Source organism: Ctenopharyngodon idella, chromosome 3, assembly GCF_019924925.1.
Source record: "Ctenopharyngodon idella isolate HZGC_01 chromosome 3, HZGC01, whole genome shotgun sequence".
NCBI lineage: Eukaryota > Metazoa > Chordata > Actinopteri > Cypriniformes > Xenocyprididae > Ctenopharyngodon > Ctenopharyngodon idella.
The window spans coordinates 54024238-54168416 of NC_067222.1; the positions used below are offsets into that span (position 1 = coordinate 54024238).

Sequence of the window (144179 nt, forward strand, 5' to 3'; positions counted from 1 at the left end):
CCGTGGTTGCCCAAGCCACCTGACCCGCCGTGGCTGCCCGTGGCACCTGACCCGCCGTGGTTGCCTAAGCCACCTGACCCGCCGTGGCTGCCCGTGGCACCTGACCCGCCGTGGCTGCCCGTGGCACCTGACCCGCCGTGGCTGCCCGTGGCACCTGACCCGCCGTGGCTGCCCGTGGCACCTGACCCGCCGTGGCTGCCCGTGGCACCTGACCCGCCGTGGCTGCCCGTGGCACCTGACCCGCCGTGGCTGCCCGTGGCACCTGACCCGCCGTGGCTGCCCGTGGCACCTGACCCGCCGTGGCTGCCCGTGGCACCTGACCCGCCGTGGCTGCCCGTGGCACCTGACCCGCCGTGGCTGCCCGTGGCACCTGACCCGCCGTGGCTGCCCGAGTTCCTGGACCTGCATTGGAGACCCCGTTCCCGTCTGCCAACAGGTCTCCAATGTACCCACCCCCCCTCCCTATCTGTGCCATTTACGCCGCGAGGACGCGCCTTCCGGAAGGGGGGCGTTATGTCACGATCACTGTCTGTTCCTGTCAGTTCCTGGACTCCACTTCCCATAATCCTCCCTTCCAATCACATGCACCAATCACCAATTGCCACACACACCTGCAGATCATTACCTGGACTATTTAAGACACACACACACACACACCCTTTGCGAAGTCTTGATTTGCCCCGGTGATCACTTCTGAGCGGTTTCTTGTGGATTGTATTTCTGTTGCCATTGGACTGTTTATTGGACTGTGTTTGTTTGCCGCCTGCCCTGACCATTGCCTGTGACTTTACTCTGCTTGTCTGCCGCCTGCCTCGACCATTGCCTGTCCCTGTTTGTGTCTCTGCCTTTGCCCTGTCTACTCTGTAAGTACTTTTAATAAACAAGCTGCAAATGGATCCTCACGCATTCGACCCATCATTACAACACCAAACATTTTTACAATGTTTTTTAGAGAATGTTATCCTAACTTTTAGAAGAACATTCTGGGAACTAAAATAAAACTACCCGCTGAAAACTGTCAGGGACTGTGCTGATATAACTCACGCAAACACGAAGATGATGAAGATAAGGCAGTCTTTAATAAATCCACAGGCAGAGGAACGTAACACACATCCATACATAGACGAGACCCGACAACCATGAACAGAAACCAGGGAACTTAAATACACAGATAATTAACTAATATGACAAACAGCTGTGATGATTGGGATTAGTGTCCATGGTGACAGATTGTGACATTACGCCCCCTCCTGCAAGGCGCACATTTTTAGAACAAAAAATTTCTAGCTGGGGCGGCGTGACGGCAGCTTCACATTCTCAATATCTACCTCCTCGATGGCAGTCAAGTCTTTCAATTCAGTAGAAAAATCACTCCTTTTCATAACACAAGGATCATGTCCAACATATGTTGTGATTTTCTGTTTATACCTTTCTAAACCAGCACAGTATGGACTTTTCTCCATCTCTTCCATTCTGATTTTCACTGCTTGCCCTCCACCTGAATTTCGCATGTCACCAGAACCATGTGATTGCAAACAACCTATTGTGTGAAAACAACATGAATTGTGTTAATGGTATGATCACAACAGACGGATGAGATGCTAATTGTGAAAATCAGTTTCACTTCCTTTATTTCAGAGAAAGGAAGTGAAAGAAATGTCAGAGCTGCTGTTCAATATGACAGTTCAGAAGAGAAGAAAGAAAAGTCTACAAATATTGTTTGTGGTGAGTGTTTCATCTTTCTTTAGTTGTTCTCATCTATTTTCAAAAACAGAGTGGTAACACTTTAGATTACAGCCTGGAAAGTACTGCGTAATTACAACGAATTTACAGCGTAACTTTCGATAATTATAGTGTACCTATAAAGTAAGTACGTGTAAGTATAGGGGAACAATATGTAAAGTCTTGGGAATAAAGGGGTAACAACCAGGAAAATAACAAATTATTTATACTGTAAGTATTTTAGAACTAAGGGGTACTTATACTATTATGATAGACAACAATCTTACGTTTGGGAGCAATTTAGCGAGAAAGTGCACTGATTTAAGTTGTTTCAAGGCAAGTAGAAAGAACTATTGCAATCTTTTTTTAATACATGGGGAAATATACTTTTGTTTCATGTAGGGTAAGTATGACATTGCGGGCCGTAAATTAAAGTGGTGCTTGTTACACTCTTGTTTCATGTAGTTTCAGGGTAAGTAATAAACGCAAACAATCTGATATCACTGACTCTCGAAACCTTTATTTGAAAAACAACTTAATTAAAAACAGGTCTACAAAACTTATTATTCATTTATTCATTTCAAATTCTAAAGTCCTGACAGAAAGTAACACGTTTTGTCCCTTTATTTGTTGTTGTTGTTTCTCTTGTTTCTCAACTGATGAATCTTTAGAAGGAATCCCATTAAAAGAAAATACAGTACACCCAGAAATTTTCCCATGGTCTTTTTGCTTCCGACCAACTGTCACCAGCGCCTGCATGAGAGTCGACTTTGCGTTCGATGAAGCATATTGTAATGAGCAACGTGAAGCTTTCATGACGTTCTCGCGGGAGATTCATGTGAAACTGGCGCGAGAACTGCCGTCTGTTATTCTGTCTTGTTTGTTTCTCATTATCATTATCTGTTATTCTGTGTATTTTGTTGTGAGCATTAATAAAAAAAATAAATAAATAAATAAAAACTGACGGCATCCGACATCCACGGCATGCTTACGTCACGCTTCAAGTTACGTCAAGCGTGAACTCTCAACTAGGGATGGGCGATACCACTTATTTTGTTTTCGATACGATACTGATACTTTCAAGGCCAATATCACCGATATCGATACCGATACGATACCTCTAATGTGAACTCATAGATTTTAACATTTATTCAATTATTGAATTACTAAGAGTAAAATGGGTTATGATACCCACTTAACATTATATTTGAAAGCCATTTTAACATTCAGTATGCCCTAATTGCAGTTTATTACATTATATATTTGTTTACACATGGTTAAAATGTTTACTTGGTAAACCATGGAAAATCTACAAATAAGCCTATTATATGTCTAGCTGAACTATGATCACTGTAGTAATGGTTCATTTTCATAAGGGACTGCCAGTGACAAGCTGTTGCACTCATAAAATGAAACATTTGTATTCTGACAAAACATCAATATGAACTTTTAACATTCAATTTAAATAAATGTAATTGCACAAATTATGTAGGCTACTGTTTCATTTTGTTTATTGCAAAATAACTAATAATAATATTGTTATATTTTTCTGTCTTCTGTTAAGCATTGTTCTGGGCTGTGTTTCCCAAAAGCATCAATGGTTTCTTACGATACTAAATGGAGCCCTGTTTGAATGTATACACTATAGTGTCGGCAGTGAGCGAACGCTCTCTGTGATTGATTGGTTCTGACTTTTAGCATTTGCGTGTTCAGATGAGCAGGAAAGTACTTCTACTACAAATTATTCGCTAACATAGGTTATTTGTCCAATTCAATGAATATTGTATCCATTAAATTTATTGTTAAATAAACAAAATAACTGGTAAAAAAAACCACACCTTAGTATCGATATTTAAATTTGAGTATCGATACTTTCAATACTCAACGTCAGTATCGATATATCGATACTTCATATCGATCTGCCCATCCCTACTCTCAACCCTCTCGTGCACGCGCAGGTGACAGTTGGTCGAAAGTTTAAAATTTTAAAATATTTGGTATTTTTCTTACAAATACGTATCGTTTCACTTCAGAAGACATTGGTTCATCCATTGGGGTCGTATGGATTACTGTAGTTATTGCTGTATGTGCTGTTTGATGCTTCCACTTTTAGGAACACATAAGCTTGCATAAAGCATTCCCAGAGATTATTTATTTTCCTAAAAACATTGTTTGTGTTTATCTTAAGAAGGAAAGTCGTATACATCTCAGATGGCATGAGGGTAAAAGATGAGTAAACGGTGAGCACATTTCCGGGTGTACTGTATTTTCTTTTAATAATAGCAAATGACATGGGATTCCCTCTTAAGATTCATCAGTGGAAAGAAAGAAAAAGAAGAAGAGGAACAAGAGGAGGAGGAAGCCAAGCAAGAGAAATGAATAAGAAGTGTTGTAACTTTAAATCTGTTTTGAAATAAGTTGTTTTTCAAATAAAGGTTTCCAAGTAATATCAGATTGTTTGCTTTTTTTATTACTTACCCTGTAACTACATGAAATAAGAGTGTAACAAACACCACTTTAAATTACAGCCCGTAATGTCATACTTACCCTGTAACTACATGAAACAAAAGTATATTTCCCCATGTATTAAAAAAGATTGCAATAGTTCTTTCTACTTGCCTTGAAACAACTTAATCAGTGCACTTTCTCACTAAATTCCTTAAAGCAATTAATTCAAGAACTTTATATATACATATTTGCGTAAACATTTTACATTTATTTAGGTGTGAGCATTTGGGGAAATATTTATGCTTTTACTTTTGCATTTATGAATTGTGTTTTGAATTTACGAGTCAGATTTTGTAAATGTGAATTGTGCTGTGCATTTATGAATTTTGTTTTGTAAATGTATTATTTTTGAGGCAGATCTGGCTCCATAGTCATTAATGGACACATGATGATAGGCTGGAGCAGGAGCTGAATCTAGAGGCTGAAGACAAACAACTGATGTTAGTGGAGTGAGATTCATGTTTTACAGTGCAGAGTTACAGTGTGATTCCTGCTGACCTGACTGAAGCAGCGTTACTACAAGGTTAAGACATAAGTTAGGTGTGTGTCAGGATAAAGACATGAGTCTATGTTCAAGACTTAAACTGTGAGAGTGTCTGAGTCCTGAACATTGCCAGCAAGCCAATAACTAATAGAGTTGTGTAGCTAAATAACACTCAATCTAAATATTTAGTTTGACCTCTACATTTTTCTTCGTGTCCAGCAGCAGTGAGTGAGTGAAGGACCATGACATCTGCTGAACAGCATTATGACACACAAGATGAGATGGAAGAAGAAAAGCTGAAACACAAGGAAGGTAATAAAGGAAAGACAATATCAGTATAATATTAAAGTTTTCACTTAATAAATGTCTTTAATCTCTCTCTATGCTAGTCCAGATGAGCAGCAGCGCTCGCAGTGAAGTCGGTGTTGGTGTGAATGCTGAAACTGGAGGAACTGCAAATGTTCCTGTACTCACTGGAAACACCATCACAGGCCCAGTGACCTTCATCTACAACACTGCAGGAAACGGTATCAATATAACAGTGCTTACTGAGACACTAATGAAAGACACACTGTAGTTTGTTTTATGGAGATACTGCTCATGGGCAGACATGTTTTATGTTTCATGTTACTTCTCTTCTTTTCTCTCTCCACACAGCACCACAAAAAGCCTCAGAGAGACAGACGGAGAAGCACACAGTAGATCAAGGTGCAACAGTCGTATTCTCTCACACTGTACTGACAGATGCTGACCAACACACACGTTCGTTGGTTTGGTTGGATCAGTGTGTTTCCTCTGTTGACATTGGCTGGTGTTTGTTTCATCAAGTGTTTATCAGGTTGTGGAACGTTTGTGTAATGATGGGTCGGCAGAGCGGGGATCCATTTGCAAGCTTTATTAAGAACAGTATTTACACAGGTAGACAGGGGCAAAGGCAGGAACATAAACAAGGACAGGCAATGGTCGAGGCAGGCGGCAGACAAACAGAATCAGGGTACAGACAAGGATCAGGGCAGGCAGCAAACAATCACAGTCCAGGAAACAGGCAAAGATCAGGGCAGGCAGCAGAGAATCACAAAAAATAAACAATCCAACCGGAAACCAGGAAACAGTCCACAAGAAAACGCTCAGTAATGATCACCACAGCAAATCAAGACTTCGCAATGAGGTGGTGTGTGTGTAAGTCCTTTATAGTCCAGGTAGTGTGCTAAGCTGTATGTGGCAACTGGTGATTGGTGTGGAGTGTGCATGTGATTGGCAAGGAGGATTATGGGAAATGGAGTCCAGGAACTGACAGGAACAGACAGTGATCGTGACAGTTTGAACAGAGACATAATATTACGCAGCTCACACGCAGTGTTGAAGTATACATTACTTAAGGAAGTACTTACGAATTATTAACAAACTATTAATAGTTTATTCTTAGTTTATATATTGTAGTCTCTACACCAGTGTTTCCCAAACGTTTTTCAGTCACGGCACCCTTTGAAAATGTTCAGAAATTTGTGGCACCCCACACTAGTGTTGTCACGAAACTTTGATACGATACCTTGAAAATTATCGATTTTTAATACCACAGGAAGAACTGCAGTATATATGCCTACTGTCATATAGATATTTATAATATTAACTAATTTTTTTGTCCATCCATTGTCTAGGAAAAGGAAAGTCCAGGAAATCAGTAATTTCTTCTGAAGAGAGAAAGATTTTAATTAAGGCTTTTATTCATATATAAACATTGCTCAATTACCATTATGACTATCTCACCTAAATGTTTGCTCACTCCGTGTATTTGTGTTTTTATATTGGGATAATTTTGTTGCAATAGCACAAGACAGCTTTTTTTAATGTCAGTTCTTTTCAAGTTTTTAATCTATTTTATAATGTAATAATTTCACACTTAATCTCCAAATTAACAACATAAAGACAGTATATTTTAAATACTTGTTTAATAACATCTTTTTATGAATGAAGGCCAGTATCACTGATACTAACACTACTAATGATGTCTTCAATTTTAAACATTAATAATTGCCATTCAACATTACAGTGTAATTGAATGGTATTGATTAGGCTCCAAGAAAAAAAAACAGCTTTTAATTTAAGTGAACTTAAAACAATCTCCACATAAACCTGTGGGATGATCTATGTAGTGAAACTCAAGAGTGTAACTTTGGTTTGAAAAAAAGGGGGGAGGGGGGCATGTACATTTTAAAGATAAATTCATTAATCTGGTGAACTTTGAGAGTTCAAAATAAAGAGCTACAACCCATGTTCAGTGTGCAAATTGAACAAAGAAAAAGTCTGTGCATTGAGTTACCTGAAACTGGAATGTTATTTTTTATTACGTGGCTCGCCCGACCCGCTGATTATCCGCAGTATTGAACGGTTCGGGCTGGGAACCGCAACAGAACCGTGTCGGTGGAAAATGAGTATCTGAGCATGTGACTGCCTGTCTGAGTTTTGTCGACAGCCGGAGGCGGCAAAAAAATTTGATGGAGGCGGCCGCCTCGTAATTCTCTATGCAGGAAAAACCCTGCTGACAGAAAATGTTGCGGTTTAAAGTGGACTCGTTTTCATGCTACACACAATGTTCTACATTAAATATTTAGCTAACAGTCTAAATAAGAAGTTACCTAGCAACAGTGTATGTTAACGTTAGCTCAGTCAAGGCTAACATCAACAGGTGTAGACAGAAAATATGATTCTCCTGACCTGAGCTAATTTACTGAATCAACCAACTCACATCACCTTTCTTTCATTTCATCCATGATGACATTAAAGTCATCTGTTGCTGTTTCTGGCGTTTCATCGCTGACTGTGCCGCAGCCGTGATACCTGCTCATCAGATTTCAGTGAGCTGTTTTTAGAGCGTGCACGCGACGTTCCTGGACGCGGACGCGCGCATCGACACAGGCAGGTTCTCTGTGTTCTGCTCCTCCGTGGCGATGACGGCGTGAGGTTAAAAAATCATAACAAACAAATTTGAAAGTGGGGGGGACACAAACGGGATTTTGAAAAGTGGGGGGGACATGTCCCCCCCGTCCCCAGTGGAAATTACGCCCTTGGCAAAACTACATACCAGTATTTTACATGGTTTGACCCCTGAATACTGATTCCTCCCACGAGAGGGCATTCTGGGGGCAGTAGAATAACTGCAAGGCTAGTTGAGAATCCACAGGTGTTTGTGTGCTATTTACTCACGCTATAAACTAGAGAATATGACATGGTGTCAGAGTAGGATACTCTAATAAGCTTGTGGAAGAAGTTTTGTTTCGGGGCAAGTTAAGCTTTATGAGGGGTGAAGTCGCAAAGTCACGGCACAAGTGGCAAGAGGACAACGTGCTCCAACTGATGCAGCTGCCGGGGGGAGAGAGCCGCCCACCTGAGCCATAACTTCTCTAAACCTCACGAATGGGAAAAATGGATCCGACAGTTCGAATGTTTCCGTCAGGCCAGTAATCTCCACACTTCCACGCAAACCAATCAGATAAATACACTCATGTACTGTACGGGCGATGAAGCAGACGACATTTTGAAGGGGCAGAATTTGACGAGCAAAAACATGGAACAGTACGACGCAGTGAAGGAGAGTTTCCAAGCTTTCTTTGTTGTGAAGAAAAACGTAATCTATGAAAGAGCATTTAACGTGAGGAAACAAGGGGAAATCGAACCTGTCGACTCCTTCGTGACTGCACTGTACTCCTCGGCTGAGCTCTGCAAATATGGGCCATTACACAACAAATTAATCAGACACAGATTAGTCGTTGGGTTGAATGATATACGTCTGTCGGAGTGAATGCAGTTAGATAAAGCCATTGATATGGCAAGACAGACCGAGGCAGTGAAGCAGCAGCAGAGTAATCTACGAGTGTGTTAATGCTAAAACGTCTGGCTCCGTAGATAGAGTCATAGGTAAAAGCAAACCATCTCAAAGCAGGCAGAGAGTCAAAAGTGATCATGGAGCAAAAGAAAAAATTAAACAGCCACAGTCAAGATGTCACAAGTCTACAAAAGCTCACTGCCCTGCAAATACTGTACTGTGTCATGCCTGTGGGAAAAGGGTCACTACCAAAAAGTGTGTACTTCATCCAGAAAGGTGAATGAGATTCAAGAACAGGACCCTGTTATATTTTTGGGCACTGTGGTTGCTGAAGGTGACCCCTGGCTGATTGATATTATTGTACGATGCAAACAAGCCACTCAAAGTATCTGCAGACGCATCGTCATATGGACTGGGAGCAGAAAGAGGGTGGTGATTGGAGACCTGTTGCCTACGCGTAACGATCTCTTAGTGAGTTCAGTAAAGATACGGCCCTGGAGCTGACCTGGGAATGTGAGAGATTTTGTGACTTTTTGATTGGCCAACATTTTGTTCCCAATTGCTTCCACTTTATGATACCACTAACAGTTGACCGTGGAATATTTAGTAGTGAGGAAATTTCACGAATGGACTTATTGCACAGGTGGCAACCTATCACAGTACCACGCTTGAATTCACTGAGCTCCTGAGAGTGACCCATTCTTTCACAGATGTTTGTAGAAGCAGTCTGCATGCCTAGTGCTTGATTTTATACACCTGTGGCCATGGAAGTGATTGAAACACCTGAATTCAATGATTTGGAGGGATGTCCCAATACTTTTGACAATATATATATATATATATATATATATACACATACACACACATTACAGTATATATACATATATATTATTTTCATTTATCTCATCTAAAGTGGGAACTATTTACGGTTAATAAGTTGTTAACAAAGCATAAAAAACATTATCTAACATATGAGCTTATTAAACAAAATTACAGTGACTGAATGGAGAACTCACTATTTGTATATAGCCTATTAATAATGTAGAGACTACTGTATAATATATTAACTATGAATTAACTATAAACTAATAGTTTGTGATAACGCTTTATTTTAAGGTGTCTGTGTTACAGTGTAATTATGCACTGAAAAACTGAGTAAGAATAATGAACTTCATGTACTTACTATAGGGTTAGAGTTAGGATTAGGGTTTGGTTTAGGGTTAGTCACATGTAACTTCATGTAACACGTGTAACAAGGTCACTAAAAAAAGTGTTACCTAGTATGCAAATGATTTGTAAGTACTTTATTACTGTATACATATTATAAAGTGTTACCCAATATTGTGCATGTTCATTATCATTATTAACAGTCACCATCTGTACATGGAAACAAGAATATATAACAAGTAGCAACTGCAGGGCTAAGCATAACTGCGGTAGATCTTATACAAATAAATAGAATACTAGTGTCTCTAATGGTGATTTCACAAATAGTTTACAATGGTCTAAAAGCTTTAAAGGCACAATATGCAATTTTCGCCGCTAGAGGTCGCCTTTTCAAAACAAAGAATTGAGTGCGGAGTCATGGGAGATGTCGTCTTCACGTCACAGCTGGTGGAAAATAATCGGGACGGGACTCAGTCAGGAATCATGTTCATGGATAAGATTATTAACTTTACTGTAGTATGAAGCAGAGCAGGGTGAGTGCTGTGGGAGCGTAACGAGACCGCTGGAGCGATTGATAATGAGAGACGAGCGCGACACACGTCTCGAGAGCAGCTGAACTTTTATCAGGGGCTGTTCACATACCGTGCCTAAAAACGTGTGGAAAGCGCGGCCGCGCCGCATTCTCCTCCTTTCCACAAGCGCTTGCGCTCCGGTGGCGTCTGTCGCTGCTATGCAACCATGAACTGCGCTCTCCATGATGACGAGGAAGTATCAGCAAAGGATAAATTGATTTCTAGCCCTTGCATTAGCTCTACTACTAGATATATTTATGGAGATGAGAAATAAAAACCACCCTGTACAGCTATGATCAGCTGTTCGGTTGGTTCTTGTCACATGACCTGTCGTGCGCTTGTGGCATTCTGAAAAGTTTAGATGTTTTCATCTCGCCGCAGCATAGGCATGCCTGGAAAAAACCAGCGCGTCGCACTGCATCGCTTCTGTTATGAGTGCACTTGCCACACGCCTACATTTAAAATAACGAATTTGCGCGCTCAAAAGACGCAATATGTAAACAGCCCCTTATGTCACAATCACTGCTTGCGCTTTGTCCGGTCAAGCGTATGTGGGGTATGTGTGTTTATCACATTTGAGGGTGCTGAAAATGATGTTACAACATTACTGTGCGTTCACTCGCCGACTGCTACAAGACACTTGTTACACAGTGAAGTAGATCGGTATAGTCATGGTAAAACATGGTACTTGTGGTAAATAAAGAAAATGAGATTTAAACAATAACGCCGGTTTCACACCGCAAGTGTCAGCGGCGCGTGAGCGTGAACTGCAGCTGCAGAGACGTGCGAGTATTCACACTGGAAGCGTTTGTACAGCGTCACAGCAGCGGCTCCAAGCTACATAAAGTGAGCCTTTCTTTACAAAGACAGATATAAATTTGTTTTTATAAGTTGATCATTTATAAACTTGATAGTCTTGAAAGTTTGTTAACATGGGGAGGTGTACAACATTCGCATATAAACGTAAAATAAATAAAAATAAATAAATAAAAGCCTCGTGTCATCCATTGCTGCACATGAATGAGGTAAGCTTTGAGTTTAACATCATCTGCCGCATGCGCATGTTTATAAGACAGCAAACTCGGCGAAAAAAGCCAGCAAACTCGGGTTTGATTTGGGTATGCTGCAGCCTATATATCTCTCTGTGTAATAACTAAAATAATGTTTATATATCATATTTTCTGGCCAGTTTACTTTAGTCTTTTATAATACACCATACTTTAACCCAAACTGAATAATTAAAAACAAGTTTAAATGAGTAAATCTTCTATAAATATTTTTCATATACTGACATACTCCAATTCTTGTTAAAACACACTAGATATGCTTATTCTGTGCATTTTAAGCACTTTTTGTGTGAAATCATATTTATTTTGTCCATCAAATGTGTTCACTTTATTTGAGCGTTAGCAGCGCAGCAAAAATAGACCCAGTGCCAAAACGTTCGCGGCACTGCTGCTTCTGCTCTGCTCCGCGCTGCCGCGCAGTCTCTGCATGCGGTGTGAATGCTCTCATCTGTTAACATGGGCGCTGAAAAAAATACGCTCTGCTGACGCGTGCGGTGTGAAACCGGCCTAAGACTTAACGTTTTGAGCTATATAACAATAATTAGTTTTCAGTCTATAAATGTATCCAAACAGTTGTGCCATTGTAAATATAATGTAAGTGTAAGCTTTGGTGTTTCCATGGCTTCTACAAAATAAAACCGGAAATCAAGGTTAACGCGAGTATGATGTAATTGATAGGCGATGCACGGACATGGTCCGCGTCCTGGTTAAAATGGCATATTTCTCTGAATTTAATCATTCTTGGAAACATCTGGGATGATGTAAGTAATGTAAGTCAACAAAATACATAACACTGTTCTAGTGGTTTTTGGATATTTCGATCCATAAATCTTACATATTGTGCCTTTAATCAAAACTTTTTATACGGTTATAAAATTGATTATTAAGGTTGACCAGTAGGTGGCACTGTCACCAAAATGATTTGTTATCCTCAAGGCATGATTGCAATCACACATGCAAAGGTTCATTTAAGCAGGACAAAACATGCTGAAAATACAGCCTCATGTCCTGATTGGTGTGCTAGCTGTCAATGGTTTGATATATCAAAAAGCTTTCAGTAACTTAATGGCTAAAGGATGATCATGATTGTCTAATGGAGACAATCCACTAAATGCTGTGGAAGGAATTAGAAAATATTTTAGAGACTTTTAAATTGAAACCAAGGTGTTAGGGGTGTGAAATATACCCACAGACACGATAAACTATAGAAATTTGTCAAGCAATAGAGATGTTGTGGTTATCTATCAGGGTTACACTCATGTGACGTTGTGCTGTGCCCTCACAAAAGCTTCTCATTTTTCAGCCATGTGGATTAAAATCAAGTGATTTTAAACCACTCAAGCACAGTAAGCCATGAAAAAGAACTAAATTTAACACATTTGCGGTAGGGGTGGGAATCTTTACACACATCACGATCTGATCCGATTCTGATTCTGAGAATCACGATCTGATTCCAAAATGATACTTGATCTACTTTTTTTCTTATTAATTATTTTCTTAATCTTACATTTTATTTAATTGCATATGCAATATAAGTACTTTTTAAATAATTACAAGTTAAAATTAAATTAATAAAATTGTATGTTAAGATTTTTAAATATATAAACAGCTTCAAAACATAAAAGTAGCCTAAATAATAAAGAAGAACAATGAAATGTTACAAGCAATAAACACAGAGTGATTTAATTTTCAGAATCTGAACATTTTCCATTCAAGATCTGTGAGTGATTTTCTCTTTCTCATCTTTACTGTTGTTTGCCCACAGCATTCCAAACAACATAAATGATGCCTTCGTATAGCATTTGTAAGGAAAATAAGCCTACCGGCGGGCAAGATCACAAACTGCATGCGTAACATCAAGCAAAGCGCATATCCTGTGCAATGAACCCAGCAGATGTAATTCACTTCAGCCTTTCTGAACTGAAAGATTATTTTATGAAGGTTCGAGTGGTGTGTGTGTGTGTGTGTGTGTGAGAAAATGGAAACAAGCAGAATACGGGTGCTTCTGACAGTGCGTGTCCACTGGCACGGACTTGCGGAGCAGAGGGAGTGTATTCAGTTCATTTTTATGGAAGTTGAGCTTCACGCTCACGCATAAAGCACACACAGCATCATCGCGCATCTGTGGGTAAAAACTTAAGCTCAGAATCTATCCATAATCATTGGACAGAGAATCGCAATGCATTGATCCCACCACTAATGTGTGGTAGTTATTATTTATGGACTAGATAAGAATTTACATTAAGATTTTATTATTTTATTTAAAAACTGATAACTTTTTGTTGGCTGATTTTTCCCTCTTTCTCAAAGGCTCAACTGCAGAGGACAATAAAGCTGCTCTTCATGAGATCAGCCACAGACTGAAGGTCAAATTAAAACAGGAGTATGAACGAATATTGGTTGGTAATTCTCAGATGGGTCATCAGAAATACCTGAACGATATTTACACTGATCTATACAGGTGCTGGTCATATAATTAGAATATCGTGAAAAAGTTCATTTTTTTATTGTAAATTATTTTAAAAAATAAAACTTTCATATATTCTAGATTCCCTACATGTAAAGTAAAACATTTCAAAAGTTTTTTTTTTTTAATTTGTTGATTAGAGCGTACAGCTCATGAAAGTCCAAAATCCAGTATCTCAAAATATTAGAATATTTACATTTGAGTTTGATTAAATGACCATCCCTACAGTATAAATTCCGGGTATCTTCTGTTCTTTGAAACCACACTAATGGGGAAGACTGCTGACTTGGCAATGGTCCAGGAGACAATCATTGACACCCTCCACAAAGAGAGTAAGACACAGAAGGTCATTACTGAATGGGGTGGCTGTTTACAGAGTGTATATCAAAGCATATTAAATGCAAAGTTGACTGGAAGGAAGAAATTGGGTAGGCAAAGGTGCACAAGCAACAGGGATGACCGCAAGCTTGAGAATACTGTCAAGTAAAGCCGATTCAAACACTTGGGAGAGCTTCACAATGAGTAGAATGAAGCCGGAGTCAGCGCATCAAGAGTCACCACACTCAGACATCTTCAGGAAAAGGACTACCAAGCCACTTCTGAACCAGAGACAACGTCAGAAGCATCTTACCTGGGCTAAGGAGAAAAAGAACTGGAAAGTGAACAGTGGTCGAAAGTCCTCTTTTCAGATAAAAGTAAATTTTGCATTTCATGTTGAAATCATGGTCCCAGAGTATGAAGGAAGACTGGAGAAGCACAGAATCCAAGCTGCTTGAAGTCTAGTGTGAAGTTTCTGAAGTCAATAATGATTTGGGGGGGCCGTGACGTCTGCTGGTGTTGGTCCATTGTGTTTTATCAGGTGCAAAGTCAATGCAGCCATCTTCCAGGAGATTTTGGAGCACTTTATGCTTCCATCTGCTGACAAGCTTTATGGAGATGCTGATTTCCTTTTCCAGCAGGACTTTAGCACCTGCCCACAGTGCAAAAACCACTTCCAAGTGGTTTGCTGACCATGATATTACTGTGCTTTATTGGCCAGCCAATATGCCTGACCTGTATCTATGGGATATTTTCAAGAGAAAGATGAGAAGATCCAACAATATACAAGATCCAACAATATACAGATGATCTGAAGGCTCAATAGTGCCTCAGCAGTGCCACAGGCTGATCACTTCCATGCCACACTTCACTGATGCTGTAATTTGTGCTAGGAGCAAGTCATTTGCTGTAATATGTCCTGCCGATCAAGTATTGAGTGCACAAAAGAACATACTTTAAAGAACTTGAACTTTTCTGTTTTGCAAATCCATTTTTTGATTGATCTTAGGAAATATTCTAATATTTTGAAATACTGGATTTTGGACTTTCATTAGCTGTACACTCTAATCATCAAAATTTAAAAAAAAAACTTTTGAAATGTTTTACTTTACATGTAGGGAATCTAGAATATATGAAAGTTTCATTTTTAAAAATCATTTATAATAAAAAAATGAACTTTTTGATGATATTCTAATTATATGACCAGCACCTGTATATGGTGGAGAATGAGACTGGAGGAATAGTGAGTGAGCACGAGGTGAGACAGATCGAATTCAAACAATTTGATGCCAAGGACACACCAATCCAGTGCAATAACATTTTTGAAGTCCATGAGGGTCGACGAAACAGAAAAGTGCTGACGATGGGCATCGCAGGGGTAGGAAAAACAGTCTCTGTCAATAAATTCATCCTTGACTGGGCTGAAGGAACAGAAAATCAGGATATTGCATTAATTTTTCCTCTTCCATTCCGTCAGCTAAATTTGAACACAAAAAACTGCAGTCTAATGGGACTGCTTCACAAATACTTAAGTTATCCTGAAGAACTGGCCTCTCTTCCTGATGGTGACGGTAAAATCATGTTCATCTTTGATGGGCTGGATGAATGTCGCTTCTCTTTGAACTTTAAAAAGAATGACGGATTTACAGATGTTCACAAAGAAACAACAGTGAGTAAGATAGTTACAAGCCTGATCAAGAGACAACTGGTTCCTTCTGCTCTCATCTGGATCACATCCAGACCAGCAGCAGCCAGTCTGATACCCCGAAACTACATTGATCAGGTGACAGAGGTGCGAGGATTCAACGATGAGCAGAAAGAGCAATACTTCAACAAAAAAGTAGTCCTGAGGTTGCTGGAAACATCATCCGTCATATCAGGAAATCCAGGAGCCTGTACATCATGTGCCACATCCCCGTCTTCTGCTGGATCTCTCTCACTGTTCTTCAGCCTCTACTGGCTCGAGAGAGCAATGACAAAACACCCACAACTCTCACAGGGATGTACACAAGCTTCTTACTTAGTCAGCAGCAACAGATGACAGCAAAATACAGTGATGATCCTGAACCTGAAGCCAATGCCTGGTCTTTTGATCAGATTATTCTGAAGCTTGGGAAATTGGCCTTCCAACAGCTGGAAAAAGGAAATCTGATTTTCTACAAAGAAGATCTTGTGGAATGTGGACTAGAGGTCAATGAAGGGTCGGTGTTCTCTGGGTTATGTACTCAAATCTTTCAGGAGGAAAAAGCTGTTTCAGCAAGAAACGTTTACAGTTTCGTACATCTCAGCATCCAGGAATTCCTTGCTGCTCTCTATGTGTTTTTGATTAGCAAAGATAAGAAAGCAAAGCTACTTTTTGAATCCCAGAGAGAAAAACTCACATGGAAACTGTCCAGAAAGACACTGTTTCAGCTTCATAAGGGTGCGATCAACAAGGCTTTACAAAGCGAGAACGGACACCTGGACCTTTTCCTCCGGTTCCTCCTGGGTCTCTCTCTGGAGTCTAATCAGAATGACCTGAAGGAATTAGTGCCAGGACTGGAACTCAAAACAGAGAACATGAAAAACACTGCTGACTATATCAAAAAGAAAATAGAGAAGGAGAAATCAGTGGAGAGGACCATCAATCTCTTCCACTGTTTAAATGAAATGAAAGATGACTTTGTAGGGGAAATCCAGAAGAATCTGAGCTCAGGAAATCTTTCAGCACAGAATCTCTCCTCTGCTCAGTGGTCTGGTCTGGTGTTTGTGCTCCTGATGTCAGAAGAGACTCAAGAGAAGTTTGAACTGCAGAAACACAGAAGATCTGATGAAGCAGTGATGAGACTGCTGCCAGTGATCAAAAACACAAGAAAAGCACTGTAAGAGTCTTCTTTAAATTCATTTATATACACTGTTGGTCTTTTCTAATTGGGACGTCTTTTTACATGGATGACTTGTTGGCCTAGACAGTTCAGAATAACGAGTAAATGTATCAATGTGTGTGATGATATTAAATGCCAAAGTGTCTCCATCATCAGACAAGTTGAACCTGAGTTTTACCCTTTTTAATTATTCTTAATTGTATCATAAATTAAAGAAACTGAAAATACAGGTTTAATGTTTTATGAAAATTGTTTTAGCTTTGCTTACATCGCTACAGTCAAAGGTTTTTCCAAGTTATCTATGCTCTAGATTATAAACACTACCTTAATAAGCATTGATATCACTGATTGTTTTGTTCGCTACACAGGCTACAACGCTGTAATCTCACTGCTCAGTGTTGTGAGAGTTTGTCATCAGTTCTACAATCCTCAAACTCCTTCCTGAGAGAGCTGGACCTGAGTAACAATGATCTAAAGGATTTGGGAATGAGGCTTCTTTCTGATGGACTAAAAAGTCCAAACTGTCAGCTGGAAATACTGAGGTTTGAGTTTAAATACTTTATTTATTTATTAATTTATTTATTTTTTTCATTAAGTTAATTATTTAAAAACACACTGCTAAGATTGATTCTGTATGCAATTACATTTTGTTTTTATTGTTCAGATTTTCCATATGTAATCTCACTGCTCAGTGTTGTGAGAGTTTGTCATCAGTTCTACAATCCTCAAACTCCTTCCTGAGAGAGCTGGACCTGAGTAACAATGACCTACAGGATTCAGGAGTGAAGCTTCTTTCTGATGGACTGAAGAGTCCAAACTGTCAGCTGGAGATACTGAGGTAAATGGTTTTAAAATAATTAACAAAATGCTATCACAATAAATGATTGTCAACGAATGTGACATTTGTTCTCGATGTAATGGAAATAGTCAATGGAAACTGATCGGGCCTGATACCAAGCTCATATACTTGTACTCGTACTCATACAAATATGGATGTGCTTGAATTGTTTGTTGAATCGTTCTTCAGATTCTTGACTTGTCACCGTCTGAACCAGCCCAACACAGTTGATTGATCGCCATAGAAAATCACTGGTTCAGCGAATGAAATCAAAAGTTGCTATTGTGAATGCCGCACGATCCACTGCTGTACATGTTTAGAAAAGTGAATGAATACTTTGGTACATTTCCACAGACACTTTTGTTACTTTTATGACTGAATCTACAGAAAATAACAGCATACAAACTGCACAGTTCAGTGTGTGATACTGGTCTGATTGTCAAACTAATGTCATGTGGACTGTTGCTGCGTGTGTTTGTAGATTGTCTGGCTGTATGGTGACAGATGAAGGCTGTGGTTATGTGTCTTCAGCTCTGAGTTCAAACCCCTCACACCTGAGAGAGCTGGACCTGAGCTACAATCACCCAGGAGATTCATTCATTGATAAATTCAACCATCAAAACTGCACACTGGATAAACTTAAGTATGTTGAGCAGGAAGAGTTTGACTTTACTTCTTTCATACATTTACAAAGGTTCTTACTGAGAATAAACAGAGGTTTAGCTGCAGTTATACTACAGGGCTGTTGAATGCTTGATTCTGATTGTTTGACAAACTTTCTAAGGTGCAGTACAGACACACTAACACACACACATTCAAACATACACATGCACAGAAATGTGTCAGTGCTGCCCCACGACTTCATCAGTAAAATAGTTTCACAATTTATGCAGTATGCCTGAAAAAGGGACTGTAGTAAGTGATGTCCGATATCTAGCTTTCCTCAAGGGGTTTTGGTCAAAACACAGGATCCAATCAGCTTCATCCAAAGGAAGTTTATTTGTTCCTAACACAATGGTAACTTTCATCCAGGCTGTACACAACAAAGCTGTACAAGGGCTTTACAGAATTAGAGGGTTAGTTCACCAAAAAATGGAAATTCTGTCATTTATTACTCATCCTTATGTCGTTCCACACCTTCGTTTATCTTCAGAACACAAATTAAGATATTGTTGATGAAATCCGATGGGTCAGTGAGGCCTGCATTGACAGCAAGTTAATTTACACTTTCAATCCCAAGAAAGGTAGTAAAGACAGTAAAGACATTTAAAACAGTCCATGTGACTACAGAGGTTCAACCTTAAATTTATGAAGTGAAGAGAATACTTTCTGTGTGCTAAAAAACAAAATGACGACTTTATTCAACAATTTTTTCCACGACACATGCGTGTGGTGATACGAGACACGTGTCGTTTCATTGCATGAATTATCCAAACTTTCAAGCTGTGGCATGACAATATCACAATAGATGCAGTACACAATCTCTTATTCAGTAGGCATCACTTGGCACTGATGACATCTACACCACCAGCTCTTCATTGCTCTGTCTTTCAGAAGCTTGTGGCTGTGGTTGTGTTGCAGCCTCTTCCATCTCTTTTAGTTCGTTCCCTGTATATTCTTTTTCGAATAAGTAAGGTTGTGCAAAAAAAATGCAATTCATCCTCTGTGTTGAAATCTGCAGACATAGTTATGAATGTTTATTTTGAGCATGTGTCTTCCTCTGTAAATACAGTCCTGCGTTTCTGCAGAATGCAAGCTCCTGCCTCATCACCACACACATACGTCATGGTGCTCTCGTGAACATGTGTCAGAGACTGATACGGAACAGAAGAAATTGTTGAATAAAGTCATTATTTTGTTTTTTTTGGCACACAAATAGTATTCTCGTCGCTTCATAACATTAAGGTTGAACCACTGTTGTCACATGAACTGTTTTAAATGTCTTTACTACCTTTCTGCAGTGTTGGGGAAGCTACTCTGAAACTGTAGTTTGACAAACTACAAGCTACTCATAAATTAAAGTAGTTAAACTACAGTCAAGCTACCCTTCTGAAAAAGTAGTTAGCTACACTACAAGTTACTAACAAAAAGTAGCTAGCTACATTGAAACTACTTTAATGTTTTTATTTTTTTTTTATTTTTTTTTAATGACATAGCCTATTACAAATAACTGAATAACTGTTAATGAAGAATGTTTAAGTAAAATGTTTGGGGTTTAAAACAACGCAATGCACTACAATTATGATTTCAAAGCGTACTGTTTTATTTTGTAATGTATATCAAAAGATACAATACTCAAATGTAGCCTATATCTCACACCTGACTGTCAAAGTGCAAAACTGCTACAAATGTCACACCAATGCAGGCCTGGTTCTACGCACCTAAGCACCCTCAAACGCAAACAAGAGCACCCTCAGTTGATACTGTATAATATCATATTGGCGAAACAGATTTGGCAAACGCCCCAGTGCGTATTTGTGTTTGCGCTCTGGAGAATTTCAAATGTTTCTATTTACAACATGATTTTGCAGCGGTGAGCAACGTAGCCAATCACAGACACAACTGTTGATCTCTTGAATGCAATGGCCAATCAGGGGTGTTTAAGTTAGTTAGTTAGAATCACCGGAAGAAACGCCAGAGTTTTTATTCATCACTGAGTTTGCATGCTCACGAAGCCTCTCATTAACAAAGTGTAGACACGATGTAAGAGACTCATTGTGCAGTGTAGACAGCTATAATTGAGATGAGTTATGACTTTTTAGTGATTATAAAGGATGCGCTGTTTGCACGCTTTATATAATACATTCAGAATTTTAATATAAGTTTTGTTTTTCATGCTATGAGAGGACTGACAACCAATTGCACTCTGCAGTTTCAGAAGTGATATCTACATATAAATGTAGGATTTACGTTCAAAATTGCTACCATAACCGTAACATGGGACAAAAATATGCAATAACAATAATAAGCAATGTGCAGACTAGAAAAATATTTGAATTTTTGTATCAATATTTTTTAAATTCTATTCCAATTATTTGTGACTTAAAATCTTAAATGTCTCACTGTACATTATGTTCTTGTTATGGTGGAGCTGTTGTTTACACATTACATCTGCACTTTAGCATCCTCACTGATTTCAGAAGCACCCTCCAGTTATTTGATTCTGGTACCGGGCCTGCACCAATGCAAGAGCAAAATATATGCAACTTAAATTGGATAAACAGAAAATTGCATGTTAATCTCACAGCACATGCAGTGATGAAGCTTTGAGATGCAAATCGTGCGCTTCTTGTGTGAACATTCTGAAACCCGCGCAACGGGTTTTATTAGATCAGCCTTTGCCATGTGATAAGCGCACTAAGCTATATCGCGATTTTGTTTTCTGCTCAATTGACAAATGCTTTGCCAATGCAATGACGCAAAACACTGCGTTAGTGAATTAGGTTCATTATAACACTATGGTGGGACAGATTAGAATATGGCGGGTCACCACTGTAATAAAATAGTTAGCATACATTTGATAGAGACTGTATTAAAGCAGGACAATCAATTTAAAAACGCTATTACTCACCTGTATGTGCTTGAAGTCTTCGACATAGACAGCGTTTTAATCATTTGTTTATAAATTAAGCGTAACCTTTAGTAATCGATTCGTGTGAAGTGTAAACCCACTCCTGTCCTTTACATAATCAGACAATCTCTTCTGGGTGAACTGTAAATGCCGCAAGATGTGTGATATAACAATAGATGGCAGTAATGCACGATTTTAGTTCATGATCTAGTAAGACGCTGTGCTGCTTCAGTACATTGCAAGCTCGTCAGAACGCAAAACGGAATGTAGCTTGTAGCTTTTGGTCGCGCTACACCGCTACTTGCTGGTAAAAGTAGTTAACTACTGGAAAAGCTACACTGTTTTAAAAGTAGCTGAACTACTGAGAAGCTACTGAAAAATGTAGTTAAACTAGTAGCGCCGCTACATGTAGTTAACTACTCCCCAACACTGCCTTTCTGGGCATTGAAAGTGTAAATTAAAGGGTTAGTTCACCCAAAAATGTATTACTCCCCCTCATGTCGTTCCACACCCGTAGGACCTTCATTCATCTTCGGAACACAAATTAATATATTTTTGATAAAATTTGATGGCTCAGTGAGGCCTGCATTGCCAGCAAGACAATTAACACTTACACTGCCCAGAAAGCTACTAAAGACATATTTAAATCGGTTCATGTGACAACGGTGGTTCAACCTTAATATTATAAAGCGACAAGAAATTGCACCAAAAATAAAAAAAAAATAACAACTTTATTCAACAATATCTTGTGATGGGCGATTTCAAAACACTGCTTCATGAAGCTTCGAATCTTCACGAATCTTGTGTTTCGAATCAAAGGTTTGGAGCAAAATTTACAAATACAAAACAAAAGTAAAATGGCGGCCGTCCCTCACGGATGACTGCTGTACACTAACACAATAAAAACCTAACATAAATCCAGGCCTGGTCCTCTCTTGTCCTTCACTGTCATCGCTCCTGCCTTTATGATTCCGGAGCTCCTCCGTGAGAGATACGAGACCGGTGCAGTGCGCAGGTTGCGCTCCTTTGCAATCACGCCACCGGCCTCACGCCGTTCCCTCACAGCTCTCGCTCTGGCCTGCTTGTCACATAACCCCATTTCATCTTTATGTTACTAATTTGCATACTAACTGTTAAATAAATCTTATTCAAACGTTCTCTTGACTCCAGAGTCTTTCTAGTAGAACTGATTTCCTGCACCTGTGGACCGTGTATGAGTTTGGGATAAGAGGCCTTGTTGCCATATCTGGGCAGTAGGATTTATGCGGCGTTTTGTTTTGCTCCCAGGTGATTTTCCTTCCACAATTACGTTTATATTCTTTTTGTAATAAATCACCTATTGGAACGAGCTGTGTCTGTAACAGTTCTGTATTTGGTTGGTAATGTACTTAGCCTTACAGTTTTCCAAAGTTGTTTTGTGTGTGTGTGTGTGTGTGTGAGTGAGTGAGAGTGAAAAAGAGAGAGAGAGAGTGTGTGTGTCTGAGGGAGTGTGTGAGTGTGTTTACTGACTAACTGTATCACTGTGTGTGTTTTCTAGCGTGGATCATGGGGGAGAGTTCAGGATAACAGCAGGATTACACAAATGTATGTCTACTCGCGCACACTCTCTCTCTCTCTCTCACACTCACACACACACACACACACACAGAGTATCTGTCATACTGACAAATGATGCAGTTTAATAATAAATAAAAATAATAATAACTATAATACTTTTAGATCACCATTATTAGAATTATCTCTAAGGTGGTAAAATACTACTACTGTAAATGAAAAATTAATATTTTATAAAGAGTATATTATTTTACAATAGGACGTTACAATACTTCTGTCTTAATTTCTTCACTTAAGCTGTTATATTGGCAGAAACCAGCAGTTTCAGTCAAAACAGGTTTATAAACGCATCTTATTACAAATCAAGTGAAATACTGTAATCAGCTGTCCACAAAAATGTTGGATATAATGTGAATGTGAAAATTGAGCATAACTGGTGCTTGTTGGGTTCCCAAATAAACGTTAAACTCAAGGCACATGCAGAGATTGAGTTCACTGCATTCATTCCCTGTGAACTGAGACGTGGAAAACAAGCTGATGGAGTGAGCAAAGTGTGCTCTCCACTCTGAAACATGCAGCGCAACAGACTACAGACTTACTTAATTATCGTCTTTTGTGATTTGATAAGGGCACAAAGCCATATCGTGCTTTTTATTTTGGTTTGTTTGAGAGATGCTTTGCCAAAGCAATGACACAAAACACAAAGATTTATGTTATTATGAGACATGTAAAATATTTTTGGTTCAAACTGTGTTTCTTTAAAACCTGTTTACACCTGGTCACTTCATGCATTTTCTCTGATGGGATAGCTATCAGATCGTGAAAAGACCAGGTGTAAATGTGTAAATACCCTCCGAAACGCATTCGCTCAGATCACTTCAGGAGGAGGTCTGGGACGCATTCCAGACGAAACTGAACAAGTCTAAATGCATCTGGTTGTTGAAACCACATATGTAAATTTTACTCCTCCCAAAAATACTAAAAAATAAACATGTGAGAGTGTGTTATACTCTACCAGTCAAAAGTTTTTGAACAGGAAGATTTTTTAATGTTTTTAAAAGAAGTCTCTTCTGCTCACCAAGGCTTCATTTATTTGATCCAAAACACAGTAAAAACGGTAATTGTCAGGAGTTGGTTGTGTGAAACACATGCAGACGAAGGAGCTTCAATGGAAATGTCTCTAATAACAAAACTCAGGAAATCAAAATACACACAGCCTAACATAAACGAGAATAATTCTAATATGATAATTTGATTCTCAAGAAACATTTATGATTATTATCATTATTGATATATGATTATGATTATTTTTTTGTTTGTTTTGTTTTTAAAGAAATGAATACTTTTATTCAAGCAAGGATGCATTAAATTGATCAAAAGTGACAGTATAGACATTTCTAATGTAGCTTTATATTTCAGAAAAAAGAATATTTATTTTTCTCAAGAAAACATTCTACTGCAGACAAAGGATTCAGAGATGATCCAAATGAAGCAGCACAGAAACTTGACTCCATTAACACTGATTGATCTGTCAACTGAAAACATCAAATTAAAACTATTTCACATTACAGGGTTTTTCCTGGGTCTAAAATGGTCTTCGGTGGTGGTGGACAAACACTGTCATCCACAGTACAAAATACCGTACCCATGTGAACTGTGAGTTCAGTACTGACAGTAAAAACACAATAAATGCAGAGAAACGAAATATCAATACATCCTATTAATGAACACTGTCAGGACAAATAATAAAACCAAGAGCTTTGAACTCATTTATATTTAAAAATCTGTACATTTAAAAGTAAAAAGTCACTGAGTGACCAGTTTGAAAAGTTAGTAATAAAATGAACAAAGTAATACATTACATAGCAAAAGTAGGAGATGTGTTATTTATAGCGTTTACACCCCAATACTTAATGAAGAGATTATTTTGTTCTGTCCATTGCTATGGTTATCACGGTCAATTGGATTTAATCACACATTTAAATACATTTGTCAATCCAGAAACTATGCAGTGTGTAGTTAGCAGCATGAAAAATATTCATTATGTAGGCCTACAGAAAGCAAAGATCGCTGCTGTATTAATCAACACGAGAAACACAACGCTGCACTTCTGCAAAAACTTCAGTTATAATAAATGAAGGTGTCTGTCTACATTGTGCTATTTATCTCTTATTTGCATTGTGTTTATATTTGGAAACACTTTACTTTATAAGGTTCATTAGTTAAACATTAGTTAATGTATTAACTAACATGAACCATGAGCAATACATTTGTTACTGTATTTACTAATCTTCGTTAACGTTAGTTAATGAAAATAGTTGTTCATTGTTTGTTCACAGTGCATTAACTAATGTTAACAAGATTTTAATAATGCATTAGTAAATGTTGAAATTAGCATTAAAGGCACAATATGTAAGTTTTTTTTATTAAAATATCCAAAAACCACTTGCACAGTGTTATATATTTCGTTCAGCTGTGTACTTATATTATCCTAAATGTTTACAAGAATTTGTAAATTCAGAGAAATTCACAGTTTTAAATGGTGCCCGTCCCTCCCTTGTCGCCTGTCAATATCTGCGTTATCCCTGGTTTCCTTATACTGCATAGTAACCATGGCAACAGACGGGACAGCTGCGTAACGTGTAGCGACATGCTGTTGTTGTTTCATTCAAACATTATGGACCATGGCAAGCAAACTTTGGGACAAAAGGAGAAATAAAACGAGGATCAATATCGGTGTGACGTTTCCAAGATGGCGAGACCTTTGCGACAAACTTTGACTTGACAGAGACGGCGCTCTTGCACCTTATTAGACAAGGTAAGCAAATGTAGGCTACATAAGACTAATCAATGTTATGTAGCTCAACACGATGAAATGTTAGAATATCATCAGTATGATATTGTAATGTAGATCTAGCTTACTGTTACTCTCATACAGCCAACAAACTAATACATAGAACAACATTACAACTTTCAAATGTAGTTTAATATGATAGTGTAACGTGAGACCAAGTGAAACAGCACTGCGTTACCTCACAGTTTTAATTCATCAAATAAACTGAGCTGTATGAGCAGTATTTCAGCTTTGTGAGTAGTTGTGTAGAATGAAATGTCCTCATTCCTTTATATCCCCTGGGACTGGTGTGTGGCACTGATATCTGTCTCTCATTAGCCCACGATTCTCAGCCACGCCCCGCTTCATACCACAGTCATGTTAAAAACATGAATTGCCTACTAACTCGTTACTTGTAGCAAAACAGCTAAAAGTATTCTTCATATGTTGACATTATTTATTGTCTTGTCTTTTAATATAGTTTACTTCTACATGTTAAGACATGGTTTCTCAAACCCCTGTACGAGCTGTGTTTGTGATGTTTGAGTTGGGAGAGGCTGTCTGAGGGGCCGTTCACATATCGCTTTCTCCGGTGCGTCCCAATTCGCATACTTATGCACTATTCTACAGAAAATTCCAAAAAGAAAAAACGAGCTGACAGTGGTGACGGCAAGAGCGCGTAAGTGTTTTGCCTAATATCTGTTCTGGGTCAGTTGCTTCGTTTATTATTTTCTGCTAGGAAGGATTAATTTCGAATCTGCACTTGTCCTATTTTCTACCTTGACTAGAATTGTATTTTAATTGTACTTGTTTAGAATAACAGTCGCGTTTGCAGAGTTTATTGGTGTTATTGCTCGCACTTAAGCACTGTGTAGTTTCTAATTACAGCCATTCACGGGCTTTAGGCTTCTGCAGGGCTAATTTGCAAGGCGGGCGTGGCGAGGGAAAGCATATTTAAACTCGTGTAAGTTAGAAGTGAGCAGGAGTAGCGAGAAATTATTATGCAAGTTAATCAAACTCAGACAGGTTTGTTGAGTAGTTTGCCAGGTCTACTTGGGTAAATAGAAACCCTACTAAGCAAGTCACAGTTCTCATGAAATGGGGAGGAAGAAAGATCTTACTGAAGATGAAAAGCATGAAATGGTGTAATGTTGTGCAAAAGGCATGAAAACAACTAATATTGTGTGAAAACTGAATGGAGATTATTGAACTGTCATAAGATTTGTGAGTGATTTTAGAGCACAAGAGAACTTGGTCAGATAAAGGCTTATTAACAAAAGTTTCTGTCAAAAAAAAAATGCATTAAAAGAACTATAAAAAAAGCCAGTGTTGAGCAGCAAACAGGTATTTAAAGCTGCTGGTGTCTCTGGAGTCTCAAGAAGCTCTCCATGCAGGCTGGCAGTTGTGCGTAAAGAAGCATTTCAGCCACTCCAAACCAAACCTCACAAAGAGAAACATTTACAGTGGGTGTAGAAATACATTTTCAAACAGTTTTATTGCTGTGGTGTTTTTTTGCAGCATGGGATAGTATGTTGTCCTTAATAAAAATCTAATTTCACGAGAAATCCTTCTTTTTATACCATAGCTGAAAATGGCCAGTTATGAGCTCCACATATCTTGATGAAGTCATTTTGACACCATCAGAGACCCTAAAGGGATCTCCATCTCACTTCCCAATATTCCAGCCCAAATCATCACCCACCAGCTCCCTGCTGATGTCGCAGTCTTGTTGGACTGCATTATGATCTCCATATCTCTGGGACTGAACCCATCGAGAGTCTTTAAAACGAAGATACCAAAAGGAAAGTTTGTTAAGAACCAGAATCTAAAACGATATTAAGATATCTTTAATACTTCTTGAGCCACAGGCATGCAAACATGAGGAAAAAAAACACAAGAAGTGCTTATTACCATTTTTGAACTGTCACTGTTGGCATATAATGAAACGAAGATTGCGAAAGTAAACAGATTTTACTAATAGACCTACCAATCTCTGTCTGAACACTAAATAATGATGCTGCCATCTTTCCAAAGTCATTTTTACACCCCTCTAATTTGGCTCCAAATCTCAGGTGAAAATTGTCATTTTGACCCCCTTCTACAAAATAGTGGATTACTCAGTAAATATGCATCGGTGACATTTAATATTTTGGCTTTTATCACTATTTATGTTTGTCTTTCTATAGAAAAAATATTAACAAAATCAAAAATTTAAGCCGGGAACCTCTGGTTGATTTGCTACAGTATTTAAACAGCTTCAGAACATCTTACAGTGACTAAATACACAGACAGCAATGAAAGATCATGAAAATCTAATACAAAATATGTAAAAAACAGGATTTACATCACTCCTTTTAGCTACAAAATTTGATTAACATACAGGTGCTGGTCATATAATTAGAATATCATCAAAAAGTTGATTTATTTCACTAATTCCATTCAAAAAGTGAAACTTGTATATTATATTCATTCATTACACACAGACTGATATATTTCAAATGTTTATTTCTTTTAATTTTGATGATTATAACTGACAACTAAGGAAAATCCCAAATTCAGTATCTCAGAAAATTAGAATATTACATAAGACCAATACAAAGAAAGGATTTTTAGAAATCTTGGCCAACTGAGAAGTATGAACATGAAAAGTATGCGCATGTATAGCACTCAATACTTAGTTGGGGCTCCTTTTGCCTGAATTACTGCAGCAATGCGGCGTGGCATGGAGTCGATCAGTCTGTGGCACTGCTCAGGTGTTATAAGAGCCCAGGTTGCTCTGATAGTGGCCTTCAGCTCTTCTGCATTGTTGGGTCTGGCATATCGCATCTTCCTCTTCACAATACCCCACAGATTTTCTATTTTATTTTCTATCTCTTTTACCGTGTTTGTGATGAGGTAAAGCGCTCTTTTACCTGTGATGAGGTAAAGTGCTTATTTACCATGTTTGTGATGAGGTAAAGCGCTCTTTTACTGTGTTTGTGATGAGGTAAAGCGCTCTTTTACCATGTTTGTGATGAGGTGAAGCGCTCTTTTACTGTGTTTGCGATGAGGTAAAGCGCTCTTTTACCGTGTTTGCGATGAGGTGAAGCGCTCTTTTACCGTGTTTGTGATGAGGTAAAGCGCTCTTTTACCGTGTTTGTGATGAGGTAAAGCGCTCTTTTACCATGTTGTGATGAGGTGAAGCGCTCTTTTACCGTGTTTGCGATAAGGTGAAGCGCTCTTTTACCGTGTTTGTGATGAGGTAAAGTGCTCTTTTACCTGTGATGAGGTAAAGCGCTCTTTTACCATGTTGTGATGAGGTGAAGCGCTCTTTTACCGTGTTTGTGATGAGGTAAAGTGCTCTTTTACCATGTTGTGAGTTTGTGTGAGAGAGATACACATTTACTACTGTTATACTGTACTGGAAATATTGATTTACATTAGCTGGAGAGACTATTTGACATTATGTTGAATTATAACACTAAATCACTAATATGCTTTGTTAATTTTGGTTAAATGAATTTATTAACAGGCTTGAATTTAATTCAGCAGCATTTATCCTGAATTACAAATGACATAAATATATGAATGTAAATGATCTTTCAGGTCCAAGTATCAAGACACTCCCTGTGAAGATGAGATTGAACACTGTATGAATTTAAATGAGTTTATTAAATGTTTGAATATCAATCTCAGTCAGATCAACTTCATCATGTTCCTCTAGGGGGCAGTAACACACACACTCTTTAGGAGGCTTTGAGAGATTTCTCACAATAGTTGAGTTTCAGTAACATCTTCAGCATCACTTTTGACTCTTAAACCAACATCAGATCATCTTTTTCTGAATGCCACTGTGATCTTGAGCTTGGCTGGAGTTTAAAAGATTCTTATATTTATCTTAGTGGTATCAGTGACGGTTCATAAGAGCTTATTCAGATTTGATTGATAACTGATGAACTCCATCAATCCTGATATTGAACTGAATGAACATTGAACTGAGCTGAAAAATGACAGTTTCTTTCTGTGGAGCTGCTTACAGTGAGTGTGTGCGCGTGTGAGTGAGTGTGTGTGTGTGAGTGAGTGAGTGTGTATGTGTGTGTGAGTGAGTGAGTGTGTGTGTAGGTGTGTGTGTGAGTGAGTGAGTGTGAATGTGTGTGTGTGTGAGAGAGTGAGTGAGTGAGTGAGTGAGTGAGTGTGTATGTGTGTGTGTGTGTGTTCACCAGACTGCTTTAAAGTGAACAAAATCAGATTAATGTTTTTTTCTTCCTCATGTTGTTTGTAGACGGTCTCTATCTGGGCTAAGCACTAGCGCTACATGTTTCTACACATTAAAGAGGATTAAAACTCATAAACGGTGACAGTGTTCAGTTCTACAGTATAATACTTTTCAAACAAGACCATTATAATTATTAATTAAGATGAGAAGATCCTAAATCAAGTTCAGATCTGAGACAAATCCTACATGAACTCGTCAGATCTGAACTCAAGATTCTGGAATAGATCCAGACCAGAGCAAAGCATGCTGGGAACTGAAAATCCACTGCCCAGTTTCAGTTCATTGAACACAAATATGACGGCCAAATCTGCAAAAACAATAAATGCATAAATAAATATATGAAGAAATGTGTAAAAAAAAAAAAAAAAGTAAATATACAAGGAAATGTGAAAAATAAAAATAAATGAGTATTTATACCTTTAAATACATGCATAAATAAATACAATTATACATAAATAAGGGAATAAATGTAATGATGGGTCGACAGCATGGAGATCCATTTGCAGCTTTTATTAAGAATAGTGTATACACAGGTAAGGGCAGAGGCAGAGACGTAAACGGGAACAGGCAATGGTCGAGGCAGGCGGCAGACAAACGGTATCAGGAAGCAGGCAGAGATCAGGGCAGGCGGCAAACAAACACAGTCCAGTAAGCAGGCAAGGATCAAGGCAGGCAGCAGAGAATCACAAGAGATAAACAGTCCAAACGGCAACAGTATAACAATCCACAGAAAACGCTTAGAAATGATCACCGGGGCAAATCAAGACTTCGCAGTGTGTGTGTGTGTGTGTGCGTGCTGCTTAAATAGTGTGAGTGTGATGTGGTGCAGGTGTGTGTGCAATCAGTCCCAGGAATGAGGGCCTATGGGAAATGTAGTCCGAATGATGGTATCAGTATTCCGGTGAAGGCTCCCTCCGGTGGTGCGGGGAAGGAAGTGCGGGAGCCTCACTTGTGACAATAAAGGTATAAATACTCATTTATTTTTATTTTTCCACATTTCCTTGTATGTTTATTTAATCATTTATTTGTTTGTTTTTTTTACATTTCTTCATATATTTATGTATGTATTTATTTATTGTTTTTGCAGGTTTGGTCCTCCACACACAAATGATGAAGTGAACTTCAGTTTGACATGTTTTAATGGATTTTACTCAATTAAATTATGACAGAATATTCAGTAATTGTGTGGTTTTAACTTATTTTAATTAAGTTCATTTAAGAAGCAGCAGAAATCATGTTTACAGTGTAGATTAAAAGATGGACAGATTGATAATTCCTGATTGTGATGTTTTATCTCCATCAGATTCCCATCGGCTCACTCTGGATCTGAACTCAGTGAATAAACTACTCCATCTGTCTGAGAGGAACACAGTGATTACATACACTAACACACCGCAGTCGTATCCTGATCATCCAGACAGATTTGATCATTATCCTCAGGTGTTGTGTAGAGAGAGTGTGTGTGATCGACGCTGTTACTGGGAGATTGAGTGGAGTGATGGTATGTCTGTATCAGTGTCATATAAGAGCATCAGCAGGAAGGGACGGGGTTATGAGAGTATGTTTGGACGTAATGATCAGTCCTGGAGTTTGTACTGCTCTCGCTCCAGATACTCATTCATACACAATAACATAGAGACTCATCTCCCTGTAAAGCCCATCATCAGCGGTAGAGTAGGAGTGTATGTGGATCACAGTGCAGGAACTCTGTCCTTCTACAGCGTCTCTGGAGACACAATGAGCCTCATCCACACACTCCAGACCACATTCACTCAACCCCTCTATCCTGGGATTAGGGTTGGTTCTGGATCAGTGAAACTGTGTTGATGAATCAGATCAGGCTGTAGAGAGACTCTACCCATAATGCTTTGAGCTCATGATGAATCAGTTACAGTGAGATGTTATAGAGTCTCTTCATTACATTAATACTGAAATATCATGACACAATAAATGTGTGTGTGTGTGTGTGTGTGAGAGAGAGAGAGAGAGAGTGCGTGTGTGTCTGTGTTAATGACTCAAAATCACATCATGAAATAAATGTTGAAATATTGTAATAAATGTTGAACTGCAGTGTACATGTATATTGTGTCATGTGGTGTCGTTATGAGGAGCAGGAGTGACACTTACAGATTTAGATCCACTAACCCACTGACAAATAACATGAATCAATTGATCAATTTAATCATTCAAACATAAATGGACATTTTTACATGTATAAATAAATACATTTAAAACTGTTTATTTGATTCATGTTTTAAAACGTAGATTAATACAACAATAAAAAGTACATTAATAAATCATTTTAAATCGCTTTTTAAAAAGCATTTGCCAATTGCTTTTCTTTATCCATTTGTCAATCGAGTTAAAAATGCCATTGGTCAGGACACACGTGGAGCAACCAATCAACTTTCACCTCAGTTTGAAGAGCCAATCCTCTGTCACTTGTAAATGTAACACGCGCTGTCATTGGACAGTGAGAACAACTATTCGTCAGAGCCGTTAAATATGAGAGTTGAGACACTCTGGCCGTGTCCGAAACCGCCTACTTCTCTACTATATAGTAGTTTTTTTCCTGACAAAATTAAATGAAAATTCAAATGCTTAAACAGGGTTTCAAACAAATGATTGACCGAATGATTCACTAAAGCTCTAGAATCACCGTACGCTAGTGACACCTGCTGGTCAAACATTATAAATGCAGCGTAAACAAGAGCTTTTTATAAACGTGTTACAATACAAACGTTTGTAATGAAAGTGTAAATGTATCATCCACAACAAGAACACTGTACGTCTGATGAGAGTTTTTCTGTCAGAAAAGGTCTGCGCAGTTTGGAGTTCATTAAAAGCCCTTCAGTTAGTCTGTAGCACTTTACAATAAGGTTCATTAGTTAAACATTATTAATGTATTAACTTACATGAATTAACCATGAGCAATACATTTGTTACTGTATTTACTAATCTTTGTTAAAGCTGCTGTCCGCAACTTTTTTTGTGTTCAAAATTTACAAAAATTATATAATGAGAATGTACAACATGAATCCATTTTCCAAACCGTGTTTTTGTCTTACCCTGAATCATTATGGTACACTTATAATAAGTGTTTATATTCGGACTATTTCAGACCAGACTGGTAGGACCCGCCGCAGAGTATCATAGTAACTGTGTGACTCACCATAGACATACACGGAGAAAAGTAGCTCCGGCTACAATGTTCTTCCGCAAGACACGTGCAGTTCTGTTTATTAACCGCTAGAGGGCCAAAAATCGCAGACTGCAGCTTTAAGGTTAGTTTATGAAAATACAGTTGTTCATTGTTTGTTCATGTTTGTTCACAGTGCATTAACTAATGTTAAGATTTTAATAATGTATTAGTAAATGTTGAAGTTAACGTTACGATTAAAGAGAACATTACCACATAAAGATTAATAAATGCTGTATAAGCTTAGTTCATTATTAGTTCATGTTACCTAATGTTAACTAATGAACCTTATTGTAAAGTGTCACCAGTTAGTCTTCATCTTTGTATCCAAACAGGTTTCTGTTCCTAGCTCTTCAGGGCCGGTTTCACAGACAGGGCACAGCTTAAGCCAGAACTAGGATATTTAAGCAGCTTTAATAAAAATGCCTCAGAAAAAAATTACTCTTGTGCATCTTGAGACAAAACAGTGACACTGACATATTTCAAGTTATTTTCAGTTAAGACAACTCAAATTTGCATTTTAGTCTGGGACGAACTTAGGAATTGTCTATGAAACCAGGGGTTAATTTACTGTAGTAGAGGCACTAGAGGTTAAAGTGTAATGCTATTTCATGCATTCTGTCTTATTTACACTGTTAAAGAGTTGCATTCTCGTGCTAAACATGGACAAAGTTTCAAAACACAAGCTAGACGTATGACAGAGTATTTCTGTGCCAAATACACTACTTCCGGTCGTGGACAAGTCTCGCCATTTTTTTTCCGAGTATGGGCCTTTATCACGTAATAAAGGTGGAATTCCTTGTATAGGCACTTCTCTCTGATAGGCACGTGCACACATAGACATAAAAGGGGGCTTGAGCCCCTGCCGTTTCAAGAGAAAGTACCCTTTTTTCTGGGGTGCTTTTTTTTTTTAATAAATGAATAAATATTACTGTTTGCACACAGTTTCCCTGTCAAAAATATAGTTACTGAATAAAAAAATTAATAATAATAAATACTATATATCAGGTCGGCTTTGTTGAGTTCAGCTGCCCTCCCTCCGCAACATGCCATTCATTCCCAAACGCATGCGCACTCCGCCCCACCTCATGTTTGCTGCTGGCTGAAAACTTGTGACAACTATGCCCAGGAAAATACAACAACTGTCTGGCGGTGAGAAGCGAAAAAGAAAAAAGCCCTAGATGGATCCATCCCGTGCATTTCTTTCAGGTAGCCTATGTATGTTCACAAACATGTGAAATTTGTTAAACTATTGTGAAACTATTTAAGGGTGAGATTATTTATACGTTTAACGCCGCGTTAATAGTTTGACCACCAGCAACGCATCTGCCTGATTTGATACAAATGTAATTTATGTCATATTATAATTTCAATTATTTTAATGTGCTATACATTGCGTTTTGAACCATGGTCTGTAGGGCTGTCAATACCAGAAGAGGAGCATCCATGAACTGCATTATTAGACAGTTTTCTTTAAAAATCATAATACAGCATTACATAATGCTTTTCTTAAATCTATAATTACACAGGAGAATACATCAATAAAAGTGGCTGTAGCATTTCTATCAAAAAAGTGGCAGAATATTATTATTTAACTAATAATATATTTTTTAATTATGGTGGTTGGCTTTAATTGTGGATTTGATCGTGCTGTGCTGTGTAACAACAAAAATCAGCAGGCTTTTGTTATAATATATAATGTATTTATAACATTTCAGGGGAAGAAACTCTTGATGTGTTTAAATATTCAGATTAGCTTGTTTCGGTTAATTTAGAAGAAATCTACATGCAAACAGACAGATGGTAATAGGCTTAAAACAAACACCATCTAAAAGTGTAGGGTAGGTTAAGTTTTCTTTCCATTAGAGTAAAAAAAAATTAACCAAAATCTTAAAACTGTCCACTACATGAAAGAAGAATTCCACCAAAAGAATTACAACGATTTATTGATTTTGCAAAATAAACAAATTATGTCCCTCTCCTTGGTGCAGTCATTTATTCTAAATCAGGGGTGCCCAATAGGTCGATCGCAAAGACAATGCTGGTAGATCGCACACAATTATAATAAATGCTTTTGTTCAATTTTAATAAAAAGAAATATAACGATACCTTTCTTATCCTTTTAGTTTCTGTCTGGATTGCATTTGACTAATAATTTTTTACCAGGCAAGATTTTTGTTTATTCAGTTGCCATGACAACTAGCCGGAGAACAGAGCGCGAAGTCGGCTTCCTCCAAATACGCACGAAACAAACAGCCGTCTCTGAAGTGAGCGTGCACGCATTTTCGCACATAGAGCTTGTTAGTGTATAACACAGTGATATGTAAGCAAGTCGGGAAAAGTATTCTCCTCCTTGTACTTGATAATGAATCCGTTTGAACGGCCGACCATCGCATGTGCTCCGTCAGTTTCGATTGACACCAGTTTAGATATTGGCAGCTGTGTTTTGTCGACAAAGATTATGTAAAACTGTCCGATTCTATTCAGTGCAACTCATCAGAATAAGGTAAATGCCCTGGCTAATGTAATCTGTTGTGCAGTAAGTATTTTGAGTTTAGTAAATTGAAAATTGTTAAAATTGAATATCAACAATGAACATTTATTTTTATTTTCTTGAATTCCATGTAGAGATGCATGCAGGCTAAATTAAGGCTTTTTTTGTTTGTTTGTTTTTTTGTTTTTGGTAGATCTCATTTGGTTGATCATTTTAAAAGTAGATCATAAGGCAAAAAAGTGTGGGCACCCCCGTTCTAAATATATAGCTACTTGAAAATAGTAGTGTAGAAAACATGCACACTGTGGCATAGTGTCATAGTGTTGTTGCTTTGCTCTTGTGATAAACCTAGTGAATACTAAAGAAGACCATGATCTCTGTGTGAACTGATTATTTTGTAGAAATCAAGAATAAAACAATTGCGTGAGTGTGAGGGAATTAAAATAAATTGGTAAGGAAGTCAGAGTTGTCTTAATATATTTAAGGTTTTATTATTTTTTTTAAATAAATAGTTATGAGAAGTGCCCTTTTTTCCACTTGAGCCCCTGCCCCCCAAAATGTCTGTGCATGTCCCTGCTCTCTGATAAGTGTTCGCACACACATCACCCAGAGCAAGATCACGTCCATCAACACGCTTCACTTTTTTAACTTTAGTTAGTGTGTAATGTTGCTGCTTGGGCATAAACAGTATCTGCAAAGTTACAGCACTGAAAGTTCAATGCAAACGGAGATATTGTCTTTTAAATTTATTGCCACAGTTCCCTTACGTTCTGGACTCCATATCCCATGATCCTCTCTGTTCCACACCTGCACTCACTTCCTCGTCAACTCGTCAACCCAGCATCACAGATTACTTGCACCTGGACTTTATCATCAGCACCTTGTCCGTTCTATTGTTTGATTACCCTGGTTTGGTTGTTCTGTTTGTTTGTTTAATAAAACCCGTTTTATGTGTAGAAGTCTGATTCTGCCTCTTCGCTGCTGCAACCACACCAACTGTAACAGAAGAACGGACCTAACAGTGTGGACTTCTACATCAACATGGGGATTTTCCTCGTCCCAATTCCTCCTGCGGTTCAAAGGCCCAAAGTCACAGCGGTGGACCGTCTGTGGACCCTCAGGCAGGACTATCGCCCGCTGGAGAGGTACACTCTGAGCTTTCTTGCATGGTGAACTGGCCAGATGCTCCACTTAACGCGTGTTTTCTGAAGGGCCTGGACGAGGACACTATTCGTTATATTTAACCTGCCTGTTCCTTCTCCCTAGTTGAGTCTATTAATCTGATTCTCTTTTTAAATGGTTCTGATTTTGAAATTGAAGAGGTTTAAGAAAAAAAGTGTCTTCCTCGTCCAGTCCTCTCAGGGCCACAATGCGAAATGGCCGCCGCGAAGCCTGAGCCCGTTCAAATGACAATGGAAACAGAGGTGTAGAATAAAGGTAAAATATATGAAAAATACAGCTTTTTTTAAAAAAACTAAGCATTAAGACATGTTAAACTGTGCCCCAAAAACACAATCAAGCCTAGAAAAAAAACACTGAACCACCCCTTTAAAACGTCTTAAAAATGCACATATGTACACCAGGGAAATCTAAATTTTCTAGGGGACCATGCCCGCGTACCCCCCAAACAAACAACATTTTCTGACCAGGGTAATTATGAAACCCAGCGTACGGCCCGGCTTATATTCTATCTAATGAAATCTGAGGTAAACGTGTATTTCTACAAATGTGCGCACTTTTGGACTAAAAGTTTGTATGTGCATGCACTGTGATCAAAAATAAATGGGGCCAAACGCGATTGAATGTAAAGGTTTGTGTCTCGTTATTCTATTAATAACTACCGATTGATTTTGCATTTCTATCAGAAATTAAGAATTATTAGTGTCATTGTAAATGGTGCAAATATCTAAGCTATCTAATACTTCAAATCTCAAGGTTAAATCAGAAGATTTTTTGTAACGCCCCCCTTAAGGAAAATGTGACATTACAGTGAAACAAAACATAAATGTGACTAGAATTGCCATCCCGGTTTTGAGTGACTATGGCAGGAGTTATTCACCAAATATTAAAATTGCTCAGCCTTCATAATTAGTATTTTGACTGAAAATATTTTTGTACAAAGGGGGCGTTTTGCCCCAGCGGTGGGGTAAAACGCCTCCCAAAGGTGGGGTAAAATGGCCCCTTTCTTACCAATCAGTTTGCTTCATAGATCAACAGCAAAATGAACAGACTAGTTTTTAATCTCTAAAAGTAAAAGGCAAGTAATGTATCAACATGTATCAACATTTCTTTTATATGTCCGCATCTATATGGAGAGAAAAAATATATATATGAGGTTGAGATTTCTACACTAGGCCTTTATGGGGTTGATAATTGATGTATTTGTTCACCACTATCACCAAGACAAACAGAAAACCCTAAATAAATATTAAACTTATAAATTTGTATATTTATGTAGTGAAATATATTCAATAAATGCATTAAAAGCCACTATGTTTTATCATTGGGTCACCTAACAACCTTCCATCAGTGAGCTAACTGTGCTATCAAGCTAGCCTAATGCTCACTTGAGGTAATTTTTTTTTATTTTGTTCAAATATTTTGATTTTACCACCTAGTTATACTGCATTAAGTGTAACCCCTTTTTACTCCACAAGCTATGACTTTTTAAAAAAATGTTTAATTTTTAAAATATAATTATATTCCTTATAAATAACATATCCTCTCAAACTACAGACTTCACTATTAATCTATCATACATCACTGTGATATCCTGCAGAATAATATTCTCTTAAACACTTGTTTACTAATATCTGAAAATTATAGCGCTTACTATGTAATCCTCCTCTCTTCAAATACGTCGCTGGTGTCAGCTTCTCCAAGGAGATTTGTTTATCCGCGTTGTCAAACGTAGTGCATAGCAACAGTGACAATGTATCTTGACTCCCTTTAGTGGTTATTTTGGGAAAAACAGGTGGGGGGCGGTTTACCCCGGGGGGCGTTTTACCCCACTCTACCCTATATAGCTCCATTGTGATTTCTAACAAATTTTCAAAAAAAAAAAAAACTTTTCAAAACATCCCTTCTGTTTTTTTTTTTCTTCATAGTAATAAAAATATTCAGTATAATTATTCATTAATAATTATATTTAGTTGTGCACGAACTGCGTGCTGACAGCAGTTCCGTCATCACTTTCAGTCTCCTTATTCGTTTCTGCCAGTGGTACGTGTGCGCGCATGAATGTAAGTTCAACTTTATATTTCTCTCTTATTCTGTGATATATTAACACTTTAATGTCGCAGCTGTATATCCGATCGTTGTTATTCAGTTCATATCGTGAGTAAAGTATTTGGAGGTGAATGATGAGCCGTGTAATTCATATGTTAGCGCCATTTACCGTGCTATAGGATGATGTATAGGCTACTGAGGTGAATCTTTATGTTACTGTATGCAGACAGATTCTTGACTCTTCAGACTCTGTTATCCTAATGGTGGTGTCCTGGACTCATAATGCGCATTGCCACACATTCGGAAGAGGTATAAACAGTTGATCGCGCTTCTGTGAACGGAGAAAACAGAATAAAACTAAATATGTGAAGGATGATGTTTTACGTCGATAATGCGAGTGAAGTACAAAGCCTAATTTACATAATAAATAATAGTTTAGCATCCAAATACGTCGCGAATATGGAAATATTTAGATTCGTGTCGAATGAGAGATGTTGCTTCAGTTTCGCTTTAAATTAATTCGTGATGTAAATATAGCCTGAATATTAGAGGATTTCATGTGGAGTGAGGGGAACTAAAATAGCCTATTGCTGTGTTTATGTTTGTAAACATTTTGCTTTATTTGCCGGTATTTTACAATATTTTTGACTGTACACTCTAAAAAATGTTGGGTTGAAAATTAACAAACCCAGCGGTTGGGTTAAATGTTTGCCCGACATGCTGGGCAGTTTTATTTAACCCAACTATTGTTTAAAAAATACTATGGGTGGCTTAAAATGAACCCAAAATAGGTTGGAAATTAAAAATCAGACACAATTACTAGAGGCAACAGTAGTAATAATAATAATAATCAAAGTAATAATAATCAAAAGGTGAACATTTATTTATAAGCATTTTAATAAATGATCATTGTTTAATTATTATTCATTAAATGTATTAATACATGTAAATTTCCAAGATACTTTGGGTCAGTGCTTAAAGTAGAAACATAAAAGTGCTCAGTTCAAAACACATTCCTGAAAAAGGGAGGGTGTGGCGGGCTTCATGTATGCAGTATGTCGGAAGTGCCGATACACAAGGAAACCTGGGTACGCTAAAGGTAATAAATAAAGTACTGGCCCACTTAAAGCACTGCTTTGGGTTTATTTTAAGCAAGCATTAATTTTTAAACAATAGTTGAGTTAAATAAAACTACCCAGCAGGTTGGGCAAAAACATTTAACCCAACCGCTGGGTTAAAACAACCCAATTGCTGGATTTGTCCATTTTCAACCCAACTTGGGTTGTTTTTAACCCAGCATTTTTTAGTGTAATAATAAAATGCAACATACACAACTTATCTTTTTTCCTCTCAAAAACGCAATTTTATACGAATAGCATATTTTTTTTTTAACCATGCAGCAAACATTTTAAAATATATTGGAAAAAATACTCTGTAATATTTCTGTAAAACATTGACAGTTTTTCCTTTCGTTTAATACATTTGGACAAAATCTTGTTATAAAAGATGTTGTATTGGCTATGACTAGACGGCAAATACAGTCAAATTCAGTCAAATTATTAAGACATTTTTGATATTTTTGATATATTTTTATTAGTGGGTTCAGGACACTATAGTTCATTTATGTAAGTGAGGATAGCAAAATAAAGTAAACTGTGACATATTATACCCAAATATTCTTCATACAGTGGACTACCAGTAAAATTGATAAAAATTTGAAACCAAAAATTATTCAGACACTTTGACCTGACCATGTTTTGCTTAAGTGTTATCTGACATAATTAAGATTAATTTTTACTGACAGTTTCACTCTAAGATCTTGTCATATTTTATTACCATTTTTTTAAACTATAGTGAATAAACTATTAATGAATGAAATGTTCAAGGTGTCTGAATACATTTTGGTTTGACTGTACAGAATCATAGTAAAGAAAATGCTGTAATTATTTATTATTATTATTAATGTACAGACAGAAAAAGAAAGAAAAAAATAACGTTATTAACCAGTGTTTTTTTCTAATCAAACCATTTTCGGCATGGTAATAATACAGAAGAAACCCAGGAACAGAAACGTTAAAACCAACTAATTGGCAGGGCAGTTGTAGCCTAATTAGTGAGTTAGTGAGTCCGACTGGTAACCCAAAGGTTGCTGGTGCGATTCCAGCACCGGCATAAAATGACTGAGGTGCTCTAGAGCAAGGCACCTAACCCCCAATCGCTCCCCGGGCGCCACAGCATAAAGGCTGCCCACTGCTCCGGGTGTGTATCACGGTTTGCAGTGTGTGTGTGTGTGTGTGTTCACTACTCACTACTCTGCTCCTAATGTGTGTGCACTAACTTGGATGGGTTAAATGCAGAGGTAACCCATACTTGGCCTTCACGTGTCACTTTCACTTTTTCAATTTGATTAAAAAAAATTTTCTTTCTTTTTTTTCTTCTCGTTTTTAAGCCCTGGTTAATACTGATGTATTTTATGTCGCAGAATAAAATATGAAAGTATCTTGAGCTTGTGTTCACCACATACCTTATTTCAGCCAAAATCCCATTCAAAAACCCATTGACATGATGGAACTGGAAGTGCTAAAATGCTAGCTTACTTCTGTGTTTTGGCCTTGTAATGGTCACTTAGAGCATTTACAGTAATTCGAGGTAGAATGAGAACTGCGCATATGCGTAGATTGTGTGCATCTGTAAGAGAATGTAAAAGGTGAGCCGAAGAAGAGATCACCGCTCTACCGACTTTGTACTCTTTTCCCTTTTATTTTCCTTTTTCTGTTTGTGACCTAAGTTGAATGTTTATTTGTATCCTTTTCTCTGACTCGGTTTATAGCGCTCAATAATGCTCATAGCCTCACACCACCTTATTTTGGGTAAAAATATGAAAACCTTTGAAGTAAACACATGATAATCCATATATTTTTCTCTACTAAAATGTTCCTTAAAGGCTACCTGCATTTTTCCCATAAAATAAAAGTTTTCTGGAAAATAAAATTCTTCTTCTTCTGCTTACTATATTATTATATTTATTCTTAAATACTGTATTTTTATTTTTAATAATGAAGTAGTGTTATTACTATAGTAATACTCTTATTGTGTAATATTTTTATTTGGTACTACTAATAATAATCATAATAATTATTATTAGTCATGCAAAGGTCTCTATTCTCTGAAGTTTAGGTGGAATGCTAGTCCGCTACGGAACTCTATTATTGCAATAACATTCTTAATGTAATAATTTTATCAAAACGTAATAAAATCTTGAGCTCATACTAACAATTTTTACATTATGAGAAATTTATTACTCACCTAAAACATGTCATATTGTCATAATTGTAACAGCTTTTAAAACATAAAAAATATTAGTATTTGTATTAGTACATTTTAAAATCTGAATCCAGTCTTAACCTGCCTACAGATACTACTGCTACTATTATTACTACTACTACTTCTTATATACATAAAGTATACATACTGTTAAATTACAGTGTTAAATACCAACACTGTGTACAAATGTTGTTAAAAAAAAAAAAAAAAAAAACAGTATCAATTTAGCAATGAGGAGTGTGTGTGTGATAGATAACGTTATCTGCTTCAGCCAACAGTAGCACAGAGCCCAAGTTAAGCAAACATTTCTTCATTTTTAATACAAGTTACAGCAAAACAAAGCCTGAATGTACATCAGAGGGCATGTTGAAAAATACAGTACAACTTACAATCATGTACAAGAAAAATAGAACCAGAACTTTTGCATCTTTAATGTGAAATTACAACCTATGCAATGCCACTGAAACAAATAACTTTAGAATTAACTAATCATCAAGCTCATGTGTAATAATACACACATGTATTCACATAATAATAATAATTATATGAATATCATATGCAATATGCTGATTTCTCAGGTAGTATAAGACTGAATTTCGCAGGTAGTATAAGACCGGATTTAGATTTTTAAAAATGTACTGTAAGGGAATACAAATATTTTTCATGTTTTAAATGCTGTTACAATTATGACAATATGACATGTTTTTGGTGAGTTTATAATTGAATACATTTCTCATAATGTAAAAACTGTTATTACATTATGAGCTCAAGATTGTATTATTAACTATTACATTATGAACATTTTATTACAATAATAATGCAATACATTATGTGCAGTTATTAAATTGAGTTTTTAGTCTAAAATAAAGGGCTAGTAGGGTTGTAAAATGAGTCAATGTCAGGGCTCAACGCTAAGGATTATTTCTACTGGCCCGATTGGGCCAGTGGTTCAAATTTTTACTTGCCCTGCAACAAAAAATTAATAAAGTAAAAGAAAAGAAAATTGGCCTATAAAATAAGCCTAGTTATTGTTTTCGTTGTCTTTGTTACATTTAACCTTAATAAATAAGGTTATGACACCAAAAACTAGATTAACTCACTTAAATTTTAAATATTGTTAGACAAATAAACAGTAAGTAATAAAATAGTAACAAATAATCAAATTACGAGTAATAGCACAAATAAATACAACAGAACAAACATATAAAAGAAATAAATGGCGCTTTTCAAGTTTTTCATGTAGGTCTAAACAGGAGATTTTCAGATACAGAAACTGTAATCTAATGTATAGCTAACTATATAACTATAGATTAACTTTAATGAATCTTTATTTAATAATCAGTTGAGAGCAGTTACAGATGCATAAATGTTTTGAAATGTTGAAAATATAAAATGTTAAATACTGTTATTTGAAATTATTTAAAAAATGAAAAGACACTTTAAACATGAAATTAAACCCGCCAGTAGGTGGCAGCAAGTCCCTGTTAATGAGCGAGTCATTGAGATTCAACCGATTCATTCAAACGGCTGATTCATTCAGGAAGTGTTGCTCAGAGATGCAAAACAGTGTTGTGGACTTTGGAACTATTTTCATAGGTGAAATAGAGTGAAATCTTAAATGTAATCCAAGTTATGTCTTAAATGTAAGTCACTTGATATTAAGTTCTTGTTCATTAAACTGTACGCTGTATAAAATAAATATCACATTTGTAATCCTGCTGATATTTGGAGAAAAACGACGCTCTGTGTAATATTGGTTAACTATATTAAAAGATATAAATATAAAAGACATACGGGGCATTTTTGCCCCTTATCTGGGGGCATTCTAAATGCATTTTAGTAGATTAAATCATGCAGTGAAAGCGTACACTCTAATATACACACGCAGCAGCGTTACCTAGACTACGTCACATAGTGAATGCGTGCACTCAATGGGTAAAATGAGGGACATACTCGATCATTTCAGATCGCTAAATCAACAATTACGATGTCATAGACGATATATCGCACACCCTACAGCACTGGCCCGATCGGGCAAGTGACCGTTCCGTCTACTGTCCCGAGCGTCGTTCACACTGGCACTGGGCAATCGGGCAGTCCTTATTGTCGAGCCCTGAATGTAATTGATCATTTAGTTATATTACTTATTTATTAATCAAATATAATGATACAACATGTCACCAACGCCGCCTCAGATGCATACTATTCAGAATGTGTCCTGTTGTGGATGTGCTCTTCCGTAACAAAGCACTGAAATATAACAACTAAACCCAATGAATTCACAGTGATTTATTACAATAGTGTTCTCATTATAATGTTATGTAATACGACCATCCCAATCATAGTTTGTCACCATTATGTTCTGTTAGTTTCTGTTTTCAAGGACCTTTAGTTTGTTTTCATTTGTCACATGTCCTTGGTTAAGGTCATTATTAGTTCATTTGTACCAGCTGTGTTCTAGTAATCATCTCGTTTGTGTTTACTACTTAAGTTGTACCCTTGCTTTCATCCCCTGTCAAATTAAATTAATCCCCTATTAAGTTGTGTTATCCTTCACCTGTCTGCCTGCCTAGAGTACTATGATTAACCTTGGAGTGAACTGGATCCGTCTGTCTTCGTCTTCTTGTCTGAACATGAGTGTGACAGTTATTATTAGTCATGTATTGCTGTTTGAGATTATGTTTAGGAACTTAACCCTCTGGGGTCTGAGGATTTTCGGGGCCCTGGAGAAGTTTTGACATGCCCTGACATTTGTGCTTTTTTCAGTTGTTCATAAACATTAATGGAAAAAGTGTCATTACACTGTATTCAGCACAAACTAGGCTACCATAATATGTGAGGAACATGTATGTACATGTTTGTGTTTTTGAAGGAATAACGTTTATGCGTGGTAACAAAAAAGTCACTGAAATAAAGCCAAAAAATATATATTAAATCTGTGTTCACAAGACTTCTGGGTATTGGAGGTTGTAGACTAGAGTTTTTGCTTCAAAATGATGTAAAAATTATCCTGCATACTCGTTCATTTATAACAATATATTGATTTAGTTTTTGTAAGACACTTTTTGTCAAGAAACACAGTATGCGTGGAGGCGTGAATCATCATGAATAATCCTGTGATTCACACCTGAGAAGACAAAGGATTCGCATAATGACCTCTAATTACCTGCATATCAATGAACTCTTTCAGTCAGGTAGGCTGTGAAAAAACCCTCTGTGATCATGTCTCAAGCTCATCATGGTGTATATCAAACATACAGAAAAAAACAGCAATACTGTGAAATATTATTACAATTTAAAATAATGGTATTCTATTATATACTTTAAAATATAATGTATTTCTGTGATGCAAAGCGTCTGAACATTCATGTTACCTCTATGGCGTTTCATAAAGTCTTTTAGCTTAAAAGCATGCACATTTGGAGAAATATTGATGGATTCTCATATGTTTATGTCAATTTTCTATACAGAGGAGTAATATTTATTCAATATTTATTGTCATCACTGTGAGCGCTGGATACTGTGTTTTCAATTCATACTTGCAGCCGGAGGGCGCTCTGTGCACATTTAGTCCACAAATTAATCTAAAGAAGAACAAACAGGACATTCAGGAACTAACGGCATGTCTTCCAGAGATCGCTAACCATGGCTTTAACATCCAGATAAACACTTTTCAAGACAATAAATGCACGATTGAGATGATATATACATGTATTGCCTCAGAATTTGCGTCTGAATAGCGCTCGCTCCGCGGGCGTGGCCGCATTAGCGGATAATGAGCTGAATCACGGGCGTCTGACATGTGTCTCTTTTCATACAGATTACATAAACACAGAATGTTTGTTTTCAATTTGACTTACACGATTTAAAACCTGACATTTCAACGTTTTTTTTAGACATAAATCTCATTTTTGTGTCATTACTATTCACTAAGTTACAGTTCATTTTCTGAGAACTATCAGATTAAACTTCGTTCAGAGGGAGACGAGAGATCACGCATCATGTTAGTTTTCTTTATTTTGCAAAAAGCACATCATTTTGTTTTTACTCTGAGTGCACACAAATAACCTAAGACCTATTTCATTGCACAAAAGAAAACAATGGTACAAGAAGTACAAAATCATTGTTTTAAGCATGATATATAGCTGCATGATTCTGGAAAAATTGGGAATCACTATTTTTTTGTTAAAAAATTGAAATTCTCCTAAGTTTCTGAAGAGAAAACACTAGACAACTAAATAAAATGACAATTTACTAGAGGTTCTGACAAAATGTTCATTGCTTCTTTTTTAAAAATTATTTAAATGAAATAATTAAAAAATAATTTGAATGAAGGAGTCAGTGTCTTATTCATAAAGACTTGTTTTGTTATCATGTGAAATAATCTCTTGAATGAATGATTCAATGATTTTTTTAAACTGTTACTTGTCGCCACCTCCTGGCTAAAGAGATAAACAACAATACATTCAAGAGTCGTAGGCATGCCGGGGCAATCCGCCGAGGTTTTCAAGCATCAGAGATACTTCTACCTCATAAGCACCAATTTTTACTGTTTTTTCTTTGTTTTAGGTTTTCTTTGTTGTTTTGTTTATCCTTCATGTTGAATAACAAATTGGTGAAAAGACTATTTTCGAACTTGAGCCAAAGTGCTAATTTTTTCTCTTGTTGACTGGTGAAAATATAATTGTGAAACTGAACTTGCTTTAAATGTTGTTGTTTGTTTGTTTGTTTGTTTAAGTCCTTCCTTGATGACTGGTGAAAAATATAATTGTGAAACTGAACTTGAACTTGCTTTGAATTTTTTTTTTTTTTTTTGGTTGTTTCCTTTCTTGTTAATTTGGTGAAAACACCAGACTGTCCTCAAAAAACCCCCCACCTTATTACGACCTATATTTACGTTTTAAAGTCATGTGCCCTCTAGCTGGCATAAAAATAATGACAGTGTCGTGTTTCGTCTGTCGTCATGAAATGACGTATGATTGTCGTTACCAATCAAAATGCGCGTTCATTTAAATGCAGTGTGTGGACTTTTTACACCATTTGTCCCATTACCATTTAACAAAACTCATTTTTGTATAAACGACTACACACACCCCACACCTAAACCTATCCTTAGTGATTTATAGTGCATATACACTTTATATACATATACATATACACGTGGGATCGAACCCACGATCGCATGATCACATGATCGCATAATGTTATATATTGCAATGCCCTGTCAAAATATGACGCAGATAAAAGGGAACAATGCATTAAAATGAAAGTGTCCTGTTGTTGATGGGGCGCAACTTTAGTAAACGCTCCTATGGGTCGTATTTCAGGGAAGTGACAAACGACCTATATAGGCGTATTGGTTGGAGAACATGTTGGAAAATACAACTGTAAAACTGAACTTTCTTTGTGTGGGACTCTGATTTAAGTTTGTAATCGGTGGCTTATAGAGCTATTCTGGGAATAAGAAAAAAAACGGTACTTGTATTGTTTGACAAGATTGAGCTTGTCTGTCGGCCGAACTAAGTAAAGTAATTTAGACTGCTGATTTAAATTTTCTTTGGGCCCGCCACCCTTACAACACTTTGATCCCCTGTTATTTAAATGTTTGTAACACATAAATAACGATAATGTGTGATTGGAAATACTGTTAGTGAGGCTACTTCATACTGTACATTTCGTGAATGCAGATTTGAATGTTGCAGTGTGATGATCATACTTTCAAAGGTTAACCAAAGTACCTGAAGTCTTTGGTTTAAAGCCTGTTTCACATCGCAAGCATCAGCGGAGCGTAAACAACCCATGTTTTGTTGCTGCTCATGTTAATGAATGAGAGCGTTCACATCTGAAGTGTGACATGTAAAGCTCTTATATAGGGATGCGTGAGCGCTGAAGGTGTTGTGTTTTATCAGTGCTGTCGTGTAAAGCTCTTATATAGGGATGTGACTCAGGCTGTTCAAAATCATGCCGCACCACAGCATCACCCAAATAAAATAGAATAATTTGGGGCAAATATATGTGCATACTGACTTCACCATAGGCTGGAAGATTGAGTATTGTGCATTCTTCAGTAACAAGTTTGTTTTTGTGGCTTGAATAAAGTCTTTGCTAAATATTCATATAGAGAAATAATAATATAGATCACCTTTTTCTCTTTCCGTTTGTGCTATTTTTTTTTTTTTTTTCAAATACCTTAAATTAAACTTATTGACACCACTTTGTTTATTCTTAAAGTGAACTTTTGCCTGTATGGTGATTAGATTCACTGTTTTGGACTGCTGCCTTGAACTTGAGAACATGAGTACAGAATGGCACAACCAATAAACCTGCCTGTGAGATGTCCGAGGTGTGACGCTTCCTGTCTGGTTAACACTCCACTTTTTCCAACCCGTTCTCATATCCAAGACTTTTGTGCAAAAGTGCCCTGGCCTCTTTATTGCTATGTGCAGTTAAACTCATTGGCTTTTATAGAAAAAATATTCCGTCAATTTTGACATGAAGGGCATAGTTATTTTATTATCATGAAATTATATGCTGGGGTATAATTGTCATCATGACAATATTTTGGACATGATTTTCATTATTATTATTTGACACCTTTGGAGTAAGAACAGGTTGTCTTATTTGAATGGATGTCAATGATCAAGGCTTTAATATGCAGTTCAGTTGACTTCTGTGAAGAAACAGCCGGTCACTTTATGAACTGACAGGCTGTCCACTAATCTTCAACATGTTTACCATTAAACAGTCCTCTGCATAAAGACCATTTATGTACAGCTGTCTAATCAGAAGTCTGTAATCTGGGTGTGTATTAAAGGTGTTTATTGGGTAACACTCTATTTTAGGGTATTTTAACTAGTTGCTTATTAGCATGCATATTACTAGATTATTAGCTGTTTATTAGTGCTTATTAAGCACATATTAATGCCTTATTCTTAACAACTACCTTACTAACTATTAATAAGCAGTAAATTAGGAGTTTATTGAGGGAATAGTCATAGTTAATAGTGTATATGTGTTCCCTATACTAAAGCGTTACCTTATTGGGTATTAACTGGTTTTGAGAATGGCACACTTGGCATTGCTTGAGAATCTCAGGTGAGAGCATGTCTGTAGAGATCATGTTTGATGAGAGTGATGAAAGGAAACCTTGCGCATGAGAGTAAATGAGACCTAATATTATTTCCCTCTTTTAATATAGTACATAAAATAATACATCCATACAGAGACATTTAATAACCCGTAATTTATTTTTTATAATATCTACTTGCCTTTATTTTTTATGATATTCCTGGCTTTATTTCATTTACTTGTTCATTTTCAAATAGTGCCTTACTTGTTTTTGGAAAGTGTCTGGTAACAGTGAAGCTATTCGAAACTTTTTTCTTCATCTCTAGCAGCAGTGAGTCAGTGAAGGACGATGGCATCTGTTGATCAGCATTGTGACACACTAGATGAGCTGAAAGAAGACGAGCCTGAATACAAGAAAGGTAATGAAGAAAAGAATAGCAGTAATGTTAAAGTTGTCATTTAGGAAATGTAATTAATCTCTCTCTCTATTCCAGCCAAGATGAGCAGCAGCGCTCACCCTGGAGCCAGTGTTGATCTGAATGCTCAGACGGGAGCAGCTGTAAGTGCTCCTGTACTCGCTAGAAACACCATCACAGGCCCAGTGACCTTCAACATGAACACTGCAGGAAACGGTACTATCACTACAGCTGTGCTTACTGAGACACATTAGCAGTCAGTTAATAGCTTAATAAGTGAAATAATGCTCAGTGATTGTGAACCCTTTTTTCTATTAAAGTTCATGTAAGAATTAGATTTATCTTTCTCTTTAATCAAGTATAATTGCTTTTCAGTCCCTCTCAGTGCGAAAAGAATTATCACACGAACATAGTCATGTCACAAATCTTTATTGAGCAGTTTACACAATTTATACTTTCCATACAGAAAAAAAGTGACACCCCCACCCCGGATGTTGCCCTCCATAGGGCGGACAAAGATAAAACCATAAAAGGAATTAAGAAATAAGAGGAAAAGAAACATTTAATGAGTTGAAGTGATACAAAGCAGTTATGGAAAATAAAAAAGATGATATGTTACATTTCTTTACTCATAAATATTCTCTATGGTGATTGAACATAAGGGAAGTGAATGGTGACTAACAGTATATTCCACTATAATAGAATAAAAGGGAGGGCTGTAAGAGGCTTCAAAATCTCTTAGTTCATTTTAAGTTCATACTGTTCAAAGGCAGACATGCGTTAGTTAGAGAGACCATACGTGCCATTTTTTCCGGACACGTTTAAAATGCCTAAAATGTCCCAGCTTTGGCTTTGTTTTCATACTTGCTAGAGGTAATGACTGAAAATTCATTTAACCAATAGCGTGCATTATACATAATTGACCAATCGTGGCTTGCGAGAAGGTGGGATCTACAGAGAACGGACAAAGCATTGCAAATACGACAACATTTTAATGCATTGCATGAGGACTGTCAATAGGAACAGTGGCATGCACAGACCTCCACATAGAAATCGCATTCTGAAATCGCTTTCCGGGGGCACATTGATACAACTGAAAAGGGCACTTTCATGATTAAAGGGGCAAGGGCTCAAACCATTTTAGGCAATTTAGAAATTCTGGCCAGGGCGTGAAAAATGGTGCATATGGTCCCCCTATTTTAGCTACAGTGTTTTCTTTTGTGCGTCTGTATGAAATATATATCTTTTTTTTTTTTTTTTACTTCCCTCCTTTTCTGTTTCCACACAGAGCTACAAAATATCACAGAGACAGTGGAGAAACACAAAGAAGAGCAAGGTGCCATCTTTTACAGTAGTATTCTCTTAAATCACACTGCACAGACAGATGTCATCCAACACCAATAGACATGAACACCAGGTTTTGTCAGATCAGTCTTTTCCCTGTTAGTGTTGGTCTGTTTTCACCAACTGAACATGTTCATTCAACTTTGTCAGGTTGTGAATTGTTTAAGCAGGAATGTGATCTGGTGATTGCTCAGCATCAGTCTGTGCAGTGTGAGCTAGCCTTTTTAAAGTGATTAATTTGATGTATTTTGAATTTGGACACCAGTCCAGGGGCCTAATGTACAGAAAATCTGTTTCATCCTAAATGTCTGTGTACACAAAAAAGGTAAAGTCTATGAAGAGTTTACTTGTAAAAAGACATAAGTAATCTTAGTTTTATATTTGAATGCTGCCATGCAGGTTGGGGGCATTATTAATATTAAAACAGAGGTTAGCTGTGAGAGGTGATGTACTGTATCACCAGAACTAACCAGACAGCACCCTGACCTTTTCAACAGCCAAATATTCCTTTCAACTACCAGATGTGACCGGCAATGACCATGCCAGTATATCTTACATACAAGAACCTCTCGGTTACGTATGTAACCCTCGTTCCCTGAAGGAGGGAACAGAGACATACATCAGAAGTGAACTGACGAATTTGGATATCACATGAGAGCCCAATCACCTTAGAGTGTAAACTAAACGAGCCAATGCACATTGGCATGCGAGCTTTGTGTCACGTGACCCGTCCCCGTGAGCAGGTATAAATGCGGAAGCAGGTGCACTCCCACTCAGTTTTTCGCTGAGGAGACGAGCACATGGCCTGCTCTCAGCGGTGGCACAGAAACTGTGGCGACGGGATGTACATCTCTGTTCCCTCCCTCAAGGAACGAGGGTTACGTAACCGAGACGTTCCCTTTCAGTTGGTCACGTTCAACGTACGTCAGAAGTGAACTGACGAATTGGGATCCCTGATAAAATGCCACAGTTACTGACCCCTTTCAGCGGCCAGCCTAAGCATCCCCCCGCACGTTGGGGCGAAAGATGGGACTGGGCTTACGCCAAGTTAGTCTACTGCTGTTCCACATGACCCGTTCAGTAAGACTTGGATAACACTAGGAAAGCGTGCCCCTAGGGGATGCTGCGGAGACCACAACCTACCCGAAGGGAGGTATTACATGGAATACACATATGTACTGGCTGTGGGCAGTGCACATATGGAGGTCCCTGGGATGGCTCCAGGCAACGGGGAGACACATCTGGCAGGGACAGCAGAGCAGACTCTGCCAAGGGAAAGACATGGGTTAGAGATATACACATATGGGACTGCCGCAGGGGTTGCAACATATGGCACCCAGCCTAGCACATACAAGTTAACGAGTGCTTGGCCTGGCGACAGACGCTCAGCAATGTCTGAGGCTGCAAGGGGTGGCGGAGGAGCTCAACAGGGTTCGCCAGTCAGGAAACTCACTGGAGCAATATATCTGTCAGCAACGTGCCATGTGCCAGCACCCAGAAAGAAGCAGTTCCTCTAGTGGAGTGAGCTCTCAACCTGAGCAGGCAAGGCACGTCCTGGGATTGATACGCCAAGGCGATGGTGTCCACTATCCAGTGGGCCATCCTCTGTTTGGAGACAGCCATTCCCTTCTGCTGGTCTCCGTAACAGATGAAGAGCTGATCTGAGGTCCTAAAGCTTCACTTTCTATCCATGTACAGGCGCAAAGCGTGGACGGGACAGAGCAAAGCCAGGGCTGGGTCTGCCTCCTCAAAGGGCAGCGCTTGCAGGTTCACTACCTGATCTCTAAAGGGAGTCAACTGATTGTAAAGGCTCGAAGGGTGGTCCCTGGAAAGCTGTAAGCACAAGGGACAAGTCCCAAGAGGGTATAGAGGGAGGATGAGGCGGATTCACCTGCGTCTCCTCGCCCCCCTCAAGAACCTGATGATCAGGTAATGTTTCCCCAAAGACTTACCATAAACTGCGTCATGATGTGCAGCAATAGCGGCAACACACACCATAAGAGTGGAGGGAGACAGCCTTCGCTCCAACCCATCCTGTAGGAAGGAAAGCACTGACCCAGTCGAGCAAGTTTGGGGGTTTTCTCAATGAGAAGAACACCACTCGACTAACAGGTGGAGTGTGCCGCGTTTCCACGCCCATCTTGGGACTCGGCCGTGACGCCAGTGCTGAAGCGGCCTCATATGAAGCAATCCGAGTGGCATGACTGTGGCTGCGGATGCCATATTCCCCAGGAGCCTCTGAAAGTGTTTCAGTGGGGCCGCTGTCCTGATCTTGAGAAAACTCAGGCAGTTGAAAACTGAATGGACACGTGAGGCGCGCTGTCCGACTGACCAATTCCATCCCGAGAAAAGAGATCCTGCCCGGGGGCGAGTTTGCTTTTTTCCCAGTTGACCTGAAGACCCAACCGGCTGTGGTGAGCTAACATCAAATACCTGTGTTTGCATAGCTGCTCTTGCAAATGAGCTAGAATGAGCCAGTCGTCGAGATAGTTGAGAATGCGAACGCCACATTCCCTGAGGGGAACATTGGCCGCCTCTGCGACCTTTGTAAAGATGCGGGGCAACAGGGCCAGCTCAAAAGGTAAGACTTTGTACTGATATGCCCGACCCTCAAACGCAAACCATAGAAAGGGTCTGTGTTGAGGAAGAATCGAGACATGAAAGTACGCGTCCTCCAGGTTGATCGCTGCAAACCAATCTTGGGGACGGATGCATTTGAAAATGCGTTTCTGCGTCAACATCTTGAACGGCAGCCTGTGAAGGGACCAATTCAGGACTTGCAGATCCAAGATTGGCCGTAGCCCACCGCCTTTCCTGGGTACAATGAAGTAGGGGCTATAAAAACATGACTTCATATCGGCTGGAGGGACCGGCTCTACTGCGTCCTTCACCAGTAGGACTACAATTTCCGCCTGGAGAACAGGGGCATCGTTTGTAGTAACACAAGTGAAATGAACGCCTCTGAAAACTGGGGGACGTCGGGCGAACTGAATCGTATAGCCGAGTCTGATCGTGCGGATGAGCCAGCGGGACGGGCTGGGAGGCGTTAATCAAGGACAACCCAGGCGGGCGCCCTCGGCGACGAGCAGGCGGAGGGACTGCAGCCGGCAGTGGGGTGGAGGCAGCAGCGGACCGCCGGGGCAAGATATGCTTGATCGCCTGGTTCTGTGCGGCCGAGAACTGCTGGGCGAAGCTCTTGATCACTTCACCGAATAGGCTGACCTGAGATATAGGGGAGTCCAGGAACTGATACTTATCGGTCTCCCTCATATTGGCCAGGTTTAGCCACAGGTGGCGTTCCTGGACCACTAAAGTGGCCATCGCTTGACCAACGGAGTGCATTGTCACTTTAGTCGCCCGGAGGGTGAGGTCAGTGGCAGTGCGCAGCTTCTCCAAGAGCTGCTGGTCAAGACCACCCTGGGGCATTTCCATGAGTGCTTTGGCCTGGTAGACCTGAAGTAACGCCATGGCATGCAAGGCAGAGGTAGCCTGTCCACAGGTTCTGTAAGCCTTTTCCGTTAGGTTGGAGGAGAACTTACAGGCCTTGGGTGGTAAACAGGGGTCACCCCACCAGGTGGCGGACGTCGGAGACAACTGCATCCAGGGTGGTGAAGGTGGCAGAGGGACAAGATCAACTTCTGACAGAAAAAGGTGTCTTCCACGATCTGGTCACCTTCTCATGCACTTTTGGAAAGAATGGTACCGAGGCAGGGTGCTGAGAACCAGTGCGGGCCACCCCGAGAAACCAATCATCCAACCGAGAAGGTTCGGGACACGGTGGAGGATTCCAGGCGAGCCTGACCTTCTCTGCAGCCCGAGAAAGCATAGCGGTTACTTCTGGATCAGGTTTGGGCAATGCTACTCTCCCAGAAGGAGGCAGCGCAGCCGAGTCTTCAACTCCAGATGACTCTTGCTCACCTTCCGATGCCGCAAACAATGTCTGATCCTCAGGGGGTGTGCCAAAAGAAACGTCTGGTCGCTCATGAGAGGGATCAGCGTGATCTTCTTGCAGCACTACTGGCTGCAGTGTGCTGGAGGGATTAGGGGTCCACGGAGATGGTCTTGGCAGAGAAGCCCTAATCGTAATCCTCAGGTCACCCTGCCTACACGCTGAAGTGCCGGTCTCCTGGCATCCGCCAGAAAAGACAGCAGAACGGGGCATAGGGGAGGGGACTCAGCCTTGAGAACCAAGGTACAAGAGTCTTGACTATAACACTGCAATAGTCTTGTTTCCGCAGTGGACACATGAACTATCCACAAAAGCTGACTCAGCATGCTGAATGCCCAGACATGTGATAAAGCGATTGTGACGGTCAGCTGGGGCCAGTAACGCATGGGCAGAATAACATCTTTAAAAAGACGCAGAAAGAAGTCGGGTGCTGAAGAACACAGGGGAACAGCCGCGGTGTGATTGTAGGTTCACCCTGGTCGCCTACAATCAGCACTCACAGAGAAAAACCAGCCCAAATTGCAACTTTCCTTGTCCGGACAATAACAATCAGCTTGCTATTAAAACAGCAGTTGAGAGCTCATAAACCTCGCGGCCACCGCTGTAAAGTGCTGTCACACCAACACCACCAGTGTTTCTCCAACACTGAAGAGATCTCAGCAGGAACGAATAACTGCTCGGCTCTGAAGCGAAAGAGAGAGTGCAGGTGCCCCCGCTTCCGCATTTATACCCGCTCGTGGGGGCGGGTCGTGTGACGCAAAGCTTGCATGCCAACGTGCATTGGCTTGTTTAGTTTACACTCGAAGGCTCTCATGCGATATCCCAATTCGTCGGTTCATTTCTGACGTACAACGAACATGACCGACTGAAAGGGAACTAGAGAATTCACTGCCAGCTGTTCCTCTAACCCTATCCTCTGTACTGAATTTACAGATTAGGCATTAATATAATCAAGTATATATACCTGGATGACAGTTCTGACTTGAATGCTCAAGGGTATTCCCTTCCATGAGTGTAATATATTTATCAAAATGTAGTGAATTAAATGGAAGATCAGAAGATCTGATCAGATCATGTTAATTTGAAAGCTTTGCCATGGTTCTTTTTTTTTTTTTTAATGAAATATGTTTTTGCTTTCCCCTATGTTTTATTTACTTACACTAATCTTTTATAACAGAGGATTTGATTCTGAAAAAAATCTTAGGAACTCACAAAACCAACATGATGAAGAAAGCAGAACGTATTTTTGAGTACAAGAAAGAAAATCAAGCACATCTTAAGGATGTTTACACAGAACTGTTCATCACAGAGGGAGATATGGAAGGTGTCAATCAGGAACGTGAGATTCTGAAGATTGATGATGCTTTCAAGAACAAAAAAAGACAAGACAAACCAATCAAATGCAATGATATATTTACATTATTAAGGGAAAACAATGAGGAAAAGATTGTGCTGACAAAGGGAGTTGCTGGCATTGGAAAAACTGTCTCCGTGCAAAAGTTCATCCTGGACTGGGCACAAGAAAAAGCCAATGAGGATATACACTGTGTGTTCCTGCTTCCATTCCGAGAGATTAACAGCATTAAAGACTGGGAGTTCAATCTCCATGAATTTCTGTTAAAATTTTATCCTGAACTGAAAGACCTGGAGAATTCAAAGTTATATAAGGAATGTAAACTTGCATTTATATTTGATGGACTTGATGAGAGTCGCCTGGATTTGAAGTTTAAAAGTGGAACATTGAACAATGTTGAGGAAAGATCATCTGTAGACGTGCTGTTCACAAGTCTGGTCAAAGGGAAGCTGCTTCCATCAGCTCTCATCTGGGTGACCTCACGACCAGCAGCAGCCAATAGGATCCCTCCTCAGTATGTGGGTTTGTTCACAGAGGTGCGAGGATTCACTGACCAACAGAAGGAGGAGTACTTCAGAAAGAGAATCACAGATGAGACTCAGGCCTCAAGAATCATCGCACACATTAAGACATCTCGTAGTCTCTACATAATGTGCCACATTCCTGTGTTCTGCTGGATTACCGCCACAGTACTTCAAGATATTCTCAAGAACAACACTGAGAACATCAGCACAACACTCACTGAAATGTACATTCACTTCCTGCTGATACAGATGAAAATAAAGAACCAAAAATATGATGAACAAGAAGAAAGACAACGCAAAAAGCTTTTAGTCTCAAACAGAAAAATGATTTTGAAGTTAGCCAAGCTAGCATTTGAACAGCTGAAGAAGGAAAACATTGTGTTTTATGAGGAAGATCTGGAAGAATGTGGTATTGCTTTGAATGTAGACACTGAGTTGACAGGAATTATTGCTGAGATCTTTAAGCAGGAAGATGGACTTCATGAAGAAAAGGTCTTTTGCTTTGTGCATCTGAGTGTTCAAGAGTTTCTCGCTGCAGTATATGTGTTCCTCTGTTACCTGAAGAAGAACATGCAGGAGCTTCAGTTTTTCTTTGAGAAGCCAAACGAAAACATCACATTGCAGGAGCTACTAGAGAAGGCTGTTGATACAGCAATGCAGAGTGAGAGAGGACATCTGGACCTTTTCCTACGGTTTCTGATGGGCATTTCACTGGAATCTAGTCAAAACCTGCTCAAAGGCCTGATCTCACACACTGAAGACACCACAGAGAGCATCACACAAACAACTAAATATATTAAAAAAGTACAAGAATGGTACTCTACCTCAGATGAAGCTTCAGTCAACCTATTCTACTGCTTACTTGAGCTGAAGGATCATTCATTATATGAGGAAATCCAAAGATACCTCAATTCAGATGAACATCCAGGAAGAGAACTCTCATCTTCAATGTGCACAGTGCTGACCTACATACTACTGATGTCAGAGAAGGTGCTGGATGAGTTCGACCCAAAGAGGTTCACGTCATCTCAGATAGACTACAAGAGACTCGTTCCAGCTGTGAGATGCTGCAGAAAAGCCTTGTGAGTAATTTCACTCATCACTGTTTAATTAAAGGATTTAATCTATATTACTAAATGTAAAAATACTGGGTAAGACTTTATAATAACTCATACTATGAATCATTAGTTAAGCATTAGTAAATAGCTAATTCATCATTTAGAAAGCATTGTCCCTACATTAATAGACATGAGTAGGCAGTTTATATGCATATCTATTATACTATTTGGTAACAATTTATAATAACTGCACACTATGAAGCATTAGTAAATAGTCAATTCATCATTTATAAAGCATAAAATAGACATTAATAAGCAGTTTATATATACAGCTATAAATGCTTTATTATTTTTGATTTATAAGCATATCTATAATGTGTTTAATAATTGTATTTTCATACTTTATTAATGATCAATTTATCATTTCTAAATGAAGTATTACATTATTTACAAACCAGTTATTTAGTTGTCAGTGATTCATAAGATCATTTAAGAAGTATAAGTAAATGATTAATAAACTATTTAAACATCAATTTATACATATGATTTACTTACACTAATCTTTTATAACAGAGGATTTGATTCTGAAAAAAATCTTAGGAACTCACAAAACCAACATGATAAAGAAAGCAGAACATATTGTATTGAAGCAGAATTGTATTATTTAGACATATAGTAATAGTTACTCAGTGTGTTAATAAATGCTTAATTAACACATATACCTACAGTAATTCATGATTAATTCAGGTAGTTATAAAACATTTAGAAATGGTCAGTTAACTATTTTTGTGAGCTCATCTAAAGTGAGGACTATTTATGCCTCATAAAGCTTTACAAAGGAGATTTAAAGGCTCAGATATCTTCTGCACTGCTGTTCTCTAATGTTAGTACTGAGGTAGTTTTGACACTAAAATATTTTAATATATTATTATTGTTGTTTTATATATAAAAAAAAAAAAAACTTGTATTTTGGCTTCTGTAATCCAGTGTTCGCACTGGTACATTTTTATTCAGCAATGTTTACACTTAACAGAAATATATTTTCAGATTGCAAAGGCTTAGTTTCATTTTACTGCAGTTATGTTTTCTGGAGATGTACAGGAATTGTTATTTTCTGTGACATTGCAGAGGTTTATTTTTAATTTTATATAAAGTTACCCGTCGTAAAGTTTCATTTTTTGCTTGAAATCAATATTTCTATGTTCTGTATCCTTTAAATCTCTTTTATAAAAGCTTTATGAGGCATAACTAGTCCTCACTTTAGATAAGCTCACAAAAATAGTTAACTGACAACTAATAAATGTTTATAACTACCTGAATTGAATATAAATTACAGTAGGAATATGTGTTAATAAAGCATTCATTAACACACTGAATAGCTATTACTATATGTCTAAAGAATAAGATGCATAAATGTACATTTAAATAGTTTGTTAATCATTTACTTACACTTTATAAATGATCTTATGAACCACTGACAATTCCTAAATAACTGGTTTGTAAATAATGTAATACTTCATTTAGAAATTATAAATTGATTATTAATAAAGTATGAAAATACAATTATTAAACACATTATAGATATTCCTATAAATCAAGAACAAAGCATTTACAGCTGTATTTATAAACAGCTTAATAATGTCTATTAATGCTTTATAAATGATGAACTTACATCCAACTACTCTCATCTCACTTACTTTTCTTTCTTTTACTTAGTTTCCTTTCTTTTTCCGTGAGAGTTTCGTAAAGTTTTTCGTAAAGCAAAGTTTTGCCGCAAAGTTTAATCAACGACTCTACAGTCTTTGCCTGGTTCTAACTTCAGCCACGAGGGAGACTCCACTCATCCGCCAACACACCCTTGTTCTTGGCTTCCCAAGAAAACGTCAATCCAGTCAATCCAATCCTTTGGATTCACTCTTGTGAATGTGACTCTTTCAAAATTCCCTATAAATTAATTATTTATTCCCTTTGAGCTAAATTGATCTTGTATCCCTTACACTACACTCAAGAAAAGTAGATTTTTGTTTATGCTGTCAATTATAGTTCTTAGAAAGAAAATTGGATTTGGCACACTAACAACAACAACAAAACGGAAATCAGAAAATTGCAATCGGTGCATCTCTACTGATGACAATGTTTTATAACTACCTGAATTAATCATGAATTACAATATTTAAATAGCTTAGTGATCATTTAATTACACTTTCTAAATAATCTTATGAACAACTGACAACTAAATAACTGGTTTGTAAATAATGTAATACTTAATTTGGAAATGATCTAAAATCTCTGAAAGCTTTTATAGCTGTATTATAAACTGATTACTAATGTCTATTAATGCTTTATAAATGACAAATTGACTATTTACTAATGCTTAACTAATGATTCGTAGCATGCAGTTATTATAAAGTGTTACCAAATACTGTTGAAATATCTGGCTGTCCTAATTATGATTGGTACAATGTATTACTTCAGAAAAACTAAAAACATCAGAAAATAATCTGGGTAGATGTTTTGTTTTGGCAGACTTGACAGCTGTGGTCTTGATGAAACATGCTGTGAAACTATATCTTCAGTTATACAATCACCAAACTCCCATCTGAGAGAGCTGGACCTAAGCAGCAATCAGCTGAAGCATTCAGGAGTGAAGCTGCTTTCTGATGGACTGAAGAGTTCACACTGTCAACTGAACATACTGAGGTTTGACATTCACATTTACTCATTTACTAATTTTCTGTGTTAAAAATATGTGGATGATTAGCTGTTTCATAACTATGACTAGCAGATATTTTTTCCTGTCTATACTGTAGAATGAATGTATCAGTGGTGTTTGATGCACAGAAAGACGCCTCTCTCAGACACCATGCAATCCCCAATTCAGTTCTCTTTAGCAGCATATTGCGCTTGAACAGTTGGATACCAACAGAATAATTTCAAAATATCTGTCTTGAAGAACATTCATGTAAACATAGTCAGTTATGTCTTAAGTCAGGAGTGGGGAACATTATAATAATAATAAGTTTATATAGCACTTTTCCAGGGCTCAAGGATGCTTCACAATGTACATTTAACAAGGAAGAGATAATACAAGTAGACAATAATGAAAAACAATAGTTTTAAGATACAGTAAAGGAACATTATATGGACAGGGAAGCATACAGAAGAATAGAATCAAGCACAATAAAATACAAAACAGGACTTTAGAGACATAACATAACATTCAGAGAACTATTAGTTAACTAAGCAGAGCAATCAATCCATCAAATCAGAGGTATAACATTCAGAAAACAAGTGAGTTTTGAGTAATGATTTTAATTCAGAGATATTATTAACACAACAGAGTGAGCGGGGGAGAGAATTCCAGAGTTTGGGCACGATAACACTGAATGATCTGCCCCCCATTGAAGAGAGGCGATGCAGAGGGACAACATGAAGGCTATATGAAGATAGTTAAGACCATGACGTTGTAAAATCTGACTAAGTGGTATTACGTAAATTATGAAAAATAAAGGCCCGAGAACGGATCCCTGGGAAACACCTCGCTTCAGTTTCAGTACTATGGAGGGGGCGAAAACCAGATTGAAAGGGATCAAAGAGATTATTTTCAACTAGAAAAGACTGGAGTTGGGAGGAAACAGTTCTTTCCAGTAATTTAGCTATGAAGGGTAAATTTAAAATAGGACGGTAATTAGATAGAACTGAGGGGTCGAGGTTGGGTTTCTTGAGAACAGGGATAACTGCGGCAGTTTTGAGTGATCCTGGAGGGCCATTGCCCTGCAGAGTTTAGCTCCAACCCTATAAAAACACTCACCTGCCTGTTAACTTTAGTAATCCTGAAGACCTTGATTAGCTTCAGGTGTGTTTAATTAGGGTTGGAGCTAAACTCTGCAGGACAATGGCTCTCCAGGATCAACGTTACCCACCTCTGTCTTAAGTGAATGCAAAGAGTTGGGGGGAGGAATCTAATGTGTAATTATAATGATGGTGAAAAAATAACAAAACCAAAATAACAAAAATTTAATCTGTCAAATCCTCTGCATGCTGGCTCCAAGGATCATATTAGTCCCATTTCTTGCCTCATTTTAGAAGTACAAATTCAGTGTCTTGATAACTTGAGAACTCATGTGACTGGATTATGGAGTCAGTGAGTTGAACTGAATCAGCTGAATTCATGTATGATTTGCAGAGTTGAGCACAAATGCACAGTTGAGTTAATAACTTAAATCTCAGGATTTGACCCTGAGGCATTTTTTGGACTTTGGAGATGTTTTGACATGCCCTGACATTTTATTTCAGTTCCTTATAACATTTTAATGGCTAAAGTGTCGTTACACTGTATTCAGCACAAACATGCAGTCCAGATTTTAAACCTTTCCTGATAAACACATTGATGTCACTGTTTGTTTTGTTCTCTACATAGGCTATGTGGGTGTAATCTCACTGGTAAGTCCTGTGAAAGTTTGTCTTCAACTCTACAATCCTCAAACTCTGTCCTGAGAGAGCTGGACCTGAGTAACAATGACCTGCAGGATTCTGGAGTGAAGCTTCTTTCTGATGGACTGAAGAGCTGTAAACTGGAGATACTGAGGTTTGAGTTTCAGATACTTTCAATATTTTTTTATTGAGTTAATTACTAAAAACCACACTGCTGAATTTATTCTATATGCAATTACTGTCTTTTACTTGTTCAGGTTTTCCATATGTAATCTCACTGCTCAGTCTTGTGAGAGTTTGTCATCAGTTTTACAATCCTCAAACTCTGTCCTGAGAGAGCTGGACCTGAGTAACAATGACCTGCAGGATTCTGGAGTGAAGCTTCTTTCTGATGGACTGAAGAGAAACTGTAAACTGGAGATTCTAAGGTAAATGGTTTTCCTGAAAATAAATAACAAAATGCTAGCACAATACGGACTCCCTGAAAAGACAGTCCCTGAAGATGAAAAGATGATGACATGTTCTCTAGGCACTCCTTATATACTTCCTGATTGCGCCAATAGGATTGCCATGATTTGATAAGAGTTTCAGACACCGGTTCACATGGAGGCGTTCCCCAATAGCGTTTCGACGCAGTAGTTCGAAAGGGAACTAAAATTTAAAAAAATAGATAAAAAATAAAAATAAAGAATGTGATGAGCAGGGCGGGCGAGAGCCGTGAGGGAACGGCGTGAGGCCAGTGATGCGAGTGATAATGAGTGTCAGCTGCGCGTTGCACCCGTCTCGAATCTCTCATGGAGGAGCTCCGGAAGCATAAAAGGGGGAGCGACAACAGTGAAGGACGAGAGAGGACCAGGCCTGGACTTTATTTTATGTTTTGTTATGTCTGTATGGCCGGCAGTTGTCCGTGAGGACAGTATTATATTTAATATAACAAATATAATAGCCTATATGAAATGCCATAGTAACATGAATGTTCAGACGCTTTGCATCACAGAAATATGTTATATTTTAAAGTATATTAAAATAGAAAACCATTATTTTAAATTGTAATAATATTCACAGTATTGCTGTTTTTTCTGTATGTTTAATATACAGCATGATGAGCATGAGACTTCTTTTAAAAACATTATAATAGTAATGCATCCAATCTTTTGACTGGTACTGTAATTTAAACTATAATAGGCCTATACAAAATTTTCTTCACATGATGTGCAATAATACGTTCATGCAAGAGATCACAAAAATCATGTTTTTTTTTGTCAAGAGTGGACATTATATCAACGTTAATAGTGTTAACAGCATGATTACAGAAGGTTTTTTCACATTGCCTACCTGATTGAAAGGGCTCATTATGCAGGTCATTATGCAGGTCTTTGTCTTCTCAGGTTTGAATCACAGCATTATTCATGAAGGTTCACGCCTCCATGCATACTGTGTTTCTTGACAAAATGTGTCTTACAAAATTTAAATCAATATATTGTTTTATATGAACGAGTAGGCAGGATAAGTTTTACATAATTTTGAAGCAAAAACTCTAGACTACAACCTCCAATACCTAGAAATCTTGTGAACACATATTTTGTTTTTATTTGGTGGCCTTATTTCAGTAACTTAAGTTTTTTTGTTTTTTCAATAACCACGCATAAATGTTATTCTTTCAAAAATATAAACATGTACATACATGCTTCTCACATATTATGGTAGCCTACTTCGTGCTGAATACAGTGTAATGACACCTTTTCCATTAATATGTTTATGAAAACTGAACAAAGCACAAATGTCAGGGCATCCTCTGGGATCTGAGGATTTTTGAGGCCCTGGAGAAGTTTTGACATGCCCTGACATTTATGCTTTTTTCAGTTGTTTATAAACATATTATTGGCAAAAGTGTCATTCCAGTGTATTCAGCACGAACTAGGCTACCATAATATGTGAGCAACATGTATGTATATGTTTGTATTTTTGAGAGAATAACGTTTATGCATGGTTGTTGAAAAAACAAAAAATTTAAGACACTGAAATAAGGCCACAAAACATACTAAATATGTGTCCACAAGACTTCTGGGTATTGGAGACTGTAGACTAGAGTTTTTGCTTCAAAATGATGTAAAAATTGTCCTGCCTGCTCGTCCATATAAAACAACATTGATTTAAATTTTGTAAGACACTTTTTGTTTACAAAGACAGTATGCGTGGAGGCGTGAATAATCCTGAATAATGCTGTGATTCACATATGAGAAAACAAAGACCCATATAATGAAGGCCCTTAATGAGCCTTTTAATCAGTAGGCTATGTGAGAGAAAACTAAAGAATCAAATTACAAAGTAGTTTTGTTTTTTTGTAGTTTATTTAGAATATAGTTAACAATATAAATGAGACACATTTTTAATAAATGAGAGCACATTTTGAGTATACAATTTTACCTGGAAATAAATTCTGTTCAAAGATATAAGTGAACATCACTTATCTGGCATTCTAAGGTTTTTGGTGTTTCTATGCACCTTTCCTGCTTCCAGTCAGTGATCTCACCATTATATTCATTCAGAATGTCCAGTGTGGGCCAATATCTGGTCACTATGATTCTCAAATCTGTGAGATAAAAGAAATAACCTCTGTGAGCATGTGGATAACTAATGATATCAACTACTGTATTAATGTTAATATAATGTCCACTCTTAACAGAAAACAAGATTTTTGTGACCTCATGCATGCATGTATTATTGCACATCATGTGAAGGAAATTTTGTATAGGCCTATTATATTTTAAATTACAAAAGATAGGTGTCACTAACTTGGCCTCTGTGGCTCCCTCCGATCGCCACCAGAGGACTCCCTCACCTGAGTATTAACCATTCTTGGACTGCATTTCCCATAACCCCGTACCTGGGTTGATTACACACACACCTGACTCCCATAACCCGGACTGTTTAAGCCGACGCACACATTGTGAAGTCTTGTTTTGCTCTGGCTAACACTACTGAGCATTTTTCCTTGGTTCCTATATTCTTGTGTATGACCTTGGACTGCTTATCCTCATCGTGTTTGTTTGCTGCCTGCCCTATTGATACCTTGCCTGTTTACTGGATTACTCTGCCTTGTCTGCTGCCTGCCCTGACCCTTTGCCTGTCCCTGTTTACGATATATCTCTGCCTTGGACATTGTTATTGGTGGTGTTTGACCCTTGCCTGTATGACTACGATTATATTAATAAAACTGCACATGGATCCCATCGAGTCTGCCGCCTCGTTACAATAGGACACATTACTATTTTTAATGTTTTTGAAAGAAGTCTCATGCTCATCAAGCCTGCATTTATTTTATCAACAATACAGAAAAAACAGCAATACTGTGAAATATTATTACAATTTAAAATAATGGTTTTCTATTTGAATATACTTTAAAAAATATAATTATAAGAAACATATACAAACCCGATTCCAAAAAAGTTGGGACACTGTACAAATTGTGAATAAAAAAGGAATGCAATGATGTGGAAGTTTCAATATTTTATTCAGAATACAACATAGATGACATATCAAATGTTTAAACTGAGAAAATGTATTATTTTAAGGGAAAAATAAGTTGATTTTAAATTTCATGGCATCAACACATGTCAAAAAAGTTGGGACAAGGCTATGTTTACCACTGTGTGGCATCCCCTCTTCTTTTTATAACAGTCTGCAAACGTCTGGGGACTGAGGAGACAAGTTGCTCAAGTTTAGGAATAGGAATGTTGTCCCATTCTTGTCTAATACAGGCTTCTAGTTGCTCAGCTGTCTTAGGTCTTCTTTGTTGCATCTTCCTCTTTATGATGCGCCAAATGTTTTCTATGGGTGAAAGATCTGGACTGCAGGCTGGCCATTTCAGTACCCGGATCCTTCTTCTACGCAGCCATGATGTTGTAATTGATGCAGTATGTGGTCTGGCATTGTCATGTTGGAAAATGCAAGGTCTTCCCTGAAAGAGACGACGTCTGGATGGGAGCATATGTTGTTCTAGAACTTGGATATACCTTTCAGCATTGATGGTCCCTTCCCAGATGTGTAAGCTGCCCATGCCACACGCACTCATGCAACCCCATACCATCAGAGATGCAGGCTTCTGAACTGAGCGCTGATAACAACTTGGGTTGTCCTTGTCCTCTTTAGTCCGGATGACATGGCGTCCCAGTTTTCCAAAAAGAACTTCAAATTTTGATTCGCCTGACCACAGAACAGTTTTCCACTTTGCCACAGTCCATTTTAAATGAGCCTTGGCCCAGAGAAAACGCCTGCGCTTCTGGATCATGTTTAGATATGGCTTCTTTTTTGACCTATAGAGTTTTAGCCGGCAACGGCGAATGGCACGGTGGATTGTGTTCACCGACAGTGTTTTCTGGAAGTATTCCTGAGCCCATGTTGTGATTTCCATTACAGTAGCATTCCTGTATGTGATGCAGTGCCGTCTAAGGGCCCGAAGATCACGGGCATCCAGTATGGTTTTCCGGCCTTGACCCTTACGCACAGAGATTGTTCCAGATTCTCTGAATCTTTGGATGATATTATGCACTGTAGATGATGATAACTTCAAACTCTTTGCAATTTTTCTCTGAGAAACTCCTTTCTGATATTGCTCCACTATTTTTCGCCGCAGCATTGGGGGAATTGGTGATCCTCTGCCCATCTTGACTTCTGAGAGACACTGCCACTCTGAGAGGCTCTTTTTATACCCAATCATGTTGCCAGTTGACCTAATAAGTTGCAAATTGGTCCTCCAGCTGTTCCTTATATGTACATTTTAACTTTTCCGGCCTCTTATTGCTACCTGTCCTAACTTTTTGGAATGTGTAGCTCTCATGAAATCCAAAATGAGCCAATATTTGGCATGACATTTCAAAATGTCTCACTTTCAACATTTGATATGTTATCTATATTCTATTGTGAATAAAAAATATAAGTTTATGAGATTTGTAAATTATTGCATTCCTTTTTTATTCACAATTTGTACAGTGTCCCAACTTTTTTGGAATCGGGTTTGTAATTATATAATATATAATATAAAACATAATTTATTTCTGTAACGCAAAGCTTTCATCATTCATTGCGAACAAAAGCTTTATTGATGTGGCACTATATAGACTATTTTACAGTAAACTTTTCATAATCTGTCCAAAACAGGCCAAAGAAATATTGTGTAAACATTCATATTGCTGTGACATTTTATGTATCTTATTTCTTATATTGTAGAGTGTATAAATGTTAATGTGCAGTTTAATACATTGCTAACACATTTTATTTCAGTATTTATTACATATTTCAGTCGATTTCACTCATCTCAGTATAGCAATAATTTTTGGGAAAAGCCAATAAGTCATGTTTACTAATGTAAGTTGTATGTGTAGTAGCTAAACGAAACCACACGTCTGCCCAAATCATTCACACAGAGACACACAGAACATGCAGGATTCATATTTAAACAGTCTTTTTGCAGCTTAACATTGACAGACGCTAGTCTGTATCATGATAAAAATAAAGAATTTATGAAAAAACTTGAAATGGAATTGAAACCAAGTCATGCTCTTCCTCTGAGGTAAATCCTTTTAGAATTGTTCCTCACTGCATCTCAAAACGATGAAAAGTACATGAATATGACTAAGCTTGATACATTTTTTGAGCTGATGCGGGCGTTCACTCTCTGTTGCATTGATTGCCTCAGAATTTGCGTTTGAATAGCGCGCACAGTCTGTGGGCATGGCCGCATTAGTGATAATGAGCTGACTCGCGAATAACTGACATCTCTCTATTTTCAAACAGATTACATAAACAGAGAATATTTATTTTTAATTTCACTTATATGATTTAAAACCTGACATTTCAACATTTCTTTGGACATATGTCTCATGTTTGTGTGATATGTGTTCATTAAAGTTAAAGTTCATTTTCTGAGGGAGTAACAGAATGGACTTCATTCAGATAGAGATTACAGGTCGCGCATCATGACAATTTTCTTTATTTTGCAAAAAGCAATGATTTGGAGAGAGTTCGGGAGGCTCAGGTAGACCTGTTTGCCTCTCCAGAAACCTCTACTGCCAGCTGTTTTACTCCCTATCCGAGGGGACACGCGCTGGCACGCAGCTGGCCCTGGGGCCTTCGCAAACATGCGTTCCCCCAATGAGCCTACTTGCACAGACCCTGTGCAAGGTTAGGGAGGACGAGGAGCAGGTCTTGTTAGTTGCACCCTATTGGCCCAACCGGACCTGGTTCACAGAACTTATGCTCCTCCCAACAGCCCCTTCCTGGCGCATTCCTCTGAGGAAGGACCTTCTTCTCGGAGACAGGGCACTCTTTGGCACCCGCGTCCAGACCTCTGGAAACTCCACGTCTGGTCTCTGCACGGGCGGAGGTTCTAGGTGACTGACCCCCCGAGGTACTTAATACCATCACTTCAGCTCGTGCACAGTCTACGAGACGTGCTTACGCCTTGAAGTAGAAAATGTTCGATCAGAGTTGTGCTTTCCTTCTTGCAGCGGGGTTTGGAGCGTAGGCTGTTTCCCTCCACCCTCAAAGTTCATGCTGCCGCAATATCTGCATATCACAACCACATAGATGGCAAGTCAATTGGTAAGCACGACTGGGTCGTCAGGCTCCTTAGGGGGGAAAGATGGTTAAATCCTCCTCAACCTCCCTCCATACCCTCTTGGGACCTTGCTCTGGTGCTTTGAGCACTCCAGAATGCTTCCCTTGAGCCCTTGCAGTCAGCAGACTTAAAGATTCTGTCTATGAAGACTTTGCTGCTGGTTGCATTGGTCTCCATCAAGAGGGTAGGGGACCTGCAGGCATTTTCGGTCCACGTAGTACTGAGACCCCGGCCTGGCTATTTGCCCAAGGTTCCTACCACTCCCTTAAGGGACAAGGTAGTGAGCCTGCAAGTGCTGCCCTCGGAGGAGGCAGACCCAGCCCTGGCTTGCTCGGTCAAGTCTGTGCCTTGTGACTATACATAGACAGAACTCAAAGCCTCAGGACATCAGACCAGCTCTTTGTCTGTTACGGAGGCCAGCAGAAGGGAAATACTGTCTCCAAGCAGGGGATGACCCACTGGATAGTGGATGGCATCACCTTGGCTTAACAAGCACAAGGTGTGCCCTGCCCACTCAAGTTGCATGCTCATTCTACGAGAGGTGTTGCATCCTCCTGGGCGCTGGCTTGTGGCACCTCGCTGACAGATATTGTAGAGCTGCGGGCTGGGCGACACCTAACACGGTCGCTAGATTCTATGGCCTTCTTGTTGAGCCGCTCTCCTCCTTTGTTCTCACCTCAACCGGTCAGAGACACGGAGAGGCCCCGGCTTAGTGTCGGCTTGCTGCGCTTACATGTGCTTATTGCTCCACAGAGTCCCTACAAGACAGACTCTGTTGAATCCTCCAATTACCCTTCGGTCACCAGATGTGGCGGAGCATCTGGCACCAGGCATATACTCCGTTACATCCTTGAGAACCGGATTTAGGCTGGGTACCATATGTGTGACCCTACGGGGATCCCATAGTGTAGTTCCACGGTTGCTCCTAAACGAAGCCCGTATTTTTCCCTTTGGGAGAACCCACCCCTTATCAGGTTGGAGTCACCCCAGTAACTTCCAAATGTAGTACAGCCCTACAAGGTTAGTCCATATGTACATCTCCACATAACTCCTTCAGGGAAGGATGTGGCTTCCGCAGTGTTCCTTTCCCAGTGAAGGGGTACACTTTCCCAGTGTTGTCCAATAGTCTCACTGAATGGGTTAAGCGGAGCAGCAGTGATCGACACTCTCTGTGTTAGCCCTGTCCAACCGTCCTTTAGGCAAGTGGTGCAGGAGGCTAGCACAGAGCACTGGAAGGGGGCAGCACCTGTGTCGCTTTGGTAAGGATTCCTATTCGTTGGTCTATCCGATGTACGTCGAAAGTGACCGACTAAATGGGAACGTCTCTGTTTCAAAGGTAACCCTTGTTCCCTAAAGGAGGGAACGGAGACGTACGCCCCGTCGCTACAGTCGCTGTACCCCGCTGCGTGGGGTACCTAAAGATGCAATGCACCTGCTGCTCATTATATACCCGTGCAAAGCAGGGCAGAGCAGCTGCTGCAAATAATTGCATGCCAAAATACATTGGCTCGTTTTAGTTACACTCTAAGTAGAAAAAAAATGCCTCTCTAGCGAGATTCCTATTCGTCGGTCTGTCCGACATACGTCTCCGTTCCCTCCTTCAGGGAACGAGGGTTACCTTTGTAACCAAGACGTTTTTTTATATGTCAGAAATGACAAGGAGGCAGCTTCACGCAAAACAAAGTCAGTGGAGAGGGTTGATTGTTTCCCTCCCCGGTGGGCATGGTTTTCAGATTATAATGTCTGTCTGTAGGAAAATCTGTAGGAAATACAGTTTTAAAAAAAAAAGGTGTAATTATTTATATTTCTAGCAGAGGCCCATAGAGATCTATTCATTTTTCCTGGATGTGGCTAACTGCTCTTATAACAGCTTATATATTTTGTGAATATATACATTTAAACATTGTAAAATACATTAAATCAGTATTTTTTTCAAAGTTTAGAATTTTTTATTTGTTGTCCAAATGTATGAAATTGTTTATTTTAGAATGAGAAATTAATTTGAAAAAAGTCAATAAAAAAACAGCAATAAGCAGATATGAATGGGAGTAAAAAGTCTTTGTGTGTGTATGTGTGTGAGAGAGAGAGAGATCGATCATGTTCGTTTCACATTGCATTTGTGCTTTAGTACCTTCATTTATCTGTGGACATTTCCAGATTTATGCTGGATTTGTTTTTGGGGTTTTTTGTTTGTTTGTTTGTTTTTTGACACATGATAAATAAAAAACTAAAAAACTATCGCTTATTTGTTTTCAATGTGGGGTCATATTAACCCCCAAACAGCATGAGTGATTTTAGTTTCTTTTCTTTTTTTTATGCAATTGAGATGAAGGGAACCATGTTTTTTTAACTAAAGAAAAGTTGATTGGGGGTCATATTAACCCCAAACATCATAAGATGGTTAAGAAAAGATGTGATTGCAATACTGATAAGATTAGATGTTCCCAATCTGTAAAGGCACTTCACTTTGAATAGATGTTTCACACTGACACATGTAGTGATCAGCAGGCAGACATGAGGGCAGACACCCCCATTACATCAATAGTCCCCTTTCATCTGCCATAATGAAAAGCACAGGACCCCAAAACTCACACCTACAAGAGACGCAAACAAGGAATTAGATAGGCTAGCAGATAAGCCTGCAAAGACAATCACTCTGGCAATTTGTGCAAAGGAAGAATGATGGCATTAGCATGTCATTGAGCAGGATAATCCTATCACCATTGACCCCATTGTTCACCCCAGTACCTCAGTCCTAGGACCTGAGGTGTGAACTGACTCACCAGACAGGATTTGCCGTTTGGCTTGAAGCAACAAAAGAAGAGTTTTCTATATAAAAATAGACACACAATGGACAAAATGGAGCAAATCTTCTCCATTTCTATTATCAGAACTATATATACTTAATGAGTGTTTTGGTGTACCTGCAAAATATACAAACTTGCCTATTAAGGTATAAATGAATGCACAGGTAGTTCAACATAACCCAATGATGTTTGGACTTTATGTTTTCAGCACAATGCCTAGGTTAATCTAAAATTGGTTTGGAAAGTGAATTATGCATGGGAAGGGATACCTTAAAGGGATAGTTTACCCAAAAATGAAAATTCTATCATCATTATCATCAAAATCTGTATAATTTCCTTTGTTCTGTAGAACACAAAGGAAGATATTTTCAAGAATGTGTTAAACTGAACAGTTTTGGGGCACCATTGACTTCCATAGTAGTTTTTTTTTTCCTACTGTGGAAGTCAATGGTGCCCCAAAGTGGCCTGGTTGCAAACTTTCTTCAAAGTATCTTCATATGTGTTCAACAGAACAAAGAAATTTATACAGATTTGGAACAACTTGAGGGTGAGTAAATGATGATAGAATTTTCATTTTTGGGTACACTATCCCTTTAAGGACATTGTTCTAAACATGAACTTTAAGCTATTTAAATGAACCTCATGCAATCGACAGATTAAAAGGCTTTTCTCTGAGACAGAGAATTGTTCCAGTTGGGTTGCTGCAGTTTTCCGTTCTGGTTCCAGGCTCCAGTTCCTGTTCCAGTCCCGGTTCAAGGTTCCAGTCCCAAGATGTGCTAAGTCCAACTCCACAGAGTTGTGAAGTTGCTCTCTCAAGACTTTGAAGCTCTAAAGAGAGAAACAAGGAAGTTCTGCAAGAAGTGAATTTGAGCAGTTGGAAATATCTTCTGCATCAACTTCAAAATCCTCTCATCAGAGATCCTCCAGATCTGTGTATTCCAGACTGCCCGGATCTGCACTGACTTCAGAATCTAAATATCCTTCCGTCTGCATGTTCCAGAGATTAAGGATTGTCTGCACAGACATCAGAACCTTCAAGGCTTCTTCTTCTGCGTGTTCCAGGAAAAAGACATTCTCTGTGCTGCAGGAGTTCAACGTTCACAAGTAATTTGTGTCCAAGGCTGTGAAACGGATTGCAACTCCTTTCTTCCCACTGCAACGCTGCTCAGCTCAACAAGTGGAAGACATCACCTTCGGATTCAGCACGACCAGGCAGACATTAATATCACTTACCAAACCTCTTTCTAGAGACCTTGGCATTAGTGTATATTGTCAGTATATGATTATCTAATTTGCATTAGATCTTGCATAGCTGATATCAGTTAATAACAAATAATCTCTCGGTTTATTTGTTGAATTCAGAATAAGGTTTACCTTATTTCTTCTAGAGAAACTACAGTTTATCTTTCCATAAGTTTAACTTGTAACTGCCATAGTAACATTCTACTCATTCACTTTCATTTTATGAATCTTTTTGCACTAATTAATTAATTATTCTTGTCTATCCTTTTGTTAATAAAATCCATTTATTACACTTGTGTCTTCCTTGTGTTGATAATACAGTAAGAGGCTCTACAAGTTAACGATATCTCATAAATCCTTAAGATTGGTCAGATGATAGACTTTCTCCAATTTATATAATTGTAATTCAGTCAACAATCTTCCATGATTGTTCTTTATTGTCAAGGTGAGACCCCTTGGCTGGTGTGCCGAAAATATTGGAAGGAATCATCTGACTAAATATTAATACAAAATATTAATATTTAAGACAATAAATAACTACATTTGTGGTACCCACGTGTGAGGCTAGTCCAAATCACTACACACAGCAAAGCACTTCTATACAGAAAGCATGAATGAGTGCAAGAAAACCTTACAACCTTTGTCTCCTCTCCACCAATAAGCTGGTGTGTGGTGGAAGTTCTGACACACTATGGCTGCCGTCACATCATCCAGGTGGTGCTGAACATTGGTGGTGGTTGAGGAGATTCCCCCTTCTGTGTAAAGTGCTTTGAGTGCTGCTAAAAGTGCTATGTAAATTTAACATTTAACAAATTATTAGGGGCCAAGCACCGAAGGTGCATAGGCACCAATTGAAATCATTAGTGTTCTTCTTCTTTTTATTATTCTTCTGCCACTGAAGTCTATGGCAGCCCATAGAACCGCTTGCAGGAAAATTGTGAAATTTGGCACACAGTTACAGAACAGTCTGAACTGTGACCACAGTAAATTTGGAGTCTCTAACTCAATCCCTCTAGCGCCACTAGCTATCCAAATTTGCACTCATGTTTGTTAATAACTTTTGAACTTTTGAATTTTCAGAAAAATCTACTTTTCGAACTCCTCCTAGGCCATTGCTCCAATTTTCATGAAAATTGAACCAGATCATCTTCAGACCATGCTGACAAAAAGTTATGGAATTCAGGTTTAGTTCTCAAACCGCTTTTGAAAAATGCACAAACGAATTTTACCTAGCGCTTGCGAAAATAGACATAAGGCTGTATCTCCACAACGCTTCATTGTGTTCAGACCAAACTTGGTACATGTCTTCACAAGCATGACCTGAGGCAACATGCAGCGTTTCGGAGCAGCGCTAACTACTGGTCCGGAGATACAAAAAATGGCTATTTTTGCTCATAACTTCCGATAGGTTTGTTCAAAAAATCATAAATGTGGTCTTCTTAGATTCGGGGCGTCATGCCGAGTCGAATGATATCCAATTTTCCCATATCGGCCATTTTGGCCGTCAGCCATTTGCTGTATTTTATGAACGTGTTAAGGTATCATTACGAAACTCGGTATGGGTCTTTGGCACCATGCCCTGACAGTAATAAAAAAGTTTCAGGGCAGCGCCACCTTGAGGTCAAAAGTTTGTTTCAAGTCGATATGTCAAACCGTTTTCGTGGTAGAAAACTGTACTTTTCTTGTCTATTACCACCCACTGCAACTTATACCAATGACGGAAATAAGCGCAGTTACAATAGCAAAATATGTGGGAGAGCGTTGCTATAGTGTGACAATATTGTATTGCAATAGGGAGCACATTAATGTTAATACTAAATCAAAACTAGTTAGCACAAATAATTTGTTATTGAAAGGGTTTAATGACAATATCTGATTATGGTTACACTTAAAATAATTACAAAATAGATGTATGAGATGATAAAATCATATACCATTAATTGTACCCAGCATGTATGTAAAAAGTTACCTGAGAGATAGAGAGGGCCAGAGAGTGCCCAAGAAGAGCCAAGAATCAAAGAGAGCCCAGAAAAAGAACAGAGAATAAAAGAGCCAGAGCAATAGTTACAATCTTCTTTTATCCCTTCCTTGACCATGTGACTGAAACCCAAATGTGAGACATTCAAACTGACCAATCAGAAGATTAAAACTTCCCCCACTGTACTAAAGGTGTGACAATTCGTAGACCCCCATTGTACATACATTTTGGCCTATAGGGCTTGATCACTGTCAACACCTTTGAGCCTTCCAAATGGCCCTTGTAGCAAGAGAGAGGGGGTTGAAACAGTAAAGCAAATGTCTTTGTTCATTTTAAAATATCTTTGGATATTTTCAACCTTACAAATCCCCTCTTGGCACCGTTGGCCACACTCATGGAGTCCAAAGGTGGCACAGTCCATGAAGACATGCTTTCTGTCATCTTCAGACTTCTCGTCCAGACTTGTTGCAATAGCAGTTGGTCAGTCTTCAGTCTTTGTTCTCCTTTCAGTCCTTTGAGAGATCTTCATCGAATGGTGTTGCACTGCTCATTGATATAGCAAATCACCCATTAAACAATTCACACCTCCACAAGAATCAGGCACTGATAATGGTAGAACTCAGTTGTCCCTCTTTTGAGACAGGATACAGGATTTGAACTTTGGCAGCAGGGATCCTGTGATTTAAAAGAACATATAGCACAACAAACAGCAAAAGCATACAAATGGCAATTGTCATTGGTCAGAGGTTTGATGTGGTCAGCTTAAATTTGTCTCTGGCAATAAGCCCTTAAAACGATGTACTTGATAAAGTGGTCAAGACGAGAATAAAAGAAGATCTTATAAGCTCTTACACAGTTTCTGGAAACACTGAAATAAATTGCATAATAACAAAACAACAATTGTTGGTTTTAAACCCCCCTTTATCATGAAGAGTATCAGCAAAATATTCAGCATAACCAGATACAGAAATTCAATTGGACTGATGTCCAAAAACATTGTTAAAATTCAAATGGACAAAATACAAAGAAACAAATCAAATAGGCTTCAGAAATGTTTCAAAGGCATTAATGATAATACAAATTTTGCTTAGGTAGAATGAGAAATACTAACATACATTTTTATATTTAATTTGGTGAGACAAATGATAACTAAGTGATTTAGTGAATCTAAAGAAAAAACAAAAACAGTAACTGGATGAAATTCACAGTTATAGTGCAGTCTAGACTTAAAGACTTAAAAAAAAAAACCATTATATGCATACATTTTGTGAGGCATATGTGGGTGTAGATTTGACTTTGTGTGTGAAGATCAAATCTACAGTGGGTACGGAAAGTATTCAGACCCCCTTAAATTTTTCACTCTTTGTTATATTGCAGCCATTTGCTAAAATCATTTAAGTTCATTTTTTTTACTCATTAATGTACACACAGCACCCCATATTGACAGAAAAACACAGAATTGGTGACATTTTTGCAGATTTATTAAAAAAAAAAAAAAAAAAACACTGAAATATCACATGGTCCTAAGTATTCAGACCCTTTGCTCAGTATTTAGTAGAAGCACCCTTTTGGTCTAATACAGTCATGAGTCTTTTTGGGAAAGATGCAACAAGTTTTTCACACCTGGATTTGGGGATCCTCTGCCATTCCTCCTTGCAGATCCTCTCCAGTTCTGTAAGGTTGGATGGTAAACGTTGGTGGACAGCCATTTTTAGGTCTCTCCAGAGATGCTCAATTGGGTTTAAGTCAGGGCTCTGGCTGGGCCATTCAAGAACAGTCACAGAGTTGTTGTGAAGCCACTCCTTCGTTATTTTAGCTGTGTGCTTAGGGTCATTGTCTTGTTGGAAGGTAAACCTTCGGCCCAGTCTGAGGTCCTGAGCACTCTGGAGAAGGTTTTCGTCCAGGAAATCCCTGTACTTGGCCGCATTCATCTTTCCCTCGATTGCAACCAGTCGTCCTGTCGCTGCAGCTGAAAAACACCCCCACAGCATGATGCTGCCACCACCATGCTTCACTGTTGGGACTGTATTGGACAGGTGATGAGCAGTGCCTGGTTTTCTCCACACATACAGCTTAAAATTAAGGCCAAAAAGTTCTATCTTGGTCTCATCAGACCAGAGAATCTTATTTCTCACCATCTTGGAGTCCTTCCATGTGGGCTTTCATGTGTCTTGCACTGAGGAGAGGCTTCCGCCGGGCCACTCTGCCATAAAGCCCCGACTGGTGGAGGGCTGCAGTGATGGTTGACTTTCTACAACTTTCTCCCATCTCCCGACTGCATCTCTGGAGCTCAGCCACAGTGATCTTTGGGTTCTTCTTTACCTCTCTCACCAAGGCTCTTCTCCCCCGATAGCTCAGTTTGGCCGGACGGCCAGCTCTAGGAAGGGTTCTGGTCGTCCCAAACGTCTTCCATTTAAGAATTATGGAGGCCACTGTGCTCTTAGGAACCTTAAGTGCAGCAGAAATTTTTTTGTAACCTTGGCCAGATCTGTGCCTTGCCACAATTCTGTCTCTGAGCTCTTCAGGCAGTTCCTTTGACCTCATGATTCTCATTTGCTCTGACGTGCACTGTGAGCTGTAAGGTCTTATATAGACAGGTGTGTGGCTTTCCTAATCAAGTCCAATCAGTATAATCAAACACAGCTGGACTCAAATGAAGGTGTAGAACCATCTCAAGGATGATCAGAAGAAATGGACAGCACCTGAGTTAAATATATGAGTGTCACAGCAAAGGGTCTGAATACTTAGGACCATGTGATATTTCAGTTTTTCTTTTTTAATAAATCTGCAAAAATGTCAACAATTCTGTGTTTTTCTGTCAATATGGGGTGCTGTGTGTACATTAATGAGGAAAAAAAATGAACTTAAATGATTTTAGCAAATGGCTGCAATATAACAAAGAGTGAAAAATTTAAGGGGGTCTGAATACTTTCCGTACCCACTGTATGTGGCTGCATTTAGCTGTGGTTATGTGTAAATTCAATCATGATCCAAAGAAATATGAGGAGGTTTAACAATTGTGATGCAAATTTGGTCCTGTTTTTGTAACAGGGAGCCAGCTTGAAAATGTGGGTATGAGGTGTGATCTGGCTCAAAACTTCTCCACACCAAAGTTTTTGTTAAGAAGCATGACAAAGTGTAAAGTTCAGAGTTGCTGAATCCTGTTGTGAGGAAAGCATTTTCATGGTTAATACAATTGTGAATCACATTGTAGCCACATGGCAATTCTGTGCTCCTGTACATGGTTTTATTCCAGTTATATGGAAAATAGCAGAGTTTTCCACTTAGGGGCAAACAAATTCAACATAGTCACACATGCAACTAGAAATTGCAATACAATTGCAGTACTACACTTATTGTTCCAATTAACACAAGATACATGGTCTAGAATGGATAACATCTACAACCTTTAACCTAAGTGTTTCATACAACACTTACAGTAAAGCAATCGTGTGTTTTAAAGAATAAACTCAGCTAGTCTATGTGTACATATAGTATCACAAACAACTTTAATGTGTGTTCTATGCGCACAATGTGTTTAGCACAATTACAAATTTGAAAATACAAACAGGATCATTGCCATTGGGCTGCTAATCCACTAGCAAGTGAAGTCAGTAGCTGGAGGCCTTGCATGAACAATGCAGTTAACTCACTTAGAGATTTATCTGCAATTGAGTGTTGATCTTTGCCCTTAGAATGTGGTTTTCATATTTTTCTGAAAATAAGGTGGAGGTCTACCCCTACCCAGTGACCAGCATTTTTCCTCTGTATGGCCTATTTTCTGACAGGAACTGCAAAACCTGTTCTTTTTGCCACAGGGTTGTTTGCTGTGTTCTCCTAGAGTTTGAGGATTTTCATGACTCTCTAATGCTTGTACACCATGCGTTCTGGTACATGACTCTGCGCTATTACGGTGCTGCATCACCTTAAAAACTGAAATAGGCACACTTTCTTGAGTAGTGGCATCTGAACAAAACATTCCAGATTCATTAGAGCAAGTCACCTCATCTAAGAAGTGAACATACTTTTCAGCCCCATCGCTGTTAAGCATTTTGGGAGACTTCTAAGCATTTAGCTTAGCCTTGAGATCTGCAATGGTCTTTTTGTGTTTTTTTACACTTTTCAGTCAGAGCTAACTGTTAGTTAGCTAGTAAATTATCTAGCTGTGTTTGAAGATCTTAAATCTTTAACTCTGACTTTTGTGTCTCTGCATTTTTAGAAAGCACTTCTTTACATTTAGCATCTATACTTGAAAATAGATGTGTGGTCACATCACGCAGCCGTGTACAACTTATGAAGTTTAAAGCCTCAATTATTTCACCATGTTTTGATTTCTTTTGGTGTTTGCCAATTATGTCCCACCATTTGAGCATTTCATCACCTAAACATTTAATCCCAATATATTGTTTCTTGAGTTTGCACAAGGTAGGCTCAACCTTTTTGCTCCATAAAGCAAACAATACATCACTCTTTTCAGAAATGTTCCCTTCCATCCCTGAGGAGATCTGAATATCATACCATTAAACAATGAAAACAGACTTACCCATTCCGTGTTGAGAACGTCAGCTTTAATCCATTCACAAGATCAACTGCGAAAAAATGTCCTCATTCTGATGACCGATCAAAGTAGATTTCAGAAAACTCACTGCAAGGGATCCCGGGTTTCGGCACCATCTGTAAGGGTGGACCTCCTACAGGGGTTCAGGCTGAGAGAGAGAGAGAGAGAGAGGGCCAGAGAGTGCCCAAGAAAAGCCAAGAATCAAAGAGAGCCCAGAAAAAGAGCAGAGAATAAAAGAGCCAGAGCAATAGTTACAATCTTCTTTTATCCCTTCCTTGACCATGTGACTGAAACCCAAATGTGAGACATTCAAACTGACCAGTCAGAAGATTAAAACTTCCCCCACTGTACTAAAGGTGTGACAATTCGTAGACCCCCAATGTACATACATTTTGGCCTATAGGGCTTGATCACTGTCAACACCTTTGAGCCTTCCAAATGGCCCTTGTAGCAAGTGAGAGGGGGTTGAAACATTAAAGCAAATGTCTTTGTTCATTTTAAAATATCTTTGGATATTTTCAACCTTACACTCTGACCATACCACATCAATTTGTTCACAGCGCCACCTATTGGTTGAAAGTGATAAATCATTAAATCATTATTATTGAAGGTATTTATGATTTTTCAGTCATTTTGCCTAAATGTCTTTAATTGCTCATTGTTGCATTAAGTCTGATGCTCCCAGCTGTGCTGGGATGACTTGTTGTGCCTTCTTTGTGCTTGGTCCCAACAATTGCTGCTTGCAGCTATATTTATTATTATTATTATTATTATTACGACCTTGCATGTTATGGAGTTACAAAGTCCTTGTGACGTGAAAACCCTTTTGTACAATAATAATAATAATAAAAAAAACTTGCTTTTATAAAACTGTAATCAGTCAAAATCTTTAGATAGCCTAATGTTCAAAGTAGCCTAAGTGGATTGTGTCACTCACCCCCCGGCACAACATTCAAATGCTCTGCCTACTCAAAGTTTAACTGTGGTCAAAGACAAGAGGGAACACAAAATAACACCAGAGAACCTTTACCAATCTTTATTTGAACACGCAGTTAGATACATCTGTGTTTTATTTCTGTTATTATTGTGAACATTACGTTGCTGCATTAGGGCTGTCGCGGTGAAGGAAGTTCCTTTGTAATTTTGAGTGGCTGAATAGCTCGACATGCAGTATTATCGCCAGGTCTTACGAAGTAATGAGGTCATATTCAGTAATTAAACTAACACTAAACAGTGTTGAAACAGGAAGTGAAGTAAACAGAAGAGAATGTCAAAATAAGGGTCTACATAACAGAACATAAACCTGACAATAAGCTTGTTGGACTATTGTTATATGTATAACAGTTAGTTCCGATTCTCGAATCTGACTTGACGATGGGCTTTCTGCTGATATTTCACCAGTTCTGCGCGTTCTAGACAGGCCGTCAGTCAGTGCAGTTACACTGTTAGGCCGCAAGGGAAGGTGAGTGAGTCTTTAAACCGTTCATTCATCTACAAAAATGCTGCTTCACTCAAAGAAAGATGTAATGAAACAAGCTATTGAAACCATTTTAACTTTGAGCGCCACTTTAAAAGGCTCAGCTGACCAGCAATGCATCGCAGGGGTAACGCTGAAGTTGATGTTTCACCTCATAGCAGTGTTAACGAAAACTATGAAGAAAAATGTTAGTTGACGACCTGTTTTTCCATGACTAAGACTAGATGATGAGAGACGACACTAATGTCATTTAATGATAACGTGACTAAAACAACACATGCAATATCGTTGATAAAAAAAGATGAGACTTAAATGTGGCTAAAAGACTAAAAACTTTACCAAAATCACTCTTTTGAAATCACTTTTTGTTTTTGTCGAATAAAGGAGACAAAACATTACAGACTGTTTTTACGAGGGTCCATGCTTACGGTTGACAGATTTCCAGAATTTAAACACCCTATCAGAGCTTTTCTGTTAAAAGAACAAATTTTACTTAATCCTTGCAATCTGGCAACCACGCACACAAGCTCTCTCTACACTGAGGAAGAAGTGCGGATGATCTGAAAACACAGACAAGTAAGCTGGAGTTCAGCGATCTTCATTTCAGATTTTATACTTAAATTAAAGTGTCATTCAGTTGGTCTATATTGCGCTGCTCGTTTGCTGACTAAATCTGCGACCAAAGTGTAGGCTGATATCCAGCAGTGGTTCTCAAACTGACGTACCCAAACAAAATGCTGAGTTTTGCCATACATTTTATTCTACTCGCGCTACATTAGTGCTGTTCTCCACAATATACCTTTGTAAAAGTGGGGATGTAGCACTTACTAACATGAAGAACAAATATAGGACACAGACTGCATAGAGATACTGAATGAATGAATGACTCGATGATTCACTCATAAAAACAGTGACTTACCGCCACCTACTGGTGGTTTTAATTTAATATTTAAAAGAATCACTTCGTTTTTATTTGTATTTATTGAAATTTTTTAAGCATTATTTATTTTATAAAGGTATTTATAAAGGTTAAAAAAAATGCACTGGAAAAATCGATTTAAGAGGGCAAATATTGTCCCTTAATTGAAAATGTGTAACTGCAGTAAGTGGATATGAGAGGGTGCACAGAATGATGTTAAATCCCTCAGGGGGTACGACACTCTAAAACATTTGAGAACCACTAAAAAGCTTAAATGAATTTGTCTAAAGAGAAAAATTATAATGACTATTTTGTCTACAGACTACATATAAAATAGCTATCAAAATTAATGTTGGTAACTGTAGCTTGACTAAAAGTAATGACTTAAACTTGACAAAAATGCAATGACTTTTCGTCAACTAAAACTAGACAAAAATATGAAAGACAAAAATGACTAAAATGTGACTAAGACTAAAGAGCATTTTCATCTGAAGATAAAGACTAAGACTAAATCAAAAATGGCTGCCAAAATTAACACTGCCTCATAGAGATCAATTTTATTGATTCAATGCATTTACCAGCACTGATGCCATTCATTGGAAATCCCCTTAAGAATTAAAAGGATGCTAAGACAGAGATTTCACTTTCCTTGGACATGACAACCTTTTTTAATGAATAGATATGACCCTGGACCACAAAACCAGTCATAAGGGTAATTTTTTTTTTTTATATATATATATATATATATATATATATATATATATATATATGAAAGCTAAATAAATATGCTTTCCATTGATGTATGGTTTGTTAGGACAATATTTGGCTGAGACACAACTATTTGAAATTCTGGAATCTAAGGGTGCAAAAAAATTAAAATATTGAGAAAATCACCTATAAAGCTGTTCAAATGAAGTCCTTAGGAATGCATATCCACTCACAAAAATACATTTTTGATATATTTACAGTAGGAAATTTACAAAAAATATCTTAATGGAACATGATCTTTACTTAATATCCTAATGATTTTTGGCATAAAAGAAAAATTGATAATTTTGACCCATACAATGTATTGTTGGCTATTGCTACAAATATACCCGTGTGACTTAGGAATGGTTTTGTGGTCCAGGGTCACATATATGACTCGGGCTGATGCAGGTAATTACACATGCTCAGATAATTTCTCTCACATTCACTGTCTGTTTAGGCTGGTTAAGTCAAAATCTATGGAGCCTCTCTACAAATCACCATGGTAACATAAACATCATGTTATCATTACTAACTTATTTAATATTCAGTACTCATACGCAAAGTGTAAATTGAGAAGGGCATAACCTTACGGAAAAAGATAACATGCAAATATTGCGGTTGTTGTGGTTCTTGCATTCTTCTGCAGTTGTCTTGTCAGTAGCACAGTTTTACGATATTGTGGTTATTGCGACAACCCTATGCTGTGGAATAAAAAACAAGGAAGAGGCACAGTTTACAACAAAAGATACGATAAACAACAATGAAGAGTAACAGAAATATGTGCTCAATTTGTTGTGCTCTTGGTCTTTTGTATCCATAATGTTAATAAAAGCACAGGCAAAGCAAATCATTTTATGAAATATGTAGAGAATATGAACAATTATGGGGCGCATGTCCTTTCTGCTTTATTACCAGATTGAAATAATCCATAATACAAGTGGTAATCTGAACAACAATTTCCATTCCATTCAAGTTCAAAATGCCACGGCCGCTGCAGAGCGAATATATGAATATTCATGTATACTCCACACGTTAGAACAGTTTCTCACAGGATCTGAATAATTCACAGTATGACGCATCCCATCAAAAACTAATTGAACCCATTATAATCTGGGGCACGTTAACGCACTGGCTTCCATAGGCGAAGGCCAGGGGCCTGCACTGAGGAGGGGCCTACTGGTTGCAAGAAAAAAAAAAAATCAAATAATTATTTGTATATATGGGAGTGTGCAGCAGTGACAACAGCATTAAACAAACTCGCACACCCGTATGTTTTCAGGACTTTCAACTGCATTTTCGGTAAAGCCCTGCCGTGTGAACGGTACCGGACTGGATAACTAGTTTTCTGTAACATCATTCAGTGCAAGAGAGCCGCCCTGCTGGAATCAAAATATTGTTTAAATTTGATATTTATTTTTTTTTAATTTTTTTTTTTTACAAATAACATAAATTATACATACTTTACTTTGAAACATGCAGTGCTGTTCCGCTTATAGAGCAGTTTGAAATCACAAATAGCCCACATTTATGCCAAGTGATTATTATGATCTACTGCTGATGAATAAAACATTTTATATAATTTATGTTATTTGTATCATGGAGCTGTAGCCTACCTGTAAACTTGCATTTTGGCTAGAAAAATGTTGATGGATTTTCTTTTCATATTACCTCTGTTTAATGCCTATAATAATGTTGTTCCATGATAGGTTGTCAGGTGTGCCATGGAAAATGATCAAATTCCAAAAAATATGTAAAAATAAATGCTATAAATGAGAATATATCATCGCTGTCAGACCGAAACCTCGAGTCTCTATATTGCAACATATTTGTTTTATAAAACTAATGCTATTTGTCATCCTTTACATCTCTATGTGGGGTTTCTACATTATTTGGCTGGAAGCTATAAAAAAAAAAAAAACTGGGGTAAGAGGGCTTACCGTAATGCTGTAGCCCAGGGGCCTTTGGTTATCTTAATCACCATTAACTACACTGGACACATTATACAGATGCCTATTCAGTTTCTGATATACTCCACACATTTGAGTCTGCTGACAACAGGACAAACAGTAGAGTAAAGGAAACAGCTTGTTTGTGTTTTTGTAGCCAGCATCAGGAGCAAGTGGATGTTTTTTTTTAATGCCGTCCCGGATTGTGTTAGATGATTATGTTTTTTCAGTGCATTTCACTGTAAATAAACTGTTATTAAAAGATGAAGCAGTAAACTGTATTGGGTCTGATGGCAGCTGCATCGCAAACCACAAATAAATAATTTCATAATGATCTGTCTGTAAATGACAGTTCCCGTCACTGCTACGCTGATGATACACACATTTACATAAGCATTACACCTGATTATTATTATTTCTGTTCTGAGTCTTTGCATCTTTGCTGACAGTCTCTCTGTGCCTTGCATTGAGCTCATTTCTGTCTTTCATTTGTTTTCTTTTTTGTCTCAATATCTCTGCACTGTCCTGTTTCCTTTTCTGCAAATACTCTGCTCTGTGTTTAGGTTCTCAATCTAACTGCACTGCCTGTAAAGTCACTGCTTCTCAGCTGCACTCAGTTTGGCCATACTTGACTAATATGGAATTAGATTTGTGCCAAATGTTTTGAACGTAACTTTTCAATAAATTAATAAAAATATGAATTAAAAAATTATGAAAAAACTCTTTGAAATTGGAAAAAAATAATTCACTGTGCCATTCTGAAACAAATCTCTCGTGTGGGCGGGGTTTTGATTGACAGTGAGTTTTTAATTGACCTGAAAGTGAAGATTTCATTGTTGTGTTTTCAAGTGTGTGTGTGTGTGAGAATCTGAAAGTGGCTTCCTATTTTATTTTAGCAACAAAGTTAGAAATTTTGTCTTTAAATGTCATTTTTATATTCTTTCTTTCACTACTTTGTAAACATTATGGGCCCTATCATATACTCATGGCACGACGCAAGTGTTTTTTGATAGTTTCAGCCTGACGCAGTTATTATTTTTACATCCTGCGCCACGTTGTTTAAATAGCAAATGCATCTGTGCCCATTTGTGCACCCATGGGTGTCCTGGTCTGAAAACGAGGTGTGTTCAGGCGCATTGTTGGCACGTTACCATTTTGAGGAACTGAAAACAACTGCACCATTGACCAACTGAAAACTGGTTTAAAGTCAATGGTGCAGTATTGTTTTTGGTATTTAAAGAGCGCGTTAGTAATATGTGCTTATATGCAGGTGCACAACATGCGTACACTCTGCTTATTACACACACAGCAGCACACAAACATGCCAAATATTACAAATAAAAAGATTACAATGTAAAAGATTATTATTGTGTGCATAAAGATAAAAATGCTTTGGTGGAATCCGGCTTGTCCTGGTCTGCTCCCAAATGACTGTGTGTTACTGATGTCTGACTGCCAAACTAATGTGATGTGGATTGTTGTTGTGTGTTTGTAGGTTGTCTGGCTGTATGGTGACAGAGGAAGGCTTTCGTTATGTGTCTTCAGCTTTGAGTTCAAACCCCACAAACCTGAGAGAGCTGGATCTGAGCTACAATCACCCCGGAGATACAGTCAACCATCCAATCCACAGACAGCTCAAACTCAAGTATGTTAAACTTCTACTATGTTCTAGTGCACTTCTACAACTTAAATTTAATTAACATAGTAGTAATAAGTAATACATAATAGTAAGTAATATAATACAGAAAAAATAAATTAGAGAATTGCATAGCTGTAAAGTAGCACATTAAAATCCTCAGTGTTAAATTTTCACTTGCTTTATGTCTAAATGAGTCCAATCTACAAAGAGTAAAAAAGTAACACTAAAACATTGTTGAAGCTAATAAGATAATTAAATGTTTAAGTGATGATTGAGCATTAGTGATGAACTCGTGCTGTTCAATGTAGATTCAATGTAGAAACGATGTTTCACATCGAAACAATGTTGATCTCCGACCAACATCGATCCAACATCTTTTTACTCATCAAAGGCTACGTTCAAAATTCAAGTCAAATTTTTTTGCATGTCCGATTGAAATCCGATCAGACAGTGTGAATGGCAAAAGATCACATGAAATGCAATTTTTGCAAATCTGTTTCAAGCTACATTCATATGTTGTTTGAAATCCTATTCAGATTCCAATCGGATACACAAATAATCAGAATTGGACTGACAGTGTGAACGTCAAGTCAAGTCATCTTCATTTATATAGCGCTTTTCACAATATATATTGTTTTAAAGCAGCTTCACAGTGACAATAGGAAAATTCTTATCGAGCTAAAGTTGGATTTGGATTGAATCACTTCTGTTGTAATAATGGTTAATTATTACTTTAGGGGCTGCTTAAATGACACCTTTCCTAATGAAAACCGAATACCTTTAATGCATTCTTGCCGTTCATTTACGTGTTTAGTCTATAGGTTTGCATGTTTGAGTGTGTATGTGTGCAGAAGCTTGGTCTTTTTAAAAAAGATATATTTGCCAAATTAATTTACTGGTCCGCATAATACAGAAAAATTTGTTGTGTCCGCGTATCTATGCAAACTGGAATAATTTTGAAAACGTTTTATCTATACATAGGGAAAGGAAAGGGAAATGGGCCTTCGCAGGGGATAGTTTAGTTGAAACGTCAGGGCTGCGTTATCATCATGTCTAGATGCAGGTCCTTCGTCTCATTTGGATGTAGCCAAAGTCATGCTGAATCAACACTTAGCTTGATATCTTATGTTCATCCACTGTAGAGCCAGCGGTAATGTCAGAAGAGCTGGCTGAGATCAGGCTGTTCTCGGCAGGTTCGTGAGTGCTGAACGGCCGCTGGAGCTCACATATCCCAAAACATCTGATCAAATGTGCAAATAGATGCTATCATTATAAATAAACTGCAGATTTGAGGTTTAAACAACAACATTCTCACTTGAAAGAGTCGTAACTACATTCCGTGACACAACAACAGTAGTGTTTGTAAAATTATAATGGGTTTTCTCCTCCTCTGTGAGAAATGCTGCCTGTCTAGAACACACAGACACAAACGGAGTGATATAAAACAGTGAACAGACCCAGTGCTGATACTGGTGAAATATCATACTCCTGGAAGACTCTCAGCCAATCAGATCCCAGGACCACAACTAACTGTTGGATATAGTTATATAGTGTTTATGGTGTTAAAGTTGTCAATTTAAAGGGGATCTATTTATGCCCCTTTTCACAAGGAGAAAAGTCTCTGGTGTCCCCAGAATGTGTCTGTGAAGTTTCAGCTGAAAATACCCCACAGATCATTTATTATAACTTGTTAAATTTGCCCGTATTTGGGAGTAAGAAAAACACACTTTTTTGTGTGTGTCCCTTTAAATGCAAATGAGTAGTGTTGTCCAGTTTGTGAACAAATTGTTCCCCAGATAGCAACATTGTTTCTGCCCAGATCCAGCCCACATCTGGCACATGCGGAATGATGATCTGGCCCACATTTGGCAGGAATGATGGCACTTGGGCAGACCGCTCCGGTTTGCCAGATCTGGGCCACAAGCAGGCCATAGAAATGCCACATGTGAGCCAAGAGCAAAGAAATAAAACAACTGGACCTTATCTGATCCACAAAATCTTTTTATATTATTTATAGAGTCATTAACAAGCCTGTTATCAAGCAGAATCACTGAAGGAAAGAAGAAAAAAAGAGACGAGCGGAAACACAAGAACTACAACTGACTTCAGCCACAGGCTTAGATGAAATCAACTGAAGATAAAAGACATTAAATCTCTGAAGATCTGATTAAACAACTCCACAAACAGCATTCATCTACAGAAGTTCTTATTGAGAATTAACAGAAGTTTAACTCTCATGTTTGTTTCATTTGAGGTTACCATGATGGTGATTGATGTTTCCATTAGTTGGCCTCTTTACTTTTTTTAACAAATATATATATTTGTTTTCTTTGGCTGCTGTGGTTCAGTGGATCAGTTAGAAGATTGAAGATAAAAAAGAGAAAACAAAAAAGCAAACAACATTGACAAACACAGATATCAGTAATCAGCATATGAGTCTCAACAATGGTGACAATAAACAAAATATTCAGATAATCAGATCAGCTGCATAATTTATCTATGCTCTGATGCATTCTGGGAGTTTTGTACTATGGTACCCAGCATTATTTGCAGCTACATGACACTTTTGATTGTCACCATTGTTGAGATTCATGTGCTGATTCTTGATGTCTTTGTGTGTCATCTCAAAGTACTTTTTTTTTTTTTTTTAATTTTCTAATTTCTGCAATACAGCTGGATCTCACGTCACTGAAACACAGGGTTTGTAATATTAATAGCACAAAACAATTTCTTACATTTAAACAACATCAGTGATTCAGGCCATTTCACAATGGTTATAAAACCATCAATAGCTAATAGCCAACACCTGATCTCACTTCAATTTTTGTTGCTACAGCAAATGTGCTTGCCAAACACATTATCACAGCAGCCAGAATAAACAAATACATAATAAAAGTTAAGAGGCCAACTAATGGAAACATCAATCTCAATCATTGTAACCTCAAATGAAACAAACATGAGAGTTAAACTAATTCTCAATAAGAACTGCTGTAGATGTATGTCAGAAATAAAGTCAGTCTGGTTAGCAATAAGTGAAGCTGGTAATGCTGTTTGTGGAGTTGTTTAATCAGATATTCAGAGATTTAATGTATTTTATCTTCAGTTGATTTCCTCTAATGCTGTGGCTGAAGTCAGTTGTAGTTCTTGTGTTTCTGCTTCTTGTGTCTCTTTTTTTTTTTTTTCTTCTTTCCTTCAGTGATTTTGCTTGATAACAGGCTTGCTAATGCTGAGATGACTCTATAAATAATATATAAAGATTTTAGTTCTGGTTTATTTACCTTGCTCTTGGCTGACATGTGGCATTTCCATGGCCTGCTTGTGGCCCAGATCTGGCAAAAAGGAGCGGTCTGCCCAAGTGCCATCATTCCTGCCACATGTGGCCCAGAATCATCATTCCGCATGTGCCAGATGTGGGCCGGATCTGGGCCGACACAAAATTGCTATCTGGGTCTTTTGAACCGGTTCTTTTTAGTGAACCGGTCGAACCAGTTCACCAAATCAGACTGAATCATTCTAAACAGTTTGCGTCTCGAGTCAGCGCTGATCCACAAGTTACTCACTTTTGGACATGCCTGACAGTCCTTCCAACTCGAAATTACCCGGAGTATATGTTACTCCAGTTACTCCAACAGTTCACTGAACTGAGACATGCTGTGCTGAGAGAACTGATGAGCACAAGCAGCTGATAGTGAGAATGCATGCTACAGGGGTGCTCGAGTCAACAGTTCTCAAATCAGTACATGAACTGAGGCATGAGGCATGTTTCTTAAGAATTCTGGTTCAACATCAAAAATTGTAACAAAATAAAACATGTTGGAAACATGTTTATCACATAATTACTGTCTTATTACTTTATTATTTAAAAAATTGGATACAATGAATGGATTGTAAAACTGTCAGACTAACCATTTATTTGTTTTAATAATGCATAGAATAGCTTGTTTAATTTCTAAGTAAGTTGAAATAAATCTTGATGCAAAATAAATGTTTATAATACATTATACATGTGTTAATCAAAACAGTAGAAATGTATTAAACATACTGGAGACATGCTTTGACTTTTAGTTTTGTTCGACTACATTCAGGTTGCAGCAGTTCTCAGCTACTCGGCTCCTCCTTCTCCTTCTCCTCCTCGGCTCCAATACAGAACCGAGAACTGTTTCTTTCAGACACATTTGATACTGAGAACCGATGAGCTGGAGGTACTGAGCATGCGTGATAGCACCGTCTGAACTAAACTGTTTCTCTCGGGCATCTGATGATGTGCTGATACTATGAGCACGGGTGAACTGAGGACTTGAATGAGGGGCAGAATTTGACAAAATATAAGTTTCTTTAATAATAAATAAAACGTGAATGTGTTTGAATGTATTTTCATCTGCCGGGATGATAGAATTGACCTCATTATGTGAACCGGTGAACCGGTTTTTTGAACCAGTTCATTGAAACAAACTGTCTGAAAGAAGTTAGAACTTTTAGAATGAAACTGGACGTTTCTGAATGGTTAGTGGATAAATTTATGTAGTTGCTGTGGAGTTGATTCAACTCATCCACTAGCATGTGCCATCATGTTAATCTTTTGTGCAAATCCAGCGTTGAATTGATTCTCGTTTGTGAAGCAGTCTGGTGTAAAATGACGGTATGGTAACAACACTTCCTCTTCTCTAAAGCAGCCCAACATGGCCTCACCCCCTTTGTTGTGTGTTCTTGGGGGCAGGGTTTATGTGAATTTTAGGATTAGTGATGTCACAACCCAGGAAGAAGCTTGTTGTAGTCCCTACTAGCCATTTATTGTAGTCCTTAAAAAGCGATTTCTGTAAAAGAAAATATCTCCCTTTGCATTGAACTTTGAGCGTCGTAACTTTGCAGATGTTGTTTATGATCAAACAGCAACATTGCTAAAGTTAAAAAAGTCAAATCATAATCAACCACCCCTTTAAATAACTAAAACTTTCAAACGATAAGTTACAAACCTATAAAGCGAAAAAAAAAATTAAATGCTTAAAATATAAAACATTACAACTCTAAAGTGACATTGCTAATTCCAGTCGGCTACTCACTAACGTGGGTGTGTCCAGTTTGCAACGTGTGTGACCACTACTCACTATTCATAATATGTGTACACTAACTTGGATGGGTTAAATTTAGAGGACAAATTCAGAGTATGGGTTACCACACTTGGCCTTCACATGTCACTTTCGTTTATGTTTCTTCACTCTGTCGTGGTCGTCCCTCGAGGAACTGCCCTTTGTTGTCCGTTCCCGGGGGCAGGGTTTATGTAAACTTTAGGGTTATACATGTAAAATAAGAATAAAATCCATATTCAAATTTCAAATCACAGCATATCTAAACTAATTAATGACAAGCTATGTGGTTTAATAAAAATAAAAAAAAACATTTATTTAAATAATACTGACACACCAGTAAGATGGTTAGACTTTATAAGTTGGCAGTGCCAGAGACAAAGTTATGAATGCGATGGCCAATCAGAGGCGTTCAGATTAGTCATTGCTGAAAGGAAGAGTTTTGTTCAATGCGAGCGCTCTCTGACTGAATTCTGAAACTGAATGTAGAATTCTGAAATTCGTAGCCTTCGCCCACATGTTATATAACAAACTGTGCAGTGCATTTCACATAAAAAAATTTATATTTTATATTATTTTTACCACATCAGTTATTTTTGCTACTAATTTGCAAGTGTTTTGCTTTTCTTTGCTTTACCCCAGGCTTAAAGTAAAAAGATGACTATGAAAAATAATAGTATAATTTAATTAAATACATTTATGGTGAGATTACTACATTTTCATGTCAATCTGTGTTCATTTTGACCACAAACAATGCGCTGTCACTTTAATTCAGCATGTGTAGCACTGAAAAAACAGACTTGGTGTGTGAATGATTTTGCTGCACTGCTGCAGACACAACGCTCCTGAAACGCTTTGCCCGACCACATCCGTGGTCACATACACACTGTGTGAACCTGAAGTACAAACTGCAACTGCCAGACGTTACCCCATGCCAGGGTCAGAAATTAACTTTTCCATTAAGGGGCCCCTTGCAGTTGTTTTCCAGGGGCTTTTTTTTTTTTTTTTTTACCTTCATAAGTGCAATTTTTATGATTACCTGTGTTGTCTTTAATGTCGAAAACTTACATGTATTGACAGAAGCCATCTTTTACACTACAAAGGTGGAACAGAATGTGAAATAGCATAAATGTTTATTTACACAAACTGTTTAATATTACTTATAATTAATAAAAATAATTAATTAAAAATGAACCGGAACTTATTCCAGGGTCATTACTGTCAATTGAAGGAATAGTTCACTCAAAAATGAAAATTATCCAATGATTTACTCAACCGCAAGCCATCCTAGGTGTATATGACTATCTTCTTTCAGACAAACACAATTGGAGATATATCCTGGCTCTTCCAAGCTTTATAATGGGAGTGAATGGCGGTCATAATTCTGAAGCCCAAATAAGTGCATCCATCCACCATAAATATAATCTATACGACTCCAGGGGGTGAATAAAGGCCTTCTGAAGTGAAGCAATGGGTTTTTAAAAAAAAAAAAAAAAAAAAAAAAAATCAAATCCATATTTAAAACTTCATCCCCCAGTTTCACAGACAAGGCTTAAGCTAGTCCTAGACAAAAATGCATGTTTGAGCTGTTTTAGATTATATGTAAAAAATATGTCAGTGCCATTATTTTATCTCAAGATGCACACCAGTAATGTTTTTTTCTAGTACTCATTTATAAAAGCTACTTAAATGCCATAATTCAGTTGTTCCCAAACTGGGGTACGTGTACCCCTGGGGGTACATGAGGTGACAGAGGGGGTACGCGAACAAAATGCCAAATGTTGCCGTTCATTTAATTCTTCCCCACCTTAAAATAACATTAAAACCGACCATATATTTTCTAACAGGCACAATGCCTTAAATGCAAGACTACATGAATACATAAATACATCCAATCAAAATACCACGTTTTGTGGTCAAATCTTACAGCGTCCATTTCCACATAAGCAGCGTGCATATGGGTGCATATAGGTTGCGTGCGGAGTCTGCTGCCTGAGCAAATCGCGCTACATTACTGCCATTCTTGACAATGTACTGGTATATTTAGCACTTGAACAAATAGCCTGGCACAAAAGGTGCATAGAGATCAATTTAAGATTCAAACTCTTCATACAAAACATATCTTTTGTAAGTTCTTGTTTTTAATGTTGATAAAATTATACGAGCAAGAATGCAAATCCAAATATTTACACAATTGCAAGTGTGACATTGATTTTATACAACATTTCAACAAACAAACGGGTAATATTAAATGATGTCCTTCACTATAGTGTCAGTATTTGCTCTATTTTGCAACGAAGTAATCGCTCCAACGAAAGCCACAGCAGAACTACAACACACAGCGGTGTTTAGTGAACGAATCTGCGGCTTTGAACGAATTGTTTGTGATTCAATGATTCATTCATAAATACAGCCACTTGCTTTGTTGAACTAACAACTCGATGACTCACGCATTAAAACAGTGACTTACCATCTACTGTTGGTTTAAGTATTTAAAAGAAACACTTTTCAAGTTTACCATTGCATATTTTTCTATTGAACTTTTTTTTTAATTTAAAACTTTATTAATGTTGTAAAACTATTTATAAAGATTAAAAAAAAAAAAAAATGCACTGTAAAAGTCAATTTAGGGGCAAATATTGTTCCTTAATGGAAAAGGTGCAGTCTAAGAGGAAGACAGGGGGTATGCAGAAGGATGGTAAATGCCTCAAGGGGTACTCCACTCTAAAAGGTTTGGGAACCACTGCCCTAATTGAACTAAGGCCTAATCCTAGTTTAGGCCAAGCCTAATTTAATCCTAGCTAAGCCCTGTCTGTGAAACCGGGCCTATAAACTTTAATAACCAGCTTCCAAGTCGACTTGCAGTGGAAGCATAACCTCTGATGCAACTTTGGAGTAGCATAAGCTTAGATGCCTCTCGCAGTTTAAACAAATAAGGCTAGGCTCCTCTACTCTTATATCGAAATCCTCTGACATTTTTATTTTTTTTAAAAAAACTCATTTTAGACTTTTAATTTGTGACAGGTGTTTTGTTTGGCTCTATCCTCTGCTCTTCCGCGTTCGTCAATACGTCATGTGTTGGGTCAGAGGTTACGCTTCCGTGACTTGTCGACTAAGTTGACTTGTGTATGGATGTTTGCCAGAAGCTGGTTATTATAGTTTATAAAGTTATAAATATGGATATTTTTATTTTATTTTACAAAATTCCATCGCTTTGCTTCAGAAGGCCTTTATTCACCCCCTGGAGTCGTATGGAGTACTTTTATAATGGATGGATGCACTTTTTTTGGCTTCAGAATCATGAACAAATTGTAAAGCTTAGAAGAGCCAGGATATTTTTTAATATAACTCAGATTGTGTTCGTCTGAGAGAAGATAGTCAAATACAGCTAGGATGTAATAATGATTATTAATGTTGATTAACAGAATACATTAAAAAAAATTGTCATTGAGGAAACTGCAAGCTTTTTACCATTACAAAAATAAGACTTCACATAATCTTATCAGCATGATGAATAAATTATATTATCTGGAATAAACTGTATATATAAAGGGAGCAGAGAATGTGACCTATCATGAAGATATAACATAACTTGGGTCTAGCATGAGTTTAAGCGCTCTCACAAACACTCCTGCTAAAATCACAGAAGCTGACTACACTCTCTGACATCGAATCTGCACTTTCTTGTTTATGATGGGCGAATTTGCGAGTTTAAGAATTCTACATACAGTTTCAGATTTTCAGAGAGCGTGTGCATTGAACAAAACTCTTCGTTACAGTGATGACTAATCTGAACGCCTCTGATTGGCCATCACATTCATAAGCTCAATAAGAACATGCGTGTGATTGTTTATAATGCTGCAAAACTAAATCTGATGGAATGCCGCAGTTGGATAGTGCGAATGAATGTTAAGTATTGTAGTTTGTTGAAACAATATTATCACTTATGCATATGTTCTATTATATGAATATTTTGAAACAAATTTCCATGTCTTTTCCAAACCTTTCCCAGGCCTGTAAATTGCTATTTTAAAATTCCATGACTTCCAGGTTTTTCATGACCGTATGAACCCCATAGAATATTGCTAGTATATGTATGTTTCATATATAGTATGTTTAAAGCATGTTTTACCATGTCATTTTATTTTGATTATCTTGTTTCCATAATCACTGGAAGCCAAAATTGTAATTCAAAATTACAATTAAACAATTAAATTGATTAATCACCCTGCACTGATGTGTGTGTGTGTGTGTGTGTGTTTATGAATGAGTGTATGAGTGTGTTAATGTGTGTGAGAGTGTGTAGACGTGTGTGTGTGTGTGTGTGTGTGTGTGTGTGTGTGTGTGTGCGTGCGTGTTTGCTTACTGATAAAATGTGAATGTACTGTGTGTTTTTTTTAGTGTGGATCATGGAGGAGAGTTCAGGATTACAGCAGGACTGCACAAATGTACGTCTACACACACACACACACACACACACACACACACACACAATCACACAATCACATTCTTATTTATGCAAATGCTTTTTGATGTCTAGTTCATGAACGAATCATTCTTTTGACCGGTTCTTTTAACCCATTCAGCAGAATCTAGGCTACAATAATATGTGCGCTACAAGTATGTACATATTTTTATTTTTGAGAGAATTACATATATGCATGGTTTTTGAAAAAAATAAATAAATAAGCCCTCAAATAAGGCCTCAAAACACATACTAAACATTTTTTTACAAGACTTTTGGGAACTGTATATTTTAGTCTAAAGTTTTTGCTTCAAAGTGATGTTAAAATCATTCTGCCTACTTGGAAGCATAAAACAATGCATTAATTTTAAATTTCTAAGACACTTTTTGTTTAGGAAGACTATATGCAGGGAGGCATGAATCTTCATGAATAATGCTTTGATTCACACCTGAGGAGATTAAGACCCTGCCCCTAATGAGCTGCATAATGAGCCATTCAATCAGGAATGTGACTGAGTGAACTAAGAAGGAATGCAATGACAAAACAAAAATATAATTTTTATGTTTGTAGTTTATTTAGAATATAGTTAACTATATAAATGAGAGTCAAAGACACATTTTGAGTACACAGTTATATCTGGAAATAAATCTGGTTCAAAGATACAAGTGAACATCACTTACCTGGCATTTGGTGCACTGGGGAAAGAAAAAAAAAGTAGAAGAAGAAGAAGAAAAAAAAAAAAAAAAAGAAAGAAAAACACTTCCAGTCAGTGATCTCAGTATCATACGCATGCATTCCAATGTGGGCCAATATCTGGTCACTATGATTCTGAAATCTGTGAGATAAAAGAAAAAAACCTCTGTGAGCATTCTGATATCAGGATCATATCAGCTATTGTATTAACAATAATGTAATATCCACTCTTAACAGAAAACATGATTTTTGTGATCTCATGCATGCATGTATTATTACTACTATTATACTACTATCTTTAATGTTTTTGAAAGAAGTCTCATGCTCATCAAGCCTGCATTTATTTGATCAAAAATACAGAAAAAACAGCAATACTGTGAAATATTTTTACAATTTAAAATAATGGTTGTCTATTTGAATATACACTATATTGCCAAAAGTATTGGGACACCCCTCCAAATCATTGAATTCAAGTGTCCCAATCACTTCCATGGCCACAGGTGTATAAAATCAAGCACTAGGCATGCAGACTGCTTCTACAAACATTTGTGAAAGAATGGGTCGCTCTCAGGAGCTCAGTGAATTCAAGCTTGATAGGTTGCCACCTGTGCAATAAGTCCATTCGTGAAATTTTCTCACTACTAAATATTCCACGGACAACTGTTAGTGGTATCATAACAAAGTGAAAGCAATTGGGAACAACAGCAATTCAGCCAGTGGTGTATAAAGTACTCGAAAGCCATACTTGAGTAAAAGTATCTTACCAGAAAATGACTTTGATAGAAGTTAAAGTCACTGTTTAGAATGTTACTTGAGTAAGTTTTAAAGTATGTGATATTTTTTGTACTTAAGTATGAAAAGTATTTTTTTTTATATATATATATATTAAACGTACTTAAGTATTGAAAGTAAAAGTACAAGTAAATGTTAAATACAAAAGGAGCAAAAAAATATTAAAAATTGTTCTATACACAGTTTGAGCAGCATGATTGTGTTCAGTTTTAACTCTTTCTTACATTTTGTTTCTTTGAATTAAAAAAATGGCTAAAAGTTTATTGTAATTTTTAAATATAAAAAATACTAATATTGTCACGAATGCGGCTCCCGCGGCTCCCCCTCCCGGCCGCCGGAGGGAGCCATCACCTGAGTTTTGAGCTACTTCCTTCTGGACTACATTACCCATAGGCCCTCATTCCTGGGACTGATTGCACACACCTGCACTGCATCACACTCACACTATTTAAGACGCACACACGCATCCATACACTGCGAAGTCTTGATTTGCCCCAGTGATCACTACTGAGCGTTTTCTTGTGGACTGTTACCTTGTTATTGATTGGACTGTTTATCTTCTGTGAACCTCTGCTGCCTGCCTTGAACCCTGCCTGTTTCCTGGATTACGTTTGCCTGCCGCCTGCCCTGAACTCTGCCTGTTGTAAGACCCTGTCTCTCTGCCGCCTGTCTCGACCCAAGCCTGTCCCTGTTTCCGCTACTGTCTTGCCCTTGTCTGCCTTGTGCTTTGTTGTTACAATAAAGATACTGCAAATGGATCCTCACGCTGTCAGCCCATCATTACAAATATATTATACATTGATCGTTCATGTTAATTCATAGTGCATTATAACTAATGTAAGAGGCAACTTTAAAATGTTAAAATGTAAATGTTGAAATTAAAAATGAACAATACTTTTATTAACCTTATTTAATGTTACAAATGGGCTCTTATTGTAGTGTTACTATTTCATATAAATCCAAGCAGTCACGCTTAAAAATTGCCATCTTTATACACAAAGGCATAGCATAGGTCTATTATATGTATACTTTAACACATTATTTGCCTCTATTTTAGAAAACTTGATGATTATCTAATCAAAATATGTGTTACAGTGCTGATAAAAAAGAACTGAAATCGAATACATTTCTGATTTATGTTTCTGTCGCTGCATGATGAGGATACAGTTTAAATATGCAACTTCGCTGGGTAATGAATGCACAACAGCGAACAAATGGATATAAACTAATGCAAATGAATGGTAACAATCATGACATTAAACAGTTGTTTTTGTCGCATTGTTTTAACCGCTTGAGATACTTGAGATGTTAGCATCCTCTCAGCCTCGATGGCAAACATACTGCTTTTCTCCACTAATGCAGCATCTACTCAACAAACTAATTACTTTATAATGATATGAAAACATGTACTGTAGAGTACACTGTATAACATACCGTCTGTTTTAAATCCGTTTTTGAAGTGTCCCGCTCTGTGCAGCGCGTATCCTCACGTCACGTGTCAAAACAAACTCTACGAGGCATCAGTGATAGTTTTTATTTCGCCTCTAGAGGTCGTTCTCATACTGTAAAATGACAGCGCACTCTTCTCAGCCACTCCAGCAAAGGATGAAACCTGGAAAATGAAATCAACCGCGGTTGTGCAAGCACTTGTTTGCACATGCTTGCTTGCAGTGTTTTCTTCCGACTTTATTTTGTAGTAAGTAACGAAAATGCTTTGGGAAAATGTATCAGAGTAAAAGTAAAAATTGACAGAAATATAAAAACTCAAGTACAGTACAGATTCTCCCAAAAAATACTTAAGTACTGTAACAAAGTATTATTACTTCGTTACATTACACCACTGAACTCAGCCATGAAGTGGTAGGCCACATAAAATCACAGAGTGGGGTCAGCGCATGCTGAGGCGCACAGTGCACAGAAGTCGCCAACTTTCTGCAGTCAATAGCTACAGACCTCCAAACTTCGTGTGGCCTTCAGATTAGCTCAAGAACAGTGTGTAGAGAGCTTCATGGAATGGGTTTCCATGGCCGAGCAGCTGCATCCAAGCCTTACATCACCAGGTGTAAAGCACACCGCCACTGGACTCTAGAGCAGTGGAGACGTGTTCTCTGGAGTGACGAATCACGCTTCTCTGTCTGGCAATCCGATGGACGAGTCTGGATTTGGCGGTTGCCAGGAGAACGGTACTTGCCTGACTGCATTGTGCCAAGTGTAAAGTTTGGTGGAGGGGGATTATGATGTGGGGTTGTTTTTCAGGGGTTGGGCTTGAACCCTTAGTTCCAGTGAAAGGAACTCTTAATGCTTCAGCATACTGAGACACTTTGGTCAATTTCATGCTCCCAACTTTGTGGGAACAGTTTGGGGATGGCCCCTTCCTGTTCCAACCTGACTGCGCACCAGTGCACAAAGCAGTGCACCTCAACCCGATAGAACACCTTTGGGATGAATTAGAGCGGAGACTGTGAGCCAGGCCTTCTCGCCAACATCACTGCCTGACCTCACAAATGCGCTTCTAGAAGAATGGTCAAAAATTCCCATAAACACACTTCTAAATCTTGTGGAAAGCCTTCCCAGAAGAGTTGAGGCTGTTATAGCTGCAAAGGGTGGGCCAACTCCATATTAAACCCTATGGATTAAGAATTGGATGTCATTAAAGTTCATGTGCATGTAAAGGCAGGCGTCCCAAAACTTGGGAATATAGTGTACTTTAAAATATAATTTATTTCTGTGATGCAAAGCTTTTATCATTCATTGCGAACAAAAGCTTTATTGATGTGGCACTATACAGGTGCTGGTCATATAATTAGAATATCATCAAAAAGTTGATTTATTTCACTAATTCCATTCAAAAAGTGAAACTTGTATATTATATTCATTCATTACACACAGACTGATATATTTCAAATGTTTATTTCTTTTAATTTTGATGATTATAACTGAAAATCCCAAATTCAGTATCTCAGAAAATTAGAATATTGTGAAAAGGTTCAATATTTAAGAAACCTGGTGCCACACTCTAATCAGCTAATTAACTCAAAACACCTGCAAAGGCCTTTAAATGGTCTCTCAGTCTAGTTCTGTAGGCTACACAATCATGGGGAAGACTGCTGACTTGACAGTTGTCCAAAAGACGACCATTGACACCTTGCACAAGGAGAGCAAGACACAAAAGATCATTGCAAAAGAGGCTGGCTGTTCACAGAGCTCTGTGTCCAAGCACATTAATAGAGAGGTGAAGGGAAGGAAAAGATGTGGTAGAAAAAAATGTACAAGCAATAGGGATAACCGCACCCTGGAGAGGATTGTGAAACAAAACCCATTCAAAAATGTGGGGGAGATTCACAAAGAGTGGACTGCAGCTGGAGTCAGTGCTTCAAGAACCACTACGCACAGACGTATGCAAGACATGGGTTTCAGCTGTCGCATTACTTGTGTCAAGCCACTCTTAAACAACAGACAGCGTCAGAAGCGTCTCGCCTAGGCTAAAGACAAAAAGGACTGGACTGCTGCTGAGTGGTCCAAAGTTATGTTCTCTGATGAAAGTAAATTTTGCATTTCCTTTGGAAATCAGGGTCCCAGAGTCTGGAGGAAGAGAGGAGAGTCACACAATCCACGTTGCTTGAGGTCCAGTGTAAAGTTTCCACAGTCAGTGATGGTTAGGGGTGCCATGTCATCTGCTGGTGTTGGTCCACTGTGTTTTCTGAGGTCCAAGGTCAACGCAGCCGTATACCTGGAAGTTTTAGAGCACTTCATGCTTCCTGCTGCTGACCAGCTTTATGGAGATGCATATTTCATTTTCCAACAGGACTTGGCACCTGCACACACTGCCAAAGCTACCAGTACCTGGTTTAAGGACCATGGTATCCCTGTTCTTAATCAAACTCGCCTGACCTTAACCCCATAGAAAATCCATGGGGTATTGTGAAGAGGAAGATGTGATCTGCCAGACTCAACAATGCAGAAGAGCTGAAGGCCACTCTCAGAGCAACCTGGCCTCTTATAACACCTGAGCAGTGCCACAGACTGATCGACTCCATGCCACGCCGCATTGCTGCAGTAATTCAGGCAAAAGGAGCCCCAACTAAGTATTGAGTGCTATACATGCGCATACTTTTCATGTTCATACTTTTCAGTTGGCCAAGATTTCTAAAAATCCTTTCTTTGTATTGGTCTTAAGTAATATTCTAATTTTCTGAGATACTGAATTTGGGATTTTCCTTAGTTGTCAGTTATAATCATCAAAATTAAAAGAAATAAACATTTGAAATATATCTGTCTGTGTGTAATGAATGAATATAATATACAAGTTTCACTTTTTGAATGGAATTAGTGAAATAAATCAACTTTTTGATGATATTCTAATTATATGACCAGCACCTGTATAGGCTATTTTACAGTAAACCTTTCATAATCTTTCATAATCAGGCCAAAGAAACATTGTCTAAACCATTCATATTGCTATGACATTTTATGTATCTTATTTGTTATATTATAGAGCGTATAAATCTTAATTTCAGTATTTATTACATATTTCAGTCAATTTCACTCATCTTAGTATAGCAATATTTTTTGGGGAAAATCCAATAAGTCATGTTTACTAATTTAAGTTGTATGTGTAGTAGCTAAACGAAACCACACATCTGCCCAAATCATTCACACAGAGACAGAGAACATGCAGGATTCATAGTTAAACAGTCTTTTTGCGGCTTAATATTGACAGACACTAGTCTATATCACAATTAAAATAAAGAATTTATGAATAAAAAAAACTTACCATTCACAATCCTCAGCTTGATCAAGTTGATCCTCGAAATGGAATTGAAACCAGTCATGCTCTTCCTCTGAGGTAAATCCTTTTAGAATTATTCCTCGCTGCAAAACGAGGTACATGATTCTGACACAAAATACTTCAAATATTCAGATGACACAGCCATACTCGCCCTCATCACTGGCACAGAATCAGTCGATATCATCAATCTGCCGCCTATTTTACCCAATGGTGTACAAACAGTCATCTCCTCCTCAACGTCACCAAAACGAAGGCACTTATCCTTGATACACAACAAAAACTCTCTACCCCTCACTGCCCTATTTCCATCAATGGTCAGTTAGTTAGAAATTGTCGGCAGTTTCAGATATCTTGGCATTATCTTTGATAACAAATTGAGTTTTGACCATCACATCAGACATTTATAGGCGCTGCCAACAAAGAATATTTGTCATACGTAAACTTAGGACTCTCTCAGTTAAACCACATCTCTTGCTTCTTTTGTACAGAAGTATCATTGAACCCATCCTTCTGTATTGTGCCACCAGGTATTTCACTATGCTTTCTCTCACCAACAGAAATAAGCTCTTTAAAATTGTTAACACTTCCTCAAAAATAATTGGTCTTCCCACTCCCGACTTGTCAGTTCTTATTGACACTGCTACCATTCGTAAAAGCCCTCTATAACTTGTTCGTTCATGGCACAATGTTTCTCCTGGTTTCCACGGCAGCACTGTTTGATCTGGGGCCGTATTCACAAAACATCTCAAGGCTAAAAGTAGCTCCTAACTTGCCGATTTAGAAGAAACTCTTAAAAATAATAGGCGTGTCAGTCCTAATTTTAGGACTCCAAAATTTTTGCTCTAAGAGTATTTCACAAAGCATTTTAGCACTAAAATTAGCTCCTAAATCTATAAAAGAGGAGTAGACAAGAGAACTCATAAGTCACTAAGACCAAATCACAAACAATCCTAATGGCCGTTGCTGCCAATCCTCCACAGCAATCCACCCAAAGACACTGTACACTATTGAGGCAACAGCGATAAAGCCTTGGGTGCTGAACCTTTTCTTCATAAATGCAATAAATATTTTGATTTATAAATTCAGATCTATGATAAAATGCCAAAAATTAATCTTTATTAAATAAATAATGTCCATATACCTGTGTCAGTTGTTTTCACAAGTTCACACTTACAACTGACCGAATAGAGTAAAAAAAAATATAATAAGCTTATTTGGCATGCTGTACAAGGGGATAGAGGGCTCGAGCTTGGAATTTAGTCCAAACCCAGAGTTTTTCCCCGTATCCCCAGCCAAGAGTGAGGAATGGGGTGGCGGAGGGATGCAGAAAACTGTCGGGGTAACTATAGGTGAGTCTGCGAGTCGGCTCTCATCTGTGTTTATACCTTCTCTCGAGCTGATTAGATAGACCGCTTGAACGTTCTCCTCCCAAACTTTGTTAATGAAACAAAATTTGTCTCTTGATTTCTGCCATTTGATGTTGGGCAACGTTATGGTGGTCGCACCAGCATGACTGCTAACAAATTTTGATCACACCAGCAGGAAAATGCAAGCATTTAGTCGCAGTCTGGAGCCCTGTGTATGGTTAGTTAATAATGAGTTAGTAATGATGGGCCCCTCAAGGGAAAGTCGTGACACAACGAGTCACTAACAAAACAATAAATAAAATATGATTAAACATGCATTAACAATGCTATTCTTATTCCTTTACACCAGCAGTACAAAAAAACAAAACAAAGATAAAGGTTATATGAAGTTATTGTTATTCATTTACATCTATAAACATATGAACTCAAAAGAAATCCTAAACATACCTTTAAATAGACTCATAAGGCATGTTTACATGTAATATAGTGCACACTCATAAGCTAATGCTAATCGAAGCATTTACAATTAAATAACAAAACAATACAGTTAATTACTGTACATTAACTTCCTGAAAAATCCCAATACAACACACATGCAAACATGACTTTAATTATCACCTCAGTTTAGCGAAGCAGTCAACATTTTTTAGATTAAAATGCCAGCATTACCAAAGCAACACAACTAATGCGGCGAGCGAGTGCCTATAGCGGAAAGAAATTTTCTAAAGAAACTGAGCTCCTGCAGGAGCGAGAGGGAGCAGCACTACTGCGGCAGTGTAAAAAATATTTTTTTCTTTTTCCCAGAGAAAACTAAGCTCCTGTGGGAGCGTGAAGGAACATCACTACTGCAGCAGTGGAGAAACTTCCAAAGAAACAGTTTTAGTTTCTTCAGTTTTACATATTTAAGTGGATTTTACACAATTAAATTAGGACAGAATGTTCAGTAATTGTGCTTCTTTTTTTTTTTTACTTTAATTAAGTACATTTAACAAGCAGCAAAAATCATTTTTACAGTGTAGATAAAAAGATGGACAGATTGATAATTCCTGATTGTGATGTTTTATCTCCATCAGATTCCCACCGGCTCACTCTGGATCTGAACACAGTGAATAAACGCCTCCATCTGTCTGAGGACAACACAGTGATTACTGACACTTACCCACTGCAGTCGTATCCTGATCATCCAGACAGATTTGATGGGTGGTCTCAGGTGTTGTGTAGAGAGAGTGTGAATGGACGCTGTTACTGGGAGATTGAGTGGAGTGGACGTGATGTGTCTATATCAGTGTCATATAAGAGCATCAGCAGGAAGGGAGAGGGTCATGAGTGTTTGTTAGGATGGAATGATCAGTCCTGGAGTTTAAACTGCTTTTCCTACAGTTACTCATTCAGACACAATAACAAACAGATTCATCTCCCTGTAAAGCCCATCAGCAGTAGAGTAGGAGTGTATGTGGATCACAGTGCAGGAACTCTGTCCTTCTACAGCGTCTCTGGAGACACAATGATCCTCATCCACACAGTCCAGACCACATTCACTCAACCGCTCTATCCTGGGTTTAGGGTTGATTATACTGGATCATCAGCGAAACTGTGTTGATGAATCAGAACAGACTGTAGAGAGACTCTACCCATAATGCTTTGAGCTCATGATGAATCAGTGACAGTGAGCCCATACGGAAATGTAATATATGTACAGTGCACAGCCTAAATGAGTACACCCCCTCTGAAACTTCTGAAAGTCAGCAATTACTCAATTACTTAGAAGACATGTTAGGGTTCTTTAGAGATATAATGTTCCAGCAAGTCTGCTTCATCAATTACCAAAGAAGCATGTCAAAATTATTCAGGAAAATAAGATTTTTTCTTATCAAGGTGATAAAATGTAGTGTAGCAAAAATGAGTACACCCTCCTAAAAGTTACTAAATAAAACAAAATAAAAAATTTCTGGTGTAAGTTTAAGGCAATGTTTGATCAACAGGTAAGTATGTTGAACCAAAACATTTAAAGAGAAGTAATTTCTTGAGTGTTATATAGCCCACTGAATCATTCTCAGACTTAATGCTGACAACAATGGAACCACTTGGGAAAGAACTGCCAGGAGACTTATTTCTTAGCACAGAAGAGGACAGTGGTACAAGAGGATTACCAAATCATTGTTTTAAGTGTGAAAATATAGCAAAAGTAACATAGAAATTGAAAAACAATGGACTTGTGACAAGGCCCCTGAAATAATTAGGCCTTCATTTTAAGCTTTCATTTAGTGATGAGGGATTTTTTTGCTAGACAAAGAGCAGGAGAAATACCAAGCGAGTGTCTCAGAGCCAGCAAAAGCTATGAAAAGAGTGACTGTTTATCTCACAGAGTAAGATGCAGCCTGCAGAAATGACATGCATGGTTGTTGTTCTCATTGGAACTACCTACTGTAGCCAAAGCACAATAAAGTCAGTTCCAAAGCCCATATTTACAAAATATAGATTCTGAGAATCAATACTCTGGTCAGATGAGACCAAATCAATCATTTTGGATCTAACAGCATCCAAAATGTTATGGTGTTGCTAGAGGAGGAGTACAGTGAGAAGTGCCTGGTTCCCACAGTAAAGTTCAGTGGTAGTAAAGCTCTTATATAGGGATGTATGAGTGCTGAAGGTGTGAGAGAGTTGTGCTTTATCAATGCTGTCATGAATTCACACACCACTGTGTAATTTAATACACAAACTTGAAACAGAAGATGTTACCCTTTCCTCATTCCCTGCATTGTTGGGCATTTTTTCAACATGACAATGAGGATATGCATTCTCCCAAGGTGAAAAAACTTCTGTGGACATGTATGGTACTCAATCTTAACACTCTTGAGCGCCTGTGGGGGATTCTGTAGAGACGAGTTGAGCAACACTCCCCATTAAAGATCAGGGCATTTAAGGAGCTCATCATCCAGGAGTTAAACAGGACAGATGTGACAATTTGTCATGATCTTGTACACTCTGTGCCAAGAAGGGTCAGAGCAGTATATTCAAAATTATGGAGGGCATACTAAGTGCTAGAATATTATACATTTGTTGAATTAAATCTAGGGTGTACTCATTTCTACTATCCTTAATTTAAACAAAATTGGCTAATTTACTTATTTTATGGCTATTAATGACATATTTCTCAGTTTTTATTATGTATATGTTTAATACATTTTAGTTTTGCCATCTTTCCATGAATTGTATTAGTGATCATAAAGAAAATACATCTTTTGTATTTGTTCAGAGGGGGTGTACTCATTTATGCTGTGCACTGTACATATATGAAATATACATACATTAAATATATCTACATATAAAGTGAAAACATATATGTACATATATATCTGCCCATATATAAATCCTTTTTGAAAATGGAACAATTTCATATATTGACATAAAACTAGCCCATATAATTTTTGTTTATGTATATATAATACAGTATTTTATATATGTATATATATGTGTGTGTGTGTCACATATATAATTATTAATTTACATGACATATTTCTTTGTATAAATGTTCAATATACAAATTAAACATATGCATAGCATATTGCTTACATATCTGTGACATATATATGTCCCTAATATATGTTTTTATATAGTCTTAGTATATATTTTACATTTAAAGTGAAATATATTTGCAAAATATATTTTTGATAAATGTATATGGAATATATAAATGGCATATATAAAATAATTGTGTGCACATACATTTTGAATATGTTATGTTCTTATATTAGGTATATGAATTGCAAAACATTTGCATTATTGTATGATGTAAACTAAACAAATAAACATGCTTTCATTTCTTACATATTTTGAAATATAGGTTATGGATGTGTACTTACACACTTGAAATACAATGCACATGGTATGCCTAAGCCTTAAATGTTAAACGGTGCAGTTGGCAAAAAAGTAGTAATACATTAAAGCAGTTAAAACATTAAAACAGTATTAATTTAAAGAGAAAAATTGTTAAGCTGTGCAAAATTATAAAACTACTGAAAACACAACTATTGAAACTGAATATCACAACAAAACATAACCACCAAAAATCCACCAACAGGTATATGATATAGCCTGTTCATTTTTTAAGTTTGTAGAGTCTGTTTGGATGTCCGCAGCTCAGTGACCGTTTGATTAATAGCAACCCTTAGTTGGCCCCTGGTGGTTCCAGGAAATTTCTGGATCACTTCATCTGTAAAAAATACAAAGAAATGCATTTTAGTTTAAACATTTATCTAAGGACATCCAAATTATAATCACCTAAAACACACTAAATTAACACAGGGCATACTTTGTTAGGTATAGAAACTAAATGTTACTGAAATTTAGGCATTATTCAGAACCAGTTGTAAGTGTCATCACACTGATACACCAAGATGAAACTGATAAATTCTGATGGTTTTACTGTCACATTTGGTTTAACACAATTTTTTTTTTAAAATAAGCCCAATTACTAGGTAATATACATGCTCATTATTGCATCAATTTTTGTTCTGCCCAAGGCCTCTTTTGTTTCCCCAGGGCTTGCTTTTTTGGACTTGCCACCTAAGAAAGAGCAACATAATAGAAATTAGAACAAAATCAGAATTAACTCCACTCCTATCTAACTACTCAATCATAAATTACATTTTTCAGCCTAATTCTTGGACAGCCTGCATTAGTAAAATGGGGATAATGTAAATAGTCCAACTCAAATTATTTATAAATTACTTCGATTTTGACCCCTTACCCAAAGACTTCAGATATGTTGTGACAGTGATGATCATAAAATGAAGCTATCACCCGTTACAGAACTGTACACAGTTAACACAAAATTACTACCACAAAATAAATGATTTATTGAATTACTTTACTTGGCTTTTTGGGGGTTTTGGTTTAAAGCATTTAATTCACATCAACAGAAATTATTCTGTCCTCCAAAAAAAAAAAAAAAAAAAAGTACCTTATTATGACCTATATTTACGTTTTAAAGTCATGTGCCCTCTAGCTGGCATAAAAATAATGACAGTGTCGTGTTACGTCTGTCGTCATGAAATGACGTATGATTGTCGTTACCCATCAAAATGCGTGTTCATTTAAATGCAATGTGTGGAGCTTAGGGCTGGGCGATAAAACGATAACGATATGTATCGCGATAGACACGTGATCGATATCAATAAAAAATGTGTTCGATAAAACGTTCGATTTTTTTTATTTTTTATTCTTCGTCGGAAGAAAACAGAGGTTGCGAAGCAAGTTTGGTTGCATTAACAAAGGCACTCACTCTCTGGTAACCTAGCAACGTAGGGAGTGACACACTAACAGCCAATCATGTAACAGTATCAAGTTTGGTTGCGCCATATCGTTGTCTCGTGCTGGTCTGCTGGATTCCTCTTCAGTAACCGGCAACTGATAAGCAGAAAATGAGCGCCGCAGCGAGCGAGGAAATTGTAAATAAAAGAGGAAAAGTCAGCTCGCCAGTATGGCAGTTTTTTGGATATTATAAGTCTGACCTTAGTCAGACCAATGTAGTCTGCAAATTATGCAAGACCGTCGTCCCCGCCAAGACTGGTAATACCACGAACTTGCTGTACCACCTTAGCCGCGCTCACCCTTTGGAGCACAGCCGTATTCAACCAACAACATCTGTAGCTGCAACACCGCACAACATTTTAATTATTTGAGTTTTCCATGGTTGTTGATATTTCTGTCTTATTAACTGAGGGGATTATGATCAGAGGAAGATTAAGTTTAAAATAAAAATGTTTAAATGTAATATATTTTTCTCCTGGTCCTTATTTTAAATGGGTCAGAAAAAATATCAATAATTATCGATATCGACCGATATGAAACACTGATATCGTGATACAGTTTTCAGCCATATCGCCCAGCCCTAGTGGAGCTTACACCATTTCTCCTATTTCCAGTTAGCAAAACTCTTTTTATTAACGACTACACCCACCCCATCCCTAAACCTTCCCTTAACGATTTATAGTGCATATATACTTTATGAGCACATGAGTTCCCTGGGATCGAACCCACGATCGCATGATCACATGATTGCATATTGTTATTGCAATGCTTTGCCAATATAGCAACACGAAACCTGAAATATGACGCAGATAAAAGGGAACAATGCATTAAAATGAAGGTGTTCTTGTTGTCGATAGGGGTGCCACTTTAGCAAACGCTCCTATGGGTCGTATTTCAGGGAAGTGACAAATGACCTATATAGGCGTATTGGTTGGAGGACGTTGCAATAACACAATATAGCAGGGAATTCAGTAACAAAATGAACATGTACTTAACCACCACATTGGCCAACCAATAAAGAAACGCATCAAGGAAACACTTCAGTATTTGAAAATAATAACGAAACAGTTTTCAAACACCACTTCATTTTGTAAAGTCCACAATGAAAATAAAGTAATTAGTCCAACTCTCAACATAAAAACAATACCTCAATGCATTAGCCGCTCAGTTCACGAATTGACTTCCACTTGGTAGGTTTTAGCGTTTGTTATTTAAAGTGTGAGTGTCAGTATGTGTGCATGTGATGCAAGTGATCTCAGTGTGTAGCATCTTTTTTTAATGTTGAGGGCGAGTGCAGTTTGTTAGAGGAAGTCGAGTGAAGTGAACGAGGTGAACTGTTCCAGTCCTACCTGGAGTCAGACGCACAGTATCTGGGTTTGTCTTTCAGTATCCGCACAAGAAAAGGGTGAAACTCACTCACGGTGCTGCAATCAGTATTCCAATCCCACACAGCCCAAACACATCTGTTAACGAGTGTCTTTCATAGTAACAACGATAATTCAAGCACTCTTTCACAGTGCAGCTAGTGAAATGACCAGAAATGCAGCAAACCTCAGTCGAGCTCTTCCTTCTCGGCGCAATGGAAACTCACAGGAATATTCAGCGTACACTAAACACAGCTGATGAACGAATGTCTTTCATAGTAACAACGATAATCCAAGCGCTCTTTCACAGTGCAGCCTGCAAAGCACTCTGAATCACTATATAATTCCGTCTTGTTTTAAAACTCCAGCAGCAGCGCAAACTTGTTCAGTTCACTTTCACCCTTTGATTCGTTCTAAACTTCCCGCCATCTTCTTCTTCTTCTTATAGGATTTCAGCAGTGTAGACGCTGCTAAGCGTATTACTGCCCTCCACAGGTCAAAATTTCAACTAAATTCTTACATACAGTCCTGTATCATGCAAGAACTTCCTTGGTGATCAGTTTATGTTTGTTACTGTGTCCAAACGAAGATAAAACAGAAAAAGCCTTAAAGGGATAGTTCACATTTTACATGAATCTATCACAAATATGCACATTTAAATATGTCAAAGCTGCAATATTCTGAAAAGATATTGCTTCAGAAATTTTAAATTTATATTTACACCACAAAAAAAAAAAAAAAATCCTGTTTTACTCGTACAAGTTAATGACAAGGCTTAATGTCGAGTCCTGTATGTAGTCTTAATGGGCTGCGTTTCAGTCACCATTTCATATTGTCTGACAACAAAAACTGAAAAATATATAGATGAAACAATTTTATTGGGAATTTGGCTGTATTAAAATATATTATGTGAGCAAAAAGGGTAGCAGCAGAGAAGCAAACAAATGTAAAGGGCTGACACTTAGCAGAATGCGAATGACACGATGAATATTCTAATTGCTGTTTGACGTCATCTATCGACATTTAGCAGCATTATGCCCTCTTTTCCAAATGGAATCGTCATCTGCAAATAAAGATAGCCCAAATCCTCTCTTTATATTACCAAATATATTGTTAATCATTATGTTGAATAAATCACTTTTTTTTTTTTTTTTGATAACACTTCCCTGTGGGGTTCCACTCTCTATTTCCACAGGCTTTGAACTAGCACTACCAACCTTCACTTGAATTGTTCTTTTCATTAAAAAACCCTTAATCCAATTAAACATTCGTCCTCTAACTCCCAAGTCAAAAATTTTAATCATTAATCCCTCCTTCCACAAAGAATCATAGGCCTTCTCAATATCTAGTAATACACTCACTACTATTTCCTTATTTCTAAATGCCCTTTTAATATCCTGATCTAAAACTGCAACTGATTCCATTGTAGACCTTCCATACCTAAAGCCATTCTGTACAATAACTAAGAGTTCTCTAGTTTCTAAAAAATATACCAATTTATTAGTTTCCATCCTCTCCATAATCTTACAGATCACTCCCGTGCACGCTATAGGACGATATAAACTAGGGTCAGATGCCTCTTTGCCTGGCTTCAATATAGGGACCACAACTGCATGTTTCCACTCCTTGGGCAAATTAACCTCTGCCCACACAGTATTAAACAAAGCTAAAATTTCTTCAAGTACAACATCATCAAGATGTTTAAATAATTCATGAGACAGCCTATTTCTCCCCGGGGTAGTATTTGCCCCAGACATAAATCCTTCAACTCTTTAATAGTAAAAACAAATTAATAGGATTTTCATTTTCTAAACTCCTCTCCAGCTTCAAACTGATTAACTGCCAATAACTCAGCCCTCTTCCTACACCTCAATCCCCATTCTCTCAACACACATATTAGCTTTTTCCTTATTGGAAATTGCTACCACTTCACCCTTCTGTAATACTGGTATCGATCTTCTTTTATTCACCCCTGACATTCTACGTACAGCTGACTACAAATGCCTTACTGGAGTCTCAGGACCTAGCGTACCAGAAAACTTCCTCAAAATATTGCTCTTTGCATCCTTGATAACTCTTCTTGCTACTGCCCTTAGACACTTGTACTCCATTGCATTAACCAACATTGGATACTTTCTTAATCTTCTATATGCTTTATTGCTATTCCTTACAGCTTCATCACATTCTTTATTCCACCAAGGAACCATCATATGGGACCTAGGTTCCTGCTTCACAGGAATAGTATAACAAGCGGCTTCATGCATCATGAGACTAATGGAAGTATTCCAGTTATCTACAGAAATTTATCCCATTTGGCCTGAGAAAAATTATATTTAGGGACATTATTTTCAACTTCTCTTCTCGAATCCCTACCAAACCTGCATAAAACTGGATAATGATCACTACCCAGTGTATAGAAATCAATAACATTCAATTAACCAATTCTAGCTAAGTTTGATGAAGCAACTGATAAATTTATATGGCTGCAGGTATTACTCACAATATGATACTTAGTCGGCCTTCCGTCATTTAACACTACCATCTCATACTTATCTAAAAATTCTACTACAACAATACCATTTTTATCCCTGTGTTCACTCCCCTATATTGTATTATGTGCATTAAAATCTCCAATCCATATAACTGGATACCTTACCTTCTCCATTATCTCATCAAAATCTGACAATACCAAAGATTGACAGGCCACTCTTTGAACTGCCTCTGCATACGTCACCTTGTTCTGATCCTTCACAACCTGCACCAGTCTAGCTTGAACAAAGCACTCACAACCGTGAAACCCTGCTGCATGATCCCCATCACAGTTAGGGCAAATACTATATGATCTCCACCACACTTTGCACACTTTCTTTTACCCCGACATGCCCCAGCAACATATCCAAACTTCTAACATTTATAGCATCGCAACAGTGGTATAATGTACTCCCTCACATTGTATGCCATACTCCCAAGAAACACTCTCTGTGGCAGTATACCATCTTTAAACGTTAACAGGACGGGATCCCCAGCTCCATTTCTACGCTTAAATCTCATCACATACTTGGGCCCCCTTAACGTTTTCTAAGATTTCCTTCTCAGACAAGCCAACAAACACTCCATATACCATTCCCTGCTTACTTCCTCTAGGGACCAAACTTTCCACCTTAACCACCAACTTCCCTACACCTCTAGCATCATCATACTGTTTCTTATTTTTGCAACAAACTCTTAACATTCCATTATACAATATCTTGGCCTGAAAATCCTTGCTCATCTGGCCCTCCAAAGCATTGGTAACCTTTAAAGGGTTCATTGCTCTGAATCCTGCATCTCCCTGATTAGCTCCCTTAACTTTAAACAGCATGACTAACTCTTCAGTACTTCCAGTTCTCCTAACTTTATTTCCTTCATCTCCTGACATTTCAGGTCTTTTGCTCAATGCCCCCCTCTTAGATCTCCCCTTTTCCTTAACCACCTTTTGCCACCCACCACCACCCTTATCCCCTCCACTCCCTGAAGCCATGAGCCTCCAATACCCCCTCCTTTTCCAACACTAATGTAATTATATTATTATTAATTCTACTTCTAACAAAAGAAAAAGGGAAAAAACAAGGACATTTCCAGCACAAAACACCAACTGATCACCTACCTGCCTGGAATCTGGAGAAGGTGCTCCTTCCCGCCATCTTCACACACCTGTTATTTAAATCACTTGTTTTTCTCATCACACTGCTTCCTTCCGTCTTACCGAACTGCATTGCATTGCGCTCCTGAGGGCCGAGGACCCCGACGTCGTGGTGGCCGTCCTCTTCCACGTGGGGCAGGTCTGTCAGGATGATTGAAGTGGAAGGTGTGAAGCAGGTTGGGGTCCAGTATGTCGTTTCTGGGGACCCAAGAGCATTCCTCGGGGCCGTAGCCTTCCCAGTCCACAAGATATTCTAATAGACCACCACGGCCTCATATGCAGCTCCATCCTCCAGGATGAGTGGAAGGGGGGGTTCGTCAGCTGCTACGCCAGGCCCTGTGGAGAGAGGAACAGAAGGGCGGTGAGGTTTGAGGAGTGAGACGTGAAATGTGGGATGAATCCTGTATTGTGGAGGTAATTGGAGCTGATACGTGACAGGGTTGATCTGCTTGGTGATGGTGAATGGGCAAATGAATCTGGGACTCAATTTCTTGCAGGGCAGACGCAGTCTGATGTCCCGTGTTGACAGCCAGACCTTCTGTCCCGGTTGGTAGGAGGGAGCTTTGGAACGGCGAAGGTCGGCCGTCATCCTGCGTCTGCGCAGGGCTCGCTGTAGTTGATGGTGAGCAGAGTCCCAGACCCTCTCGCTCTCTCGGAACCAGTAATCTACTGCTGGAACGGCCGATGGTTCCCCGGTCCAGGGGAACAGAGGGGGTTGGAAACCGAGTACGCACTGAAATGGGGTGAGTCCAGTAGATGGCTGACGCAGGGAGTTTTCTGCGTACTCGGCCCAACCCAGATACTGGCTCCAAGAGTTCTGGTGGCCGTGACAGAAGGTACGGAGGAAGCGGCCGATCTCCTGGATCTTCCTCTCCGTCTGCCCGTTCGACTGGGGATGGTAGCCCGATGAGAGACTGACGGCCACACCTAGGAGCGAGAAGAAGGCCTTCCATACCCGTGAGGTGAATTGGAAGCGTTCTTTAAGCAACGAGAGGGTTTCATTGACCCCCGGGTGGCCAGTGCCAAGTGACGTGTGGGCTGAGTGGATAAGTGGAGTGCATTGGAGGAGGGTAATGTCTCCTCCGACCAGGTGATGGGGCTTACGAGGATGGATTTTGGAAGGATGGTTTCTGGTTCCTCTGGTGGTTCGTCAGGAGCATGGAGTCGAGAGAGGGCATCCGCCTTGACATTTTTGGAGCCTGGTCGGTAGGAGATGGAGATATCAAAACGGGTGAAGAATAAAGCCCAGCGGGCTTGTCGTGGGTTCAACCTCTTAGCAGCCTTTAGATATTCCAAGTTTTTATGGTCGGTGAGAACCAGGAAGGGGTGTTTGGCTCCCTCCAACCAATGCCTCCACTCTTCAAGGGCCAACTTCACAGCCAGCAGCTCGCGGTTTCCAGTGTCGTAGTTGGTCTCCGCCGGGTTGAGCTTGCGGGAGAAGAAGGCGCATGGGTGAAGTCTACTTGGATTCCCCTGCTGCTGAGAGAGTACCGCCCCCACTCCGGTGGTGGAAGCGTCCACCTCTACTACGAAGGGCAGGTCTGGATTAGGGTGGACGAGGAGGGGAGCGGTGGTGAAGGCTTCTTTAAGAGCTTCGAAGGCGTTGGTGGCAGCTGGAGTCCAGGACAGAGACTTGGGCTTATTCTTGAGGAGGTTGGTGAGTGGATGGGCGATGGAGCTGTAATCTTTGATAAACCGGCGATAGAAGTTTGCAAATCCGAGGAAACGTTGGAGTTCTTTTATAGTGGATGGAGTGGGCCAGGTTTTGATGACTTCCACCTTCCCCTCGTCCATCCGGATGCCACTGTGGTCAATGATGTAGCCCAAGAAGTGTACGGAGGGCTGATGGAATGAACACTTCTCGGCTTTAAGGAAGAGGTGGAATTTCCTGAGCTGTTGGAGGACCTCCGCAACGTGGTGGCGATGTTCGGCCAAGCTCCGGGAGTATATCAGGATGTCGTCGATGTAGACCAGGACAAACTTATAGAGGAACTCCCGGAGCACCTCATGGATGAAATCCTGGAATACGGAGGGGGCATTGACCAGACCATACAGCATAACGAGATATTCGTAGTGGCCGGTAGGTGTCACGAAGGCGGTCTTCCACTCGTCCCCCTCATGTATCCGGATGAGGTTGTATGCGCTGCGGAGGTCCAGCTTCATGTCTGTGACAGTCTCTAAGCTCGGTGCACACTGTGCGATTTTGGCCAAGATTTGGCTGACTCAGACAAATTTTGAAAATTCTAAACAATTTCTGAAATCCTAGGCCAAAATCTTTAGTCTTTAAGCGCTAGTTTGACAAGTTCACCAACAGCCGATTAAAGATCATTACGATCTAATTTGTCAGATGATAAAATTCTGGCATTCTTTGAGCCACTGTCCTGCAGTGTGACGACTTTTAAGACGACCGTCAAATCAAGAACCAATAGGAGCACAGAACTTGATGACGCATTTACAGCAACGACATCAACAGACCAACACAGGGAACATGTCGGAAAGAGCCAGGTGCGCCACACACGGCGTCTTTTTTTTCTATTATTATTTTCAGACAAGCCATTATCAAAACAAAGGCTTCAGAATGTTGTGCTTTGCTAGCTGCCATTTTGTGCGTGTATGCAGTTCTTCTTCGTGCTGTATTGCCATTTGAATTGGTTTTTGATATGTCTTTACTGTCGTACAGTCTGTCATAAATGACAGTTGAGACTGCACAGTGTGACTTGACTTTCAGCTGGGATCATGTTTGTATAGTGTGACAAGCAACAATCTGAAAAGGCTATTAAAAAAAAAAAATCATACAGTGTGCTCACCCTTAGGCAGCTTATTCCAAAGCTTAGGGCCCATGATGCTAAACGCATGTAAACATTGATCAACGAACATTAGCAGAAGCTCAACTAATCTGAATGACGCACAAGAACAAACCTCTTTGTTTACATGCGAGTAAAAGCCTAAATTAAATCTTTTCATCATAAGCAATTGAATTTGGACTAAACCACTCAATTCATATGGATTCATTTTCCGATCTCTTTATGAAGTTTTTGAAACATCAATGCGGTAGTTACAAAGGCAGTCAACGGTAGGAAATCTGACAGCATTCTGTCATCAACAATATCTTAATTTGTGTTCAGAAGATGAATGAAGGTCTTACGGGTGTGGAACGACATGAGGGTGAGTAATTAATGACAGAATTTTCAATTTTGGGTGAACTAACACTTTAAGCACTTTAGCAGGTGGGACCCTATACATGGAGTTCTTCTGGTTACAGTAATCTGGAGGCTATGAACACATGGATAATAGTTTCAGCTTAATTATAAGCAAGGGACATATAAAGTACTTTCAATTTTTTCCACATTTTTCAATTACAAATTGGATGAATAAATGGACAATTTAATACAAACGGTTACAGTTATATAATGTAGTATGTAGTTTATGTTTTTACAACCACATGGTCTATGGTGAAAATACTTGAACTGCGATTAAGAAAACTTTGCAATGCTGCCTCAAAATATTATTTTCTTGTTTTCTTTTCTTGAGTTTCCACCTAACCAGTCAGGACAGCGATGTGCAATGTCAACAGAGAATTGTATTTTAGAAATGGTCTCTATTTTTCTGAGATGTTGCAGCAGAAAGCCTTGTGTAACTATGATATGGATCAGAGGTTTCCTTCAGATGTTAAGAATCAAATATAGATAATTAAAACATGAAAACATAGCCAGATCAGAATGTTTCAAGGATAAATATATTAAACATTGATTATTTATTCTGAATAACACCGGTTTTACACCGCAAGCATGAGCGACACGTGAGCAGCGTGGTTTTTTTTTTTCTTTTTTTTTCGGCGTGCATGTTAATCAATGGGTGCATTCACACCGGCAGTGTCAAGCTGACCTTAAATTTAGGTGGGGCAGATTCTGGGTTTTACGACTATTTTATGATAAACTGTTTGTATTATATTCTTATTGTCAATGCAGACACACTTTTGGAAGATGTCTAATGTCCTTGCATTATTCGACCTGAGGGCAGTGCTTTAATGTTGATTACGATGCATAGAATGCTATTGAATTCCCTTAATGTAGTATTTATTGCGTCTAAATGTTGATTTATAAAGTTACAAGTTGTGGAGGAACTTATGTCAGAGAAAAAAAGAAAGTCATGTCTATTCTCAAAACAAACATGAATCTAACACAACAGAACTATATAAAGGCCTTTCACTTGAGCATGTTTAAATTAAAGGATTTATATTTTTATTATTTAGATGCTACTCCACATATACCTTAAGAAAAACAGACATACTAACTACTTACTCACCTTATGCAGACTAATATACACATAGCTGAAGCGGATTGATACCGAATTGGTCTGGAGTGAGGTTTACACAAGGCAACGTGAAAATAAGCGGAGCCCCAATGGCTCAGCGCTGCAGCACAGACTTCATTATACATGCCTATTGTAGTCATGCATTAAATTTGGAAATATCCAGCTCACTTTATGACTTCAAATAGTCTAGAAACACTTAAAACATTTGCTGCAGAATGCTGAACACATTTACCATCTATTATTGTTTATATAAAGGTCTATGTTCTCTTGTGGATGAATATTTTGGTGAGGCACTGCCCCACCTGCAGCTGACACAGACTCTGTTGGGGAGATCTGCATACCAGCCCCATTCAACTGTGAGCCACTGCTGTATGCATATAGAGCAAATACTCTTCTGTTATCTGTCTTTCCTGTAACACTGATACTTTGTCCTTCCAAATCAGCCACAAGAGAAGATGAGGAACTGATGAACACCTGCAAAAGAAATAATGCATTCAAACACACTTAGGTGTGCCGCTCAAATAGCACTTCATGCTTCACTATTTCTCCTGCTCTTCAGAACAGGAACAGAAAAAAAGCTTAAGGGTCACAAAAAACCCTATTTCAGCACCAGTTCTCAGCTCAGGTTTTAAAATTGCCCAAAAAGATGGGAAGGGGGGATGGGAAGGGAAGACAACACTGACTTCTTATCCAGTCAGTATTATTTATGCAACAAAATGAAGTAATACAGTAATAAAAATAATAAATGCATAAAAAAAAATGGTGCAAAACTCTTGGAATAAATTTGAATTGCTTACGTATAATTAGACGTTATATACCTATTAAAGCGGCCATGTTAAATATGCATTTTTTTTTTTTTCCACATCTACTGTATTGTGTTATGTGAACATTTGGAGTTAGGCTCCTCAACCTGTTACTACACCAATAGTGGCACTATATAAACATGCTTTGAAAGTAATGGATCAGAAGTTAATAACACATTCTTATTGCAAAATAATAATAAAAAAAAGAGTTGAGAATTTTAGACATTTTTCATACAAACATGAAAAAAGTCTGCGATACTTTTTTAAAGTAATTATTCTACAAGTATCTGTATTTTATGTCTGCAGCTAAGAGCAGCACAAGTGGCTCAGTGGGAAACATGGTCTCCTCACAGCAAGAAGGTCCCTGCTTCAAGTCCCAGCTATGCCAGAAAGTCTAAAGGGTGAACGTTTTTTTTTTTTTTTAACCTTGTACGGAGGTTCCATGAACGTCTATATCAGATGTGCAGAAGACGTCCAAAAAAGATGTCATAAAAACTTTCATTCTGGCTTCTTAGTGGATTTCTGTTCGACGTGTGCCAAGATGTCAAAAAAGATGCCTTCTGGACATAACTTTTCTTAGTGGGAGGCTTGTGAAGTGTTTAATCCCAGAACACATATGCAACAATTCACAATAATGCTAAGATGATCTGAAATGCAAAACCAAACAGAATTAGATGTTAATGTATGAACAGTGGTAAAAAATCACCTCTTGACGTGCCATGACCTACAAAGCCTCCACATTTTCTAGATGCAGAAATCTCAGAAGAAAGGCAAGGTTTGTGAATCTGGTAGCTGGACTCCTTCCCAGAGCTGCAGAAGCTCATCCACCAGGGGATCCAGAAAACTATTTACATGAAGCTTTGGCTCTTTTGGGCCAGGTATTAGTTCCCGAGGTAAGTTTAGAACTACCGTGTATATAACATCCACAGAGTGCTCACTATATTTATATGGTCGGTACCAGTTAGTGTTCATCATAGGAGGCAAATTATTGGGTGCTCCTAAAAAAGGTACACCATTCTGACACAAAAACATCTCCCAAAACAGAGTCAGGAAAATCTCGTTGTCTCCACTCTTCACACATTTGAAGAAATCCTAGGCAACATATGAAAGACTTGAGGGACTCGATTAAACTTCAGTAACAGTATGAACGTATGGGCTACAGATATTCATTTTTATTAGGGCATATGATTTTCCTCATTAGAGTGGCACCACTTTTTTTTTTTGTAGCACAGAGCATTTCTGAGGATGACTGTGGAAAGGAACATACTGGCATTTGTTGTATCTTGGTCCTCTTTGGTTCGGTGTGGAAGGATTCCTCCAGAGTATAGACAGACATACATTTTGGGCAAACAACTCTGTAAAATTATCTCTCTGTATGTCTACAGACTTGTGAAGAGAATACAATGTTCTTGAAAGAACATCGGCCAATGCAAGAACAGATATGCATTGTTGTGGAAAATTCTGTTCTTTAGTGGTGAGACTGTAATGAAAAATTGGAAAACTTCTATTATAATCCCAATTTTAAGGCAGGGTCAGTTGATGAGGTTCAGAATTATAGACCAATTTCTATACTCCCTGCTGGTTGGTAGCTGAACAACTTATAAACTATCTAGAAAAAACATGATCTACTTCACTCTAAACAGTTTGGTTTTAGGCCTAAGTATTCGACAGAAACGGCAAACTGCTTTCTCACAGAATTTATTAACACTCTGGAGTCGGGTAACGCGCCGGTGCTTTTTGCAGGATTTTTTTCACATTGCAGCAAAACAGACTTAAAATACTCTGTCATTTTTTGTCATAGAGACATAAGTAATATATCAATTGAAACTATAGAATATCTTCTTTTATTTGTGTACACTCAGAATAAAAACAAAATGTTCTTTTTGCAAAATAAAGAAAACTAACATGATGCGTGATCTCTCGTCTCTCTCTGAACGAAGTCCAATCTGATAGTTCTCAGAAAATGAAGTGTAAATTACTGAATACTAATCTTAAAAAAATGAGACTTGTGTCTAAAGAAACGTTGAAATGTCAGGTTTTAAATCGTGCAAGTCAAATCGAAAACAAAAATTCTCTGTTTATGTAATCTGTATGAAAACAGAGCCATGTCAGAAGTCTGTGATTCAGCTCATTATCCACTAATGCAGCCACGCCCACGGAGCGAGCGCTATTCAGACGCAAATTCTGAGGCTATACATCGTCACAATCGTGTATTTATTATCTGCATGTTATAGCCATGGTTAGCAATCTCTGGAAGCCTCTGTTAGTTTCTGGAATGTCACATGGTATGCCTGTTCTTCACTGAGACATTTGTAAACTAAACGTGCACAGAGCGCCCTCCGCTGCAAGTATGAATTGAAAACAGTATCCAGCTCTCATAGTGATGACAATAAATATTGAATAAATATTACTCCTCTGTATAGGAAATTGACATAAACATATGAGAATCCGTCAATATTTCTCCAAATGTGCATGCTTTTAAGCTAAAAGACTATATGAAATGTCAAAGAGGTAGAGATAGAAATGTTCAGATGCTTTGCATCACAGAAATACATTATAAAGTATATTGAAATAGAAAACCATTATTTGGTTTGAGACTTGAGACTTCTTTTAAAACATTATAATAGTAATGCGTCCAATCTTTTGACTGGTACTGTAATTTAACATAGGCCTATACAAAATTTTCTTCACATGATGTGCAATAATATGTGCATGCATGAGATCACAAAAATCATGTTTTTTTTGTCAAGAGTGGACATTTACGTTAATACAATAGCTGATGTGATCCTGTTATCAGAGGGTTTTTTCACATAGCCTACCTGACTGAAAGGGCTCATTATGCGGGTCATTATGCAGATCTTTTGTCTTCTCAGGTGTGAATCACAGCATTATTCATGAAGATTCACGCCTCCACACATACTGTGTTTCTTGACAAAAGTGTCTTAGAAAATTTAAATATCTCTATTGTTTTATATGAACGAGTAGGCAGGATAATTTTTACATCATTTTGAAGCAAAAACTCTAGTCTAAAATCTCCAATACCCAGAAGTCTTGTGAACACATACGTAATATTTGCTTTTTGGCCTTATTTCAGTGACTTAAGTTTTTTGTTTTTTCAATAACCACACATAAACGTTAATCCCTTAAAAAAAACAAACGTACATACATGTTGTTCACATATTATGGTAGCCTAGTTCATGCTGAATACAGTGTAATGACACCTTTTCCATTAATATGTTTATGAACAACTGAAAAAAGCACAAATGTCAGGGCATGTCAAAACTTCTCCAGGGCCCCAAAACAGCCTCAGACTCCAGAGGGTTAAGGGAGCTTTAGGTAATGGTAATGTGTTAATGCGCAGTGTTTTTAGACCTCAAAAAGGCATTTGATACTGTGAATCATGAAATTCTCCTACATAAATTAAATTTGTTTAGCTTCTCTCAGCAGGCAATAAATTGGTTTAGATCATATTTAGAATCTCGAGATCAGTGTGTTAAAATAAATAATTCAAGATCAGCTTGAAACAATGAGATGGGTCTCCCTCAAGGGTCAGTTTTGGGTCCACTGTTGTTTTCCTTATCAATGTCAATGATTTACCAAATTGTTGTAAGGAATCTAAATGTCAGGTATATGCAGATGATACAGTCGTTTATGTATCGACACAGACTCCACGCTTAGCTGCAGATATATTAACAAATTAAATGATTGTTGTGTCACAGTGGCTGCAAAACAACTGTTTGACCTTGAATTGTTCAAAAACTGTCTCAATGTGTTTTTCAGTTAGGAGGAAGGAAATGAATGGTTTTATAATTAAGATCAATCAAAAGGTAATAGAGACAGTTAACAATTTTAAATATTTAGGTGTTATTTTAGATTCTCATTTAAAATTTGATGTGCATGCGAAGTGACTGCAGAACAATCAGAAGAAACTTGAATTGTTTTTTATATGATTAGACCACACATATCTCTAAAAGCAGCTATGTTATACATGCATGCAATGGTCTTCTCGCATTTATCTTATCGTGTGATTGTCTGGAGTCAGGTTTCTCAACTGACTATCAAACCTGTTTGAACTCTATATAAACAAACACTAAAAATTTTGGACAAGAAACCAAATAGATGGCATCATTATAATATTTTACAAAAATATAGTTTGCTTAGTTTTGAAAATTGTATAAATTTGTCTCTTATTAAAATGGTTTAAATGTGTACATAATCTTGCTCCAGATTATCAATTAATATCAAAACAGTAGTAAGGGGATCACTACAAGAGGTGCAAATTAATCAAAATTGCACAATACCAAAGAGAAAAACTAAATTTGCACAATCCACATTTTCAGTTCAAGGTACACTGCAAGGTACACTGCTTAGCCTGCCAGCTGAACTGAAAATGCAAAGAGTTAAACATTTTTCAAAGAAATAAACAACAAAAAAAAAGTGGTTCAAACAAAAGCAGGTTTGTGAACACTGATGGTTGTGCACAGTCTCAGCTTTTTTATTATTGTTATTATATATATATATATTTTTTTTTTTTTTGCTTACTTTTTTGTGCGATTATTGTTTTACTGTTGTTAAAAAAAGCCTAACCAGGGACTGGGGCTGCAAATAAGCCTTTGGCTAGAAGCCTGTATGTGGAGCATCGGCTGCTTGAAATTGTAGCAATGTTATACTGCATTGTCCCTGTTAAATAAACTAATAAATAAATAAAACAATCACTCAAGAAATGTCTTTGATAATTTTATTCTTGCAAGAATGGTTATTCACATGCAGATGCAAGCTCCACGCAGAAGGACACCCTCTCCTAGTGCAGGCTGTCTAATATACCCCCCTATTGTTCCTCGTTACCTCAAACCAATCGAGACAGAGGCCTGAAGCTGTAACAGATTTTCTCTTGAGCTACAAGTTGTCTTTATGTATGTGCTTGACACACATAGTCGCACCTTGCCACGCTTCCTGTTATGTTGGTTTCACAAGTGCTTCTTAGAAAAGAACAACATGTGCAGTTATTTTCCACTGATGCAGGCTGTTTTAGATGTCACACAAGAACAGAGAGAAAACAAGTATCAATACATCATATTATAAATCGAGAGAATAAATGAAAAACAATACATTTTTCTACTACACTGTCAGATAATGATTCTTTGTTTGGTCAGACTGCCAGAACAGGCATGCTGCTTACTACTCAGAATCAGAATCAGCTTTATTGCAGCCTGGTCTCATTGTTAATACGTAGGTATTAAAACGTAACTTTCAAAGACACAAAACATACATTTTTGTACGTTTTGATTGGTGCTGAAATGTACAATATGGACGTATTGGCAGCATTTAAACATAGCATTATTATATTTTTACAGCGGAAAAACATAAAATATTTACAAATCTTTCATGTCATGAAGATATATGTATAATTTTCCTTTTATCATTTTATAGATAAATGTATCCCTAAACCCCACCCGAACCTATACATACCCATTTTATACAGAATATTAAAAGAATAAAACATAATGGACAGAAATGTGTAGGAAAATGACTGTTTTAGTAACTATATAGCATTAAAATGATATTTTGATCCTCTTTATCCATGAAAATATGAATCCGGCATCTCTCTTTGAAGGCGCACACTCGTTTTAAATGTCAATCCACGGAAACACGACATGTCGCAATCTGTGTTGAAGCGGGTGAGAACCAATGAGCGTTCGATATCTGTGCCGTAAACCATGTCGTAATACTTCTCGACGGCACAACTTTCAAATTTGAATCATAATGAGAGCGGGCTGAGCGTGACGGTCGCTGCTGAGAATGAAGATAAAGATCGCCGGATAAAGGGCTGAATTTGGATCTGTTCCTTACAAACATATGGATTCTAAAGATTTGGAGTACAGCGAACAAATAAAATTGATGTGATTTGTGAATTTATGTTGTGTTTTGGTGTATCTTATGGTTGTATTGTCAGTCACAGCATAGGAGGAAACGCCTTCTGTCGCACAGCAAACAAACTAAATATTACAAAATGATTAAACAATTACAGAAATTTTTAAAAGATTAGTTCACTTTAAAATGCAAATTACCTTAAGCTTTACTCACCCTCAAGCCATCCTACAGATGGCCACAATCAGAGTTATATTAATTAATATCCTGTGGCATCCAAGCCTTATAATGGCAGTGAACAGGACCAACGAGTATGAGTGCTTCCATCCACATCCAACAATCAAAAACATACTCCACACGGCTCCGGGGGGTTAATAAAGGCCTTCTGAAGCGAAGCGATTCGTTTGTGTAAAAAAAAAATACCCATATTTAACAAGTTATGAAGTAGGGCTGTAGCTAACGATTATTTTGGTATTCAAGTTTGATTATTCCAATGATTACGAGTAATCGTATGGTTTTATTGAACAAAACTGTCAAAATACATAATGTATTGAATTGTACTACTATTGTTTTTTATGTATTATAATAAATGCCTGCAGAGGGCGCCAGTGGCCTGGCGATTGTTTTTACACATTACAACACGATCTAATCCTTGTTTAAAGGCCCGCTGAAGTGTCTTGGAATGCACAGCATTATCTAATGTGTTGACGTAATTTCATTGGAAACAGGAAAACAGTGCGGGACATATCAAACAGCTCCGCCCCTTTTTTAAAATAGCCAATAGTGTTTCGTTTATACCACAGCTCAGCCAGAGCCGTTAAATTCGGTAAAACCTCCGATTCCTTCTAATCTCTAACTGTTTCTCCTCCTAATGCCCTCCATATCACTGTAAAATACAGCATTCTGTGCAGAATTCAAATGGGTCTGAGCCGACTTGCGGTCCGCGGATATGATCCGCTCTGTGCTCTCGTGCCTCTGGACCACAGCAGACTGTGCTGCAGCGGTTCACGTGACACTAATGCGAAAATGGGCTTCATTCGCATAAATGGAAAGCATAATTACACTGTCTGAATTGTTCCCTATTCTCTTTATAGTGCACTATGTGCCATTCACCATTTAGAAACTAGTAAATGCGTGAACAAATGTCCGATTTCAGATGCAGCTTCAGCCTCTGTATTAGGAGGGGCGGGACTTCAGACTCTAGAGAGCATTTGATTGGACAGAATTTCTGACAAAAAGCTGAAGTGTGATGTCATGAAAATCTGTGATCCATTTTAGCGGAAGTGAGAGAGTGTAATAGGGCTGTGCAATTAATAGTATTTTTGATTTCATTTTCGATTTGGGCTTCCAACAATTATGAAAACAAGATAATCGAGGTAAAACGATTACTGTACCGCTGCTGCATTCCATCCAGCACAATTTCCTTTCCTTGACAGTGGTGCGCTTTTATTCCTCCCTAACCCAAACTTAACATCCAAATCAGCCGAATAAGAAAGGGATGTAAAATGCAGTCTACTGTTGCTAAACTTCGGGACGTGCTTTATATTAAACATAAACCGTGCATTTAGCCGCGAAATGGACGCTGTCCCCTAGGAGGCCACCTGTGCGCGCTCTCCTAGACATAAGCAAAGGGCTTCAGATACGTGCTTAAACAGTCAAATAGCCAACACAAATATATCAATTCCGTTTTGGTAAGTGTACACTGAGAAAGTGCGCGTGTGTATTGCTGCCTTAACGTACTATCGGAAATTTGATAATTACCACTTCTGAAGTTGTGATTATGAGCTCATCACATTCATGTTGCGAAAAGAAAGGGTGTTCATGTGCAATTTTTACCTAGGGAGCTCATATTTACCATAATTCCGAGACCTGAAGGCAGCATAACAGTAGGCTTATATTGGGTCCGTGCAGCTCTTAAAGGGACAGCAGCCAACATTAATGATTGCTAAAGTCACTGTTAATCTAACAAGAAAAGACGGTAACACTTTATTTTAGGGTCTTTTAACTAGTTGCTTATTAGCATGCATATTACTAGAATATTGGCTATTTAGTACTTATTAAGCACATATTAATGCCTTATTCTGCATGACCTTATTCTACATTCTTAATCCTACCCAAACCCTAAACTTAACAATTACCTTACTAACTATTAATAAGCATAAATGAGGAGTTTATTGAGGCAAAAGTTGTAGTTAATAGTTTATATGTGTTCCCTAAACTAAAGTGTTACCGAAAAGACAAAGATAAAATCATTCAGTGCTCTTGAATGAATAACTTTCTAGTTTTAAATAAGAATTAGTCTATATTTAATGTATACAGCAGTTATTTTACATTTGATTACTTGATTCAATTTGTCGGTATTACTTATCTAAATACCACTGTTAGTACATCTTTCTGAAAAGCACTTTTTTTTTATTGTTGACTGTTTATTGTCTTCTGTAGCTGTTATGAGGACTTTTTACTTACATTAATTAACCTAGTATTAGTTTTTGCTGATGTTAAATAATCGTGTTAAATAATCGTGATTTTAATATTGACCAAAATAATCGTTTTATGATTATGATTTTTGCCATAACCAAGCAGCCCTAGACTGTAAGTTTTGAATGCTTTTTTCTCCTAAATGCAAATTTTGACATTGTTTTGGAACACACCAGCTTATTCATAACATTAAGGCTAACAAATTTTGATTTCAGGGGGACTTTAATATTGGCTTACAACATTTATTTAAAATGTCCAATTAATCTTTAATATTTGACCATTTCTTTACGACAGAAATGCTACAACCACTGTAATTTCTTGAACAAGAACATGTGGACTTAAACGTAGAAACATGCTGTATAATGTATTCTCCTGCGTTTGCTAAGGTTTATAGATGACTTACCTTACAAATCTGATTAAATGTTGCACATTGCGTTTCCAGATGAACGTTAAAAGCAATCCAAACAGCATATTGCAGAGATGGAGTTTGAAACAGGCCACTCATGTAAATGATAACAGTTCAAGTGTAGATGCATTTACTGTGAACCAAGCTGCTCTGAGACGCACGTAGATAACGTATGTAAATAATTACAGCGCATATATTTTAAACCTGCAGCACATACATTTATTTAATTAATTCACAGACTTTGTAAATTCACAATAGCGTTACGCTTTATTATGATTTTTAAACGGGTTTAATACCGTGCAGCCTTAGGCGTTTAATGGATTCTCATCAGTGGAAAGCGCAACTTCCGGTATTTTACCGGTTACTCGACACGGGCGAAATGAAATCGAGGATTTTTAAAAAAACGAGTAATTGAATTTAATTGAGGAATTGTTACAGCCCTATCATTAAGTAAAATATTTAGCTTCCGCCAGACCACCTTCCATATTCAACTTACGGAAAAAGCTTAACTGATGCGACGCCAGTTCCATTTTTTTTCACATGGAGCAGCAGCATTTACTGTGAACCGCTCTGAGACACGGATACGACCGCATGTAAGAGCATAGCAGAGCTGCACACGGCAGCACGTGAGTATCGTAAAGCCTGTTTCATATGGCAAGCCCAAAGGTTCAGAATTATGCTATAGCTGAATCGCGTTTTCACCCAAAACGGCGTATTTGACACCGTTTAAAGGGATAGTTCACCCAAAGATGAAAATTCTATCATCATTTACTGACCCTCAAGTTGTTCAAAATCTGTACAATTTTCTTTCTGTTGAACACAAAGGAAGATATTTTGAATAATGTGTTAAACTAAACAGTTTTGGGGCACCATTGACTTCCATAGTAGTTTTTTTCCTACTATGGGAGTTAATGGTGCCCCAAAGTGGCCTGGTTACAAACTTTAATCAAAATATCTTCCTTTGAGTTCAACAGAACAAAGAAATGTATGCAGATTTGGAACAACTTGAGGGTGAGTAAATGATGATAGAATTTTCATTTTTGGGTGAACTAACCCTTTAAGGCTGTTTTAATGCCGTCAAATACACCATCCTCATTCCAAACGCCGCTAAAATGCGCAATTCATCAAAAACGTCATTTTATGGTGTTTCAGTGCTTGTGACGCTGTTTAAATGGTACACAAGAGTGCGTTATTTACGGCGTTTTCCTTGTAATATGTTGAGCCACACCTGCTGATTTCAACAACCGGTAAGTTTGAACTGTTCTCACCCAATCAGTGATGCCTCAGTCAGACCAGACCAATTTAACATACACTATATTGCCAAAAGTTTTGGGACGTCTGCCTTTACATGCACATGAACTTTAATGACATCCCATTCTTAATCCGTAGGGTTTAATATGGAGTTGGCCCACCCTTTGCAGCTATAGCAGCCTCAACTCTTCTGGGAAGGCTTTCCACAAGGTTTAGGAGTGTGTTTATGGGAATTTTTGACCATTCTTCTAGAAGCGCATCTGTGAGGTCAGGCAGTGATGTTGGCGAGAAGGCCTGGCTCACAGTCTCCGCTCTAATTCATCCCAAAGGTGTTCTATTGGGTTGAGGTCAGGACTCTGTGCAGGCCAGTCAAGTTCCTCCACACCAAACTCGCTCATCCATGTCTTTATGAACCTTGCTTTCTGCACTGGTGCGCAGTCATGTTGGAACAGGAAGGGGCCATCCCCAAACTGTTCCCACAAAGTTGGGAGCATGAAATTGTCCAAAATGTCTTGGTATGCTGAAGCATTAAGAGTTCCTTTCACTGGAACTAAGGGGCCAAGCCCAACCCCTGAAAAACAACCCCACACCATATCCCACACTTGGCACAATGCAGTCAGGCAAGTACCGTTCTCCTGGCAACTGCCAAACCCAGACTTGTCCATCAGATTGCCAGACAGAGAAGCGTGATTCGTCACTCCAGAGAACACGTCTCCACTGCTCTAGAGTCCAGTGTTGTCGTGCTTTACACCACTGCATCCGACGCTTTGCATCGCACTTGGTGATGTAAGGCTTGGATGCAGCTGCTCGGCCATGGAAACCTATTCCATGAAGCTCTCTACACACTGTTCTTGAGCTAATCTGAAGGCCACACGAAGTTTGAAGGTCTGTAGCTATTGACTCTGCAGAAAGTTGGCGACTTCTGCGCACTGTGTGCCTCAGCATGCGCTGACCCTGTTCTGTGATTTTACGTGGCCTACCACTTCGTGGATGAGTTGCTGTTGTTCCCAATTGCTTCCTCTTTGTTATGATACCACTAACAGTTGATCGTGGAATATTTAGTAGTGAGGAAATTTCACGAATGGACTTATTGCACAGGTGGAAACCTATCACAGTACCACGCTTGAATTCACTGAGCTCCCGAGAGCGACCCATTCTTTCACAGATGTTTGTAGAAGCAGTCTGCATGCCTAGTGCTTGATTTTATACACCTGTGGCCATGGAAGTGATTGGAACACCTGAATTCAATTATTTGGGGGCGTGTCCCAATACTTTTGGCAATATAGCAATATATATTCATTATATTTACCTGTTAGTAATGTCTTAATTATTTAATATATGTTTAAATAAATTTGTCATGAAAGCAATTTATGACAGCAACTGCGTAAATGATTATATTTCAAAAATCAAATTGGAGAAGAAAAATAATTTGGAAAATAATTTTTATAATTAGATTTAGAAGTTAATGCAAAACCTGCTTTATGTGCAATTTACATGTTTTTTTTATTTGAGAGTTGATTATTATATCTAAAAATAAATAGCAACTGAATGTAATAGTTAGACTATTATTATTTATTAGTTATCTGTAGTATTATAGTAATGTGTGAGAAAAGGCTCCCTGTACTTTACAGCATTAGCTGCGATAGATTTTTTTTATCCTTAAGAAAATATTAATTATAATTGATTTAATTTTAAGAGAGAGACACAATTTGTTCAATAAACCACTGTTCAATATAAAAATAAGAAAATTAAGCAATTTTATGTTTAGCTTTCTCCCCCAGCTGTACCGAACCCGTACAGAACCGTGACTTAAATACCGAGGTACGTTTTGAACCATCATGTTTGTGTACCGTTACAGACATAATGAATAGTATATTTAATTTAATGGAATTAATTAAATTATTTGATATTAAATGAACACAGTATACACACAATTTTTTGAATTTATATCTGAAATTAGGGCCCCAGCACGGATGGTGCGAGGACCCTATTGGAATTGATGTTTATTATGAATAGTCATTTTAATTTTTTGTAAAATAGAAAATGATTACTATCCTTCGAAGATAGTAGATGGTAGGTTTTGAAGCTGGCACTTTTGTTAACAGGTCAAGCTGACGCCATTATCAACCAATGCAATATTTTCAAAATGGCCAAATATCAGGTGATTAATTGGCCTGGCAGAGCCATAACCTTTCAAATTCAAGCTTTCAGGCCTTTTTTTTTTGTTTGTAGTACATGGCCTTGTATAAGTGCTTCAGGTTTAGTCTCCACCAGCAGAGGGCAGACTCTTCCTTTAGCAGAACAGCCTGGCGCTGTCTGTCTTCACCGTGGACCTCCATGCTTCAGCGATCTGCTGGTTGGCTAAGTCAGTGGTTCATGAGTTTCTGACACTATCATTTAACACTATACACTGACACTCAACATCTTGAACTCTCTCTCTCTCACTCTCTCTCTCTCCTCCAGTGTGCCTGAACGCCTGTGTGGCTGCTGTCTCTGGTGTGTGGTGGCGATTGTGTCACCAAGCTCCTCAGACAAATAGCACAATTGAATTAAAGGCCAGCGCGGGCCGAGAGGCCATGAGAAAGACTCAAACCCCTCACCCTCAAACCCAGCTGCCTTCTGCTGCTCTCGCTCTGAGCACCGCTCTGACACACACAGTAAAAACATTTAAATGGTACATTCTTGATATGAACCTTGTCCTCTCTGGCCCACCAAAGTGGTTGTTTTTGTTTTTTTCTTTTTTAAGTTCTCTTTAAATCCTACGCATACACATTAAGTACAGAAAATGCCATGTCTTATTATTCTGTTTTAACTGATGGCTTCTGTTCCCACTCATTTACACTGGAAGTCCCTTTTCCCTTTGACTCAGCAGGCCCACAATTCAGTTCAGTTTCAGCCAGCCCAGTTCATTTTAAGGCAATGCCAAAACTTCAACTCCTTGGTGAGAAAGTAATATGTAAATGCGCATTTCTTGCAGTTGTTATGTATCAAATTAGGTTTCTTTCCGAGCGTGCCTCTGTTTGTGCATGGCTGTGCCATGACCTCCGTGTGAACTTTTCACCCGGTGTGTGAAGTGTGAACTTGCTGCCACAGCAGGAAGAAGTGAAACCTGTGTGGGTTTCTGGGCTGCCTCTTGTACCCACGCTGAATTGTGCACCACACGCCAGATCCTGTGATACTGTTTTTGCTATTTCTCTCACTCACAGTCATATGATGTACTGCGGTCACGTACTGCAGTCACATACGTATCAGGCCAACCGCATCATCAGACTTACACACTTTAACACTTCGGCACGTACGCGCCCGTCTTTAAACACGTACCACACAGCACCCAGCTACCTGTCTCTAGCCACTCACACATATACACACACATTTGCAGCCTAGCTTGTACTGTAAACACTCAGCTCAGAATACAACCGTGAGAAAACTGCATTCTCAGCTCACATTTGTATTTATAGCGTGGCAGGAAGCGTGTTCTCACTGTTGTGCAACATTTGGGCATGGTTTGACTTTTATCTCCAGGCTCTTCGCTGAAATATTGCCGCTGTTTTGGTCATATTTTTTTGTTAATGCTGATTGTCTTGAAGGAATTAAAATTTGTAATTATCTCTGTTTACTCATGTGTTTTTAAACTTTCTGAGCAACAGAAAGAAAAACAATTGTAGTTTGTTCCAGACTTTTTTTCATGTGCAATTACAACGAATAAGGACTGGAGTTTTAATCTTCAAAAAACATTATATAATTAATCCATTTGACTTAAATAACATGCATTCAAAAATATATATATTGACTTTATCTTACAAATGAACAATTCATCTATGCATGTTTATTTGCATGTTTATTTTTTAAATGTAATTTTTAATCAAAATGTCATAACTCATTTAGTCATATTTAGAAAGAAAAAAAAAATATTAATCAATTTCTTCTTTTGAGGAAGTTTTTGTCACATTTAGCTACATTTTGGTGGAAATTTGGTTCTCATACAAAAATTTGCATCTGGGTCATTCCATGTCAAATCAACCAGAGGTCCCCTGCTCAAATTTTTGATTTTATTAATATTTTTTTTGTTGAAAGACAAACATAAATAGTGATGAAAGCCAAAATATTAAATGTCACAGACAGGGCTCTGAACCGGTTCAAGGAACGATATCGAAAACTGGAAACAAACGAAATTTTGACCAGAACGTAACCAGAAATGGAAACGAAATCAAATTTAATCGTTCTAAACAGAAACGCTAATTTGAAATGGCCATTAACCGGTTAATAACGTTATTTTATCGTTTTGTTTAATATTTTGATTTGGCAGTCAACCAATCAGGAATTCAAATAGTACAGCCTATACAAATGTGACGCTGACGCATCCAACCTGAGTGAAATGCCCGTGCTGACGCGCTCAGGCTCAGCTGTCAAGTCATCATAGGTTAGGTAAGTCACGATGGCAATGCCCTGGCGTTAGTTTTTCTGATGATATAGCCTAAGTCACCAACCGTCAAGCATTAGGCCAACATTTAAGTGCAAATGAATGTCAAGTTATATGCAGCTTGTTGTGCGTTTTGAAACCAGCGAAAATTGCAGGATAGTAGAACATAAGTTCACACAACGTCACATCACGCATCTGCAGCGCTTCTGTGAATGGAGAAAACAGAATAAAACTATAGGCTACATAACACATATACAATAAAAGGGAATTAGGCCTATAGGCTACACAAAATATTTCACTTAAATAATTAGGTCTATTAACAAAATGAAAGTGGTTCATTGTGGCGCACTCCAAAGATCTAGGAAAGGAAACAGACATTCTGTTTGTTTTCGTTATTTATTTGTCTTTTGTAAATGTATGAATTATGTCTTGCTTTTATCTGTATGACCATAATTTACGGAGTACAGTTTCCTGTCTTATAGAAGGAAAAAAAAATCCAGTGGTCGCGCCGGCGCTTCGCGTGCACACAAATTCTTGCATTGCTTACTTGATATCGCAGCCTGTTAAATAATTTAAATAAAATAAAATACAATCAACCAAACATATAAAACGTTACACTGCTTGTTGTGTATTGATGTGACGTCATTAACGTCATCATGTAACAATTGGGGAGTAAAGACGGATGACAAGTTCAATCTGGTGTCTGCGTGGTTTGATCCGAAATAACTAGAAAGGCTATAACATTGGTGACGAGGATGTTGAAACAAGGACTCACTCATTATTTAAATCCGAAAGTGAGTTAGATGCGCGTGACTCAGTCACTTTTTTTTCAGTTAATTAAAAAGTTTAGCTGAGATAGACGGCGCGCGTTAAAGATGGACGGTACCGTTCCCAAGTTCGACTGTTACAGCGATCCAGTCACGTTGGGTCCGCGGTGGGCAAGATGGCTAAATGCATTTGAACTCTTTGCTGATGGAAAGGGTTTGATCCTGACTGATGAGACAAGCGATGCTACAAAACAAAGATGGAGAGCCTTGCTTTTACACCATGCTGGGACAGACGTGACTTGGGTAAATTTGGTTTTATATTCGCACATTCGGACTTCCGCATAGGCTACAATAACTTTGTACACTACATTGGACGTTCAGTGGACGTTCGCAAGTATGCCATTAAAATAATACTTGCCATTTTGATCGATTGTGAAAAATGTTGTAGGGTTACAATCGTTGGTTGTAAATATCATGTCGCTGTTTAGAATTTCCAAACATTAACTTTATTGCACATTATTAGAACGTTCTTAAACGCGGAAGTCCGAATGTGCGAATATAAAACTAACTTTACCCAAGTACAGACGTGGAGGATATTTTCTCCACACTCGACACGGGAGGGCCAACAGACTACGCGCAGGCAGTAACAGCACTGAATGCATACTTTGTGCCTCAGGTAAACATGGCGTTCGCAAGACAGACATTCTATCAGCTGAAGCAGAAAACGGGACAGACTGTGCAACAGTTTGTCACATGTTTAAGGCAAGCGGCAAAAGATTGTGATTTTGGAGCTGATAAAGACAATCAAATAAGGGATGCTGTTTTGAGTCAGTGCAACTCCGCATACGTGCGTAGAAAATTGCTAGAGGAAGGCACGGATTTGACACTTGCTCGCACTCTAGAAATCGCAGTGCAGTGTGAACGTGTTGAACTGCAGATGGTGGCGATGCACATTTCTCCAGAGACTGAAGTGAAAGAGATGGCGAGTCTTGTGTCCAGAAAAGTAGCAAGAGATCAGAAAAAACGAATGCAATATAGTAAAGGAAATACAGATTCAAACAAAACCTGCTACAGATGTGGACAGACAGGTCATTTTGCAAAAGATTATAAATGTCCCGCACGTGGAAAATCATGCAGAAAGTGCAATGGAAGAGATCATTTTGCAAAAATGTGTAAAACAAAGGAAAGCTAGAAACAGACAGTAAAAAGAGTTGAATCGGATGAGAAGAATCAAGAGTTTGCATTTATTGTAAGAGAACAGAGCAACATGGACAAATTAACATTCTCAGTTGGAGGTGTCAGGCTACCCATGTTAGTTGACTCAGGAGCAACAAGCAACATAGTGGATGAAGAAACGTGGGAAATGCTGAAAGGCAAAAAGGTCAAGTGCCCCAGCTAACATCAGACCAGCGGGCCACTGGCGGCCCACCGGCGGCAAAGTGGGCAGCCCACCGGTGGACGCCGCCAGCGGTGCACTGGCGTTGTGCTCATCGTTATTCCAGCGGACCACCAGCGGCAGCCGCCACTTTTCCGACGGTGGTCCGCTATCGAGCAGCTGGTTTATAGGTTTAAAGGTTTTCTGGCGGCCCGCGGTCGGTCCACGGTTTATAATCAGTTCCTTATATTAACCACTGTCCTTCCACACTATAATGAATCAATGTACACCACTCTCAATAGCAGTTGCAAATTTATTTTTTAATACATTTTCAGTGAACAGATTAAAATACATACATTTATTCATTTATCAGATGTTTTTATCCAACGTGACTATTAGTCAAGTAAATTAGGAGCATTAAATTCATGTTTATTTCTAAATTAACCTTGGTTTTACCACAGCATTTGCAGTAAAAACAACAAAATGAACCATGATTTTACTACAACTATGGTTTATCTATGATTGTTGTTGTAAAACCATAATTACAAAACGCATGGTTTCAAAACCTGTGGTTACAAGTCATGATAACCATACTTTTACTCTAGTGTTACTGCAATATTACAATAGTAGAACCATGGTTTGAAAAAAACAAACAAAAAAAACATAGTTGCTACAGTTTTACCGTAGTAAGACCATATAGTGCTTTTTACAATATATTAGTTTCAAAGCAGCTTTACAGAAAATGCATGTTCAAGATTATACAATAGCAAAATATCCTTTAATCAGCCAGAGGTGACTGTGACTCACTGAGGTGCATCTTCTGGCAACAAAGTACCAGTAATGTCCATATGACAATAGCTCTAAGATAAAGTAAATTTAAAATCATGTGTTTAAAGTCGTGTTCAGTAAAACAGACAAAAGGATGCTCTCGTCAACATTTTTAAAGGGCAAGTTTGCAGATTTTCAACACACTTTGTATTGTTACAATGTTGGTCATATATGTAAATAGAGAATGTTTAATCTTTCTCTGAGTTACATGTACTGAGATGTATGGAAGCTTGTTTTCGCCATGAAATAAGAAATAAAAAAGGTAATTGCGACTTTTTATCTCACAATTCTGACTTTTTCTCAGAATTGCAAGATTTAAATATCACAACTGCGAGTTATAGTCAGAATTGCATGATATAAAGTCAGAATTGCATGATATAAAGTCAGAATTGCGAGATATAGTCAGAATTGTGTGATATAGTCAGAATTGTGAGATATAGTCAGAATTGTGTGATATAAAGTCAGAATTGCGAGATATAGTCAGAATTGTGTGATATATAGTCAGAATTGCGAGATATAAAGTCAGAATTGTGAGATATAAAGTCAGAATTGCGAGTTATAAAGTCAGAATTGCGAGTTATAAAGTCAGAATTGCGAGTTATAGTTAGAATTGCATGATATAAAGTCAGAATTGTGAGTTATAAAGTCAGAATTGTGAGATATAGTCAGAATTGTGAGATATAAAGTCAGAATTGTGAGATATAGTCAGAATTGTTAGATATAAAGTCAGAATTGCGAGTTATAAAGTCAGAATTGTGAGATATAGTCAGAATTGTGAGATATAAAGTCAGAATTGTGAGATATAGTCAGAATTGTTAGATATAAAGTCAGAATTGTGAGATATAGTCAGAATTGTGAGTTATAAAGTCAGAATTGCGAGATATAAAGTCAGAATTGCGAGATATAGTCAGAATTGTGTGATATAAAGTCAGAATTGCGAGATATAAAGTCAGAATTGCGAAATATAGTCAGAATTGCGGGTTATAAAGATATAAAGTCAGAATTGTGAGTTATGAAGTCAGAATTGTGAGAAATAGTCAGAATTGTGTGATATATAGTCAGAATTGCGAGATATAAAGTCAGAATTGCGAGATATAGTCAGAATTGTGTGATATAGTCAGAATTGTGAGATATAAAGTCAGAATTGTGAGATATAAAGTCAGAATTGCGAGATATAGTCAGAATTGCTAGATATAAAGTCAGAATTGCGAGATATAAAGTCAGAATTGCGAGTTATAAAGTCAGAATTGTGTGATATAAAGTCAGAATTGCGAGATATAGTCAGAATTGTTAGATATAAAGTCAGAATTGTGAGATATAGTCAGAATTGTGAGATATAAAGTCAGAATTGTGAGATATAGTCAGAATTGTTAGATATAAAGTCAGAATTGTGAGATATAAAGTCAGAATTGTGAAATATAGTCAGAATTGTGAGATATAAAGTCAGAATTGCGAGTTATAAAGTCAGAATTGTGAGATATAAAGTCAGAATTGTGAGATATAGTCAGAATTGTGAGATATAAAGTCAGAATTGTGAGATATAGTCAGAATTGCGAGATATAAAGTCAGAATTGTGAGATATAAAGTCAGAATTGCGAGTTATAAAGTCAGAATTGCGAGTTATAGTTAGAATTGCATGATATAAAGTCAGAATTGTGAGTTATAAAGTCAGAATTGTGAGATATAGTCAGAATTGTGAGATATAAAGTCAGAATTGTGAGATATAGTCAGAATTGTTAGATATAAAGTCAGAATTGTGAGATATAGTCAGAATTGTGAGATATAAAGTCAGAATTGTGAGATATAAAGTCAGAATTGCGAGATATAGTCAGAATTGCGAGTTATAAAGTCAGAATTGCGAGTTATAAAGTCAGAATTGTGAGATATAAAGTCAGAATTGCGAGTTATAAAGTCAGAATTGCGAGTTATAGTTAGAATTGCATGATATAAAGTCAGAATTGTGAGTTATAAAGTCAGAATTGTGAGATATAGTCAGAATTGTGAGATATAAAGTCAGAATTGTGAGATATAGTCAGAATTGTTAGATATAAAGTCAGAATTGCGAGTTATAAAGTCAGAATTGTGAGATATAGTCAGAATTGTGAGATATAAAGTCAGAATTGTGAGATATAGTCAGAATTGTTAGATATAAAGTCAGAATTGTGAGATATAGTCAGAATTGTGAGTTATAAAGTCAGAATTGTGATATAAAGTCAGAATTGCGAGATATAAAGTCAGAATTGCGAGATATAGTCAGAATTGTATGATATAAAGTCAGAATTGCGAGATATAAAGTCAGAATTGCGAAATATAGTCAGAATTGCGGGTTATAAAGATATAAAGTCAGAATTGTGAGTTATGAAGTCAGAATTGTGAGAAATAGTCAGAATTGTGTGATATATAGTCAGAATTGCGAGATATAAAGTCAGAATTGCGAGATATAGTCAGAATTGTGTGATATAGTCAGAATTGTGAGATATAGTCAGAATTGTGAGATATAAAGTCAGAATTGTGAGATATAAAGTCAGAATTGCGAGATATAGTCAGAATTGCTAGATATAAAGTCAGAATTGTGAGATATAAAGTCAGAATTGCGAGTTATAAAGTCAGAATTGCGAGATATAGTCAGAATTGTGAGATATAGTCAGAATTGTGAGATATAAAGTCAGAATTGTGAGATATAGTCAGAATTGTTAGATATAAATGTCAGAATTGTGAGATATAGTCAGAATTGTGAGATATAGTCAGAATTGTGAGATATAAAGTCAGAATTGCGAGTTATAAAGTCAGAATTGTGAGATATAGTCAGAATTGTGTGATATAAAGTCAGAATTGCGAAATATAGTCAGAATTGCGGGTTATAAAGATATAAAGTCAGAATTGTGAGATATAAAGTCAGAATTGCGAAATATAGTCAGAATTGCGGGTTATAAAGATATAAAGTCAGAATTGTGAGTTATGAAGTCAGAATTGTGAGAAATAGTCAGAATTGTGTGATATATAGTCAGAATTGCGAGATATAAAGTCAGAATTGCGAGATATAGTCAGAATTGTGTGATATAGTCAGAATTGTGAGATATAGTCAGAATTGTGAGATATAAAGTCAGAATTGTGAGATATAGTCAGAATTGTTAGATATAAAGTCAGAATTGTGAGATATAAAGCCAGAATTGTGAGATATAGTCAGAATTGTGAGATATAAAGTCAGAATTGTGAGATATAGTCAGAATTGTGAGATATAAAGTCAGAATTGTGAGATATAGTCAGAATTGTTAGATATAAAGTCAGAATTGTGAGATATAAAGTCAGAATTGTGAGATATAGTCAGAATTGTGAGATATAAAGTCAGAATTGTGAGATATAGTCAGAATTGTGTGAGATAAAGTCAGAATTGTGTGATATAAAGTCAGAATTGCGAGATATAGTCAGAATTGTGAGTTATAAAGTCAGAATTGTGAGATATAGTCAGAATTGTGAGATAAAGTCAGAATTGCGAGATATAGTCAGAATTGTGAGATATAAAGTCAGAATTGCGAGATATAAAGTCAGAATTGTGAGATATAAAGTCAGAATTGCGAGTTATAAAGTCAGAATTGCGAGTTATAGTTAGAATTGCATGATATGAAGTCAGAATTGTGAGTTATAAAGTCAGAATTGTGAGATATAGTCAGAATTGTTAGATATAAAGTCAGAATTGCGAGTTATAAAGTCAGAATTGTGAGATATAGTCAGAATTGTGAGATATAAAGTCAGAATTGCGAGTTATAAAGTCAGAATTGTGAGATATAGTCAGAATTGTGAGATATAAAGTCAGAATTGCGAGATATAGTCAGAATTGTGTGATATAGTCAGAATTGTGAGATATAGTCAGAATTGTGAGATATAGTCAGAATTGCGAGTTATAAAGTCAGAATTGTGAGATATAAAGTCAGAATTGTGAGATATAGTCAGAATTGTGAGATATAAAGTCAGAATTGTGAGATATAGTCAGAATTGTGTGAGATAAAGTCAGAATTGTGAGTTATAAAGTCAGAATTGTGAGATATAGTCAGAATTGTGTGAGATAAAGTCAGAATTGCGAGATATAGTCAGAATTGTGAGATATAAAGTCAGAATTGTGAGATATAGTCAGAATTGTGAGATATAAAGTCAGAATTGTGAGATATAGTCAGAATTGTGAGATATAAAGTCAGAATTGCGAGATATAAAGTCAGAATTGTGAGATATAAAGTCAGAATTGCGAGTTATAGTTAGAATTGCATGATATGAAGTCAGAATTGTGAGTTATAAAGTCAGAATTGTGAGATATAGTCAGAATTGTTAGATATAAAGTCAGAATTGCGAGTTATAAAGTCAGAATTGTGAGATATAGTCAGAATTGTGAGATATAAAGTCAGAATTGCGAGTTATAAAGTCAGAATTGTGAGATATAGTCAGAATTGTGAGATATAGTCAGAATTGCGAGATATAAAGTCAGAATTGCGAGATATAGTCAGAATTGCGAGATATAAAGTCAGAATTGTGAGATATAAAGTCAGAATTGCGAGTTATAAAGTCAGAATTGCAAGTTATAAAGTCAGAATTGCGAGTTATAGTTAGAATTGCATGATATAAAGTCAGAATTGTGAGTTATAAAGTCAGAATTGCGTGATAGAAAGTCGCAATTACCTAGGGCTGCACGATTTATTGCGATTAAATCGCACGTGATCTGGCAAAGGCTGCGATTATTTTATACGCAGCTTGTCAGATCTGTACGGCTCTGATCAGTAGTAAATGCCTCTCCATCTGAAAACCAGAGGGCGCTCTTGTGCAGAAACTCAACATATGCCCTGCAGCAGAAGAGGATAACACTCATCATATTGCTGTAGCTGAATAAACAGAAGATTGAAACGTTTCGATTGATTAAACATGACTAATAAACACACGACTGCCTTATTCTGTGTAAGAAGCCACATCCTCTCACAGAAGGATGCTAAACTCGTTATGAAGTAAGCTTGAAGTAAAGACATGTTATTAAATGTTGTCTTTTGTTGGACAAGATGTTAATAAATGCTTCTCATGTCTGGAAAGATGTTTGATACTTGTTGCTTTTTCAAATGTACATTATAAGCGACTCAAACTCGCAGTGCTTTCAGGTGGATTAGCATTTGGAGCCATACTTCATTGACATACTTCATAATCGAACTAAGAATTGCGTTTAAGTGATAACTGCATTCAAGTTCAATGATATTTTCCATATTGTGCAATAAATCGTACAGCCCTACAATTACCTTTTTTTATTCAGTAACGGCAAGAAGCTTCCATAGAGATATCACTGTCTATTTGTCAGCAAAACTGTCATGCAAACCTTCCCTTTGAGACACTTGCCCGGTTTCACAGACAAGGCTTAAAGGGTTAGTTCACCCAAAAACGAAATTTCTGTCATCAATTAAACTGTAGCGTACTCTAATGGGGTCAATTTTTTTTTTTTTTTTAAGAAATTCACATTTTTATTTAGCAAGAATGCATTAAATTGACCAAAAGTGAGAGTAAATATTTCTGTTTCAAAAAAATTTTGTTCTTTTTTTTAACTTTCTATTCATCAAAGAATCCTGAAAAAAATTGTGAAGCAGCACAACTGTTTCAACATTGATAATAAACAAATGTTTCTTGAGCATCAAATCATCATATTAGAATGATTTCTGAAGGATCATGTGGCACTGAAGACTGGAGTAATGATGCTGAAAATTCAGATTTGACCACAGGAATAAATTACACTTTACTATATTCACAAAATAAAAAGTATTTTAAATTGTAATAATATTTCAGAATGTTACTGTTTTTACTGTATGTTGATCCAATGAATGCAGCCTTTGTGAGCAGTAGATACTTGTTAAAAACATTAAAAATCTTATCAACCCCACACTTTTGAACATTAGAGTATGTTTAAGAGGGTTTACTTACTATCTATATAACGTCCTGGTCATGTGACCCGATGATGTCACACCAGTTGTGATATGTTCACACACACCTGTCGCACATCATACATGAGTTGCCAAATATTATAGGGACCAGAGTTTTTACTACAATGCTTTTTTTTTATTGTAATAACATACCAAATACACTTGTAAACTTACATAAATAGGTTTAATTGTCATCTACAATAATTCCTTTGAATGGAAATGCACATTAATGCACAGTTTGGAATAATAAATAAATCAAGGTTAGAAAAAAAAAACATTTAAATGACAATTGGTTTGGGAATTTTGGTTGAGGAATTGATTAAAGATGATGGTATAGTATTCTATTCTATAGTTTTATAGAATTTAACAATATTTAGACAAGATTTAATTGTATGCAATTCCCGGAGATCTTTTGAGGGTTATTGGATTACAGATATTTTATGTGCTACTTTATTTCAGGCTGAATAGGAAAAAAATTATAGTTAAAAAAGTTATAGATGTGATAATTGCTTATGCTCCATTGTCCAAACAAAATATATTATTGCTGTTAATACATTGAACTTTCTGTTCAAGAAAACAGTTAGATTGGAGTACATTATATTACAAATAAATATTCTATTACAAAGTAGAGGAGTTTTCATATAAGATAATTAACACTGAGTAGGCCTCTACTCAAGTGTTATTAAAATATTTTACAATTGATATAGATAACTGTCTACTTATATGTTATTTAATAATTATTATGGCTTTTTTACTCTAGGCCTATAACCAAAGTCAAGTGGATTGAACAATAACTATTTTTAAACAGTTTAAAATTGACATTAACATATATTTGGAAACAATTTCTAAAAGTAAAACTTTAAAATCAATGCAAACCATGCAACTGTTTAAGATACACTTTTCTTTTAATGTTTTGTTTTGAAAAAAAAAAAAAAATCCATTGCCACTATTGTTTTGATGTTTTCTAACAAAGAGAAGAAAAAGGTCTACAACAAATAACATGAATAAATAAATATATAAATAAAATGACATTTCTATTCATATTAGATGTGATGATTATAACAACAAAAAGATTTAAAGACAGCCAACAATTAAAAACTGTCAGAAAACAACAACAACAAAATCTTTACAGGCCTTTATAGACATTTCACTAAAAAGCAGAAATTTAGTGGATAATTGTGTCTTGGTCGTAGCAACTCAAAATGATGGGCCATGGCACATATTTAGCATATAGGCTAACTGTTTGCCTGTTGTTTGTCCTTCACCTTTTTAGTGCGTCCTGCACAACTCACAGAACCATTCCGTTTCATCAGAAGAATTGCACTGTAGTTATGTTATGTTTTTTATGTTTCTGGATTAATTAATCTCGAATGAACGCAAGCTGCTTTTGTAATAGGCTATGCTTATATTAAAATCGTGTGCAATGCTGCATCCATGCCGCTAAGTGTGACTTAGGCTAATAATAACAACAGATTTGATTACTCCCTTGAACACACTATAGCTGGGCGCCGCCGCCGGCCATTTTAATTGACTATTTCTTGCAGCTGTGCATATTTACCCAGTCAATCATCTGGACATCTGTCTTGTTTGGGAGGTCGCTCAGCCCACAGGTGGAACAGAATTCCTCGTTTGGAATAATATTGCATAATATTTCCTAATGTTGTATAATTAATTAAATTACATTAAAATGCAATGATATATTGATTTGAGCAATAACCTGCTGCAAGCAGAATATCCTGTGCCATTTCTCTTCTGAGGTTTCGTATATTTTCTGCTGAAGGATTTATTTGAAATTCCTGTGGAATGA

At 37.8% G+C, this 144179-nt stretch overlaps 2 protein-coding genes across 4 annotated transcripts; both read left to right on the plus strand.

Moving 5' to 3' along the window:
- The first annotated feature begins 1651 nt into the window (after positions 1-1651).
- Positions 1652-32124, plus strand: LOC127508917 (NACHT, LRR and PYD domains-containing protein 3-like). Its single transcript, XM_051887418.1, is given in 13 exon segments — positions 1652-1725; positions 4588-4753; positions 4937-5026; positions 5104-5241; positions 5372-5422; positions 13654-13794; positions 15337-15963; positions 15966-16989; positions 17361-17534; positions 17657-17830; positions 18312-18473; positions 22939-22985; positions 31347-32124. Coding segments are annotated over 11 exon segments (3132 nt in total). The 5' UTR covers positions 1652-1725; positions 4588-4753; positions 4937-4956; the 3' UTR covers positions 31871-32124.
- A 6672-nt stretch (positions 32125-38796) lies between these two features.
- On the plus strand, positions 38797-107525 carry LOC127508738 (NACHT, LRR and PYD domains-containing protein 12-like). Of its 3 annotated transcripts, XR_007928900.1 has the most exons (12): positions 38797-38978; positions 49686-49775; positions 49851-49988; positions 51061-51108; positions 56243-58025; positions 60528-60701; positions 62422-62589; positions 62693-62863; positions 86227-86376; positions 90456-90572; positions 95856-95902; positions 104635-104824. XR_007928900.1 is itself a non-coding variant. In XM_051887057.1 (11 exons), exons 2-11 carry the CDS (start codon positions 49706-49708, stop codon positions 105159-105161), a joined length of 3276 nt encoding a protein of 1091 aa, XP_051743017.1. In that variant the 5' UTR covers positions 38798-38978; positions 49686-49705; the 3' UTR covers positions 105162-107525. The 3 variants fall into 3 exon arrangements, 2 of the variants coding, with proteins under 2 accessions (XP_051743017.1, XP_051743018.1); XM_051887057.1 differs by lacking the exon at positions 90456-90572 and having other exon boundaries at positions 38798-38978; positions 104635-107525; XM_051887058.1 differs by lacking the exons at positions 86227-86376; positions 90456-90572; positions 95856-95902; positions 104635-104824 and adding an exon at positions 72588-73395 and having other exon boundaries at positions 38807-38978.
- The last annotated feature ends 36654 nt before the right edge of the window (positions 107526-144179 follow it).

Coding starts and splice junctions, on each gene's coding strand:
- LOC127508738 (XM_051887057.1), top strand. CDS start 49,706: ATGGCATCTGTTGATCAGCATTGTGACACACTAGATGAGCTGAAAGAA. Junction 49,776..49,850: donor CGAGCCTGAATACAAGAAAG/GTAATGAAGAAA, acceptor TCTCTATTCCAG/CCAAGATGAGCAGCAGCGCT. Junction 51,109..56,242: donor GAAACACAAAGAAGAGCAAG/GTGCCATCTTTT, acceptor CTTTTATAACAG/AGGATTTGATTCTGAAAAAA.